Source organism: Lissotriton vulgaris, chromosome 7 (assembly GCF_964263255.1).
Source record: "Lissotriton vulgaris chromosome 7, aLisVul1.2, whole genome shotgun sequence".
Taxonomy (NCBI): Eukaryota; Metazoa; Chordata; class Amphibia; order Caudata; family Salamandridae; genus Lissotriton; species Lissotriton vulgaris.
The window spans coordinates 1667490812-1667634990 of NC_141695.1; the positions used below are offsets into that span (position 1 = coordinate 1667490812).

At 46.1% G+C, this 144179-nt stretch overlaps 1 protein-coding gene across 1 annotated transcript; it reads right to left on the minus strand.

Annotated features, from left to right (window-relative positions):
- Positions 1-11936: 11936 nt before the first annotated feature.
- TTLL9 (tubulin tyrosine ligase like 9) lies at positions 11937-92594 on the minus strand. Its single transcript, XM_086932682.1, has 14 exons — positions 92441-92594; positions 66327-66373; positions 51259-51351; positions 50198-50309; positions 48217-48402; positions 45759-45827; positions 41995-42085; positions 35328-35368; positions 34456-34543; positions 16683-16741; positions 15744-15940; positions 13717-13830; positions 13097-13221; positions 11937-12584 (listed from the first exon to the last, which is right to left on the minus strand). The coding sequence occupies exons 1-14, from the start codon at positions 92453-92455 to the stop codon at positions 12514-12516; spliced, it is 1308 nt and encodes a 435-aa protein (XP_086788808.1). The 5' UTR covers positions 92456-92594; the 3' UTR covers positions 11937-12513.
- Between the last annotated feature and the right edge of the window lie 51585 nt (positions 92595-144179).

The following is a 144179-nucleotide window of genomic DNA, read 5'->3' on the forward strand; positions in this document are numbered from 1 at the left end:
TGATGGGGTGTGAGGGTGAGGGGGTGCGAGTGTGTGTGAGGGTGAGTGATGTTGTTTGCGTCTGAGAGTGTGTGAGGTGTAGTGAGTGTGAGAGTGTTGTGATGAGTTTTAGGGGAGCGTGTGTGTGTGTGAGGGTAAGGTGTTTGAGGATGAGGGGGTGTGTGTGTGAGGGTGAGTGAGGGTGTGCAAGGTGTTAAGCAGAGGGTGTGTGACGGTGTGTGAGGGTGAGGGTGTGTGAGGGTGAGTGTGAGTCATTGGGAGTGAGTGTGAGTGAGTGTGAGTGAGGGGGTGTGAGGGTGTTGTTGTGAGTGTGAGGGGAGTGAGCGTGTGTGAGTGTGATGGGGTGTGAGGTTGAGGGGGTGTGAGTGTGTGTGAGGATGAGTGATGTTGTTTGCGTCTGAGAGTGTGTGAGGTGTAGTGAGTTTGAGAGTGTTGTGATGAGTTTTAGGGGAGCGTGTGTGTGTGAGGGTAAGGTGGTTGAGGGGGTGTGTGTGTGAGGGTGAGTGAGGGGGTGTGACGTTTCGGGTGTGTGACGGTGTGTGAGTGTGTGTGAGGGTGATTGAGGGTGAGAGAGGTGTTGTTAGGCAGAGGGTGTGTGACGGTGTGTGAGGCTGAGTGTGAGTTATTGTGAGTGTGAGTGAGGGGGTGTGAGGGTGATGGGGTGTGAGGGTGAGGGGGTGTGTGTGTGTGTGAGGGTGAGCGAGGGGGTGTGTGTGTGTGTGAGGGTGAGCGAGGGAGTGTGAGTGTGAGTGAGTTGTTGCGGCTGAGAGTTAGCGTGTGTGAGGGTGATGGTGTGAGGGTTATTGTGCGTGTGTGAGGGTGAGGGGATGAGGCTAAGGCTGTGTGAGGCTGAGGGGTGTTGATGGTGATAGAGTGTGAGGGGTGTGAGTGGGTGCGGCTGTCCGGTGTAGTGAGTGTGAGCTTGTTGTGAGGGGTGTTATTTTTTGAGGGGAGTGAGGGTGTGTGAGTGTGTGAGTGTGTGTGAGTGTGAGTAAGTGGGTGTGAGGCTGAAGGTGTGTGATGGTGTTTGAGGGAGATGTTGTGTTAGGGTTATTGAGGGTGTGTGAAGGAGTGTGATAGTTTTGGTGTGTGAGGGTGATGTTATGAGTGTGTGTATGTTAATATTAATTATTTAATATGTGTTGTGTTTAAAAAATGTGATAGATGTTCCCTTTGTATTTCTCCTGTCTTATGTGTATATTTGTTTGTAATCTAACTGTGTATGTTTTGTACTAACTGTGTGGTGTTATGTGTGTTTTACGTGTTTGTGGAGTCCCGTATTATTTTTTATTTTTTAAAAATGGACGACGCAATGCGTCACCTTGACGTTGGCTACGTTAGCGGTCTAGTTTTTTTTGTGTTGTGAGTGTTTACGTTTTTTGACGTTTATTTCTAGCCAATCGGAGCGCGACGTTTTTGACGTTGCGTTCCGATTTGCTTACGTCAACGGTGGAATTCCCCAGAGATCGAGAATGTTGGTGCGCGGAAGGCGTGTTCTTGTTCCTGTGCTGTTGCTGCGTCGTTTGACAGGTAAGAATGTATTCCAATTTTTTTTTTATGTAATGTAATGTAGTATATATACTATGTTTAAGTTAAAGACTGAATAGGAGGGTGTTTTTATAACTTGAGAAATTTATTTTTTCGATCGTAATATTTGTAAATGTTTGTAATGTAAATGAAAGTTTTGTTTTTAATTGTTGATATGTAATGCATATGTTTTCTTAAACTGTAATGTAATGTATTTTTTGCTGTTTTTTGTTATTTGACGTACAAGAGCTGTTATTAGAACTTTGAAGTGCTATTTATTTTATAATATATTTATGTATGTTGTGTTTGCATTTTTTTTTCTTGTGATGCTGAAGTAGCCGGATTATATGTTATTGACGTACTTGATGTATGAAAGGAAACTTTGTGTATTTGCTGACTTTATTATCCCTAGCAATGTATTAAGAGGATGTACAGTGATGTAATGTGTTTTTTTTTTGCGTTTTGTGAAAGAATAGTTTTATTTTCGTCATATGTTTCTTATATTAGATGTAATTCCGTGTGAATAACTGCTATTGTTATATGCGTACGGCTTTTTGTGTAACTCTTGACCATTGTCTTTAATCCGTCCCATTCCCCGGATGAATAGTGCTTGTTTATTGCCCCAATCAAAAGTTGGCTGTTTCACTTTTGTCTTTGTACATCCTCGTCCTCGCTTCCTGCCACATATTTCTCTTTGTTTTGTTGGTGTAATATTGGTGTAATATTGTACGAATGTTTTTTGCTTTTTGGCCTGAAGCATGATCAACATCCTTGCATGCTGTAGCTCACTTTTGGGAAGTATATTTTGTGTGTAACGTATCTGATGCACTACTCCGTAGACCCCCTTTTTTTTCCGTCCTAAAAGTTGTTTATGTCTATGAAAATGGCATAACATTCATCAATTTGCAGAGTGGGTGAATGATGCAGAGTGGGTGACTGAAGCAGAGTGGGTGACTGAAGCAGAGTGGGTGACTGAAGCAGAGTGGGTGACTGAAGCAGAGTGGGTGACTGAAGCAGAGTGGGTGACTGAAGCAGAGTGGGTGACTGAAGCAGAGTGGGTGACTGAAGCAGAGTGGGTGACTGAAGCAGAGTGGGTGACTGAAGCAGAGTGGGTGATTGCCGCTTGTGGATGCCTGATGCTTGTGGATGTCTGCTGCTTGTGATGCTTGTGGATGTCTGATGCTTGTGGATGTCTGATGCTTGTGGATGTCTGATGCTTGTGGATGTCTGATGCTTGTGGATGTCTGATGCTTGTGGATGTCTGATGCTTGTGGATGCCTGATGCTTGTGGATGCCTGATGCTTGTGGATGCCTGATGCTTGTGGATGCCTGATGCTTGTGGATGCCTGATGCTTGTGGATGCCTGATGCTTGTGGATGCCTGATGCTTGTGGATGCCTGATGCTTGTGGATGCCTGATGCTTGTGGATGCCTGATGCTTGTGGATGCCTGATGCTTGTGGATGCCTGTTGCTTGTGGATGCCTGTTGCTTGTGGATGTCTGTTGCTTGTGGATGTCTGTTGCTTGTGGATGTCTGCTGCTTGTGATGCTTGTGGATGTCTGCCGCTTGTGGATGCTGATGCTTGTGGATGCTGATGCTTGTGGATGCCTGCCGCTTGTGGATGCCTGATGCTTGTGGATGCCTGATGCTTGTGGATGCCTGATGCTTGTGGATGCCTGATGCTTGTGGATGTCTGATGCTTGTGGATGTCTGTTGCAATAGGTCTTGCATTAGGAAAGTTTGAGCTATTGTTATTGTAAAGGACAGCTTTTTTATTTATGTGCTTGTTTTGAAAATAGCGAATTAATATGTTTGTTATTTACAATGCCAATAGTTTTATCTTTTGCCAATGTGACACCAATTGTAACATAATGTGTTGTGAGGGTGGGTGAGGTGTTGAGGCTGAGTTGTTGAGGGTGAGTGAGGGTAATGGGTTGAGGGTGAGTGAGGGTGAGGTGTTGAGGGTGAGTGAGTGTGAGTGAGGCTGAGTGAGGGTGAGGCGTTGAGGGGGAGGGGTGGAGGGTGAGGTGTTGAGGGTGAGTGAGGGTGAGGGTGAGTGAGGGTGAGTGCGGGTGAGGGTTTGAGGGTGAGTGTGGGTGACTGAGGGTGAGGGGTTGAGGGTGAGTGAGGCTGAGGTTGAGTGAAGGTGAGGGTGAGGTGTTGAGGGTGAGTGAGGGTGAGGTGTTGAGGGTGAGTGATGGTGAGGGTGAGTGAGGGAGGGTGATTGAGGGTGAGGTGTTGAGGGTGAGGTGTTGAGGGTGAGGTGTTGAGGGTGAGGTGTTGAGGGTGAGGGGCTGAGGGTGGGTGAGGGTGAGGTGTTGAGGGTGAGTGAGGTTGAGGTGTTGAGGGTGAGTGAGGGTGAGTGAGGGTGAGGTGTTGAGGGTGAGTGAGGATGAGTGAGAGTGAGGGTGAGTGAGGTGTTGAGGGTGAGGTGTTGAGGGTGAGGGTGAGTGAAGGTGAGGGGGAGGTGTTGAGGGTGAGTGAGGGTGAGTGAGTGAGGGGTTGAGGGTGAAGGGTTGAGGGTGTGAGGGTGAGGGGTTGAGGGTTAGTGAGGGTGAGGTGTTGTGGGTGAGTGAGGGTGAGGGTGAGTGAGGGTGAGGGGTTGAGGGTTAGTGAGGGTGAGGTGTTGAGGGTGAGTGAGGGTGAGGGGTTGAGGGTGAGGGGGAGGGGTTGAGGGTGAGTGAGGGTGAGTGAGATTGAGTGAGTGAGGGGTTGAGGGTGAGGGGTTGAGGGTGAGGGGTTGAGGGTGAGTGAGGGGTTGAGGGTGAGGGTGAGGGGTTGAGGGTGAGTGAGGGTGAGGCGTTGAGGGTGAGTGAGGATGAGGGTGAGTGTGGGTGAGGGTGAGTGAGGGTGAGTGCGGGTGAGGGTTTGAGGGTGAGTGTGGGTGACTGAGGGTGAGGGGTTGAGGGTGGGTGAGGTTGAGTGAAGGTGAAGGTGAGGGTGAGGTGTTGAGGGTGAGTGAGGGTGAGGTGTTGAGGGTGAGTGATGGTGAGGGTGAGTGAGGGAGGGTGATTGAGGGTGAGGTGTTGAGGGTGAGGGTGAGTGAGGGTGAGTGAGGGTGAGGTGGTGAGGGGCTGAGGGTGAGTGAGGTTGAGGTGTTGAGGGTGAGTGAGGGTGAGGTGTTGAGGGTGAGTGAGGATGAGTGAGGGTGAGTGAGGGGTTGAGGGTGAGGTGTTGAGGGTGAGTGAGGGTGAGGGTGAGTGAAGGTGAGGGGGAGGTGTTGAGGGTGAGTGAGGGTGAGGTGTTGAGGGTGAGTGATGGTGAGGGTGAGTGAGGGAGGGTGATTGAGGGTGAGGTGGTGAGGTGGTGAGGGTGAGTGAGGGTGAGGGGCTGAGTGAGGTTGAGGTGTTGAGGGTGAGTGAGGGTGAGGTGTTGAGGGTGAGTGAGGATGAGTGAGGGTGAGTGAGGGGTTGAGGGTGAGGTGTTGAGGGTGAGTGAGGGTGAGGGTGAGTGAAGGTGAGGGGGAGGTGTTGAGGGTGAGTGAGATTGAGAGTGAGTGAGGGGTTGAGGGTGTGAGGGTGAGGGGTTGAGGGTTAGTGAGGGTGAGGTGTTGAGGGTGAGTGAGGGGGAGGGGTTGAGGGTGAGTGAGAGTGAGATTGAGAGTGAGTGAGGGGTTGAGGGTGAAGGGTTGAGGGTGAGGGGTTGAGGGTGAGGGGTTGAGGGTGAGTGAGGGGTTGAGGGTGAGGGTGAGGGGTTGAGGGTGAGTGAGTGTGAGGCGTTGAGGGTGAGGGTGAGTGAGGGTGAGTGTGGGTGAGGGTGAGTGAGGGTGAGAGGGTGAGGGGTTGAGGGTGAGAGAGGGTGAGTGTGAGTGAGTGTGAGGCGTTGAGGGTGAGTGTGGGTGAGGGTGAGTGAGGGTGAGGTGTTGAGGGTGAGTGAGGGTGAGTGTGGGTGAGGGTGAGGGAGGGTGAGGGGTTGAGGGTGAGTGAGGGTGAGTGATTGTGAGGTGTTGAGGGTGAGTGAGGGTGAGGCTGAGGTGTTGAGGGTGAGGGGGAGGGGTTGAGGGTGAGTGAGGGTGAGTGAGGGGTTGAGGGTGAAGGGTTGAGGGTGAGGGGTTGAGGGTGAGTGAGGGGGTGAGGGTGAGGTGTTGAGGGTGAGTGAGGGTGAGGCGTTGAGGGTGAGTGTGGGTGAGGGTGAGTGAGGTGGTGAGGTGTTGAGTGAGGGTGAGGGTGAGTGAAGGTGAGGGGGAGGTGTTGAGGGTGAGTGAGGGTGAGTGAGATTGAGAGTGAGTGAGGGGTTGAGGGTGAAGGGTTGAGGGTGTGAGGGTGAGGGGTTGAGGGTTAGTGAGGGTGAGGCGTTGAGGGTGGGTGAGTGTGGGTGAGGGTGAGTGAGGGTGAGTGCGGGTGAGGGTTTGAGGGTGAGTGTGGGTGACTGAGAGTGAGGGGTTGAGGGTGAGTGAGGGTGAGGTTGAGTGAAGGTGAAGGTGAGGGTGAGGTGTTGAGGGTGAGTGAGGGTGAGGTGTTGAGGGTGAGTGATGGTGAGGGTGAGTGAGGGAGGGTGATTGAGGGTGAGGTGGTGAGGTGTTGAGGGTGAGGGTGAGGTGGTGAGGGGCTGAGGGTGAGTGAGGTTGAGGTGTTGAGGGTGAGTGAGGGTGAGGTGTTGAGGGTGAGTGAGGATGAGTGAGGGTGAGTGAGGGGTTGAGGGTGAGGTGTTGAGGGTGAGTGTGGGTGAGGGTGAGGGAGGGTGAGGGGTTGAGGGTGAGTGAGGGTGAGGGTGAGTGATTGTGAGGTGTTGAGAGGTGAGTGAGGGTGAGGCTGAGGGGTTGAGGGTGAGTGAGGGGTTGAGGGTGAAGGGTTGAGGGTGAGGGGTTGAGGGTGAATGAGGGGGTGAGGGTGAGGTGTTGAGGGTGAGGCGTTGAGGGTGAGTGAGGGTGGGTGAGGGTGAGTGAGAGTGAGAGTGAGGGGTTGAGGGTGAAGGGTTGAGGGTGTGGGTGAAGGGTTGAGGGTGTGGGTGAGGGGTTGAGGGTGAGTGAGTGAGGGTGAGGCTGAGGTGTTAAGGGTGAGTGAGGGTGAGTGAGAGTGAGGGTGAGTGAGGGGTTGAGGGTGAGGGGTTGAGGGTTAGTGAGGGTGAGGGGTTGAGGGTTAGTGAGGGTGAGGTGTTGAGGGTGAGGGGTTGAGGGTGAGTGAGGGGTTGAGGGTGAGTGAGGGTGAGTGAGATTGAGAGTGAGTGAGGGGTTGAGGGTGAAGGGTTGAGGGTTGAGGGTGAGGAGTTGAGGGTGAGTGAGGGTGAGGGGTTGAGGGTGAGTGAGGGGTTGAGGGTGAGTGAGGGTGAGGGTGAGTGGTTGAGGGTGAGTGGTTGAGGGTGAGGTGTTGAGGGTGAGTGAGGGTGAGATGTTGATGGTGAGTGAGGGTGAGGTGTTGAGTGAGGGTGAGTGAGGGTGAGGGGTTGAGGGTGAGTGAGGGTGAGGGTAGGTGAGGGGTTGAGGGTGCAAAAATAACGACACCCTTAAAGTGGTGTCGTTATTTTTATTATGAAAATCGTGAGCATTGCTGAGGATGCGGCCCTTGAATGTGTTTGTGGGTAGTTTTAAATGCTGGAATTGTTGTTGGTGTGTGTGTACGTCTTGTAAATACAGAACTTTGCTGCGGATGCGTCCCTTAATGTGTGTGTGGCTACTTGTAAATCCTGTAATTGTTGTTTTTGGTGTGTCTGTACGGGTTGTAGAATGATAAATATGGTGGCTGATTTGTCTGGCAATACATAAATGTAGAGACAGATGTGACGAAATGTTATGAGCTGATGTATGGTGCTGAATGGGTCAGAGGCCGGATGCAATATTTGCCATCAAAGTTGTGTTGTTATTTTTATTATGAAAATCGTGAGCATTGCTGCGGATGCGGCCCTTAAATGTGTCTGTGGGTAGTTTTAAATGCTGGAATTGTTGTTGCTGTGTGTGTACGTGTTGTAAATACAGAACTTTGCTGCGGATGCGTCCCTTAATGTGTGTGTGGCTACTTTTAAATCCTGTAATTGTTGTTCTTGGTGTGTGTGTGTACGTGTTGTAGAATGAGAAAGATGGTGGTTATCCCAATGAAGGCAACATCGGAAATCTTTCACTGAAGGCAACATAGGAAATCTTTAGTCTGTGCAAGCGTCGACGTACAATCCCCCAATTTTACATACCACGCTCTAGAGGGAGGCTGTGAAATAGTAGGCATGGTATGTAAAGTAAAGGAGTTTTGTTAAAAAAGCATCACGTTTCTAGTGTTAGTATTTTCTTTCAGTGGGATTTTTGTTTTTTTGGGTTTGTTGTTGTTCTCGGGCTAACACCCGGCTCGCATCCTGCTGTTCTAAATTAGCACATCCCCAAAGGAACTTCACAAGTGATTACAATCTTGACGACGGCGCTTAAAGTACTCTAGCATCCTGTAGTTTTGTTGACGAAAGCCTTGGAGTCTGTGGCCTGCCTGTGTGTTTATGTAAATGGTATTGAAGAGTGGTCCGAGCAGGTCCGACGTATTGTTGGGGGTTAGGACGGGTTGCGAGGACTGTTTAGTCACGTGGATGTGCTAGAGGCTCTGTGATGTCACGCTGTGTCGGGGGAGGGAAATAGTAGGCCCGCTGAATGGGACTGAGTCTGTGTCTTTTATTTCGTTTATAATCATGTCAAAATATTAAATGTTTTTTAGGTGCAATGCTATAGATACAATCGCTAATTTTTGCGTAGGACGCTGTAGAGGGAGGGGGGGAAATAGTAAGCCCGCTGAATGGGAGTGAGTCTGTGTCTTTTTTTCGTTTATAATGTCAAAATATTAAATGTTTTTTAGGTGCAATGCTATAGATACAATCGCTATTTTTTGCGTAGCACGCTGTAGAGGGAGGGGTGGGAATAGTAGGCCTGCTGATTGGGGAATGTACACGGCGATGTAGCTTGTAATGCGTCTGTGATTATTTGTTTTTGTCGACGATTTCAGTTTCAAGTCTTTCGTTTATTGTGTTGTGAGAGCCTGGCTGTGTGCAGGGACAGAGAGGGGAGGTGCTGGCGTCTGGGGAGGGGGAGTTGAATTGCGAGCCTGGCTGTGTCCAGGAACAGAGGGGGGAGGTGCTGGCGTTTGTGGGTTGGGGAAGAGATGTCGAAGGCTGTAGAAAAGTTTGTTAACAAATAAGTATGTTTCATTGTCCCAAAAAAGAGATTTGTGCAAGTTAGAGTTCAAGACGAAAATCATTTTTGCTGGGCAATAGGTCTTGTTAATGGTAAGACTTTCGTGTGGCAGACAGTTTCACGGAAGACAAGCAGTGCTAGAGTGGTGGTAGAGAGAGTGGGGAGGGGGCGGATCCGGAGGTGCGTCGTGAGGGGGAGTGGAATTGCGAGCCTGGCTGTGTCCGGGAAGAGAGAGGGGAGGTGCTGGCGTTTGTGGGTTGGGGAACAGATGTCGAAGGCTGTAGAAGAAATGCGACACGGCAGGCAGGGGAGGGGGCGGAGCGGGGGTGTGGGAGGGATGCGCCTGAGGTGAAAAACATGCAAGGCAGGCGGCTGCAGGCCTTTCCAAAACGTTTTTTATGCAACATAACTTTGCCTTTAAACACTAAATACATAATATTACTCTTATACTGTTACTAGATAAAAAAAAAAACGTTCGAAATTTGATTTCGGGATACAATTTTTCGTGAATGGTATGTGTCTTTGTTAGCAGCGGGGAGAGGTGCGACACGGCAGGCAGGGGAGGAGAGTAGGAGGAGGAGGGGAGAGGAGAGTAGGAGGAGGAGGGGGGAGGAGAGTAGGGGAGGCACGGCCTAGCGGCCGTGCAATCAAGAAGTGAGGGGGCGGAGCTGGGGGAGGCTGTGACGGAGAGAGCAGGCAAGGCAGGCGGCTGGGGGCATGTGCACGCGCTTTGAAGCTCATTGCGCATGCGCATTGACCTTAAATTTCTCGTGCACTGCAAGGAATCGCCACGATTCCTTGCAAGTTGGTTAAAGAGTGGATAAGCCCCCATAGTCTTGCAAGCTCGATGCGCATGCGCATCGACAGGCGAGACCTAATAAAAAGGGGTGCTACAGATAAAGTGGATATGCACATTCTCCAGGAGTAGGGTAAATTCCTGGTGGAGATGCTGTTTAAGATCCAATGCACAGTGCAGTTCCTCCCTTTGCTCAAGGGAATGTTCAAAACCACCAGACACCTTTAAATAGCCTGTGAAGGCATGAGTGGGCAAAAAAAAAAAAAAACCTCTCTCCCAATAACCCTTCCGAAATATGAGTCCACATACCTCCTAGCTCCCTCATGATTCACACTGCACGTATGCGCTCAAACGCACAGGATATGCCCCTCTCTAGATCAGAACAAGAAACTAGATGCAGCAGGGAAAGGGGTGGATGTGAAGACAGCCACGTGTTGAAGGATCGCCAACTCAGTTGGCCTGCTTTCCCAATACAACAGAGCACATTAGGACAAGATGCAAAACCTCCCTGAGGAGTATAGACAATTGGGAGAGGAACTGTTGGCAGAAGGGAAGACTATCTCCAACACCACCATCCGCTGTGCTGACAGTGCGACCCAAGGATTAAAACCAGCATCTTGGAAAGATGTCATGCAACATACGCGTCTCTCAACCTGCCCTTGTATGGCCAACACCTCTTGGGCCTGCAGGTTAACTCGAAACTTCTGTGAACAAGTGTAGCTCTAATCCCATATTTCCTTAGTAATTTTCTTTGTGCAATATACATGTGCATCATCTTGTGTTCACTCGCCACTCCATAACACCCTCACCTGCTGTGAGAAAACTAATATAACATTGAGTCGATGCCTGTGTGCATTGCCAGCTAGGGGAACGAGTCACTATACCTAATGACTAGAAAGAGAAAGGCGGAAGAAAAATAACTTGATAATGTCTGAGAACATCACTAGATGGCAGGAATATGCAGAGTATTTGAAGTTACAGCACTATACACAGCAAATAGGTGCTTACATGGTAAGTAATAGGTTCCATTGTTGTTCCTGTCACCCCTGCATGCAGCGGGAGCAAGGTGCATCATGGAGTGGACCGAGTGAATCTGGCTGGTCTTCGATTGTGGTGTGTGACCCCTGTCCAGCAGGCCACTATGGCGCTGATCGCCAGCGTGTTGATTTCTGTTATCTCAAAATGATACGAGTTGTCCCTCTCCAATGTTCGTGGGATAAAGACCAAGGTAACGTATGTCACTTTCCAACTCCATATTCCATTGGAGACCATCTAATGAACAGCCATGTAGCCTAGTCCATATGCCTTCTGCAAACACCGTAGTGTGGATTAAGCATCTCAGCTGATCCCACGGTTTCCACCTTCACACTCCTCGATTATACTTTATCTCCTCCACTTTCTTTCTAACAAAGCCACTTGCTAGACTCTTCTTTGTACAGACAGCATGTAAAGTTGGAAGCCTCCAGGCTTGTATGTACTCTGGTTCATATTCAGCAGTGTTTAATATGCTGTAAAACATACTTTGCAGTGTCTGGCTTGTGGCCAGGACATTCAGCGAGCTAAAAGGAAGAACAAGGAAGGGCCAATATTGAAAGAATCCATTCAAGGAGTAACTGCTATCTTGTCCAGTGTCTGGATTTAAAATAGAGTTGGTTGCATGCTTAAAATGTCTTGCTAAAGGCTTAGATATTGAGGAATCTGTCAAAGTGGTTTTCTGCTTCCCTAAGTTAGTGTTGCGACTGACCTAAATACCTTGTTTTAACTTCACAGAAGTATTGACAGTGAGGCAGGTGACATAAAATTAACTTCAGTGGCCTCCTCTTAGCCAACTTAAACCATGACTGATCTGGTTGAAACCCAAAAAAAGAGGTGCAAATGCTACTTTGCATATATCACATTTGGGAAAGTTATGATAATCTAAATGAGGAGAACACAATATTATGGTCATTGTCTGCATTCATCTCCACTTCAGAATGGGTAAGGCGTAGTGCATGGCGTAGGTCACTTTCTCGGATGGCTGTAGATTTAGAACTTAAACTGCTGAATGGTTGATTGATTATAGTGCCCACCATATTAACAAATATAACCTGCAACCATAACTTGTTGTAAAATCAGTCTGAAAGCCAGCTATTCAAAGGCATCCATACAAAAAAATGCTTCTAGAACCAAATGGTATCGGCCATTAGGGGAAAAAGTAAGTTGTGTCTGAGTAAATTAGATTAGGAAAAGTGAACCACTAATAGACACAAGTTGTAAGAGGGGTAAGATTTAGTTGAAGTTGTGAACCCCTTCAAGCACATCTAGGGACTTGGGTAATTGCATGTCTAGAGATGGTCTTATGCTGTTAAGGGAAAAAAGTTAACCAAACTCTTCCTGGGCTGTCTCGGAACTCATATCAATAAGCATCAACTTAGTTTTAAGAGAAAGATCCAGTTGATCTAACAGTTCTTTTGTGCTATTATTCACATAGTAGTCTACTTCGTGTCCAGAACTAGTTTAGTTATCACACGAGTATTTAAAGTAATCCTTTATTATTATATTCACTACTCATTAAAAAATGACCGAACCTTTCCAAGACCCATCAGTGTAGGCCTTGTGGTTCTAAATCTTTATTGTTGTAGCCTAGTCTATTTGATTCAGTGTCACCATGTCAAACATCCCCATGGGGAACATTTGAGAGCCACCTGTTTCAAAGGTTCTTCTTATCTCTGGACTCCTCACATCCTGGAACACTGACTCCATTACACACATACTTACAATGATGCATGGATATTATATTTGTGCCGTAGTTCAGGAACGTTCATCGCGGTAGATGGCTCAGATTTGTCAAGCAGGTGCGACGGTGTTGTCGTACTGGCAGGGGTTGGGCAGGTTTGTTGGATACATGGAGCAGAAAATAACATTTGTTTATTTGCTTTTAAAAGAAATCTTTAGTTGCTCCTCCAACCACAGCTATGAAAGGATGGTCTATGCACACGTTTGTGTTGTGAAGACCGTCCAATATGCCATTCTCTTTTCCAGCCTTCACCAAAACCTTTGGCCTGTGTTGTACACTTGATGGAAGACCGATGACATGTCAAAACGTGTAGTATCACGCCTTCTTCTGGAAAGGAGCAGCCTTCTGGAGGTGTTTCAAGTGTTTCTTCCTGTCATTAATGCAACCTGGAATGGAGAACAGAGCAATAACCTTTGTTGAGGGATAAAAAAAAAACACTGAAGAAACCAACATTATGAAAAACACAGGACATGCAGAAAATCAATGTATCAACTGTAGATAGGATGGCACAGTGCGGAAACCATGAAACTGAATGATGAGAATATGGTGGTGACCTAAGCCACGACGTCGGTCCACATTTTTAGCCCAAAGAATATCCAGGTGGTTTCTTCTTTCTCGGTCAACTGTGCTTTCTGGTTCCTGCTTCATTGGCTCTCTTTGGAGGAGCCTCCCCAGCACAGCAACCCTTTCACCTATGGGAAATCTAGGCAAGATGGTTTAACCCACGCCGCTTGGTTTTAAGTTCAACCAAACCTATTCCGAGGAGTAAGGGAGCTGGTTTAGAGATAGCTGCGGGAATCGTTAATATTGGGCTGGGTATTACCAGATCACTGGCCATGTGCAAATGAGGGCTTAAAAGGAGAGCAATATGTAGAAGATAAAAATACTTAATTTTTACCTAAATGTGTGTTTGGTACAAAGTTTCCATTACTCAGCGTGTCTAGATGTCCATCTTCCTGGGAGACGGGCCCGTCGTTCCACATAAGGTCAAAGCCACCAACACGCCTTTCCTTCCCCGTCAACCTGAGAAAGAAGTGCAGGTCACAGGATTACATAATTGACTATTATGCAGCATTAGTTCCATTGCCTAAAGCAAATCGTACTTTACTAAAGTTTTAAATCTTTAACACCATGGGGCAACTACCTTTCCGGTGACCTCACTAGAGAAGTTTGTATGCTCAAGATGACACCCATCAGTATATGGTAATCATATAGGCATGAAACAGAGGATCTTACTTCAACTACGAGTCTTCAAAGAGTGAAGGACTCTGTGTATACCTTCACCATCCTTCACTTCTTCCCAGCATATGCTGCTTTCCTTCTCACAGCACCATTTGTGATGGTTCTTAGTACCATAGAGGGCAGTCCCTGTTAGTGACCCTCAAGCAGTGCCTCTCTTGGGATCTCATCTTAGAGATACTCACACACATTGCACCTTCCTCTTCACCCATCTCATAGCCCGCTCTGCTAACAGTCTTTCACAGTATACATGTTCCTGTGTGCCACACTCTTACTTACCTGCCTTCCATATCCACTATGTGCAAAGTGTCTTCCAGCAAGCGTGTTTTGAGCTCGTAGTCCTCCTGGCTGCTGGCAGTGAGGGACGGAGAGGCATTGATTTCCAGCAACCACCTGCAGACAAAGGAACGTTATTGATGATGGCTGGGCAAGACAACGGTCATGTCAAACACCACTAGGCAGAACGCTGGCACTACCTTAGAAGCGCCCAGAGGTTGAATCTCACACCTTTAATCCAGCTAAGTCTTTACAAGTGTGAAAGTGTGCCAGGCTGCACACACTTCACAAATCTGAAGGAAAACAAACACTTTGTAGTACCGCATGCTACCCACTTTCCTCTGATCGCTGGAAATCGCAGAAGTTGGTTATTATAGCTTCCCTATCATTTTTTGGGTTACCCCCCTCAAACATATGCAGCTCCTATCACCCTACCGTCTAAGATGAACATTATGTCCAACCATAGTCTTCTGTACGAGTTTATATTGCTTTCATGTTATATATGATTGTATAGGTATATAAGTAAATGTCACGTTTTAGATTTCTATAATCTACACGTTAAGTTTAAGTCTCCACCTTATCCTCTGTTTCATTGCAGAACGAGGACCAGCTCCCTCGTCCCCCCCCCTTCCATCACCTCTGAAATGTGTCTGCAGATGTCCCTGACACAAGAGTCTCAGGATGTGCCTGATGCTTGCTTCACTCCTTTCTCGTAAATCTTTCCCCCTTTTGCAGGCCTTGGACTGTGGTATGTCTGATCCTTTCTCCCCAAACCATTTGTACTTACCTACACAAAGAATGGTACAGGAGGGTATGCAAGTAAAATGCCTTTCTTCCTATGTCAGAACAATTAATGATGGAAACGGATTGTGCGCGCACAAGAGCTATATGAATGTCTTTGTTAAACTGATCTACAAAGGTCACACCATTTAATCTTGAGTGTTCGAGCACAGCTAACCGAACCCCCAGTATGATGTTTTGCTGATTACTATTAAATATTCTCTCTCTCTGCCTCACCTCTTATGTATATAGCTCTCTTACCTCTGTATCTTAGCTATTAAGAACCTTTTGACTGAGAAAGGGTCAGGATGCAAACTGATCCGTTAACCATACCTTTACTTTGAAACGAGAAAAGAACCACCATTTTCCCTGATAAGGAGTTGGTCAAGCTTTCTTTCTTGAAGGTAGAGGGCCAAGTGGAGAACTGGAGCATCTAAATGTCTGGGCTCACACTGGTAGGGAGGATGATGAACATTTACAACATTTCTGATACCACCCTAAACTTATCTTCTTCTTTGAACATCACCATTTTAGTTGCCATCACCCTCCCTCACAAATGCTCATCCTCCTTTTACTAAGGATTTAAAAAACACATTCATATAACAAAGCTAAACAACCAAATACCGAGGTCAGCCTAGTCCGGACACTTGATATATAATTAAATGGAAAAGCTGGAAATCAAAGTCCTAGCATGAACGGATCATTATTATAGGGGTCCTAATCCTATTAATGCCACCTTGTTTTAAAACTCTAGAAATTACGTCCATAATTGTTGTCCAAAGCCAAGATGACATGCCGAGATCTTGTCACGTTAAGAAGACAGAAATGAATTTTTTCTGGACCTTCCAGAGCAATCCCAAACACAGGCGGTGCTTGCATAACTACATGGCTCAAGAAATGTCCTATAACTACTTCTAGATGTTTGATTTGATATTGCTTTTTAAAAAGAGGGCAATATTTTTTACTGCTAACCACCTAGATCAGCAATAGCTAAGTTACAGCATGATTCCCTTGATTTGATCAGAGGTGAAGGATGTCGCAGCCAGTGCTATGTTTACCCCTTTCTAAGTTAGACCTCGAAAGGATGTTGAGGCATACCAGTGACTTCATGCTCTCTGGTAACCATACAGTCTACGGAAACTCACAGCACCTCGTTTGTTTCTCTATCTTATTCCATTGTAGATTCCCAGCCTATAAGTAGAGAGCCAATCCCCACCCCCACGCCCGAAAGGATGTCAAATCTTTCTTACGCCCTCAGGTCACCATCAATTAGGATGTCGTAGCCATACAGCTCGAAGCAGTGTTTGTCATTGATTATCACTTTCTGTACACTCCGCAGGGTTTTGATGAAGATATTGTCCATCTCATCGAAAAGCTTTTCCACCATCACGGGTCCATGCTTTGCCGTTAAATAGTGTCGCAGCTGCTGGATCATCCACTTACAGCCCTAAGAAAATGTATACATAAGCAACACACTTAAACAAGACGTAATTTTACGAGTCAACAGTCAGAAAGTACAGAAACAAACACTAAAGAAAACCAGAAATGCAAGAGCTTGAAACATGAAACTGCAGGGAGTCCAAGCTTCCGAATCTGCGCCAAGAATCAAACGCTCCTGTTCTAGTGTTCATGATTTTGTGTGACAAAGCAAAAGCTTAACCCCTTCGAAGCTAATGACGAGCTGGGCTCGTCATGGCGCTTACCTGCCGTGCGCGGATGACAAGGCCAGCTCGTCATGAATAATGGCATCCTGCATATCTCAGCACAGGACGGGAAAACGCCTAGCAGCCATGTGGTTAAAATAAGCTCCCATCTTGACGCAACATTAGTAAGACCATTGCTCTTACTGGAAAACTCATGAAAGCCCCTCTTTCCTACTCCTTTATCCCCTTTCTCATTGTGCTTCCTACAGCGCCCTGTTCCTGGGAAGCAGTGTGTGCTGTAAATCATTCATCCATCCCTCCCTCCCTCGGTGCGGAAACATGATAGTAGCTGACGTGACGGGCAGCGGCACAGATGATCAATCAAAAGGGGAGTTTTGGAGCTGAAGTGGCATAGAGCTAAAGCAGAAAGAATAGTGATAGAAAAATAAAATAGATGACGCGCCCAATGGTGGCACTGGACTGGAAAGCTTGGAGGTGAAGGTTAGGGATGCACCGAGGCGGGGGTAGGACTCTTGATGCAGTCACCTTCTCTGGATCATAGTCAGGAGCCGTCTTCTGAACTGCCACATTGGTAAGATGAATATCTGGTGTAAAATCAATGTTAAGGCTCAAAATAAATAACTAGTAAACAAGCTGCTATTGTAGGAATATGGTCCTGGGGGGCCAATACATTGACCATACTTCGCCCCATGATTTCAACTAAGTTGTGGTACCACAAAGCAGTACAAAACTTGTGACAGGTTTGCGGGTCCTTGGTATGGCCTTTTCTTGCACTGCTGTCAGTGCAAAATCTGGATATACCATAGCCAAAACATCTCTTCATGCTAAATCTGCATAGAGTTAAAGTAAACAGCTGTAGAATGGTGGCGAGGGCATCCTGCTGTGAGTGTTTAATTTAATAAATATATACATATATATATCTATTAATAAGTGCCACGGCGTTTCATGGCGGCCAAATGCCAGTGCTAGGTTCACCTAATAACCATAACACTCCAACAATTTGACCATTTGGATTATTGCATGTCACCAAAGCAGTAAGAATGGCATGGACGAGGTTTTGTGTATTATTTTAATGTTCAGGTATATTGAATTTTGAGCCAATCTGTTAACATGCTCTGCTAAAAAAAAAAGCAGGCAGTGCCACCATGAGGTTAACTGTCAGAAATAAGTGTTAGTGCCAAGCACTGGCAAACACCAGCACAAATTAAGCATTAAAGCTTACTACGGGTTCATGCCACCTGCAAAGTCTTGATGCACAAGCCATGAATACTGACTATTTGTATTTCGACTATTGTCCTGATTGTGAATCAGAGTACTTGATGATAACGTGGCAGTGGAAGTTTGGGGAAAGATAGCAACGGGCATGCTAAGTTCAAATCACATTAGAGAAAATTAAAGTTAAATAGTTGGCTAAGTTTACCTGGTGGAAGTCTATAGGGCCTAGCTTGGTTAGAACTTGTGAAGTCAGGAAGTTTGCTACAGGTATGTTAGATTGTGTGAATGTCAGCCATTTCCTGATCAGGAAGTCCATCGGATCAACTGCTAGTCAAAAAAGAGAGGTGTGGGACATTTCAGAAAAGATTTTACGCCTTGTTGAAGCCAATTAGGCTAACGGCCAGCCTTCTACCAGATAAAGCGCACCTTTGACTCACAGAACATAAAACCCTGGGATATGGATAATCGTCAAGAGGGCCGAAAAGGTTATGAGAATACCCAAAAAGGTGCAGTCAAATCAAGTATTCAGAAGAAAGTTTAATGTAGGAATGAATGAGAAGAGGTAGTGACTTGGGTGGAGCTAGAAAGATAAGACCATTGACTGAAAGCGAATGTTGTAAATGTGATGAAAAAGAGAGATAAGGTGTAAAAAGCAAGAAAGGACAACCATGGAGAGGGAAGTAGACAGGCAAATAAAGTAGGAAGAAGGTGGGTGTCATACTTTAGAAGTGCACTAGCTTGAGCAAGGAGAAATTGAGATGATTTAAAAAACAATCCAGAACTAATGAAACGCTAACTACAAGACAGTGATAATGGCAAGTCCTGCTTTTTACACTCTAAATATCATCACCGTTAAGCTGCTGTTTTTAGCATTATTTTAGCCTGTGCTGTGTTTACATTTTACTAGTTGGTGTGTTGTCTACTACTTTGTTAAAGGGGCTCTAATCTTTTTAATATTCCAGGAATATTTATGAAGTGGTGCGGTATGTTAACTATGTATTACTTGATGTTATTTGCAAATGTAAGAGACATAAGAGGTTTTAATTCTTCCTGCTGTTTTTATTTTGACTGATTTCTTTTTTTGCTTCAGTCTACCAGATCACAATGTATTTTTTCTGTTTTTACATGGGTGCCGTTGTGGGGGAAATTTGGTTCTGTGGCACCGAAAGTTTAATCATCCATGTGTTAATCAACCTGCAATCATAAAAGTGAGTGCGTGGTGTGGGCAGAGTGGCATAACAAAGGCAAGCTGATCTGTGCCCGAACGCAGCCTTCCATGCTGCCGCCAATCCCTCCAACCTCCATGTTAGATAACTTTATTTTTGCCTATTCTAGCTATTCACACAAAAAGGGGCTTTATCACTGATAAAGATACCATAAACATGCTTGTGAAAGAAACCTTATGAGAGAGACAAATCATCTTACTATTAAGTGCATATTATGCAATGTCTGCTCCTGGGGGAAGTGGCCTGCTGCGAAAGATGGCGGACACATAGACGTGCAGGTCCCGGGCTGGGGCCACTAAACTCACCGAACCCCCTGCCTTTAAACAGCCATCTACAATAATACTGGTAAAAAACTACACTGCTGTACCGGCGGCGTCCCTGCCCGTGTGCCTTGCTGACGCTGAAGGAGGTGGTTTTTGACCCGAAAAGAATCGGGTTGGAGTGGGGCCTATCGACAGGGGAGCGCTGTGGTCGACTGCAGACGCCAAGCGACTACAGGCCTGGCCTATACTTGGGCCCTGCCTGTCGGCGGCCGAATGACTGCCGGAAGAACTGAGGGCTGGCCTCTAGGGAGAGTCATTGCCACCCGCCAGCGGCTGTTGCAGATCTGGGTGGTGGCACGAGCCCCTCAACGAACGTACCAGAGGTGAGGCCTAGATCGTGGACCCCTCCGGAATTTATAGCGTGGGTGGTCTGTGCAACCCCAGGGTGCGAACTAGCGCTGTGATGGTGTTGGACACTGCAGGACTTATAGTTCACTGCCATGTGTGGGAGGGACTGCCACTGGAGCTTACCAACTCTACTGATAATTCCCTCTTTAGTTGAGGATGGACATGTAACCCCTACTCTGGATCCCCACCCCCTGATAATCTGGAGATTAACCTAAAGAAAATCAGGGAATCACAGATGGTATTGGAGCAACAACTGGGCACCCTCACTACTGATGTTAATCTGCTCAGGGCTGATCACAAGAAACTGTCAGAGAAAGTTTGGTTTCACTCTACGGCGCTGTCCGACATCACGCCTTGGCGCAAAGAGCAAACAGAGGCGGTTAATAAACTTCAACTACAAAATCGTGCAGAAAGACTCGCACGTAAAAATAATGTTCGAATAATAGGCATGCCAGAGAATAGTGAAGGAAACAATCCCACACAATTTATTGACAATGGTTGCGCAACGCAGTGGCAACATAGGGTCTGACTGGTATGTTTGGTGGTGAAAGGGCGCACAGGGTCCCCGGGGGTGGACGTACACCTGGATCTGCGCCAAGACCAATTGTGGCCAAGATTCTCAACTACAAAGATAGAGACACTGTGCTCCGAACGGCATGGGAAAATGCACCCATGCTATATTAAAATACCAGAATTTCACTGTTCCCAAACTACACCATGCAAGTTAAACGTCAAAGGGCATAATACATGGGAGTCAAAAAACAGCTGCAGCAACCCAAATTGAAATATGCTCTCCTCTTTCCGGCCTGTCTGAAGATTATCTACAAACGTGAAAGTTACTTTTTTGATGAAGCAGGGGCAGCGTAGTCCTGGATCGAGACCACGTTTCGGGATCTTGCAATTCTAGAGGAACACAGGCGCTTAATCTTTGCCGTATAATAAGTAAACAGCGCCACATAAAGCGCACACAACTGGATGAAGATTCGTTGCCCACCCAGAAAATAGAGAGCAGATGAGCGGCGCTCCAGACAGCGGCTGCATTGAGAAACTCTGAAGCCCCAAACAGAGAGGACACATCTTCAGATGGAGCAACGCACACAGACACGGATAGTAGCCTCACTCTCTTCCCATTGGTAACCCCATAAACAGCTAAAGAGATAATAGGATGACATGACTGCCTCAATACGGACTACAGTGCACATCCCAAAAGGTATTTAATGGCATGAACTCATCATGCACATATACTAGATGTGTGTGTGGACGGCACTGCAAGATTAAGAATGACGGCACTGCAGAATACAGATACCTTGAATGGACAGACTGATTCTACTAGCTCAGAAGGATATCCTGTTATGGGGTTTGGGGAGCTGGTCCTGGGCCCAGGCCCCCTCCCCCCTGTAAAAGACACAGCTGTTAAGCCAGCAAGAAGGGACAGATGATCACGGCAGGTCAAGAAACCCCACCCCCCCTTACCACCCACCTCTCCCCCAGCGAATGCATGTACTGTTTTACAACAGTTGCCCTTGAATGCGTATGTTTGGTCAAGCACATTTTTACGCTGAAGTTATGACACACATACCGTCATCACACCATTATAATTTCACAAAATGGAATGTAAGGGGATGGGATCTATTTATCAGTGGCATTGTATATATGTGGAGCTGGGCAGACTTAAATCTCATATAGTATTTTTACAAGAAACGCACCCAAATGCTATAAACTCCGAAAAAATGGAGGGGACAATTGTACCATACCACATACTCTGTGTTTGTGAGAAGAGCGGCAGTGGAGGTTACAGCGGGAGTCCCCTTTGAGGTACTAGATCAGCGCATAGATACAGAAGGCAGATATGCAGTAATGCGGGGCAAGCTAGATGGAATACATGTGGTATTAGGAAGCATTTATGCCCCAAATGGTGAACAAGATGCGTTCCTGATGAGTCAGCACAGCATTAGTGGAGTGGTCAAATTACCCCTAGATACTGGGGAGGAGACTATAAATGCAGTGTTAGACACAGAAATAGATCGATCAATCCCCCCACTACCTGGGGCTACAACGGTAAGACAAGCTAAAGCCCTAGCGCTATGGGTGGTCACTAGCAGACGCTTGGCACAGTAGGAACAGAGGACTGTGCAAATACTCATTTTATTCACCAACTCACACACTACATGCCCGTATAGATCGCATTCTGTGCTCCCCCGCGCTGTTGTCACAAATAATCAACACAGCATATCTAAGCAAAACACTGTTGGATCATAACCTACTGGAGCTAACGTTCTCCTGGGGGCGAGTACCAACACCAGTCCCAACATGGAAATTCAATCCCATGCTATTTGAAGATGCCGCTTTCCGGGCGCATATGACCACCACAATTGACGCATATTTCTCAACTGAGTGCAAACACAGCTTCCACACCTTTATTAGAATGGGAGGAATTCAAAGTAGTAATGGGGGGAACTGTGATTGGTACGGTAGTGGGGGTACGACAAACTATCCCCCCGGAACTTCCTAGTGTAGAATCACGATTGGGCATCCTAGGGAGAGATGCTGTGTCATCCCCGACTGGTGTTAAGAAACAATGCGGATTTGCTAGAACGGCTGCGAGTGGTAAATTATCGTGCACACACAAAAAATACACACTGAGGCAGACAAAGCGGGTACATTATTTGCCAGTTTAATTAGATTCTCCCCGTCGTTCCTATACTTGATATCTGTACCCCACTAGGCACTTCTGTAAATATTCACCTGGAGATAAATAAAGCCTTCCGGAAATATTATTAACATTTATACACAGCCTCTCGGACAGTGAACCCCCAAGCAATACATGACTTCCTCCAAGTAATGCAGTTGCCTAAACTAACTGAAACAGAACAAGAGTCGCTTAGAACACAGATTTCGGCAACAGAGATTCACAAGGTGATTAAAGACCTCCCACGTAATTAAACCTCTGGAAATGGATGGCCTTCCCGTAGAATTCTTTGGAGCCTAAACTATACAATTGGTGCCCAACTCGAAAATCTATGCAAGTCTGAGCTAGAAGGCGGAGCCCTCCCCAAAACTACATTTCAAGCCCTCGTAACATCCCTGCCGAAACCAGGCAGAGCCCATACTGACAGAACCGCATACAGGCCTATATCCCTTTTAAATACAGAATACAAAATACTAAGAAAAGTCCAAGCAAGCCACTTCTCCCTTTACTCACAAAACTCAACCACACAGACCAATGCCCGGCCAGAGCACATCCCTGAATGTACGTAGATTATATCAAGTAATGTGGGAGCTCCTGGATCACCTTCATAATGCAGGATGTCTCTCACTAGACCTACGTCAATCTTTCGACACCCTTAGCTGGGAGTTTATGCTGGCAGCCCTAAAAAAATGTGGGATCCCAGACAAATCTATTGAGTGGGTGAAGCTATTATATACCTTTCCGACAGCACGGGCCTGTACAGGGGCACACATTTCAAGCCCATATACGATACAAAGGGGAATACAACATGGATGCCCATTATCTACCATATTATTTGTGCTTGCATTAGAACCCCAGGCACAAAAACTGCGCGGCGATGCAAGTGTTTGGGGTATTCCACTGGGGGCGATGACACATGCCCTATCCCTGTACGCTGACAATATTATACTATACGTTGGAGATCTTCAGTGCGGGCTCCAGACAGTCGCCCAAATATTTGCCCAGTTTCACTTGATCTCTGGCCTAGCCATTAACTTTGATAAGTCACTTGCGTTCCCCTTTAAGGAGAATTCTGTACCCAGAACAGTCCTCTTTGGAGGATGAGAGCATACAGTGGCGCCAGACACTTATACAGAACTCAGCAAGACACCCTGGATGAGCATGTACAGAGAGTAATTACTTCCCTGCGATCCCAAACCACGTTCTGAATATCGCTCCAGCTGTCCGTGAGGGAGCCTGGCCATAGCAAAAATGGTTATGCTGCTGCAGGTCTCATATTATTTTACTACTCTCCCAATAGTGATTTCCTCCATAATTTTTAAACTATTGGATAAAATATTACTAGAACTAATATGGGGCACAGGGAGGGGCCGAGTCAGCATAGGAAAGCTCCAACTGCCAGCGGACTCTGGACGCATGGGAGGTCAATACTTCAGGGCCTGCTGTATGGTGAGTCATTTGCAGTGGCTTGCTTACTGGTGAGCTGGGTGTAATCTACAAGAAGTAGCATACACTCCTGGCATGATTGCACGAGGCGCACTACATACCCTACTGTGTCCTGGGAAGACCACTCTACCCACAACTCCACCATTACTGAAAGTGGTGCTGTCTTACTGGAAACTGGCATTAAAATATACAGCACCCACCATACCATATGCACCTAACATTCCGCTGCTATGGCTCCCTACCCCTGGAGCAGTACTGACTCGATACCAGCTCTCTAAACGGGAGCGAGATGAAGTGACTAATGTTTGAGTACTATTTGGGGAGGGTTCCCTGCTAAATCATACAGATTTCGTTCACGAAGACCTCAGTAGTGTACTGTTTTTTTTTTTTACATGCCAGCATAATACGATACGTCAAATGGGGATGGGCTCCCGAGGGTTTAGAGCCACCAACGCATGAATTAGTACACTTGATGCACTTAATGGGCACCGGCTGACACTTGACAAAGTGGTCATACCAGGGTATAAGGGCATCCTATGCACGCTGCGGGCAAAATGGCATGCAGACTGCGGTAAAGTCCTCACAGACAAAGACTGGACGTCCCTTCTTACCTACCCAAAGGTGGTCTCCTGCAGTTTATGCTTTAAATGTATACAGTACATGATCACTTAGAGAGCATACCTCACACCACATCGATTGCATACGATGTTACCTGAGGTGGTGGCAAACTGCCCTAGGTGTGTGGAACAAGACGCTGACTTCCTCCATATGCTGAGGTCATGCTCCGCCTTATCCACCTACTGGACACAGCACGCTCGCTGAGAGAGGTGGTAGGTGGGCACACATGGACTACAGTGGAAGACTTTACGCACGCCCTAAGAGGTACAAAGTGCAAGTCAGGTTTGCAGACCTATAGCTCATATTAGTAAACGCCTTGTCAAAAGACTATAGAAATCAGTGAGACAACCAACTGTGGCATCCTGGATTGAGGAGATAGAACACTAGGGACTGGCAGAAAATGGGGCGATACGAAGGAAGAAAAGGCTTGGATTACATAAAATGCATATCGCCATGTCCTAGGATATACTATTGGAATCTTTCAAAGCCCTGGACACAGATAAACCCCACTGGCACCTATATGACATACACATAGCAACACCCGAAAATTAGCATTACCTCGAGGCGCACACACAACAGAGAGGCGCAACCGAGGTGGGGAAGAGGAAGGAGAAACCAAGGTTCTTACTGCATATCCACCCACCTTATGACATTCCTATACCACAGAGTTGATGCCTACCCAAGGAATATACAGACGTCTCCCTACAATCCCTTACACAACTGGCTGTTGTAGAGGCTGTCCCGTTAGTTAAAGAGAGTGGGGGGGGGGGGTGTTCAGTTATCAATGGAATACACCAACCGATAATATCCAATGCAGGTTCTTTTGACATGATAGTGACAGTTCTCGAGCAGTTTTACCAATTGAAGATATGTTGCCTACTGCATGCTCAAGAATACACACTGCTTTTCGCATTTATACGCAGCTTAATACTGTATGATACACTGTGCCTAATAAGGTGGACAGAAATGTACTATGACTTAATATATATGCTCAATACTGTATTTATTGCAAAACTCAGTCTGTTATAAAAAATAAAAATGCAATATCTGCTCCCCCACTGCACATAGAGCTGAAATTAAATCTCCCATATGTAGCATGATTTAGATGTGATGTTTAAAACAGACTCAACTACTATATTATACATTTTAAAATCATACCATCAGATAGGGTGCACAAACCCTGATTTACGGACCTCCTCAATCATCATTAAATCAATGTTATGAGGCATTTAGCTTGCTTTATAAGCAAAAAATAATCCTCTTTGGTAAACCTAAAATTATGATTTTAACACCAGTGTAGGCGGAGTGCCAATTAAAAAAAACTTATTTTCAAATTGAAATTGATTTCTGATCCAACTCACTCCGCAAGGCAATATTCCCCAATATCAAAAGTAACACAGTTGATAAACCTGCACCTTTAAAATTGTCATACCATATGGCTATTCCTTTTAAGTTTAAAGTGCCAATAAATAGGCAATGTTCATCTCAAAAAGGTACTGTGGAAAAGCCACTTTGGAGACTATTTTCTGCCTTTCCCATTACAATTAAAGTCACAGCTCGAGGGGCGTGGCCAAGATGGCGGGGTGAGCGGACGCTTCTTCCCGCAGCTCCTCCGGCCCGACTAGGCCCGAGCCCTTTTTCGTCAGCTTCTCTCCCCCCGCTGAAGCTCAGCGGCTGAGAGACGGGCGGCGGAGACCCTGGGGCACACATTGATGCTACTTTGGCCCCGATCGCTCCGGCGGAAGCACGCTAAGAGACCGATAGCCGGACGGTGGAGCGCCTTGGAGGCGGAGCAGAGCGGGGCGCTGTCCGGGTGCCTCGGCTGGGGCCTGGTGCTGATGTCTAGCGATCTGGAGTGGAGCTCGCCCCGGCACTCGACGGGGATCGTCAGAGGGACAACTGCTGTGTGACATCGCTGAGCGAGGACCCTGCCGTGTGATCGTGGTGGTGCTTGGACTTTGTGCGGGCCCCGGCCCCGTGGCCAGTTGGCGACAATGCCTAGGATTGGAGCCAGGTCTACTGTTTCTCTTCTCTAGCTGGACGGCCCTGGATAGAACTTTCCTCTGTATACCTGGCTCTTAGAGTGGCCCTGGTGGCATCGCCGGGCCTGGACGATCTGCCCGGCCCCGCCCAACCGCCATCTTGTCTTCACGGCGACGGTGACGCAGCCCTCCTTCGGTGTCGCTTGAGGCCGTCTCCTACACCTCTGCTTTTGCACAGCTCTCCCTTCCTGCGGGACGCGCCGGCCGGGGGTTCCCCTTGCGGGGGTCTCTGTTGAAATTTTGGCTGGGCACCGAACGGCCCTTTGTGACTGGATTGGCCCGCCATTTTGTCATCTGTGGCGCAGGTCCCCTGGTGTCCCTATCTGGCCGGGCGTTCCCTCTGGAGGGGCTCTACCGAACGTTGGGGTCTCATCGAGGGCCGAGCCTACTGCAGGTGGCCGAAGCCAGTGTTCCTGCCTCAGTTGAGTGCGACAGCATACGGGGCACGAATGTCCGGAAAAGGAGGATCGAGGAAGGGGGATCGCACCCTGCCGGACATGCTTAGCAGGGCCCAGCAACAGCGAGACAGGGCGCAACCGTCTCCGGGCTCTTCCCGGGCTGCTGCGGACCCGACCGGGGGTGAGCCCCCCGTCACGAGGTCCTTCATGGAGGAACTGTTCAGCTCGCTTAAGGCTGACTTCTAGACGCTGAAGCAGGAGGTGGCCAGTGAAGTACGCGAGGTCCGCAGGGAGGTGGAGGGCCTCGGCGAACGGATGGAGACAGTGGAGGCGGCGGCCCAACGTCGGGATGACGAGATTGTCCATTTGCAACAGGACGTTCTCCGTCTCAGGGAGCAACATGTTGAACTCCAAGCCCATAACGAGGACCTGGAGAACAGGTCGAGGAGGAATAATATACGGGTACGGGGTGTACCGTCTGCAGATGAGGGAACAGACCTGGTGGGCTACTTGCAGGACTTCCGGGAGATTCTGGGAGAGGCCGCGGACTTCCCGATCCGCATCGACAGGGCCCACAGAGTCGGCCGACAGCGACAGTCGGCGGCACCTCCGCCGGACATCTTGGCCTACCTCCCTGACTTTCCGGTGAAGGAGCGCATCATGTCCGAGGCCCGCAGGAAACAACCATTGACGTTCCGAGAGCGTCCAGTGGCGCTGTATCAGGACCTGTCTGCCATCACGCTACAGAAGCGCAGGTCCTTCAAGATTGCAACCGATTTCCTGCGAGAGCACGAGACACCGTACTCCTGGGGGCATCCCTTTCGTTTGATATTCCGCTGGAACGGGATACTGCATCAGCTGCGCTCCTTGCAGGATGTCTGCGGCGTCTTGGGTCTCACGGCTACAGAGGAGGATAGAGCAACACCGTCCTGGAGGCGCTCGGATAGAGGAGGACGACGGCGGTCGGCGAGGAGGAGATCAGCGGCGAGCGCTGGGCGACCTGACTCGCCCACCATCAGAGCGGACATGGCCAGCGCTCTGAGAGAAGCGGCCAGGGACTCGGCCGCCACGAACGGTGTGGCCTTGACGGCGTAGACTCACTCCGGGGGGAGGTGGACATAGCTTCTTCGGTGCCAGGTTTGGGGGTCGGAGGGAGGGCCGGGGGGGAGCGGGGAGAGCGAGTGGCCGGACGTCCACTTTTGGTACTTTCTGCAGACTTGTCCGTTTTGGGACTTGACTGGGACAATGGGTTGTTTGTGTGGGAATTTGGCTAGTTGCCATTGGTTTGTTTGGGGTGGGGTTGGGAGTTGTTATGGGGTTGGGAAGGAACCGTCCGGTATTTCATATGTGAACGCTTGGTCCTATTTTGCCTGTCCTGCGCTGCTGCCCTGCGCCCCTCCCCCGCCAGCTGCCTGCCCGCGGCATAGCATCTCCAGACTCTGGGAGGTATGTCGTCCCTGAAGGTGGTGACCCTTAATGTTAAGGGTCTGAATAACCCTGTAAAGCGAAGGGCGATTTTGTCTCTGCTGGAGGGGACACAAGCTGATATATGCCTCCTGCAAGAAACCCACTTGTCCCGTGATTGTCACAGAATGCGCTCTGCCAGGTTTCCCACCCAGTTTTTCTCCTCTGCTGCATCCAAGACTGCGGGGGTGGCTATTCTGCTGTCGAGCTCCTTCAGGGGGGAGGTGTTGTATAAATTTGCTGAACAGAAGGGGAGGCTTTTGGCATACCGCCTCCGCCTAGGGGACACGTCGTTTACTATTGGCTCCTTATATAGCCCGAATGACCATCAAGAACGCTTTTTAGATTCGGTGAAGGTGGACGTAACTGCCTCCCCGATCGTCATGTCATACTAGGGGGTGACTTAAATATAGTCTTTGATTCTGCATTAGATAGATCAGCGCAGCGATTCCCGCAAACTGGGGAACTTTCCCAGGCCGGGAAGGCCCGAATCACCGACATGGATTTGCATGACCTTTGGCGCACCCTCCACCCTACAGATAGGGATTATTCCTATTACTCGCATGCGCACCGGACCTACGCACGGTTGGACTACTTTTTGGTTAGCGGACCGATGCGTGCCGCTGCTACGGCAGCGGACATTGGGGTCCTGACACTGTCTGATCATGCGCCGGTCGTGGGCACGTTTGCGTGGCCGACGACCTCCCCCTCTCGGGGGGTGTGGCGCCTTAGGGACACCCTTCTGCACAAAAAAAACAGTTGTAAAACATATTGAGGAGGCGTTCCAGGAATACCAGACACACAACAGTAACTCAGACACTTCATTGGCGACACAGTGGGCGGCGCTGAAGGCGGTTCTCAGGAGGGAATTCATCTCCATCTCCTCGGCGGAAAATAGGGAGCGGCAGCGTAAGAGGGAGGAGCTGACTTCCCAGGTCCGGGAGCTGGAACAGGTCCACCGCCGTACGGGAGCTCCAAGGGTTTGGAGGCAGTTGAAGGCTGCCAGGAAGCTCCTGTCGGCGCTGGACATGGACAGGGCGGAATACGCAGCGTTGCGTCTGAAACATGCATTCTACACAGGGGGAGATAGGTGTGGCAAACTCTTGGCACATAGGCTTCGTGTCGTGCACCAGCGTAACGTGGTGAAGGAACTCTTGGGTGCTGACGGGGTGGCGGTTGCTGGTGATGCGGCAGTGGCGGAAACTTTTTGTAGTTTCTATGAGGCGCTGTACGCCGGGGAGCCCCCCTCGTCGCGGGATGCCGTGGAATATCTGGAATCCATGACCCTTCCGGCGCTGGACCCCGCTCAGGCGGAATACCTTGAGAGCGATATCCATGTTGAGGAGGTGATTTCCGCGATAGCCAGACTTAAGCATGGAAAAGCCCCGGGCCCGGACGGTTACACGTCCCTGTTTTACAAAACCTTCTGCCCGGTTGTGGCCCCCATCCTCGCCCGGCTGTTTAACTCCTTCTCCGAATCAGGAGCCATCCCACCGGATCTCCTGAGAGCGACGGTCTCAGTGATCCCGAAGCCTGGGAAGGACCGGGCCTTATGCGGCTCATATAGGCCCATCTCGCTCCTGAATGTCGACCTCAAGTTGTACACAGGGATTCTAGCGTCCAGGCTGGCCCTGCACCTCCCGGGTCTAGTTGAGGCCGACCAGGCTGGCTTTGTGCCTGGCAGACAAACTGTCGACAATACTAAACGAGTAGCGCACATTCTGGAGAAGGCCTCGCGGATCCCAGGCGAGCGGATGCTGCTGGCGGTGGATGCCGAGAAAGCCTTCGACAGGGTTCACTGGCCTTACCTCGAGCAGGTGCTCAAGAAACTGGGCATCGGTGATAAATTCTGCTCGATGGTTTTCAATTGTTACAGGTACCCTTCAGCGACGGTGAGGGTCAATGGGTGCAGCTCCCGTAGTTTTGCAATCGAGCGGGGCACTAGACAGGGGTGCCCACTTTCCCCACTCCTCTTTGCTCTTTACATGGAGCCGTTTGCCCAGAGGATCCGCCAAAACCCGGATGCGATCGGGATCAAGATGGGGCAGTATGTTCACACGGTCAGTCTTTATGCGGATGATGTCCTGCTGACCCTGGACGATCCCAGGAGGTCCCTTCCCGCCTGCATCCACGAGTTGGATGCTTTTTCGCGAGTGGCCGGTTTTAAAATGAACATGGGCAAGTCGGTGGCTCTAGATGTGTCTCTGGCTGCGGATACTAGATGGGACCTTCAGCGGCTCTTTCCCATGCAGTGGTCATCATCCTTGGTGCCATAACTGGGGATTCTGCTGGCGCCGACGTTGCCAGAGATGGTAACGGCTAATTACGCCTCTCTTAGTAAGAAGATCAAGGAGGAGCTTGGCCGCTGGAGCAAAAGCCTGTTGTCTTGGCTGGGCAGGATTGCTGCGGTCAAGATGACGGTTCTGCCCCAGATTCTATACCTTTTCCGAGCCTTGCCGCTCCAGCCTCCAGTGGGTTGGATCAGGCAGACGCAAGCTGACATCGCACGCTTTGTCTGGCATGGCCGCAAGCCGCGGATGAAGAGGGTTCTCTCCACGCTCGCCACGGAGGCGGGGGGCCTCGGTATTCCGGACCTCCGGAAATATTTTCAGGCGGCGCAGTTGCGCTACCTTGTGGAGTGGAGCAGGTGGGAATCCGATAAGCACTGGCTCTTTCAGGACCAGGCGGTGGCAGGGCGAACCCTCCAGGAAGTTCCATTCTTGCGCCGGGTTCACCGCCCCCCCAACCTTTACGCTTCCTTTGTCACGCGGGTTCCCCTGAGGATGTGGGACACAGTTTGTGAGGTTCGGGAACTCACCACGTTCCCCTCGCCTTTTACGCCAATAGCGGGTAATCCCGATTTCTCCCCTGGGATGGAGCCGGGCGCTTTCTCCCACTGGAGGGCGGCGGGCTGCCGAGCGCTCTTTCAGATTTATGGGTCGGAGGGAGTGGTCCCCTTTCAGCAACTTCAACAGGAGTTCCAACTGCCGGAGTCGGATAGACTGCGATATATGCAGGTCCGGCACTGGGCGCTTCAACCCCAGGTGCGGGACACCGCTGATCGTCAGATAACACCATATGAGCGGTGGCTGGTGACCCGCACCTCCGATGCTAAACTGATCACCGATCTCTACAAGTTCTTACAGCCCCTCCGTTTCACTACTATAATCCGGGCAGGGAACGATGGCACAGGGAATTGGGTAGGACACTTAGCCATAAGGAGTGGGACCAGATTGCACACCGGGCGAGACACTCTGCATATCACACTGGCCTCACTGAAACATTCACCAAGGTGTCCACATACTGGTATTACACCCCAGAGAGACTGCACGAGATGAACAGGCATATTGAGAGGGAGTGCTGGAGGGGTTGTGGTCAGGTGGGGACCCTTTCACATATTCTTTGGGATTGTCCCTTGTTGGCCGCTTATTGGAAGGAAGTTCTTGATGAGGTTGATCTGCATTTTGAAATCGAATTACCGCGCTTTCCGGCGTATGTATTGCTGGGCCTTCCTAATGGCCTGATGTACCCGCTGAAGTCCCGCAGGGGCAGGCAAATCGCGATAGCGCTGGACTCAGCGGTTCAGAACATCCTAATCCACTGGCGCACCACCACAGTCCCCTCCATCACTGGCTGGTTGCACAGGCTCTGGCATGTGTTGGGTATGGAAAAATTGTCACTCACGGTAGCGGGGGAGGTGGACCAATTTGATGAGCTGTGGCAACCCTTTCATTCGCTTTTAACCACGGAATTTAGGGAACTCACCTGTCCGAGGTACCTCAGGCTTCTAAGGTTGACGCCACCGGTGATTTCAGCTGACTAGGAGGGGCAACGGGGCTGGGCTCATGGAGGGGGGGGGCGCGGTGGGAGGGCAGGCAGTGTTATTAGCGGTACATTGGACGGGGGGGTGGGGGGGAGTTGGGGTGAGTTGGGGTGTTTGGGGGGGGGGGTTCTAGGGGATGGTGGGTTGGGTTTCTTTGTGTTATTGCTTATTTCTTTCTGCTCAGACTGATGGTGTTGACTATGCTCAGATTGGAGGTGTTGCTTATATTTAGCTTTTCTCATTTGCTGTTGCTTCCTTTTCCACAGCGGACTAGTCCACCGTCGCACTCATAGTGTCATGCTCATCTTCTTCGCTTGAATGTATGTAACCCTAACCCCCTGCTCCCTCTCCCTATGTTTTTGTCTTAATAAAATGCTTTAAACCTAAAGTCACAGCTCGACAGAAAAATGTAACTTGCAACAAAGCACCTGTTGATCCAAATGGTCTGCTCACAGATCTCATTTCTTCTATTACTCTAGACCTAATTGTACTTTTGCCAAGCCAGACAAAAGTACAATCAACAAAAAGAAAAGATAAACATTGGTTTTCCAAGGAATTTTCTCCATAAAGTTAAAACTTCACAGAATTGCACACATGTGGCTTAAAGCATATGCCACAGATTTAAAAATGTAATTCCTAAATAAATATAAGGATTATTACAGGCAGATCAAACAGGCCAAACAAGCTTATTTCTCCCTGGGCTTACATACTGCCCCTAAGTTTTCCATAGAATGTTTTAAACCAGTGAAGGAGGGACAATCTCCTAAATATGGCCAAGCTCAAATTATTCCCGCAGCTAGTCTATGTGACAATCTGGCATCCTTCTTTACTAAAAAGGTGAAAATATTAGATATAAAATTAAGACAGAACCCATTGCCAGACCTTGCAATAATTCCAGAAGTGATACAACAGGATATACCAGGTGTGTTTTGACAAGTTTTTCAAATTTCAGAATTCACCATAAGGGATACAATTTGACAAAGTCCTCCATCTGCTCCCACCCTTGTCATTTGCTTGCAAAATTAATGAAAAAATGATCATTAGGTATGTTCGTCTTATTTTCTCTAACTCACTTAAAACTGGCATAGTAACCAAAATTTGGGAAACTGCTGTTGATAAACCACTACTAAAAAATGCCTCTTTACACCATACAGATCCCAGCAACCACTGGCCATTTTCCCTCCTCCCTTATTTATTTAAACTGTTAAAGAAACTGGTCTGTCTACAACTTCTTATGACAAGCAGCCTGTTAAATACTTAGATGACCTACGAAGGAAGATGGGTGCCTTAGGCCAAGGAGCCTTGGTTCTGGACCTCTCAGCCGCATGTTACACAATCAACCACAATATCTTGTTTGAAAGACAATGTGAAATAGGGCTTAGGGGACTGTGGGCTGATTTTGGCCTGGGTTATGCATATCTACAAACTACCTAAAATTAAACCCTGACGAAACTGAAATACATTAACATCACCAAAACCAGTATCAGGGATTTGAACTGGCCAGCTAGAATGTGGCAACCACCCGTACCTTTGCTTTCAGCTGGTAACTTAGGAATCCACCTCGACTAACCATAGCTCCTCTACTCAGCTAATGTGACAAAACTGTTTTGTTTCGTCAAATTAAACTGTTTCAGAATATCTTATCGCTTTTAGACAAAGAACTAAGAATATCAATGCTCTAATCCAGTCAAGGTTAGACTACGGCAGCTCAGTCTGGTTGGCTGCACCTAAAAATGTTTTATGGAACTGCAGCTAATCCAAAATGCGATGGTTCAACTACTTTGTGACCAGAAAAAAAAACAAGATGCAATTACCTTAGCCAGGAATAAACTAGATTTGCTACCAGTGCAAGATAGAAACCTTTTTTTAGCTTTATCCATTATACACAAAGCTGTCATGCTAATACCCCCTCTTTAATGGCCTAGAAATTCTCCTGGCATCAACGCTACTAGATGCCTTTGTTCCAATGGAAAGTTCTTCCTGACATTCCCCAGAGCACGAACTTCCACTTTCGGTGATCAAGCTATCTCAGAGGCTTCAGCCAAGTTGTGGAGCACCCATCCAGTTCAGGTATGGAAAGAATGCTCCCTCATAATTACTGGAAATCTGTAACACCTTGGCTGCGGCGCGAATTCCGCCGCAGTGCTGGACATTCCATTCCTGGGCATGGTTCGGACGGCCCCGGACATCGTGCGCACACGCCCACGGTGACTCATGACGGCCAGGGGCTGTCATGAGCACAGAAGGGGTTAAAAAGATATCACTTTAAGCAACACTGACTTCACACAGCCACTCAATCAATCTTACAGAAGCACCCGCCAAGAAACCTCTGTTGGTGAATGAATTAAACATCAGAAAGCTCTCCCACCTTTCAGACGTTTAGCATATATCGTTCATTTGTAGTAAACAACCTATTTACACAAACCATAAACAGCTCACGTTTGCATGGGAACGTTTCTCTAGTTATTCTGCCAGCAAACCACAATGTGCAGAAATGAGTCAAACCTAACCAGTGGTTTAAGACCCAAATGTCAGACTATAGTGCAAACCAAAACATCACTTTAGGAAAAATAAGTTTACACTCCCAAGACACATCAGACATACATATATTTACATACAAGTAGGGTATATTAGATTGAAATAATCAGATTAGCAGATACTGTAAAACTTGGCAACAGGTACTGAATGTCTAATGAGTCAGGATACAGTGGTCATCAATGCTACTCAGGGTGAATCGGGTGTTGGAGAAGCGAGCAAACCCATCTCGGTATAACCAGGCCTTGAGCGGGATGTACTGAAAGCAAGCAACATACAGGTTGTTAATGAGACAAACCTCCTGTCTACATGGATAATTCAAAAAGTGTCTCTCATCCTACCACAAACCCAGCAAGAGCCAAACATGGATTAGACCAGGCAGTTAGGAATTTGTAGGACTTTTTTAGGAATCAAACTTCCTTGATGCTCCTAGACCTCAATTAACAATGCTTGAATAATGTTGGCTTTTCCACAGGTCAATGCTAGATTTTTGTAAAGGTCAATTTATGTGATGGGGGCCCCGCAGGGCCTCAGAAAACTGGACAGATCTTAGTTTCGAACTGCAACAGTTCACATCCGCAGGCAGGTCTCTGTTCAAGATGTGCCCCATGCAAACAGTACATTTTAGCATTGTACACAAATACAAGAACAGTCAATTCACCTTTAATTATGTAGTTCATGCTGTGTAATCTGGCTGAGCAAAGACAGACTAGAGCCCACGGCCTATTGACAAAAAACCTCAGTGATGAGGGGTCAAGATTACCATGGCTTGAAACAGAAAGTGTTCAAAATGACCCCAATCTCATGAAGAATACCTTCTGTAAGACAGCCCCAGCCTAATCACCCTGTCTGAAAATTACATGTTTACTCTTTGAGAAACAATCTGATGAATGCACTCAGGAAATTGGCTAAACTCTGTAAAGCTTCAAGACTAAAACACCCTCACACTCTCAATGACAGCAAAATACCAATACACAGCATGACAGCAAACACCAGTAAGAAACCCCGGACTCTTACAGCACAGGCTCTTGTTGCTTACTTACAGAGGTGACCAACACGTACACTCGGAGGTCAAATTTGCGTCCTGTTGAAAAGAACAGAAAGAGGTTAGCATTCTTACCAACACTGGACAGGGTACATTGGGAGAGGAAAAGTAGTAGGGAGAAGAAAACTGTTGATGGGGAAATTTAAGAGGGGTGTGCGAAATAACCTGCACGTAGAAGGAAATAGGAACACAGAAGCTTAGTGGTTGACACGCAAAAGACATTATCGCAATCACCCTGACCAACAACCCGATGGCCTAGGAACCAACTTGCAGACTTGACCAACTAGAGTGATTACTAGCACAGTTGCGCCATATGCTGCTGCGAAAGGCTCCTCAGGGACACCAGATGATTAGTAAACAAAAGCATGTGAAGACTCTATGTTAGGGAGCAAAAGGATACTCCAGGGTAATATTGTTTTACAAATTATGGACCTTCCATAGATTCACAAACCTTTTAGAAAAATTACCAGGATGAAATGACCATTTTACAACAGAACTGCATATCTTGAAATACCCAATACTGGTGACATCATGACTACTGCCCAGGCACTCTTTTTATAGGGTCAATTAAATTGAAGGAGGCATTTATCTTACTGCAGTGGTGACCTTTTCATCAGCCAATCACAGCTGGATCACTATTGCAGTATCCCTGCTATAATGAAAAAGTGTTTCCATACCTTGAATATATGCTATAATAATAGTGCAGAGGCCCAATGTTTTTCTTGGGAGCCGCTGTTTCTGAATGTTGAAGTTACCAAAAACCACAGCTGCCAAATCATGATTGTCTTCATATTTTTTCTTGCATCACCCTAATCTTCCATGTTTCACTCTTTCAGGATTTTTTCTATCCCTCCTTTTAGGTCTTGCCCACAGAAATGCATATTGTGAATTATACCAATATTTACAGTGGGTTTTAGGTACAGGTAACCATTGCTTAGAGTTATTTGGCTGTGGCTAACGGCTAGGGTGGTCAATCTCAAATCTGGGGAACCAGTTTCGAGTCTCTGCAATGACGCTTTGGGCAAATCATTTACTCTCCCTGTGCGTAACAAAAATGAATGTGTCCATCTGTAACACAACTACTACTCCTATAAAGCACTCTGAAACCTACGGGGTAAGTTTGCGCAATATATCAAACTCCCAAAAAAAAGAAAATGGTTTGCTTTTTATTCAGTGGCTTTTCCTCCTTTTCTTGGGTGTGTCCCTCCCCAGAAGCATATCTCCCTTACCATCCTTTTTGATTGGATGACTTGTATACTTCCACAGCCTGGAACTACTTTTTTTATTGTCAGTACATGTCTTTTCTTGCTCTCGCCCCAGTGGTTTGCTTCACATGTAGCATCCTGGTTATACTGGCCTTGTTGGCGCTAAAGAAGAACACGGACACCAGTGTTATTAGGTCAATGGAGTGAGGACATATGCGCACAACTCCTGTTTATTTGCAGGGTCACCTGATTAGTGATGCCTGTGAGACGATGTGGGTGAAATGTAGGGGGAAGCCTACTATGAGAAGGGGCTGTACAGTGATATGTTCTGATGGTGGTTGAAAAAAATGAGAAGCCAACAGGAAAAAACAAAACAAACAGGTAATCACTGCAGGTCTAAACAGCAGGCCATCAGAGGGCACTATCCCAGCGGCAAGAGAATGTCGTCGCTCCAGTTCATGTCGCGTGGTGTCCATTGCAAAGCTTGCTTCCCCATTGATTGTGTTGCTTGATTCTCCAACCACTGCCTTTGACGTACTTTGAAACTTGTTGATGAGTTTCTGGAGCCTTCTTCTGGGTCTCCTTTGAATCTTTTATACTTCAGTGGAGCAGCTCCAAGCCCATCTCGTGGGTGAAGAGACACCTTGGACATGTCACAACAGGAATGGAGTAGGCTGTATAGGTGTTGCATGTGTGTGCATCTGCAAAACTGCTGAGAAGCCACTGCAAAGTCACTTGTGGAACACATTGATGGAATTAGGTCATGGTCCAGGCATGCTGAAAACTGTATCTGAACACTAGTGGGGTAAGCAGTTTGAACATCAGTCATCTGCTTGTTGCTTCCGAGTGCCACAGACGCTTGCAGAACTGCGGCTTTAGCACTGAATGTCTGACTCCAGTCAGAATGTGAATCGATGTGTCGTTGGTAGCGGTGATGCACTTCTTCGAGGCAGGATGGCGTCAACAGTTGTGTCACTGAGGAGCAACAAGAATGTCTGGATCCATTACTAGGTGATGGCAGGGTCAGCTGACTGGATGACACCTAGGACAGTAAAGCTGTAAGTGAAAGGTTAACAAATGTTAACATTACAAATGAAGGTTTGTGACTTTGATTTTAACTTCTTGACTATCGAATGCTTGTCCATGGAATTGCGGTGGTTCTTCCATGATGTGGCGAGTCTTCTCTTAAGTGCGAAGATGGTTTGCGTCCTGGCAGCAGGATGGACCTCGTATGCCAGTGGGTGCTGGTGGTTGGTGAAACTTTCAAGATGTGCAAGTTATTGGCAGCGGCATAGCACACAATGACAGGGCTCCCCTGAAGAATGCATTGAGGGGCCCCTGAGCCTCCATTGTTTCACCTATATTCACTAGCCTCAGGCTGAATAAGGGACCCCCTGAAGGGATGAGGTTCTTCTGCACCATAGGAGCTGCAAGGACATGTGTTCTGCCCCTGGGCATTAGTGATTCCTTTTAGTGCCAGTTCCATAGGGTTGAGGCAAACAGCAACAGTGTCTGGACAGCTGCTGTGGGAAGGCAAGGGTAGAGACTCTTGTGTGCCTTCGTATATCTTATTCCTAGTTCTCCCTTTAGGTGGTCACTCTTCGTCAGTGGCCTGCCTGTGATTGACTCATGCTTGCATCAGCAGTTTGAGTCAGTTATGGTGATTTTCAGGCATGAGCAAACCTGATCAGAGGCCATTGCAGGATTGTTCTCCTCTTAAGCACAGGAGAAGGCTTCACTTGAACTTATGTGGACTTGAGAGTCTCTTTCTTCTTTTTAGTGCTAGAGCACAGCATTTTCTCTCCGTTCAGGCCAACTAGGCCTCTCCGATGGGGCAGTAGGCTTTGCGTTGAGGAGAGGGTGGGTGTCGAACCTCCTCACCTTCGCTGGGTCTCAGACTATCTGGTCTGAACTCTTTCACATCTCTTCCGTCATGGGGACGTTCAGAGAAGTGCAAGAGCAGGAAGGCTACAATCTGGGAGTTGGAGGCAGTGACATGATTTCTGAATGCCATCGTGCCCTTTCTTTAGGTGACCAGAGTTCGGTTGGAGACTTCCTGGCTGTGGAAAGTGAACCACGCGACTGCCGGGCCCTAGTTGCATTAATCTCCTTCAATGTAGCTTCGGGCCCTGTAACAGCTGTGAAGCACCTCCCTTTCTCTTCTTTGCATTTACTTTGTCGAGCTGCAGGCCCTGGCTAGACTGGCAGGCTCTTGGCACGAAGTACAGTTCCCGGTGGTTGGGACACATGGTACAAGAGCCTCCAGGCGCTTTTCCTACCCCAGGCTGTCCCTGTCTCTGCCATAGCAGGATGCTGGAGCAGGCTGGCATGAACCAGGAGCCATCTCTGTCCTTACTGCACTCAATTCTGGACCCCAATGAATGGCCCCCGAGTTGTGGACTGCAAATAGCGGTGAGAAGCACTGCCTCCCTGTGGTGAAGGCACTTTCATGGCATCCTCTGCTCAGTGAGGAGGTTGGACAGTGGCATTCACGTTATGTATAAGTGTGCGCCTTGGAGCAGGGGCTTTGTCTGACCTGCTTCAGTCTAAGGGAGCCAAGACACAAATACTGGGATGAGTTGATGCTTCCTTATTGGCTCTTTTATGATTTAAACCAAATCAAATAAAAGTAATCAATCTCTCGCTTCCTTATTGGCAGCCTCAGGGACCGACTGTAGCATAGGATGGGCCTCAGGGACCGGCTGGAGCATAGGATGAGCCTCGGGGACAAACCTCTGGGAACAGCTGCAGCACAGGATGAGCCTCAGGGACCGGCTGTAGCATAGGATGGGGCCTCAGGGAGCGGCTGCAGCACAGGATGGGGCCTCAGGGAGCGGCTGCAGCACAGGATGGGGCCTCAGGGAGCGGCTGCAGCACAGGATGGGGCCTCAGGGAGCGGCTGCAGCACAGGATGGGGCCTTGGGGACTGGCTGCAGCACAGGATGGGGCCTCGGGGACTGGCTGCAGCACAGGAAGGGTCTGGGGGGCCGGCAGCAGCCCAGAATAGACCACAGGGACGGCTGCAGCACAGGATGGGGCCTCAGGAACCGGCTGTAGCACAGGATGGGGCCTCAAGTACCAGCTGCAGGATGGGGCCTCAAGTACCAGCTGCAGCACAGGATGAGGTCTCAGTTGGTTCTATGCCAGTAGCACATGAAGTGCTGTGGTAGTCGTAGCATGTGGCATCAATGTTCCTGGGGCTGGGTCAACACTGTTGCCTGCCAGACCTGAGAGCATGCACCTAGTAGCCAGGGCTGTGGTGCGAGTGGCACCGTGACTGTCCTTAGCTGTCTCCTATGGCAACAGACAGAGATTCATGGGTGGTTCGTCTTCAGAAGTACACCCTGGTGTAGGCCGCAGAGAGTGTCGTTGCACACTCTGGCCTCTCTTGTTCGAAGGTGGGGTTGGGTCCTCCGCTTGCATAGAGTGGGCCTAGGTGCACTGGGCATCACCTCTACTGGACAGCTTGTAGGGCCAGTCAGTGCTAGATGCCTCTTCAGCCTTGCCAGTCAGTGTCTCAGGGCTGGTGTAGGCCTCGGGTGCTATTGATTCTCGTGCCCTGCCCTGGGACAGAGATGCCGGAGGAGTAGGAAGTGCTGAGGAGAACCGGTATCAGCAGATTGCTTTCTCCTCTTCTGGCGCGAGTCCTGCAGCTCCAGTGCAGGAGAGAGGTCTGTGCAGTGATGAAAGGGCAACTGCAGGTGTTGGCGCCGGACAGTGTCTCTTCACCATGCGTCTTGTAGCAGCTTTCTTTGGTGAGTGGAGAGGCAGACAGCCTCTTCCCTCTTCGATGAAGGCAGTGCTGGGGCCTCATGGGGGACTTTCTAGGGTGAGACCATACTCACAGCAGGCCCCTCTGTCCAAGCTGGAGCAGCTGCATCAGTGCCTCTACTCACCATGGAAAGCAGGATCAGTGTGCCGGTGGTGCCACGGTGGGTAATTACCCAGGGTGGTTGGTCAGAGTGCAGTGGAGGTGTAACTGGTGACCAGGATCTCGGTTCAGAAGCTTGATGCCCGTTGATCCCACCATCTGGGAGGATGATCACCGCAGATATATCAGTAACTCTCAGGCGCGCCTTGTGCTCACAAGGCTGGAAGAAGGCCTCCTCAGACCCAAGTCTCCAGCACCCCTCATCAGCATTGCTGTGTTCAGTGTGAGGCAGCCCTGCAGTGCTAAAGGGTAACAAAGATCGTCCAGTTAGCGGGTAACTGGAGAGCAGGCACGTGCACCTAACTCTTGTTTATGTGCATGGCCATCTGACCGGTGTGGGTAAAGTGTACGGCTTGCTTTGTTGTTCTGTGTCTTCCTAACTCTTCGGTTGTTGCCATCAAACATCCCCACCATGCTCAGATTTCTTTTGTAGCCTCCCTTCTCCATTCCACGCCCCTCCTGATCACACCTGTCACTCTTTAGCAGCATTTATTTGCTTTCCCCACCATCCCACCCTCCGTTTCCCCTTCCCATTTTTTTTTGTTTATTTTTTAAAAATAACTTTTTCAGACGGCTGGCAGCAGCAATTTACCAAATGGCCGACTCTTTACGTAAATGTGCTTTGTGCGCTTTTTAAAAGTTTACTTCCACGAGCCAAAATGGCTGAAGGACTTATGTGCACCCATGCATGGTGACACATATATGTCATCAAGCTGAAACCGCTTTTGTGTCAGGACACAACAGTGATGCATATACATCCTCGTGCTGAGGCAATAACTATTTTTTTTCCGCTAAACAGCATCAGGAAAAAAGCATCAGTAAAAGGAAAGACCCACCGAGTTCTCCATTGCATATTCCCTTTATCACCATTTCCTTGTCATTCATTCTCCCCTTGCTGCTTTTATCTCCTTTGTTCTTGGTCAAAGCTTGATGATGAAAACTGAGTCGCGGTGCTCGAAATTCAGTGCTGTTCGAGTCACCTCCAAACATCTGCACACATTATGCACTGCTGCATTTACAGAAGAATCATTCAAATCAGTCTTGTGTGTGTGTTACAATATAACATCACTGTAAGTGGCCCACAGCTGGCAGCAGCCATCCGCTCTTCAGTAATGTGCAGCAATTAGCAGATGACAGCATGAGATGCTTCCTGGGTGATCATTGATCTGCTTCTGAGCTGGAAGCGTGTTCCCCAACGCACACCATTTGTGGTCAGAGACTTCTTAGTCAGCCTCCTCCAGCGAGCATCCCAAAGTGATTCCAATATGGACCGACAGAATATGTGCTCATCGGAGCACGCGGGAACACACGTGGGAAGTCAATGACCTTATCCTCTTGAATTCTATCCGCTACACAACCCAATCTCTGAAGAACGTTTGTCATCGGTTCCCGTTCCTACATCGTCAATGTCCAGCCTGTACTAGCCATACCTGACCATACCACTCAAAAGGCAGATATAGCCGTCTGCAGCCCTGGTCTTTCACACAGAGTAAACACTGATTCCTCTGGGTGTTTTTCCCCCCACTTACCGCCAATCAAATAGGGGTTCTCAATGTAGCGCTGGGCAACATAGTTTTCCACAGGGACCTCATCTTTCTGATCATCTGACCGCCCAACATCCTGGAAGACAGTACAAATGATAATGAATGAATACACTGTTTCTGCACTGCACACTCTTCCTAGTGGGTTTCTTTATATTGGTAAAATTATGTAGCTAGGCAATCTAACCTGCACACACTCCTTGCACTTTCCCACCGCAAACAGAAGTAGATGTCATTGACCTACCTACTCACAGCGTCATGTACTACCTGTAACCACCCCAACACATGCCTATGACATGGATTCCATATCCCAGTGGAGTAACATCTGCTGACAGACCTTGCTCTATCAACCTTACCAGTCCCTCCACTATAAGGGACACCAAATTTACCTCTATGTGAGGTTTATACGCCATAACAACCGCCAGATTACCACGTGGAAAGATATTAAATAATCACAGTTTCACTACTTAATGCTTGGCCTTTTCCTGAGGTCCTGGGAAAGCCAGAGGTTACTGTCTGATTCTCATGTGAGTATATTAATGTTCCTAGGCCTTTGACACTACTGCACTGCACTGCTCAAAAGTAGCAGAGAACTTATCCGGGTATTAAGAATCTGGGAGTAGAGAGATCAAGAAGTCAAGGCTTAATCTAGGAGGAGGTTATGGAAAATCAGTAACAGCAGAATAGTCAAATAACACTTAATAAGTGTAAATGAACCTCTAGGGCTCTAGCAAACATGCAGGTCTTTGTTACACTTCAGTTAATGCAACAGTTGCAATGGTGATCAGCACAGCAGACGCCCAGGCACCTTTTGCAGCCGAGCCGCAACTCAAAATGTATTTGCCCAGCCAACAACACTAACACTGGGCCTGTGACCCACATTAACTACAGGGGGATGTTTTTTTTAAAGCAACATTCTATCTGCAGTGCCCCAATGACACAGGCTGTGCCTGCGGTTGATGAAATAATCTCTCAACATTTCAAATACATAATGAGATCTCTCAGATCAGTGCAGGTCCGACACCAGGTTTCTGAGCAACTGAGACATTTACTACAACTTTGTCTCTGCTAATTCCCTGGTACATCGCAGAAACTTCCACGAAATGTAATCCCTTTTAGGTTAAGAAGGACCACTTGTATTTGGAGTGAAAATAACCTCAAGTTAAAAGGTGTGACGAAATCCATATTTTGTATAGTTCAGAAATGTAACTTGATGGATTTCTAAATTGACGAAACATAATCAAAGTATTTAGGCTTATGGTCCACCCAGGCATTTTCCTGCAGTCACTAGGGTGTAGGGACAAGTGGATCAGAGGGGGTGTAGGGTAAAGACCCTAGAAAGTATAAATGGGACATCTCAGGCACCTTTGTGGCTAGAAACATGAAATCACTGGTGCCTTGGTCTATGCAGTGCACAGCATCAGTAGAGGCTCTTGTGCAAGTGGGGTTGCCACTAGTGTTCCTATGGGACAGATCGATAAAAGGTACATGGCCCCACAAGGACATAAGGATAACGGTGTGTCGTCCACAGGATTCTAAGGAGTTTGGCTACACCAATGTAGATGGGGCCCAGGCTCATGGGATGTGCTTCTCCCTCCAATCCATGCTGTACAACGTTGAGATACAAGCTCAGCTTGCCAATCTAATGGAAGCGGATACGGCGGAGACTAAGCAGAGGAAGTGTAGGTCATCTCTACTCTGGACTAACTCTTCTTCTTCCTCACAGAGAACCACAATTAGGGTCGGCCTGTTCTGCACTTTAGAGTCACAGAAAAAAAGGATCCTGAAACTTGTCCACATCTTTCGTAATACAGAAGTGAATAAAACAACTGACAGACTGGCTGAAGGTGCAGTGTTTAGCCAAATCATAGGGGCTGCTACCTTTGAAATTTGGGTTGCTGTCGATTAATGTTAAAATATAACAACAAGGGCATCTTCCACAGATACGGACAAGGAGAAAGAGGAATAACGCTTGGCATAACAATCCGCATATGCTGTCATCCACTCGAAAGGGGGTAAATCAGGTTACCAAGCCCTGCACAGGGGCTTTAGGTTTTCTGTAGCAGAGAAGGCTTGAAGAGTAAAAGGAGCCCAAAGGCAGGTGGAGAAGAGCAGAGACTGAAGGCACAGACCCAAGGAAAGGACATTTGTTTCGTAGTAAAAAGCCAGAAGGGCCTCTATTCTCCTCAACCTTTGTCCCCCCAAAACACTAATTCTCTACACTTCCTAAATAGGTGTAGGCTAAAATTTCCCTAGCGCAGCAGCCATATGCAATCCTGGTAGTCATTTTCTCAATCTAACCAACCCTGTATATTTTCCTATGCAGGAGCCTGGTGCCACACCTTTCCTGACTGGGTCTTTATAGATTTTCACCTAGTCAGTGGCTTGGTCCAAACTGCCACTCTTTCTGAATGTAAGACATCTCTTTTTTAGGCAAATTCAAAATTCACCTTGTGACTTGGAAGATTTCTGTACAGCACTGACGAGAAAGCCAATTGACATAGGCAGAATATGTGGGCCATCTCCCCTTAAGGCTAAGTCACATATACCAGGACTTAAGACAAAGCTTCCGCATCCTAAAAGGAGAAACTGAGGGAGACTAGATGAAGTGTAAAGACCCTGCGTGAATTGTGCCCACAGCCCAAGTTCAGCTGGCCACATGCTGCTGCTAGAAAGGTTCCGATACAAGTCCTGCCGCAATCAGAGTATTGAGAAGGCTGCACAATGCAACACTGTGCTTGCGGTGCCACAACAAGGAGCTAAGAGAAATGAGAAGTCATCAGAGCAAACTGCTAATGAAGCACAACCTTGCCCAAGATAACTACCTCTCTGCACTTAATAGAAGAATGTGTTACCTACCAGCTAAGATCGGACTTTCTGAGGCCAGTGTGTGCCTCTTGGGTCCCTTTCCCATGAGTTGTGTAAGGAACACAACCAAAACAAATGTTGACTCATCAGGGAGGCCCTTGTGACTCTCTACCAGCACCTAAATATTCCCAGAGACTGAACCCAACTGAACGCCAAGTTACATTTATTCACTACAACCAAACTTAAGGGGTAACGCACCTGTGACCTGCCAATTCAGTGACCTTCTAATAGTATTTTGCTTCTGTGGGTTTAGAGATAAGACGATATTTGATATAAGGATTACCTACTTGCCCTTACGCCCCATAGGCAAAGTGGCTTCCTCACCCAAGAGTATCAGAAAAAGCTTGTATCCTTGCAAACAATTACTAACTGGCATCGACTATAATTCTCACTATAGTAGTGTCACTGGATAGTAGTCATCCTCGATTAGAGTGGGCAACACACTTTGGATGTAACCCAAAACCCTTTTAGGAGTGGTCAATTTACAATTGCGCAAATGCTAACTTCAAACTTGCTTTAAGTCATACTTAGCATAAACATCTCATTACGTAATTCAACTACACATCCAATATACATTTTGCATCGATTATTCTATACTGTTCTCAATATGCATTAGAAAGCATGTACAACCAGAAGGGGAGAATGGAAGACAGAATTGGAGCTGAAGGGTCCCCAGCAGGTTAATAAAGTTCCTCTAATATATGGCGCCCTTATCCCACCTACTTCAATTCATTCACTAATACCTACTAATCAAACTACTTTAGGGGATAGCACCTTTCCATGCCAGCATTTTACTAGCAGATCCTCACATTAAACCGCTACAAGCACTATACGGAAACCTGCTTTAATCACAGAAAAATCTTACAGAATAGAATGATCCTCACCTTCTTCCAATCCATGATGTCCTTCAGTCTTCGGAAGAGAAAAATACCCCGGCCCTGTGATCGAGCAACCTGCAGAGTAGCAAGAAGGTGAGAATAAAACCATACTGGAGTGTCACAGAAGTGGGTGGCAGCATAAATCGCCTGTGCAATGCTCACATGACAACACAAGCAATACCAGAACTAATGGCAGAGGCCCCAAAATCTTTCTTTCAAATCAATGTTTGTCCGGTATGTGTATGATTTACAACTTAGAGAAATGCGTTTCCTTCTATTGCTGCATTAACCTCTACCCGCAGTCCATCCCCGAGGACAGGCGATTGGAGGGGCGGGGGATTACTATAGCTTTGGCTTGACCTCCCTTTCAACAACTGCATCCTTACACTTAAAACAGTGAGTGAGTGTACCTACACCTTAATATACACCAAGAGTATAACCTCAGGATCCATTTCTTCATTGCAAATTTAAATCTTTGAAAAATGATTTCACTGAAAATCATAAATTTCCAATTTTCCGCATTAAAAATTAAATCACCGAAAGTAACTTACTGAAATGGGCATTTACCTCTTAATGTAGTTTACTCATTAATATTATCATGGAAGCTTTATCTTCTCTCGTCCATTTCAAAGTTACGTAGTCTCAGCTGTACCAATGGTTTGCCTACAACAACGTCCAGCATGAAGTCTAATGTAGATGTACACATCGCATCATCTTTCACCCCTTCATATACTTTCACCACAGTTCTCAACCTGTGCATGTGACTTTCCAAATTGTGACCAAGATGTTTTTCTTTGCTTCTCCCAATTAAAACTTTTTCCATTACGTCATTTTCAGAGAGTTGAAAATGTTAAGTTAACTGAGCCCAGATGAAATATAGACCAGCCTCGATGACATCAACCTTTCAACTATCAACAAACACATTTCCTAAAAGTATTTTTTTTAAATAGAGAATCATGAACATAGATTCCACTACTTTTCACCCCTCCTGTGCCCATTCTTTTCTGCCTCTTCTGCCATGGTATTACTCTACTTTTCATGCTCACCCACTGTGCCCTTCCAGTCTCTACCACCCAGCCACAGTTCCTTCAAACTTTCATATCTCTCCATACAGTGTGTCGCAATGCTACATGTCCCCACTTGCTCACCACCTGTCCCCTTTGCATCTCTTCATCTGGATCATGTACTCCTTCCTTTGGCATTGTACACTTTTAGTCTTTCCACCCTGTACCAATATAAATGCATCACCGCTGCCTGATCAACTCTATTTAATGGAGGATAAGGCTGCAGTATCACAGCTTAAGATACTGGTAGGGTTCAGTGCAGTAACAATAGAAAGCCACCCAGAATTGTTGAAATCCTGTGCCTCAAACTATATTTTGAAGATCTGCCTCAATAAGCTAACAAAATACAGTCGTTTTAAGACTGATATGGATTTTTGTGAAAATAAAAAGGTACCAAGTGGGCATAACTTCTAATATATAGTCATGAATTATTGCTTGATCCATCTTGAGACTATCAGAGAAGTGAGGCTGATTCTTGTACGTTTTATACTTAGGATACACATAAGCACATTGGAAAATCTGCAGAGAGCAGAACTTATCTTTCGTTTAAATGAGACATGCAGGATTTCATTAACATATTATTGATCTGCCCAGATTTGAAATAAGTTCATAGTTACCGTTTGTAGTCATGACTAATGGACTGAATGCTAAATATGCACACCCTAGGGAAATTGAATGTATGTTCGAGTATGAAACGCGATTTGATTTCTATGAGTAATTTACATTCTTTTTTGAGTAAATCAATTGTATTGTCTAATGTCTTTTTAAAGGCGAATAAAATATGTAGGTAGTTTTCTGTTTAAGTTGAAAACGTAATACCAATGGCACATTGCTAAACGATTTATGAGTTTCCCTCAAATGCAATTCTAGAAGTAAAATCTTTTAGGTTTAACTCATTGTCATAATGACCCTCTCCTTAAGGTACTCTTTAAATTAGACCTTGTGTATAAAGTTAATTCGCTCAACACCATGTCTCCTACGTAGAATATTTACTGCTGTAACCCCCCCCCACCCCCCGCCAACCCACTGCCTATTTGGCAGAGGTTACCATGTGCACAATAACTGTAGAGTCTCTTCCATTCTTCTTATGAATTTGCTTCACCACAAAAGGAAAACTGCAGTTCCCATATCATCTATGTCCTATCCATTCCCATAGATGAAAAAAACATGGCGGGTGACACATGCCTCCTAATGAAATATCTAAGACAAAGTGAGCAAAGCTGTATGTCCCCCTTCCTCAATCCTTAAATTTGAGCCACATAGTTCTCAAACCCTAGCCCTCCAATGTATAATTTACCATTTTGCACCTGCTAATAGCCATGGACTCCTGGAGGATGCAAGATGCAGGAACAAAATTTTAAGTCCATCTCAAATCGTACACCCCCAATGACCCCATTTACCGGTTTCATAATCCATGTGATTCCAGGGTTTTTTCTAAATTCCTCCACAAACAGATGATACTCAGATGGCAGCTCGTAGGTCTTTGGGAAGAAGTCACACTTGGCCGACTCATTTTTTCCACCATCTTTTTCAAGAGTTTTTCGGAACCGTTTCAAGTTCTTCACCATGAGGTTCTTACGAGTCAACTGGAAGGGGGCAAAACAGCAGAGTTTTTAGAGAATTGAGGAGAAAACCCACATTTAAGTAAATGTACTCCCTTTCTGAGGCGTTGATTTGCAAATCAAATGTTAATGATGCCCCCTTAACGCTTATGGGATCTAGTTCTTGTCCTGACATGCTTATCGCCATCCTCTTTCATATAAGAAGGAAGAGAGAGAGAAAAAGAGACAGAGTGTTCTAGATGCTGTGAAACTGTGCAAAAGTATAACTCTTTAAAATCGTTCAGAGGAATTTTAAAGTGAAAAATCTGGATAAAAAAGAAGACATATATATATGTATATGTGGATTATAAGTGTGTCTTTTTGTTGTTTTTAGATTGTTTGTATGTGTTGTAAACTTTGGTCCAGGTGCTTTATGTACTACTAGCAGCCCGCCCCGGCGTTGCCCGGGGGCAGAAGAGGGCTGGGGGCAGCATTTTGTGCTTTTGTTTAGTCCCGGCTGGGCCCCCGCCCGCACGCCCGCCCGGTCATTGCCTATACCGGCCCCCGCCCGCCCCGACATTGCCTATACCGGCCCCGCCCGCCCCGACATTGCTTATACCGCCCACCGCTCGCCCGCCCCGACATTGCCTATACCGCCCCCCGCCCGCCTCTGCCTTACCTCAGCCGCGCTCACCGCCACTTCCGGGCCCCCGCCCGCCCCGACATTGCCCGGACCGCCTCCCGCCTCACCTTACCTGAGCTGCCGCGCCACTCCTCGCCGCTCGTCACCGCTCCTCCCCGCCTGTCGTCATCACGCAGGTGTAGGTCGCGGTCAGCGCTACGTTGCGGCTGGCGCTAGTTTTGGGGACTTCTTTGTTTTTAAAGTTGAATTTTTTAATTTACGTTTTTTTTTTTATTTTATGCAGCCTATGTCCATCTACACACCCTGAGGATTACAACAATGTATTGGGTGTGTGGATTGGCGCTGTGGTTCCCGAGTTTACCTTGCCAAAAGGTTTCTGTTCTCTCTTTATAATAGTAGTATAGATTGACCGAAGAACATATGAATTAAGGTCCTGAAGATAGTAAAGTGAGGACCCTTATAACATCAAAATGCATCCACAATATTTTGTCCACAATCTGCCTGCAATGATCGAATGTATATGAGACACTGACTCATTATTGTACAGTGACAATATTGGCAGAATGGAATGATTTTTAAGACTGGTTCATATGTCTTTTTTTAACTCTTCAGATTTCAATGTGTAGTCCATACTATCTCCATTTATTTTTTATATTGCTGTGAAATAACTCTTAAATTCAAATACATGTATCAATTTGATAAATGTGAGACTAATTTGTTTTTTGCACAGTGTTCACACTGTTGGGCTGATTGAACTGGTGCACCTGCTCATTTTATCATGGTTTTGTAAGAAGAATACTTGGGGCATTTACTGGTGTATTGGCCTCCATCCTCATCGGAGGTCTTCGGTCCACTCCTTTCCAGGAGTTAAAGCTTTTTTCTCTTTATTCTTTAGGTCATTCAGTAAGTTCCCTTGTTCACTCGTCAGCAGTTCCTACTTTGCTTTCATTCCTTCCGTATCTGGACAGCCAGAAATTCAAATCACATATCAAGCCCCCCACCCCCCTTCCCGGTAGCCTTTATTTCAGGCAGTGGCTCCACAACTGCCATGGCCTCCCTTTCCCAAAACAATCAGTCTCACTCTACGAGTACTCTCTTTTTCACTTCAAGATCTGCCCTAGTTCCAAGCACTCCTCTGCTTATCTTTCCCCAGTGCTACACATCTTCTTTTCTTCTGAATGCCTGTGAAAGACTTACCTCATAGTGGTTGCGGAAGTGGCAGATACGAACATGTTCATCGAGATAGATGCGATCAAAGTTCTCTCTCAGCCAGCCCACATCACACCAGTAAAAGTCCCACTCACCCTCACTGCAGAGAAAGGAAAACACAAACAGTATCTAAATAGGTCAATTGTGAGCAAAGCACGGTGAAGAAAGATCTCTCCATTTTTCCACCCTTGCACAGACAACTTTGCATTATAAGCTCTCTTGAAAGTATACCTTGATACTGCCCACCCATATTTAGTTAACCCACTTCATTATAATACATCACTCTATCCGAAAATTGCCCTTCAATATGGAAGGTGACGTGTAAGCTCAGGCAGCTGGCATGAATATTACACCTTGCCCTCGTCAGCATCAGACTGGACAACGGCAACACACTCTACACAGGAATCCCAGCCAAACACCTACGATGACTACAACGCATCCAAAACGCCTACGCCCGACTGATCGCCAACGCCCCCCGCCGCAGCCATATCACCCCCCACCTGAGAAACCTACACTGGCTCCCCGTCAACAAGAGGATCACCTTCAAGCTCCTCACCCACACACACACAAAGCACTCCACAACACCGGACCAGCCTACCTGAACAGCAGACTCCGCTCCCAAACCCCCACACGCCAGCTCTGCTCCGTCAGCCTCACCCTCGCCGCTGTCCCCCGCATCCACCGACGACCTCCGGCAGCAGATCCTTCTCTTACCTGGCCGCCAAGACCTGAAACACCCTCCCTACCCGCATACGGCAGACCCAAGACCTGCTCGCCTTCAGAAGACTCCTCAAGACCTGGTTCTTTGAACAGTAGCAGCACTCCCTCTCCCCTCAGCACCTTGGGACCCTCATGGGTAAGTAGCGCGCTTTACAAGTACTCTGATTGATTGATATTTTCACTACTTGATGGCCAATCCCATTGCTTTGAGAGAAAGACAAAGTTGAAATGGGTGTGTGGAGGTAAGAGCAGGACAGGATGCAACAACACACTAAACAGAATCTACAGTCTAGGGGGAAATAGATTGAACAACACTGGCCTGTTCTTACTCTTTCACTTCCACCCAGCCCGGTCTGTGGCGCAGGACGTCCAGAATAGTGTTGTTGAGCACACACTTGAATCGAATGAAGGGCCTGGGCTCCCTGTGAAATACAAATAGGTTAAACCTTTGGAACAAAACTACACAGGTGTAATTCAACAGAGTTATGAATTGGTCTGCATTGGTTTAAACTATGCTAGAATATACACAATCAGAGGATAGCTGTGCTGTGGCTTCACACAAGCCTGTACATACTGCGTTCAGACAGGTGCAAAATGTTCTGCTGCACAATGCAAATCTTCCACAGATTGTAGGGTACTGTATTGAGTTATTGTTTTCGTTGTTCAAAAATGGCCAAAGAGCTTTAGAGCTTTTTTTCAATAAAAACCCTTATTTACAACTGAACAAAAGGAAAAAAGAAAACCAATGCAGATATACAAAGAAACATTGGCTATATTGCACATTTAAAAATAAAAAAGATAAAACAGCTAGCTGGGTAATAACAACAAGGGGCAGTATTCAACAGGGAAGGCATTTAATTGTAGAAACTTGTGAAAGTGAAATATAACAAGGGAAATAAAAAAAAACTAAATTAATGACAAACTGTGAAAGAAGTGATATGAACAGGTGCATTGTAAAAAAACACAGTAATAAAGTGTAAAAAAACGTTTGATCAAGATAGTGTGACAAGTATAGGAGGATATTTAAACATATACCCAATAGGTCTCGCCTTTGGGACCTTATAAGTGTTTAGCCATGCAGTACATTTTCCTGGGTGTTGTGCAGCCAGGAATTGAAGAGCTATACAACTGCTACACATTAGTTCAAGTAGTCAGATTTAGAAATATATATAACATAGTTTCGTGCCACTGGTACATGGTAAAAGCTATGTGTGGTAACAGCTGCTTTGTAATGGCCGTTTCCTCTCCCGTATGCAGTAGCTTTGCCAATATTGTATGGTTCCCAGATAGCTCTATGTCACGAAGGCCGCAGTTCTTCAGTCCTGGATTTTCTTTGAATAACCATGTGCATTCTGGGAGATGCGGACGGTTCCGGTTCACTTAAGTTGATTGTATCGAACCAAGGGGCCACAAACAATAGTGTGTAAATGAGAAAGTTTTGTTTATCTGCTTTTGTACTGTTTGAAAGGCGAGCTAAAAACTACTGTGCTTGTGAAATTGCTGCTCTGAAATCTACTTTTGAAATAAAATGAATGCTCATAAAAGTTAATCCTACCTTACTTGGAGTGTCTTTTTTAAATAAATCACCATAACCGAACAATTTTCAAATTGTATTGTGATTGCATTTTATAGCGCTTACTACATCTGTAGAGTCATTTAAGCGCTTTACTACGGGTAGCGGGCTACTCCGTACCCAAGGTAAGTGGTTAATCCTGATTTATTTAGGTTATTAGTTATTGTTGGTTAATGAGATTCATTGTAATCTCTCACAGCAAATAACCCCACGCATTGGCCGTCAGCCTGTAACAACCTTAATGCGGCCGTCGAGCAGCCGGGGCAGGGAGGCGCCCCAGTCATGCAGGGGGTATGGGGTGGGGGTCTAGCCCCTCTATGTTTTATTGTACTGAAGGCTCCCAGTTCAATTGTGGGGTTACGCTGTCTCTCGAGCAGTAAGTGTAAGGAAACGCAGCTACCAGCGTGCTTTTGAAATTTGCTGTCTCGTATGTGGTGTGTTATTGCAGTTCCATGCAGTGTTTTTTGTGTGCTGTGTACAAAGCCCACTGTGTTTCTTTCTGATACTAAATTTGCAATAATAGAAAGTAGAGCAAGTCCCCTGGGTGCCAAGGAGTCTTACATATCCACCTGTGAGATTTCAGAGACTTTAATGTTGATATGAATACCCTGTAAAAAATGTAAACATTGATTAAGTATCGATATGATATGCACGAAAAACACCAGGTTGAAAAAGGATTCAGTGAAAAAAAGGCAATGTAAAGCCAATGCTATAAAGAAGATATAGTGATTAAATAGGAGCGTTCAGACGTACGTGTCAGGAGGGTTTCATCAAAGTAAAAATGCTCGCAACATGCATTACATAAAGAACAGCGTCCCGCGTGGTGCGCGCCTTAAAGAAAGAAAACGAGGAATGCAGCTGCCACCCTGCGCGCCGCTGCTCGCTCCCGCAAGCAAAACGCTGTGGGAGTGAACCTTTGCTAAAGAGGTGGGAGATGCGCCTGCCTTTGGCCATTTGTGTGCTTTCATTATTGAAAGACACACGCAAAGGCCTATCCAATGTGTTGGAGGAGTCAGGCCCACACAGAGACGTTTAGAGTACTCACAAGAAGCCTCCTGTAGTGCAGCGCATGCGCACTGCGCTAGGCTCAACCTAAAAAGGATGTGATAGACAAAAGGGTAGTAGAAAAAGTAAAAGGGGGAGCCCGGACGGTAAAAAAAGAGTGAAATATCAGCAAAAGAAGCAGTATTAGAAGAAGGCTCAATATTAAATTTCCCGAACTAAAAAGTCAAAGGAGGAAGCGATTTAAAGGCAATAAGTGAAATTCAGTTTGAAAATGCATTTCAAGAATTCTAGTTTCAGAGCCCAGAGGGTCCACTGGAAATGATTCCCCACTATGAATGCATGTCGTATTTCTATAGCACTAACCTAGCCAATAGATCGTGGAGCACTATGCAGGGTCAAAAACAACCATAAAGTCAACGAGTAAAAGAAGCTTGGTAGTTAAGGGTTAATGCATTGTGATGTAGTGTTCTTTAACCCCATGCGCGCTACGCGTTTTCCCGCTGTGCGCTGAGTTTTTAAAAAACCCGCGGTTCATGACGAGCTCAGCTCGTCATGAGCGTACGACAGGCATAACTCATGACGAGCTGAGCTCGTCATGAGCGACGAAGGGGTTAAAGAGGTGAGTCTTCAACTCTTTCCTAAACTGTAGCAGAATTGAGGTAGTCCAGATGGATACGGGGATTCTAGCTTGTGGGTGCAAAGATGGAAAAGACCTGCTGTCTTTTTTTCCTTTTCTACACGTCTTAGTCTGGGAATGACAGATGGACTTCAGAAATTGTTTCATTTAATCAACAGAAAGATGGGTCTGTGTGTGTAAAACTTTATGAGTAATATAGGAAGACTTTTAAATCAATCTTGCTTGAATTGAAACCATTTGTAAAATGGGCATGATATGATCAAATATCTAATGTAAACGCAATGTTCCTCATACAAAGGATGTGTCAGGTTTCAAAACTATGCAGAATAGACCTGAATAACAGCTAAAGAGAACTTGGAGACCCTAGGTTACAGACAATGTAATTGTTTTTAATAGTTGTGATAGGTCAGGTTCTGCTATAGTCAGGTGAGTCCTTGTAACAAATACGAAACACTGATAAATACGGATATAACAAGTCCTGTATATTGGTATACAATTGGTAAGTGTTATCTGAAAACTTCATTCCAGAAATTCAACTAATTCCAATATAGAAGTTTTTATATTGGTTTTGAAAGTTAAACATAATGAAGCAAACTTTAAAACATTTCACACCTTTTGCTCCACAGATCAAATATATGTAATGACCTGCACCTTGCTTTCACCATGTATGTGAATGTGAATAAATAAAGCGTATTAAAATGACAATAATACATTATTCTAAAACAATATTTGAAGAATCCAGTCCCAATAAAGTCATGTTGTTAACAGTCACTCACAGTAAGTGACATTCTCCTTTCTATGGTCATATTATATGGTGGAGTAAGTTACTGTGTTTCCCTGTTGATGTTTAATGCATCAAATATTAATTCTCTTGTCTCTTCATATAAATTGTGTATGGGGTCTTCAGCAGGGTCCGTGGTCGTTGTTGCTGAATTGAGAGGCTTGAATGGCTGCCCAGTTGGAGGCGTGGCCAGCAACGAAGGTAGTGGGAGATTGGGACATGTAAGAAAGAGCTCTTCACCACTCACCCCATGCATATGTCTTAATCCTGAACCATCTGTTTTCTGGAAAGACGTGGAGAAGTGTGGCTCACGGTGTAGAGCAGGCAGACCCGGAAGCTGAGGTCAGACCCGGGACCAGGGTTCAATTCCCGACGCGGCAGGGTCTTGAGCTCTAATGTCCACGGACTCGATAATTCTCGCTTCGGTGCCTGCTCTAATCATGGGTTCTCACTCTGCAACTCTGGGCATTAAGCTTGCTTAATCTCCACAACGGCCCCCTGCGGCGGGATGCCTGGCTTTCACCTTGGGGATGCCCTGTAGGGGCTATCTTACACGGAAAAGCCAGGACGGGTTCCCAAGGCAAGCGCCGGGAAACCTCCGGGTAGCTGTGCGCTCAATAAATGCAATAATAATAATAATAATAATAATATTAGCCGCACATGGGCCCTGGTGCTTGGGGGATTCAGCACAGGGCCGCAGCAAGAATAGAAAACCTTGCAAACGGCCAAACACGGATATAAATCAGCTGCTGGATTCTCCAAGATGGCAGCCACAACAAAATGAACCAGGCCTCTGAAGTGTGACACTGTTTGAAGGCAAGACAACTGAGGAACCAACACACTCTGTCAATCTGCCTTTAATATGGACCTCCTGAGATCTGACCATGCGTTTGGGGCAGAAACATAAAGAGAAGCCTAGCGAGAGATACAAGCCAGACCTGAAGGCCTCAAGTCCTGATAGCTGGGCCTAATAGCACCCGCAGTAGGCTCCCAAAATGATTATGCAGCACTGACCAGGAGCACACACAGCCCAACTTAGAAGTACGTGGACAGAGATGAGCAAAGAGGACAGTGAGAGGAGGCCGGATAAGCCCAATGGGCCTGTAAAGAACTCAGAGTGGGATGGGGTGCAAGGAATCACACCAGGAATATGCTTTTCTGAGGCACCCCATATGTTTCAAGACAAAGCCAAAGACCATGAAATGGGAATTGAATCTAATAGGCGTCCAAATGCCTCTCCTGTAGCAGAATCAGGACTCCACAGGAAAACATGGATCAGAACACGCTTCTCTTGAAGTGATTGAGAGAGGGGCTGTACTGCGGCGACAAATGAAAGAACACCAGGGCAGACCAGGGACCTAGCCAGAGGATATAGGATAAGAAGAAACTGAAACAAGGGCACCACACTGACCACAACCTTCCTGAAGGATATGTGGTGAGGAGCAGTCAAGAACTACATTTGATAGGCAACTCAGGGAAGAATTTGTGGTTGACAGGGGCCCTAAAAAGTGAGGTTGTGGAAGGTGACTGAGAGAGAACACCGTAGAGCCACCTCTCAATGCTTACTTACTCTTCTTTCCTGTGAAGAAATGAAATAGTTATCTCTGTTATTTCTTGTCAGAGCATTGTTTTCCCTTTTTCGTATAAGAAACACTTGGATGCTGGGACTGTCATGCAGAATTAATTTTGTGTCACTGATCACTTACATACTGAGCTCAAATCATCATAGTGAACATATACCCATAACCAGGATAATTGGAGCAGTAAAGACCCACATACTATAAGAAACATGGGCACAACGAGGTCTTGAAAGGACAAGACCTAGTCTCTATCTGACCAAAACAGTGGAAAAAAGCAAAGGATTACATGCAGGAAGAGCGAGAAATGATCGCGCTTCACAATTAATCATCTCAGAAGAAAAGATGGATAAGAATTTAAAAGCCATCACGGCATAATCATGGCATAATAACAGGCGTGTGGTAGCCTTTTTGTTTTGAAACAATGGCTGGTGCACAATGTAGCTCCACAATGACTGTCTAATTAACTTGTGGTGGAATACATTTCCCTAAGTTCACTTTGCTGGGCATGAAGCTTTACCTGGGTTTGAGGTATGTTTTTTTGGATCCTTGTGTACCTGACTCTTAGTCTTAAAGTGCTGTCCTGGATCTGTGGTACTCGTCTTGGTAGGATGGACCTTTGCAGCTGCTTTAGAGGAGGGATTCCAAGCATCTCAAAAAGGATTCACAGATCCCACAACTTATTTTACTTTTTTTGTATTTACTTCACAGGAGCCCTTTGAAGGTCCCCTCATTCTGGGCCTTTTATGCAGACTTTTACATTTAGAACATGGGGACCATGTCCCACGTCCTGAATTGACCGCCACAAGTGATATTTTTCTTTATCAGTGGCCAATCAGATCACTCAGATTCATTGTACCAACTTTGGAACCACACATTCAAAAGGAACTACAGGAGAAAAGGCTCCCTCATTCAATTGGATGATTATTTTTTTTTCTGGACTCTTAAAAGACCAGCGAATCACAAATGGCAGGGATGTGCAAAAGTATAAAACCTTAAAAGCCCGCTCAGCAACTTTTTTAAACGCTTATTTCTCAAAAACTACTGAATACATTTACACTAAACCACCATATACAGCTCCTGAGTAAAGTTCAACTTTCATACCAAGTTAAGTATAAAGCTGTTCAACGGTTTGGTCTGTAGGTGGAAACAAAATTTTCTATCGGAGTGAAAAAGGGAAAACACAACTCTTTCCACGCCCATTTAACGTTACAGGGTAGACGATAATGGATCCTCATCCCACCCCACACTTCAATAGAAAGGTAGTACAAATTGTTTCATTATAAGAAGGACATCTCAGTGGAGTGCAGGGCTTTGCATGAAATCTTAGATGGAGAGGACAATTGTGGTGCTAGTGGATATGCTTCCAACACTGACCAAAACCCCATTCTTTGAGGGGTTGTCTTTATATGTGGCAAGATGCACACATCTACAGGTGACATTGGTAATTGACTAAAACGGAATAAGTGATGTGGTCAGAGATAGGCCTTATCCTCCTCTACCGCCCTCACCAGTGATAAGGATAGCACAAGTGTTGGAAGCTCCTAGTCACTGATTGTTTCACGTTCAAAGATCAAATACCTCTGTATACTCATTATGCCATAATCACCGCTACATAGGTTTTGTTGGTGGGGCGATCCAACATACCGAATTGGAGGTCGCTACTTTAAAAAGACAGCAATTCTAAGCATGATAGGTGATGCGATTCATATTTTAGGGACACTGAACGGTCAGTGTCAAACGCTTTGACAAAGGGAATTTAAAGTAATCACAGGCCCCACTCAACAACATTATGTCATATCAAGGTGCACTTCAGAACATAGAGAGTCAACCAAATACACCAGAAAGCGTAAATGAAGTCTGGTGATTGATGCCCCGAAGAGATGTGACAGGAATGACAAACTGATTGTATTGCCTGGATTATAGACTTTGTATAGCAAAGAAACAAGAGGAAGGGGACATATCAAGCAAAGCACACCTAGGAGGTAGTCAATCAAAAATGACTTTTCTGCACTATACACACCAAATGATTTAGCTACAACAGGAGAGCTGCAAGACAAGCTGGATCCAGACACAAAACTGACAGTCCAGATCAGAAAAGCAATTGATTATTTAGTGAGGGGAAAGACTCTGGGAACAGATGGACTACTCACTGAATTTTACATAAAACTGGTAGACATTCTAACACCAAAGCTTACTGAGAAGCACATCAGCAAATGTAGATGGTGCACTTCCTCCCTCAACTAAAGAGGCACTAGCTATGTCTCTTCCTAAGCCAGACACTGATGCATAAAATGTAGACTCCTAAAATGCTTGTCAATCTGTGACGATGAAGCACGGCCCATGGAGGCGGATACGCAGTGGACGGAACGCTTTCCTGCTCACCTTTCTCCCTGTCCCCTTCTTTATTCACAGAATGCGCTGATGGAACACTGTCTCTTTAATTCTGTGTCTGTTCCGGGTCAAGTGACGGAATCTGATGACGTGCTCAGAGTTAAAACGGAAGAAAGCAAAGAAGGGTTGTTCGCATTTGGACTGCTGACAGAGAAGAACCGAGGACTCGAGGAAGACGGCCGCCGCCTTCAGACCTTCATCGTGAGGCCCAGGCTGGGAGAAGAGCCGACCACCTCGAGAGACGAGGACCCACACCCGGAAGAAGGAGCTCGATATTCGGGGGCCAAAGGCGGGGCACCGGACCCCCTCCGGCAACACGAGGAAGCCCACCATGGCCCAGGAGGGTCGTGGCTTAGCAAGGTACGGGGACGCCTTGGGTCGGTCTGGGGCCATACGGGTCTGAAAGGAGGCAGTGTAATTGGGTCGGGAGACTGAAGGGCTCCGCTACGCCTAGAGCGCCTTCGGTCTCAAGCACAGCTGCATCACTGGTGGTGGTACCAGGTGTTATTCCCTGACACTCCCCCTGCTCACCACACACAGGTACAAAGATACGGACATTACCCTTACCGGGTGTTTTCTTTTTGTTGTTTTTCCCCTACATGCTCCACCGGGTCTCAACGAGAAAATACTCCAAAGCCTGAGAGAAGAAGAAGGTGGAATTCCCTCCCCCCTATCCTCAAGGGACAGAGAGGAAAGAAGACCGGGGACCGGCCTACGGCTCCCATAATTCCTTATTTCAAATCTTAAATAAAACTCCCTAGCAAATACTTAACTGTGTTGTCCTGGTCTACTTCTCCACCACGCCACACAATCTTAAACACAGACTGCAAGATACTCAAAGCTATCAAATACCAAACATATTCCCTTACCCTATTTGTTCAGACCAGGGTGGGATCGGACCTGGGCTTAACACTTCTTTGAATATACCATGCCCTTTCCATGTCTTAGGAAAAAGACCTGACACAGCACCAGCACCATGGGTGGTAACTATAGATTTGGAAAAAAATCTTCAATATTGTTAGAGGGAATTATGTGTTTGTGGTAAAATAACAACCAGCTTAAGAGAAAATATGGCTACATGGATGATGCTGTTGTATGCCAGACAAGTACCCTGTGTCTGAGCGGGCGGCATAACATGAGAATGATACGAAATAGGCAGGGGCACGAAACAAAGATTTCCTGTGTCACAATCAGTATTTACGTTACTCAAAGAACCATGGGCAAACATAGTATGCTATAGGAGCAGAGATAATGTTATCACCCTACATGGAAGTACAAATGATATATCATTAGTTACCAATAAAATGTTTATATTGGAGAATGTCAATCAAGGGCTGAACTTAATGATTGACAAGACGGAATGATTCCGCAATATATCAGGGCTTTGAGTGAACTGGTCAGAGACTAGCATATTTCCAATAAGAAAGAGTCCTGATGAAGAGACTCAACTTCAAGCCCACCACATACTGAAATGTTTACACATTCAGGCACTTAGGCAAGAAGGTATATCACACTGAAGATGATTAACATAAGTGGGAATATCTTCAAGTCGTCAATAGCCCTCAGAAGTAATATAACCTTCTGTCAATGATAGGAAGAACAGTGGTGGCAAAATTGTAATATTCCCTTGTTTACAGTATTTTTTCACTAACCTACCTATTAGGTTACCCAATAAGATATTCAAGGATATTGACGTTATATTATTAATGCAAATCTGGAAAACACATAACCCCAGAGTGGCCTTATGTAAGCTTCAATTGCCAACCTAAGGGACCAGCTTGGAAGTACTAACTAAGAACTCTACTACATAGCCGCCCAGTGACAATGGGTGGGTGTCCTGCTCTCCAATCCACCCTTTCAGGAAACTATTCATGTGCACGCAGATCACACAAAAGGGGTTACTGGACCTATTCCTTAAACCATAGACCCCAGTCTCAAAACTGATTTTGCTGCTAAATGCCACTATATACCGCTAGACCAGGTGGTCGAAGAAACTGGGCCCGAATGCTATAGATGCACCCAATATTTTGTTCAGCAAATTCACTGGATAGAAGTGGTCTGAATCAAAAAAAGGATGCCAGTCTGGGATGATGTGGAAATTAGAACACCAGGGGGACTTACATGAAACTGGCATAGTCTTATCTATGTCATAATATGATTTCATAAGGTACTACCTGTTCAATTTCTTAGATACGAGAACGTAATAAGAGAAATACATGACATTTGGGGATAGAAAACCCTATACTCTTCCAAAGATATTGCTATGCAGGCCCTGTTGATACGAGGGATCTGTGAGAAAGCTGTTACAATATTATCTCTGGCACTTATTGAGGCTACTAAGGGAAACTCTGGAGTCCACAAAATACACTGGTTGGACAGTGACAGAGAACGAAATGGGGAAGAATGCAAATTGCTACTGAGTTATTCCTCTAAGCACCAGTAGCATACTACTCGTATCCAAAGATTTATGATCCCAGTATGCACAAAATCAGAGGGCCTGTTGAGGGCAATTTGACACAGTTCTGTCCATCGGATGTCAATGGCAGTTTTTACATAGTACCACGCATGCAACAAGTATGACTAAGTCGCACTGCCACGTTGACTTAAAGTTCCTTATTTGTATAGTGTATCTATTCTGAGGACCTAACCAGCCCTTTTTAATCTACAGCCTGGTCTGACACACATAGAACTCGAGGTTTTAGAAGGGATCCTATGCACAACAACCTGGTAATCCGGCAGTCTCTTCTGTCCTCACTCCAACCCTTTTTTCGTAGTTTCTCCCTCTAGTATTATTTGCAAGCTGAAAGAAAATCAAAACCATCTGAGCAAAAAGGTAGGGTCTCACGATGGGCTTGGCACCTTTCAACAAAGTTCACAAGACTGCACTTCTGACAAACCCTCTACTATTTCCCTCCAGTTACAAGACAACATGCCCATATTCCCATTGTGAAGGGACCCCATAAACTAAATGCGTCAATATTATCCTTCCCGGGGTTAGAGGCACCAAGACTAGTTACCTTTGGCCCAAAAACCCATAAGCAAAGAGTGATATCCAGAAGAACCTTCTAGATCGCATTTGCGGAACCTGAGACAAGTTGTTTTGGGACCCTTCAGATAGAGTTTATGAATTACAGCCTGTTTCGCATCTTTATAAGTTCCGTACTGATGTTACAGCCTGGGCCAATGTGACTTTGTACCACAAATAAGGGACACTGATATATTCATCAATATAAACATACTTCTTAAGAACATTTCCTCACTCACTTAGGCACATTTTTTCTCATGATGCTGATGCTCTCTCACTTCCCTGCCCTCTTACAGATCAGTTTACAAAAGGGGGTGGTGATGAACAGAGTGTCTGAATTGAGCAGACCACTCTTACCCAGTCCAAAGATCAGGGCTTGATCCATCACCGTTATTTATCTCACTGCCCCATCCCAGCTCAGAACCTGGCTATATGCAAATCCGTCTGTCCCTGGCCCAGTGCATCATGGGAACAGGGCAGACTAAACTACCAAGCCAATTCTTTACCAGAAAGGAGACAAGCTACCGGGGACCGGTTTCTGGCATTTCAGCCTCTTCGGCCCGGCTTGCTTGAATCCTGATGGAGCAGTGAGAAAGGGACTCATGTCTGAGTATACCCTGCCACACCTATAGTGGCCAAAATCGATTTACAAAAGGGGGTGGTGATGAACAGAGTGTCTGAATTGAGCAGACTTGTTGTAAATATTTTTGTCCACCCTAAGCGTGGAAGGGTATTCTCAGATGTGAGACCCTTGCTCATTGCACCATCAGGATTCAAGCAAACCGGGCCGAAGACGGCTGTAATGCCAGAAACCGGTCCCCGGGAGCTTGTTTCCTTCCCAGTGTAAGAATTGGCTTTTGTAGTTTGGTTTGCCCTGTTCCCATCATGCACTGGGACAGGAACAGACTAATTTGCATACAGCCAGGTTCTGAAACTGGGATGGTGCAGTGAGCTAAAAAACGGTGTTGGATCTAGCCCTGATCTCTTGACTGGGTGAGAGCTTTCTGTTTAATTCAGAGACTCTGTCCCTCACCACCCCTTGTTGTAAATATACTCTTACAGATCAGAGCACGATTCATTGATTACACAAATTATATCTTGGTGATGACCTATAATAATAATAATAATAATAATAATAATAATAATAATAAAAGGGATTTCTAAAGCGCGCATCTACCCCAGATGGGGTGTCCTGGCACTATAACAGACAGTGAACAAGGTAGAGGACAGCGCAAAACTAGTCATTCCGACTACAAAGACAGGTTTTCAAGGCCTTTCTGAATTCCTGTTTGGACTGCATCATGGGTAAGTGGGGAGGGAGGTTATTCCAACATTTGGTGGTAACCACCTTGAATGTTCTGCCTCCCATTCTTGCTTTAGCAAAGCGTGGTATGGAGAGAAAGTGTTTATGGTTGGACCTTAAAGGTCTGTCTTGTTGATATGGGCAGAGTCTCCTCTTCAGATAGAAAGGCTCTCTCCCTTTGTCTGCTCGAAAGGCAAACGTCAGGGCCTTAAATTGAGTCTGTTTGGCCAGCGGCAGCCAGTGCAGTTGCCTGAGGTAAGAGAAATGCAGTGTCAAAGCGGAACCCTGCAGGCCAGTCAGGCTGCCACATTTTGAATGATCTGGAGTCTATAGATCATACCAAGCGGCAGACCCATGTACAGGCCGTTAGCATAATCAAGGTGGGAGGTGTTTAGAGCATGGACCACGGTTTTGCGGGATGAATCAGGCAGACAATTTATAAATTTCCTAATAGTTTTAATTTTGCCAAAACAAGCCACCGAAACAGATTGTACATGGGTCGTGAGGTACAGATCTTTGTCCCATCTCACACCCAGATTTTTGACCGAGTCCTGCCCTATAAGCCCAATATTCCAAGAGGCTGGTAACTGGCCACACTGCAAGTTCCCACCACAACTATTTTGCTTTTAAAAGATTTGACTGATCGAAAAAAGGTAAGAAGTCGTTTGACAAAATGTTATTGTCAAGCACCAGGCACACAACATAGACGAAACTTCATCTTGCAGAAAAATACATCATTATTGTCAAAAAGGCACCCACATCACCCAGCTGTATAACGCAAAATGATGCCTTCCCACGCCCATGCAGAATGTGATGATGGGCCCCTGAGTCTCCCATATCTCACAGATGTACATTGGTCTTGGGCTCATTGAGGGCACTTCTGAAGGTTTCCCCCTCTTCCCCCACACTGTAGGGACTACAGGCCCTGAATTACGCCCATGATATCACTCTAGAATTTTCTCTAGCAAGCCACAGAGAATTTCTGGCATTTCTAGCTTGGGGCCCCCATTGCTAAGGAACATTGATGAGGAAATGGCATGCCGGGAGCAAAAGCAGATGCTACAAGGGGGAAAAGAGAGGGGAGGGGAATCAAGTCTGTTGTCTAGGTGAATGAGTGTCAAAAGAAACAAGCACTGTCAAAGCCACTTGGTCTAACGTATGCAAGATCTATTGGCTTTGTCAATGCCTGTTTAGACATGGTGCACAGCAGCACAAGCGGCTGTGCAAAATGGCTTAAAGTTAAGACAAAAAAGTACTATGATGTAGCCTGCATTGATTGCATCATATAGATTTTTTTAAGCCACGCTGCTGTGCAATGTTTAAAAAAGAGTGGGGGGTGGGAAAGCAAAAAAAGAAAGTTGCAGGGAGGAGGGTGGGAGCAGCAACAATGGGAGTGGGGAAAGCAACACAAGGGAGGAGGGTTGGGGGGCTAGAGAGCATCAATAATAGAAAGTGGGACGAGGGGTTGGGGAAAGGGAGTGGTAGTGGGGGGAAGAATAAATAGTACCTTAGTCATAGCTTGAGCAGCTGACGGGTGTTAATTAAGTTGAATCAATCTGTGCTTGGTCCATGCTCCACTGAAAGGAATGGAAGTGATGCTTGGCCAGCGCTGGCCAATTAGGAGGCAGTAACGAAGAGTGACAATGAAGCTAGCGGACTGTAAGCAATATGCAGCCTTCAAGACCTATACTGTACACAATAAGTCTCATAAACGAGAGTGCATGCGCTGTGGAAGGCTCAACCTAAAAAGTTTTTTGAAACCTTGAACAACTTGTAACAGCGAATAAAAAGAATATTAAATCTAAGGTATTCCCAAAATATAGTTTAGGAAAAGGACATGAAAGTTAGTTAAATTCCAAGGTACTTTATTTGCCCAATGTGTTTTCTCTACTGATTACTTGACTATTTTATATGCTAGGTTCCCTTGTTTTTATTTTGCCTTTTACTGACCTATACTTTGCCTGAAAATTCCCTCAACACTGGTATACCTTTGTGCCTACACGACTGCGTACTCCATACAGGAGAAGCCATTGTTGATTCACACAAGCCCAATCCCAGTTCTGAACAACAAATATGAAGACTTCAGTGTGAAGGAGGAGCGCATTGCCATCATTAACATAGGAAGTCAAACTAAAGAAATCTTCTTTATGTGGGAAAAGATCAAAATAGCAGACACTCTTGCTTGGTCTACTTGTGGTTGGCAGAAGCATTGGTTCACAGTGTGGGGTCCCTTTAGCCTGCTGAGGGTACTATTACCAATAGCACCTCTTTTGCAAGAATTACATTCTTGCATGTTTTTTTTTTCTTAAACATGCTTTTGTCTGCATTTATAATTAGCAAGTTATGCATACAGAAGATTTTCAATTTACCAGACATAATAATAAAAGGCTAGCATCATGTTGGATGCAAAAAACGTAACACGAGCATTCATCACTTAGGCTATAGTCCCTTCTGGCCCTGTCCCAGGTACATCAATACACTTAATATTCAATTGTTCTATGTTATAGTTATTTGGAGGAATCTCCATTACCTAACATGCATCAAAAATGTCTCAGTATGGAATAGTGACAAAACTCTTCAACATGTACACAGTGGTCGCTCCTCGGTTGAGGCGGAGGAGCGTTACTCTATTGCTTTAAGCAGTGGAAATGAAGGAAAAATAAAATGATAATAACTGGACGAAATTATAATTTTATTTATTCCTAAATCTTTGCGGGCGGGGCGGGGCTGCCCTGCTCTCAGAGCAGGGAAAGGAGAGGTGGAGCTCTCTCAAGTGGGGCCGGCCAAACAGTCATGCGCACTTTCCATGTTCTCTATGCAGGCTGCATTAGAGCCTGCATGGAGAGCATGCCCTGGCTCCCATTCCCTATCTATCTGAGCGCCGAACTACGGTGATCAGACCAATCACAACACTGCCCGCCCGCCTGCCACGCCACCTACAATCCATGCCAGCCGCTACTGCGTGTACAGAATTATGAAAGGTAAAACGAACCTGTAAAAGTGTCCACTTTCAAAGCAGGACAGTTGGAGCTCAATAACAAAACAGACTTTAAGAATCCCCTCCAGACTTGAAGGTCAGGAAATGCTTTTATAGTGACTCACCGCTCCTTGAGTTTCTGATATCCATATGGCCCTTTGTAGCCTTGAGTCTGTAGAGAACAAGATATAAAATAAACAAACACAATCAAGCAGATAGTGATGCGAAGGTTGCAAGAATGCACACAGTAAATCACAACAACCTACCAAAATCAGATAGGAAGCCACAAAAGTTCGAACCAGCTTCAAAGTCTTTACGTTGACTTAATTCAAGGCAAGAGGGAACATCCCACACAGGTCAACATAGCACGAATAATGCCAGATCAGAGAATGTTTTATACAGAGAGCACTAAACAATTGAAAATCGTAGAGTCAATTAAAATAAGAGGAACGTGTAATGTGCAATATCTTATTTGTTGTCATATGGTAATAGTACAAGTATTGTTTTCTACAAGTGCCAAGTGGAAAGAATAGTTTATTTTTAGTTTTTCATACAAAGGCCAAATTTACTATTGAACAGCTTACCCTTATTTCTCTAGCCAGTAAAAAGAAATGCAATTCAGGGTATCATAAGGGCTGATCAATGCTTGTTTGCGGTTGCATTAAAATGTATTTATATCTTCTAGAATCTGTATCTCTGGAACCCTCAAGTGGATTTTAACGATGAAGGACTCTAAAAAATCGTAAAAATATACTCTATTTTCACAACGTGTTGTTGTGTCTCTTTTCTGTGTGACTTTCTTATTTCATTGTTTGGTGCTGTTAAATGCTTTACACCAAGTTCCCTAGTTAAGCATTGCTGCTCGAAGCCAAAACAACCCAGGGTTGAGCGTAAGGTTTGCAAACAAGCCTGACTGGGTCTAAGACAGTTTTTGTGAGTGTATAGGATGATAAGGCGCCACGGTCATATCATATAATATCATATAATACACCCAAATAATATATAATACACCCAAATCTGCACAGTGGGCCTCTCATTTTTGATGTAGGAACGGAAGAGGAATTCATGTCAAGTCGACCATAGGTCACCCAGTTTCTCCCTAGGTTACCTATCTGAATGAACCATATGTTTTATATCACACTAGACTAGATGATGATGCAGAGTCATGTCAAAAGCGGCTAGAAAATTGGAAATCTTAAGACTACTAGTCAAGTAGGTGCCTCTTGGTGACAAAGAGTTTGACAAGTAGTTAGTCATTCAGAATGCAATATCTACAGTAAATAGGGGATTGAACAGGATATTGCATACCCAATATGTATTGATGACGTGTGACTACCGCCACTGAGAAAAGTCGAATTCATGATTGACTTGGGTGCGGCTTGTTGTTATTGGTGTGCTGGTTATGTGTTTCTCGTGCAATTGAAATAATAGAAAAATATATATTTGAAAAAAATCGAAAACCTAGAGACCATCATACAGCTCTGAATGTATGTAGCCCGCATCCAATAGAAAGGGAGAGAATAAACCAAACTCCAGCCAAGGAGTATAAGGTAAAAGAACTGTGTTCTGAAGCACATACTATTTTCATCCACCATAAGGTGTAACAAGCATTTGCAATGCAACGGTCTCGCATTTGTGAAAATTAGAGCTATTGGAGGTGTAAATTACAATGTTATTTACTTTTGATTTTTGTTTGCAGTGGAGTGATTATATTTGCAGACCCAGAAAATGGCAAATTGGTTTCGAAGGAGAGGGTAGGAAAATAAATGACACTGCCAGCTCCCCAGTAGCCAGTGCAGAAGGCAGGCGCATGGAACAGGTGCCGTTCAGAAGCTCTGCAGAGAACCTGGAGTTGCGGGTTTAAAGCCACGGCAAACAGGGCAATAGTCCACGTTGTCCTTACACTATAATCTGACAACCTCATGGTCCTTTATACCCATGAAGTTGGCAGATTACACAGATAATTTAATCAAAAGGGAACCTAATTAGCCAAAGATGTAACGTTTAGGGAGAGATAGTTACAACAAGCTAACTAACTAACACAGCACTGGCTGTGCCTGCCAGTGCGCATGAACAGAAGTGGTCCCCATGTTTCTTCAGCTCCGGCTGTGCGTTCCTGGGCCAACATCATGGGGACGGGAAACATCCTTTACAACGCAACTTTTACCACGCAGTGCCTTTACATCGCAACTTTTACAACGCAAACCATTACAATGCATTGCGCTGGGGGGCGCTCTAGGATAGGGAATAGATTTAATTTACTATCCAACACCTTCCCTACTATCCACGGGGACTGGAGTTGGAATAGTAAATTAAACTATTCACTATCCAGCACCCCTCAACACTATGCGTTGTAAAGGCATGCGTTGTAAAACTTGCGATGTAAAAGCATGCGTGGTAAAAGCATGCGTTGTAATGTCATACATCCCATGGGGACATACAGAGCTCAGGCACATAGAGCCCTGCAGATCAAACAGAGCATATTGCGTCATCGGCTAGTGTACACGAGAAGCAGAGGTACCCACATTTCTGTATCTCAGGCTGTGCATTCCTGGGCTTACATACTGGGTATACACAGCCTACGATTAGGATGTACATGTCAGTGCCTAGCCCGTGTATGTGGAAACGGGTGGTACCCACAGCCCTGCACAGGCTCTACATGCATGTGCCTACGGAATGGGTATATTGAAGTGGCAGGTACCCACCTCTCGGAGCTGCACTGGGATTCAGGGTGTACAGCCCTGTGCACTCAGCATAAGGACAGATAAACAGAAGACACCCAGTTACCTGGAGCATAAAAGAGAACAACAGACTGTGCACCCCTGTGCCCTCAGCCTGGGTACATGGAAATAACAGGTACCCCACACTCTAAATACATACATGCGCCGCCTGAATACATGCAAGTGTCATGACACGCAGCGCTGGAGGTATGACAGGTTTTTTTTTTTGTTGCATAGTTATATAGCGCAAACTCGCCCTGAAGGTATTGGAGCGCTTTACATGAGCACCATATTTACATTACACATTCAGGCACGGGGAGATTAAGTGATTTGCCCAGAATCACAGGATGTGGACGCTCTACTAACAGTTCTGTGGATAACAGCCCATGTTCCTACCATCGAGGCTACAGACGGCCTCACCCTGGTGACTGGTGAAGGAGTTACCCCAGCAGCAGGGACCGGTCTGTGGGGAGCAGGCGGTACAGTAGCGTCTCTCTGGGGCAGACTGGCCGTTGCTGCTGCTGGGGGCTATACAGGTTTCGATTGACCCATTTAAGGATGAAGGTAGCTTGAGTTAATTACTGAGCAACAGAGACCCCTCCCCCTGCCCAGTGACCAACTCTGTGAACAATGAGCAGAGCTGGGCTCCCATTACCTGCTTAATTATAGCTAACTGAGCCCAATTGTGGGCCTCCGCCAAGCCCCGCTTCCTACCTTTCACGCTGGGCTCCTAATCCCTTCATGGGATGGGCCAGTGCCACGGAGGAAGAAACCCGAAGAGGGAGGGGGCATTCCAACCAAGTTCAGCTCCACTGAACCAGGAAGGAGTATCGGGAGGACAGGGAAAGGTCATAAAGAAAGCTCCTTGCATCTTAGGTGTGCAGACACAATCCGTCACACCCTGGTATATATGTGCAAACAAGTTGGAAGGTTATGAAAACTCTTGTTTGAGCAGCCAGCGATGCTCAGAATATGCTATCAGCTGCAGAGCTCACATACCTGTGTTTTCTGTGCACGTTCCGCTCTCCTTCCCCTGGCCGCGAGACAGTAATGAATGTATACTGGCTGTTTACAGCATTAAGATAATCCTGTGCTATGTCCTCGGAGAAACTCCCATTCACTGCTACTTCTGAAACTTCTTGTGTTTTCCTACCTGTCCTGCTCTTTAACACCGAGTGCCTGCTAGAGCTGGATGCGAGGGGAAATGAGTGGAAAGAAGAGCCGAGCCGAGCTCTAAGACCCCAAACACGAGCAGAGGCAGAACATAACAAGCGCTCGGCATGACATAGACTTTCCTCTTTTAGAGCCGTCCCACTTGGACGGGCTTGACCTGACTTACGTGTGTGGTAAAAGGTTTATTATTTCTTCTGTATGGGGCCATCTGTTTCGCCCCATAAAGAAGATAAGAAACCTTCTACCACACACGTAAGTCAAGGAAGCCAGCCTGAAAACGACAGGGCTAAAAGAGAAAAGAATACATCACTGGGACCTCTTTTTCAATGGCTGGCCACCATTTAGCATGAATGGTGACGCAAGCCAATGGAAAAGAGGGGCGGGGCTTAACCCTCTGTAGTAAAACTGCCTCTATCTCATTAAATCTCGAAAGCGAGACTGCGCATGTGCGCAGCCGACGCCAGCTCGACCTAAAAACTCTTGTCAGGCATACGTGAGAAAGCTCCTTCGCTCAACCAGAGACCTTCCTCAGTTAGAAGGGTGCCCAGAAAATAGACTTGCATGTAGATTCACAAAATCATCAACTCGCATAAAGAATGATCTCCCAAGCACTCCACGAAAGCAAGAAGCAAAGTCCTACCATGGGCACAACTCCCAAGCTATCTTACTATAACATTTTGCATACGCTACTTTGCATTTTAACGCCTAACCCGGTGTCCCAATGAGTGAGTGGCATGGATGGCATCTGCCTGGCAATCTATGTCAGAGTCTTGCAAATGTCAACGGGCCTTTTCTCAGTGACTCCAGGATAACATGCCTACAACTTGCAGGGCCACAAAGAAGTTCAAAGAGTAAGCCATATTTCGATCAATTCACACACTGCTTTCTTCAAATGCCCATCATCATCCCGAAAAGGAGATCACTAGATGTTCAGTTTGATTTGTTCAAACCGCTCATTAAAGAGAGGACTGCTCTATCTTTGATACAAGCACAAACATATTCTGGCCCACAGATACTCAAAGGGTAATAAGGGATCCTATTGAGACTGTCAAATTAATCTTTCCCGAGACCAAATCCATCTATAGTACATCCCACACCTGTTTAAATTCATTAAAACCTCTCCCCATCCCTGCACCAATTATATTTTTATTTGGTTTTGGTTTAAAGCATTTTATTACTCATAGAATGTGCCTCCTTGTGCTATTGTCAATAAACAAATAGTGCAACTGAGGACCACAGCGAAAAGCTAGGTTTTGAGTAGTTTATGAAACTTGAGCAGATTAGAATCAGCTCTACTCTGGTGGGAAACAGAATTACAAAGCGGAAAGCCAAGGGTATGGTAAAGAGGGACTCTGAGCATACAATATTTTATGGAGAACACAGGCCAATTTAAACATGATCCTTTTATCGATATGGAGTCAATTGAATTGTTTAAGCTACTACGAAACATGGTGGCATTAGCCTTTGTGCAAGTAAGAATTGTATGATGGGGGAGGCCATGAGAAACTGCATTTCCGCAGTCTACTCTTGATCGCACAAATCATTTGCAACATGCACTCTGGGGGAAAACGAGTGAAAATTCGGTGGAGCATTTTCAAATGAGAGAAACAGGATTGTGTTATTGCTGAGACATGAGTTTCCAGACTCAGTTGGGAGTCAAGAATAGTGTCTAAATTTCAGTCTGATCAAACTGGTTCAGCAAGAGGTCGGAGAGAGGATAGCCAGAGGCTATTATCCCATTTACATGGTTTAAAGATGGGGAGAATTTCTAATTCAGATGGATTTTGTTTCTGTAATTTGTAGCCATCCAGTTCTTTGTGACCTCCAGACCTAACAGAAGGTCGGAGGGAGAATGTTTGGAAGCATTACATAGGTAAAAATGTTTTCACTTCAAAAGTATGCAACAAATCAGCAAACTAGAGGAGGTATAGGTTAAAGAGCAAAGAAGGAATGTTAGTACTAATCCTGATCTGATACATAGTTCAGGGACTTATAAATAACACACATACACATGACCGGGCTACGCAAAGGAGGGTTGGCTGGGAGGGAGATGACAGTTATCAACTACACCCACCCGCTCACACACCTTCAACCCACAATATGAGGGTGAAGGACCCTTCAGAAGAGTTAATGTTATATTTTGGCAGGTAGAGTTGGAGTCACATTCGAAATATCAGATGACTCTGCCACTATACGTTCGATTTCTGCAGGAAACCCACCTGCTGGAAGGGGAGGGCTTTGTCAGCCTAGTGATGCATAATGAATAAATACACAGAATATGAGGGGTGGGAATCGGTAGTGGGAGCAACCTCGACTGTGTATTGAATCCAGACTTGGACAGCTCACACCTGTAGGAAGCTGGCTCTCTATATGGTATACCAAAAAGAGTTATACCGTACAAAGATTCCAGGTATTCCCTTACTAATGGACAAGAGCTCAATCCCAAGGTGCTCTTCTAGGGAATAGTCTGGTCGAGCAGCCTTAGGCTTACAGAGAGGAGTGTTAGACATCTATTGCCCCCGCACAGCCAATAAATGATACACACGCCTCAATAAGGAGATCCACATCAATTTACAACAATAATACTTATCTTTATATAATTTTAGCCACTGTGGTCTTTAAAATCAGGTAGGTACTTTTTTAAATGGTAGGTTTGGAGAAAACAGCCTTTTGATACTTTACATCATGATTGAAACACTTTGTGGCAATGTTAAACTATGGAGGAAAAGCATGTATTTCATTCAGGCACTTAACAGTCACTTACAGGACCAATGGTATGGACTTAAGGTGTGTATAGGGCAAGGTCTAAGGCAGCACCAACACATCACTTCGGGTAGCACTGGGGCGGCCAGCTGCAGAAGCGCCTTACAGCGTTGGGTGCCCCATTCAAGTCTATGGAGTTCGGTCTGCTGGAAAAGAGGCTGCAGGTTTAGACTGGGGACCAGTCGGGCTGAACCAACAGGGGGTTCAACTCTTGTGATGCTCGGGGACGCCTTTAGTCCTCTTCCCCAGAGGCCAGGGGTGACGGGTGCAGAGGTGTCTTTAGGCATTAGATGTATGTCATTGGGAGCCCTCGTGGTAGAGGGGGGCTGCAAACAGAGGCTGCAGGTAGTGTTGGGAAGTCCAGAGTGAGCAAGTCCAAGGTGGGCTTTGTCTCTGGAGGGTGGTGGACCAGGCTGGCACTGTTGGCCCACTTCAGCTCGGGCTAGGAAGCACAACTGCAGTGGTCTTTTATGGTGTCTGTTTTTTGTTAGTCCGGAGCACTCACGGTTTTCTGTGGGGTGCCTGCAGGATGCAGGGAAGCAGCTCTGCTTCTCTGCTGGAGTTCTTGCATCTTTATTGAAGGCAGGTTGTCATCCCAGGCTTGGGACGCACAACAGCTGCAGGTCGAGATGTCTTTGGCGCGGTTTTGAGGGGGAACAGCAGACCGGCCAGCAGGTCTGGGGCCAAGTCAGTTGCTTTTCTACAGTCTTCTGCTTTTGTGGCTCTACAGTGTCCTTCTTCTTAGGTCATCAGGATCTCGGGACCAAGTTGGCACCGTTGGCCTACTTCCGCTCAGGCCAGGCAGCTCGGGTGCAGTGGTACTTTCTGGTGTCAGGTTTTCGCAGGCTTGGAGCCTCACAGCTCAGTCTTTGGTACCTGAAGATGCAGGCGAACAGCTCTGGTATTCCACAGGAGTTCCGGAGTCTTTGGAGAAGTGCTGGCAGTCCTCCCAGGCTTTGGAGGATCAGCAGCTTGCAGGACGAAATGACTTTGGTGACGTTTTCGTGAATAGGCAAACAGGCCAGCAAGGCTGGCGCCAAGTCAATTGCTTTTTCTGCAATTATTTTTTTTGCTGCCTTTTTTGGTCGGCAGGATCTAGTTTCCTAGTGCCAGGGCTCCCCTAAATACGGAATTAGTGAAGTGTAGTGTAGTAGGCAATGGGCTACTTACCCCTGGGGTCACTACGTTCCCTATATGACCACTACCTGGGAGCAGTGGGCATTACCCTGTCCCAGAGATCCTAAATTTGCCATCACCAAGATGGTCACTTCTGAAAAGTCGCGTCCACTTCAGGTAGCCAGGTTCAGGGGTGGAACTCGCCTGAGGGTGGACAATCCTATCTTGCCTAGCTAATTTTCCTACCTGTCCAGGAACCAAAGAGCTCTGGACAAAAAGGGTTGTTTTCCTCTATTGTGACTGAAGCCAGATTTTCACAGCAAAAGAGAGTGGGCTCATTGAAGTTACGCTGCTTTCGAATGCTAATCTGCAGGTCATCCTGTGGGCCCCACAAAGTAGCCCCTGGTCAGAGCATTCACGGTTTATGGCCCCTGGGGAGCAAAAGCCCTCACCCTTGGGGGGTCAGCAACTCATCTCTGGTGGCAGCCTGGCAAAAACAGTCAGACAACACACCAGTAACTGGTAGGTTTTCAGGGGGCACCTCTCAAGTACCCTCTGGGTGCATGTATTACTAAATATGACACTGGCATCAGTGTGGGCTTATTAATATAAGATGTTTAATACCAAACATCCCTATTTTCGGTGAAGCCATCATGTAGCTGGGTAACTGATTTTCACCAGTGTCCAGCACATGCTTTTAAAATGGCTGCCCTGATCACTTGTACTGGCAGTAATGGGTCTGACCAGTACGGGGGCATATCTTCTCATGGGGTTATGCCCTCACATGTAGAATAGTGCACTCTGCTTTAGGACGGTAAGGCCTGCTGTAGGGGTGAATTACTTATAGTGCATGCAGCGTTGACAGGCAGGGAACAAAGGCTGAGTGCCCTGTCGTGTTTTCACTTTTGTCTGCTCCAAGACATGCAGCCTGCGGTGGCAGTTTGCATGAGCTTGGTGAGGGGTTCCTAAGTGGGGCACAATTTGTGCTGCCGCCCTTGGGGACCCTCTTTAGCACCTGAGGCCCTGGATACCGGGGATACCATTTACTAGCGACTTACAGAGGGCACTAAAGGTATCACCAATTAAGGATAACAATTGCATAGTTTTGGGAAAGAGTTCAGGCACTGAGGACCTGGTTAGCAGGAACCTGGTGCACTTCCAGTCGGAATCACATCAGACACCAGACAATACGTGGGGTGACCATGTCAAAAAGGGCACTTTCCTACACTGCCAGAAATAGCAGCCACTTGAATGCCAGCGAGACTTGACGACTGGCGTAACAACTAGCGTCTCACATATAGGGGGTGGACTGTGCACCTGGGGTGGAGAAATTATTCCTACTATTCCCATCTGCAAGCGCTCCACTCTCAAACACATCTGTTTAAACTCTACACAATTAAGGGGCCATGTCATAACTGCAGAATACGTATTTAAAACTACATCAGACAATGACCCCCTTTCAATCCCTCGGCAACGGGCAGAATCCTCTCACAGTGGAAGTTTCAACCAGTAGATTACATAATGCTGCTTGATGGTAGAAAATCTCAGGACCACAATACCACAATATTTTATTGAAAACATAGCATCTATGAACAGTGCGCTAACAGAATGGGAGGCATTTAAGGTTTCTGGGAGGCATTTAAGGTTTGTGTGAGGGGACGAGCTTATGAATGACACACAAGTTAAACATGTCCTGAACTAGAAAGCCACAAAACTCAAAGCGGAAATGAGAGTATTGGAGAAATCGGAAGTGGCAGACCTAGGAGCCATAGAGCGACTGACAGAGAAAAATGGAACACTGCAGTATTAAAAAGCACAATTATAGAAAATAATTGAGAGGAACAGAAACAGTGTTAAAGTTGGGTGTGTTCTTGCTTGAAAGAGACCACTCCACAAAAGAAGTAGTGCGGATGTCGAATGGAATACAGGTAGACACATTCAAAGTGAAATAAACTGCATCATATCAGATTTTTTTAACTTTTTATATAGACTCAATGTCACTAGCTCTCTGGTATAGGAGAAAGCCTAGTTACACAAGGCATACTGGATGAATCCGATGGTTGTACAAGCAGAACAAATAGGTGATCCCTTCTTAATTGAAGAAATAAAAACAGTCATCAAAAAATTTGTGGATGGTAAGACACCGGGATGTGACGACTTACATTTGAATTTTACCCAATTTATCAGAATACTCTTGCATCTTACCTACTAGATACATAAAAGGCTGCGTGGGAAATTGGTGCTTTACTCCACTCCCAGTGAGAAGCCACTATCGTGGCATTTCTGAAACAAAACAGAGACCCACTTGAAGTGGCGTCTTTACCCCCACTATCAATGTTGAATTTTGACTGTAAAATATTAGGCAATGTATTAGGAACCAGATTCGCTCAAGTATTGCCTGACATAATGCTTCCCAATCAATCAAGCGTTGTGCCTCATAGAAATACATCTTGGAACAAAATATGATTATTTCGTGTTCTAGACAACCCATTACTGATGGCTGCTTTCGATATGGCTAAAACCTTTGATGCCCACGAAGGGAGCTATATGTTCACAGTCTTGGGCGAAATGGGGCTCAGAGACGAAATCTGGTATGGGTTTGACTGCTGAACTCTTGACTACCCAAGTGCAAATTGGCCATGTCCAATCAGACTCCTTGGAGGTACAGAGAGGGGCAATACAGAAGTGTCCATTGTTTCTGCTGCCGTTCACCCTAGCATTTGAACCAGTGATGTTAATCATGGTCAGAAGGCAAATACATTTGAGGGGAATCACACGTAATGGTCATTCATGCAGTATATATATTATTTCACATGGATGATGTGTTAATATATCTCCACAACGCGGAGGTCCATTTAACAGCAGATGTCACTGATTGAACAATATAGCAAACAGTCTGGATTACTGATAAACAAAGAAAAATTATGTTAGTTTCCTCTACATTTGTAGGCCTCCCCAAGATGACATCAAATTGCCTAATCTACCCGAGCAGTGGAAGTCCTGCACTTTTAGGTACTGAGGCGCACAAATATATCATAGGGAGTCAGATGGTATTTAGAACACAGGAACACCTAGAAAGACTCCATTCAGTTTTGGAAAAAGCTCCCATTATTAATTCTGGGTAGATTAACCGTCTATAAAATTACTATATTGTACCAGTTTGTGACAATATTTATTAAACTCCTTAAGACATTTTTCACAGAACTTAACGCACTATTGACCAAACTGATCTTGGGCATTCGCAGGCACAGAGTGCGACTGCTAACAGTGCAGTTGCCAACCTCGTGCAGAAGAAGGTTGGGTGCATCAGCCTACGAAAGATTTTACTTGGCAGCTCAGCTGCAGTGGATAGTTAAGTGACAAGCCGACCCCGACACGGAGGAGTCCAGATATGTCGAAGGACCCCTATATTGCGAGTCATTAACTAAGGAATCACTGAAAACACGTAGTGCACCAAAGCTGCACTCCAGATTACTAAATACAGTAAGGTACTGCTGAAAGAGATGTACTAAATCTAATGAACCATACCCACTGGACCTCCTGCTCTGGATTCACTCAGACTTTGACACATTGTCAAAAACTGGCATTTTTACAGAGTGGTACAGGGCAGTCAACCAAAAGCTAGGTGACCCTTTTGTAGATGCCACCCTGCAAACATTCAAACAAATGTGCCAATCTTACAACCTTTCGGTAGGTCAATTCCAGACTTCTGGCACTCTCATCCAGCTAGTTAAGAGGACATGGAGATGCACTCTTGAAGAACCTGTGATGTGTGTGCCTCTCTATTTCCACAGCAACAAATGCAGGCCCATCCTTCAGCCTGCAAAACACATAACTTCTGAACTGGTGAGTTGAGGTAAAGGTGAATGGAGCAACTACAGAAAATGTACCTGCATGGTTTCTAGATTTTGGAGGTGTGGTGCTGCTGATTATCTCTCTAATGCCCTTCACACACCCAGGTTACACACTCATTCACTCTCTCACTCGCAGACTGAGGAATTATGGGCATACAATTTATTTTCCACATAATTCACTTTTCCAAGACACAAACCTCTTACACCTAGACATGGACAATGTGGCTCCATGAAAGAGTAGCAAAAACAGGAGGTTTAAACTACAGACTTAAAGTTTGTAGATGTACTGTTTTCATACTGCGGATCCCATTTCAGAAGCAGAGGGAAACAGTGAAAAATAATGTCCGTAGGTGATAACTGCAGTCTGAAAAAGAAAAACAAGTTCCACAATGATGCAACCAATCACTCAAGGCCTCCCGCAGAATCCTCATGCTGCCAACAGGCCATATTCAGGAGGTCTTCAATCGAAATAAAGAAATTACCTCCTTCTTAGGTGCCGCTGAACTAATCAATGTTAGGAACCTGTCCACCAACCACAAAAGATGAACATACTAAAGTTGTGCTATTTTAGGAAAGTCCCAATACACTTCAGAAACTCTTTCTACAAGATGCCGGGCATTCATGCACTCAAAGACACTTAATGGCCAGGAAGTGTAGGGTTGGAAGATCCGTTTTATCTTTATGGCCAGGAGCGTAGCCCAGCAAAGCTTCCTTTTCACATGCCAAAGCAGGCATGATGCAGAAATTGAGAAGGAAACATTGGGCATTGCTTGAGTCTTTCAGTTGAGAGTAAGAAATTGCCTCAATCCTGGCAGTGCTTAATACTGGTAGTTTAGCTAGCCATTAAGCCCTTCAAGCTTCTTTTAGCAGGAGAACAGAGACATAGCAGCCTAGGTACAACAATAACAGAAGCAGAATCATACAACAAAGTGAGAGGTTAGACCCGCCAACTGAAGAACACTGCCAAATCAAATCCAGCTAAGTGCACACCTGGCAGGCTAAGGATTTGAAGCTATTACAAGGGGACATCCAGAACTCAACAAAACACCAAAACTACATAAATAAAAGGGCAGATCAAGGAATATCTACAAGTTCTATTTTTGAAACCTTGGCAGAGGGGTGAGGAGCTTCTCTCAGGGAGATAAGTAGAGTCAAGTCAAGTCAAGTCATGAAATTTGTATAGCGCACTACATACCCAGAGGGTTTCAAGGCGCTTAGGAAAGGGGGGAGGATTATTTGTCAAATATCCACGTTTTAAGCTGCTTTCTGAACGCTAGGTGATTGTGGGTGAGGCGAAGGTAAGCGGGGAGTGAGTTCCATGTTTTGGCAGCCAGGTGTGAAAAGGATCTGCCTCCCATGGTGGTCTTGTTGATGCGAGGTACAGTGGCGAAGGCTTGGCTGGAAGAGCGAAGTTGGCGGGCGGGGGTGTAGAAGGACAGCCGAGAGTTGAGGCAATCTGGTCCGATGTCGTAGAGTGATTTGTGTGCGTGGGTAAGCAGTCGGAAAGTGATCCTCTTATTGACGGGTAGCCAGTGGAGGTCTCTCAGGTGACCAGAGATGTGTTCGTTGCGTGGGATGTCTAATATGAGCCTGGCTGATGCGTTTTGGATTCGTTGGAGTTTCTTCTGGAGTTTAGCGGTGGTGCCTGCGTAGAGGGTGTTTCCGTAATCCAGTCGGCTCGTGACCAGAGCATGGGTGACTGTTTTCCTTGTTTCGGAGGGGATCCAGCGAAATGTTTTTCTGAGCATGCGAAGAATGTTAAAGCAGGAGGAGGATACGGCGCTGACTTGTTTGTTCATTGAAAGTAAAGAATCTAGGATGACGCCTAGGTTCCGTGCGTGGTCTGTCGGGATGGGTGCTTTTCCGAGGGCTTCCGGCCACCAGGAGTCATCCCAAGCCGAGGGGGATGTGCCTAAGATGAGGACTTCTGTTTTGTCTGAGTTCAGTTTCAGGCGGCTTTGTTTCATCCATTCTGCGACTTCTTTCATTCCTTCGTGTAGGTTAGTTTTGGCGGTGCTGGGGTCCCTGGTGAGAGAGAGGATAAGTTGAGTATCATCCGCGTAGGAGATGATGTTGAGATTGTGTTGGCGAGCGATGGCCGCAAGGGGGCTCATGTAAACGTTGAAGAGGGTAGGGCTGAGTGAGGATCCTTGTGGTACGCCGCAGATGATTTCAGAGGCCTCGGACTTGAATGGTGGGAGGCGGACTCTCTGGGTTCTTCCATTGAGGAACGAGGTGATCCAATCAAGTGCTTTGCCTTGGATTCCGATGTTGTTGAGGCGTTGTAAAAGGGTGCTGTGGCAGACTGTGTCGAATGCTGCAGAGAGGTCAAGGAGGATGAGGGCGACTGTGTCTCCATTGTCCAGTAGAGTTCGAATGTCGTCTGTTGCTGTGATGAGGGCGGTCTCAGTGCTGTGTTTTGCTCGGAAGCCAGATTGTGAGGGGTCGAGGGATTTGTTGGCTTCGAGGAAGGCGGCGAGCTGGTTGTTGACTGCTTTCTCGATGACTTTGGCCGGGAATGGAAGAAGCGAGATGGGGCGGTAGTTTTTGAGTTCGGTGGGGTCTGCTGTTGGTTTTTTCAGAAGGGCGGTGAGTTCAGCGTGTTTCCAGTCATCCGGGAAGGTGGCGGTGTTGAAGGAGCAGTTGATGACGTCTCGGAGGTGCGGAGCTATGACGGAGTCTGCTTTGTTGAAGATGTGGTGAGGGCATGGGTCTGTGGGGGATCCAGAGTGGATGGAGTTCATCAGGCGGATGGTGTCCTCGGTGGAGATTGGGTTCCAGGCGTTAAGGGTGTTAGCGGGGGGAAGATGGTCTGCAGATGGTAGGGTGGGTTGGCTTCCGGGTTGGTTGTCGAAGCTGTTGTGGATGTCGACAATCTTGTTGTGGAAGAAAGAGGCTAGGGAGTCGCAGAGGGTTTGAGAGGGGGTGATGTCGTTGGAGTTGGCCGAGGGGTTGGAAAATTCCTTGACGATGTTGAATAGTTCCTTGCTGTTGTGGGCGTTGTTGTCAAGTCGATCCTTGAATGATGTTTTCTTGGCTTTTCGGATCAGTTGGTGGTGAGTACGAATGGCGCTTTTGAAGGCATCCTTGTTGCTGGTGGATGGGTCTTTCTTCCAGGTCTTTTCAAGGGAGCGGCACAGTTTCTTGGATTTCTTGAGGTCATCGTTGAACCATGAGGCCTTCTTGTTTCCAAGTTTGTGAAGACGTTTTTTCAGTGGTGCTAAGGTGTCGGCGGTGTTGGATAGCCAAAGGGTGAGGTTGGAGGCGGCTTCGTTGGCATTAGAAGAGAGGGCTGGGGGGTTAAGGAGGAGCGATGAGGAGATCTGGTCGATGGTGATTTTGTTCCAGCTTCTTTGTAGAGTTGGTTGGTGGTGGTTGATGGGTTTTGGTTTGTTGTAGGCGAAATGAACGCAGCTGTGGTCAGTCCAGAGGAGCTCCGTAGTGTGGCTGAAGGAGACATGGTTGCTGGAGGTGAAGATTGGGTCGAGTGTGTGACCTGCGATGTGGGTGGGGGAAGTGACCAGTTGTTTAAGTTCGAGGTTGGCGAGGTTGTCCAAGAGGGTGGCGGTGTTGCGGTCGTTGAGCTTTTCGAGGTGGAAGTTGAGGTCTCCTAGGAGGATGTAGTCTTTGGAGGGGAGCGCGTGTGGGGTGATGAAGTCTGTGATGTCTTCACTGAATTTTGCGCGGGGTCCTGGTGGTCTGTAGAGGAGGGTGCCTCTGAGAGTTGTCTTGGGGTCGATGTGGATCTGGAAGAGTGAGAACATGGTTGTCACAGCACACTTTTGCTAATAATTATAGGTTGGATTTATCTTGCTCTACAAAGAAGAATTTTGTCATTTTATTTTGAGTTCAGCAATTAAGTAGTTGTTTGACATTTAACACATTTTTATGTTCAGCAGGATGCAGTCATCGAAAATGAAGATTACCGGTAAGCAATGTACCCTCTAATTTTTTTCCTCTGTGTGCGGCAGTATAAGGTCTCTGTGCACTGCAACTAAGGCTATGTGCGCCGGGAACCAGACCGCGCGTGTGGGTGCAGCGCCAAATATCACTCCAAACGTTTGCTTAAAAAAGTGAAAAGAAGGGCATTTCCACACTTGTAGCTCCACATGAAGTGTCTTAAGTCAAGTTTTCAAATTAGATATATACGTAATGACATGAATTGGTTACAAAGGCAAGTACACTCTGGGTTTAGAAAAGCACAGGACTCCAATGGTGATATCATAACAAGATTTTACTAAAGATCCTCAACTCGAGCACTGTTCATAGGGTGGGGAATGTTGGGAGCCTATACAAGATCACATATATACACAATTACATAACATATTTACAATCTGAAGTGCAAGCTACAGAGTAATGTCTTGCTTTCCCGTCAGAGATAGTTTGTCACCAGTCCAAAAACGAGCTCCCTACAGCAAGTCGTCGTAACAACTTCTGGGTTAAAGTAACTTGTGGCAAAGTCGAAGTTGGGGTAGCGAATAGTTTGCAAAGGCTGGCTGTTGTTGAGACTACGAGGTAAAGGAGGTTTACCCTGATTTATATTTCTGCTGGAGAGAGTGGTTTGTCTAGTTGCAGGTTTGACTCGTCATAAAGTAGTACAGAGGGTTAATATGGCTGTTACAAAAATGTGTATGAAGTGTCAAAGAGCTGCTTGCAAACTGCATGGTATAGGTTAAAGAGTTATGGGTTTTTTTATCTTTCACTATAATGATGGTAAAAAGGGTTGCTTTGGGTAGAAATATATTCTTATTAGTAAAGACAACCACTCCAGTATGTTTTAAACCCTAGACTCCTGCAACCACTGTCTCAAATTAAGCACTAGCAACACCGTTTGTTGCCTTCTGCTAGGGCTCTAATTGAGTTTCAGGTTAGAACGTTGAGGTACGAGTTCTGGTTTCTGCATTCTACCCCTTTATGAAAGTATAGCGGTTGGCACATGCCAAGATCCAAACCACCTGCTGCACAGGATTTAGGGTAAAACATCAAAACAGTTCACATAGATGATTTTAAAGCTCCCAATCCAAACTACAAGTAATGTTTGTATTTACCCATGTTTTTTATTGCAGGACAAATATGTGATAGTATTTTCAAGGCACATTTTATTTGTTCTTAAAAAACTTAACATATATGCTTTTTAAAATTAGATGAATATATTGATCCACATTCTGCCTGCAAAGCTAATAAAGACAGCATCCGCTTTACAACAACTTCATTTAAATAAAAACTGTCCTGCGTTTTCATTTTTTCTTTGTTTTGGGATTGAAAAGTAGAAGACCAAAAGGTTCTGATTTAAATATCCTATACCTTTTGGAAAGTTGTATAAATGGCTTGTGCCTTTGCCTCCTTAAATATGGAAGGCCTCAAGATATCTCTATTTCAAACATATGACAATAAGCAGCAAGAGCCTAGCGCCAATAATGGTCTCTCTCTCTCTTCTTTTGTGTTACATGCTTGCGATGGGTGATAGCTGGTCACTGCAGGGTAATGACACAGTGATTGCTGGTGCCATAATTAATCCATGCAGGGCAGGAGAGCTTGGCCTATCATTGGAGAGGGTGCGGCACAGAATATTTAAAGGATTACAAAACTAAATTGCCATAAAAAGGAGACACAGGGAAGAGGGCACAATAAAACAAGTATGAGGAAAAGTAATAGATGGTGTTGAAGCACTAGAGTATAGGTAGCCTAAAAATAAATGTGTGTCTGTAATGCAACTGGTGCTTATGTAAAGCGCTCCGATACCTTCGGATCGAGTTAACGCTATATAAAACTACCAAAGGCCTTCAATCAGCTCTGCAGCCCTGCACTAATAAAAGAAATGCAGTCTGAAACATGACGTGTGCTTTCAGAATCCTGAAAGCACAAGTTGTGCTTGTTGACTTTCTGCATTCCTTTTCCTAATAGTGCGCGGCTGATTGTGGGCTTTTGAAATAGTATTCATGTTAGTTGCAGCGCACATGGGCGCTGCAACTAACATGAATACTATCTCAAAGGCCAACATCAGCCCCGCAACGGCGCACTATTAAGAAAAGAAATGCAGGGGGGGCGTGGCTAGCAGCCGATGATGGCGGCAGCAAACTAGAGAGGCTCCCGTAGCGTGGCGGCTTCCCGCATCAATCCGCATGCCTATCCGCTCAACAACGAACCCTGAAGGGGTGCCCCGGGTCCGGTGACCGAACGACGGCTGCAGGAGAAATTTGGGTGCGTTCACGCCCCGGGAACGGGAGAAAGGACCTGCTTCGACTGGCCTCAGAGTGCGGCCTGGTGGCACGAGTGCAGCCGCGGTGGTTGCGTTGAGTTCTATCCGGGCGGAAGTGGACCATCGCCGGCGCGACCGAGCGGAAGTGCCCGCAGCGACCACATACCGACGCCAGCGGAACTTCTAACTGGCAGAGCCTTCTCGATCACTCAAATGCTGGCTCTATCTCTCCGACGCCAAGGCAATACAGTGGACAACAGCGGCGATAATTGTAACTGAAGTTCGAAAGTAACTGCGTAGTCGCCGCCATCTTACATCTCGTCCGCCAGTGCTGGTACGGACTCGCTGCTGACGGGCCTAGACGCCATTGTTGACTCGCAAACTATATCTGGTGTGTCTGCCTGCCAAGAAGACTAGGCGCCGCTGAACAAGGGCGGCCTGCCTACCCATCCACCGGGAGTGCACTGACAGCGACCACAATGGCGGGGAAGGGGCTCCGACAAACCACCACTCAGGCTAAGCTCGATAAATTCGCCTATGATAAACAGGCACTTTCCCAATCGGAGCAGCGCAAATCTGTGGGCAAAGGCACGGAAGGTGAAGGGGCTAAGAAGGCTACCCTGGAAGATGTCTTACACGCCCTGGCACAAGTACAAGCAACGGTGGGCGCGACTGCTACCGAGGTGACCCTGATACGAGCAGACCTCCAGAAGATGAGCGAAAGAGTGAAGCAGGTGGAGGTGGTAGCTAAATCGCTGGTGGAGGATGTCTCAGATTTACAGGTCGCAATGGAGAAGCTGCAGGCTGATAATAAACTGCTTAAAGACAAACTGGACGACCATGAAGGACGCTCCCGGCGGAATAACGTCCGCATATTGGGGGTCCCGGAATCTGAAACCAAAGGGGCCATGGACCTGTATGTGGAGGATTTGATAAAAAATCAGCTGGCCCCCAAGGGGCTCTCTAACTTCTTCACGGTTGAACGAGCCCATAGGGTACCCGGAGGAACACCTAAGCCGGGGGCCCTCCCGCGTCCGATCCTGGCGAGACTCTTTAACTTCAGGGACCGTGATACGATCCTACAGGCGGCCAGAGTGGCACCACCCATCCAGATCCAAAACTCGCGGATATCCTTTTTTCCGGACTATACAGCGGAGGTTACGAGACGGAGGAGAACTTTTCTGGAAGTGAAGAAGACATTACGTGAACAGGAATTGCCGTATTCTATGCTATACCCGGACCGGCTACGGGTGGTGGCCGACAAGAAGGTTTGGTTTTTTGACTCCCCTGAGGCAGCAAGAGACTGGCTGGAGGGCTGGCGCACAGTGGATCGCACGTCTGGCCGACAGCGCAACAGGCACCAAAACGACAGCCGGCCCGGCTCACAGACTTCGGCTGGAAGGAGTGCGAGTGCATCGCCGACACAAGACTTGCCCGGAGCTGCAGGGGGCAAATAAGGTCAGCAGGCCGTGAAATGTTTGGACTTCTTCCCATTCTGGTTACTCAACTACGTCGTTAGTGGACGCCGGACTGGGCATCCCGAGGGCAGCAAGGGAGCCGCCTGCTTTGGGGGACACTCTCCCTCGACGTGCAAGTACTCTGTTTGTGGGATGGGTTAAGCGCTCTGCTAAGTTGGGGTGGCGGGCAGTTGTAGGTCCGTTAAGCAGGGAGGCAGGGTGGGAAGGGATGGGGGGGTTTGGTTCTTGTTCAATGGAAATTCACTAAGTCGATCAAGCACTGAACTGTGTGTTGCTACTAAAATGGTGTTATTGCAGGTACGATTGATTCTTTCTAGACGGTTCTTGTGTGGTAGTGTGATTGAAAATGGCGGATGAACAACTCAATGCCGCGGGGCAGGATGGGGCGCGGTCTGGTGGCTCCGCCCTTCGGATACTTTCCTGGAACGTAAGGGGCCTAGGGGACAAGGTGAAACGTGGCCTAGTGCTAACCGAAATGAAGCGACACAAACCCCAACTAGCACTCTTGCAAGAAACTCACTTGGTGGGAGGGGCTACAAAGGCCTTAGATAGGAGGGGGTATAGGATGATTGTACATTCGGAATTTTCATCGGGGGCACGGGTGTCCTGATTAAAAAATCCTCACACTTTATTCCACTGAGTACGAAAACCGATAATCAGGGATTATTCGCGGCGGTGGTGGGGCAGTGGGACGGTCGTCCCTTGACAGTGGTTTCTGTATATGTTCCGCCGTCCCTCCATTCAGTAATGCTTCCAGCCCTGGGTGATTTCTTGTTATCTCTTCCCGACAGTGATGTAATTGTGAGTGGGGATTTTAACGCAGCGGGGGATCCACAGCTCAATAGATTTCCGGTGACTGCTTTGCCGGGGGGACCCTCCCGGTTCCAGCGGTTCCTAGACGCACTGGGATTGGTAGATATCTGGCGTCATGTTCACCCTCAGGTCAGACAATACACGTTCCACTCCACGGTTCATAACAGTCTCTCCCGCATTGATTACTTTCTGGCGTTGGGGGAGGGGTTACAGCGAGTAGACACTGTGGACATACACCCCAGAGGCATTTCTGATCACTCTCCGGTAACTCTCACCATTTCCACCCAGGTAAAGTCGCGTCACCGCATATACCCTATTCAGGCATCTTACCTTAAAGTCCCAAAAGTCAGGAAGGCTCTTCAGAGGGCCACGGAGCAATATTTTGATGAGAATGTGTCAACTGTGGCATCCGCCGAGGTTCTCTGGAAGGCCTACAAAACAGTGCTAAGAGGGCAGGCTATAAGCTCCATTGCGGCTCATAGGAAAGAACAAGCAGCTGAACAGTCTACACTTGAGCTCCAACTGCGCACAGCCACAACTACACACGAGGCTAACCCTACTGAGGACACGGCGCATATCCTTGCACTCCAACAGCGACTGTACACAGACCATGCACGTCTCACAGTACAGGGACATATTACTGATACACAGAATCGATACGATGTAGGCGACAAGGCGGGAAAGATGTTGGCCTGGCTTGACAAGAGAGGGGGTAGCTCCAGAGGGATTCAACAGGTGAAGGATGCGAATGGTGCGATGCTGACTAACCCCGAACAGGTAGTGGAGGCGCTGGCGGCCCACTTCGAGAGGGTGTATACTCCAGAGAGAGAGGTGACCTCGATCATGGCCCAGAGTGCACTGAGCGGAATAGATATCCCGATTCTGCAACCGGAGGCAATGGCCGACCTGGATGCGGCATTAACCGCCGACGAAATACGGATTGCTATAGGGGGGCTCAAGCCTGGAAAGGCCCTCGGTCCGAACGGCATTCCGGTGGAATGGTATCAAGCACGATCTGAGGATCTTTGTCCTTACCTACTCAACATGTACGAGGAATGCCGTGGGAAGGGGCTGCTCCCACTGGACCAGCGTGCGGCCACGATCGTGGCTATACCAAAACGCGGCAAGCCTCAGGAGGAATGTTCCTCATACCGCCCCATCTCTCTACTGAATGCAGAAAGCAAAATCTTGGCGAACCTCCTGGCCAACCGGCTGCTAGCTCACCTGCCTGATCTTATCCACCCAGATCAATCGGGGTTTATGCCTCATAGAAACACTGCGCTAAATCTTCGTAGGGTTCATGGGGTGTTGGCGAGAGCGGACCAGATTAGTGACAGCGCAGTTATATTGGCCCTGGACGCGAAGATGGCTTTCGACCTGGTGGAGTGGGTCTACCTTTTCGAGGTGTTGTCCCACATGGGCTTTGGCCCAAACTTCATATCATGGGTTAAGCTGCTCTACGCGGCGCCTGTGGCACACGTAGTAGCAAATGGCCACATTTCGCGCACGTTTCCGCTTGGAAGGGGCACCCGGCAAGGCTGCCCTCTGTCTCCCTTGCTCTTTGCACTAACCCTGGAACCGCTGGCTAATCGCATAAGACAAACTCCCTTGCTCAAGGGGATACAATGGAAGGAGGGATGGGAAGACCGCCTGTCCCTCTATGCGGACGACATGCTGGTGTATTTGACAGATCCCGAGCATGGCGTACCTGCCCTTTTGAACTTGTGCGACGAGCATGGCAAGGTTTCTGGTTACACCATAAATTGGAGCAAATCGGAGATGTACGTGCTGACAGGCCAGATCCCGACGCTCAGACCGGACTGCCCTTTGAGACTGGCTGGTTCCTCTTTTAAATATTTAGGGATCCATGTTACGAGGGACCCACTAGAATTTAAGAGACTAAATTTAGTGCCACCACTGGAGCGCCTCAAGCAAGACGCCAACTTCTGGGCGGGGTTGCCACTGACTATGCTGGGGAAGGCAGCATTGTATAAAATGAAATCGCTGCCCCGTTTTCTGTATATCCTGGATAATACGCCCTTTTCGGTGGCGGCGGGATACTTCAAGAAGGTTGCAGCGGTGGTTTCGGGGCTATTGTGGGGCAATCGGCCGGCACGTATAGCTCAAGCTAAACTCTGTAGGGGCTGGTATGATGGGGGCATTGCTCTGCCGCATCTGCACTTGTACTACTGGGCAGCACAACTTAGACCTATTAACCAATGGCTGCACGCCCTGCAGTCTGATCCGGCATTTCAAGCAGACAGGGCACAGCTGGGCATTAACAACATACTTGCCCCACTCTATGACCGGAGAAAAATGAGACTCCTCTCAGGGCCCACTAGACTCACTGTGGAAACCTGGTACGCGGCGACAGCTGCGTTAGGCTGGAAGGGGAAAATCACCAAACTCACCCCGCTCTGGGATGCACGCGCCTTGGGCACCTTGAGAAAAAGCAAGGGTTTCTCCCTCTGGGATTCCATCGGCATATCCACGGTGGGTGACATGTGGGAACGAGGTGACGTTATTTCATTCACCCGCCTGAGGGACATATATGACCTGGGGCCACACGAATCATATCGATACGTGCAGATTCGTCATGCCCTGCTCTCGGCCATCCCCTCTGGGTCAACTCTTCCTGAGTCCTCCCCGCTAGAGGATCGCCTCCTGACTGACTTTATGGTGGAAAGAGCAACCTCACTGACATATCGTAAGCTCATGAACAACTCGCCAGATCCTATGGCTCCCCTGAAGGAGAGGTGGGAACAGGAGGTGGGCGCCCTAGATGAACACGAGTGGAATGAGGCTCTGGCGTCCCCAAAGGAGGTGGGCATCTCGGCTAGACTGAGACTTGTCCAGCTAAAGGTTCTTCATAGGGTATACTACACAAGAACACTGCTACACCGCATCCACAGAACACCACACCCTTTTTGTCTGCGTGGCTGTGGGGAAGAGGGCACCTTTTTCCATACGTTTTGGGATTGCCCACGCATACAAAATTACTGGCGGCAGGTTCTGCGTACTGTATCCCAGGCACTAGAGATCTCGATCCTCCCAGAGCCAAGGCGGTGTCTCCTAAACGTGTGGGAACCGACAGATCTGCCCAGACATGGTCGACTTTGGGTAACGTTAGGAATGATTGTGGCAAAGCGGGATATTGCACAGCGTTGGGGGGCGGTGGAACTTCCAACAAAGTCACAGTGGTGCATGCATATGGACAGGACAATGATAACTGAAAGGGCGGTGTACTTGAGCCATGCATGTCCAGGTAAGTGGAATAAGGTGTGGTCCCCATGGAATAAATACCGTGGCGACATCTGCGATCCGCTGCCAGAAGATGATCCGTTGGAATCGGATGATGAGGGAGGGTTGGAATGAAGGGGGGAAGAAGAAGTGATAGGGACACCATTTGGGTAGAGATGTGGGGGGTGGACAGCCCTTCCCCGTTCCGCATGAGATCCCTAGATAACACATGGCAACTTATACTGTCCTACGGATCTTTCACACAGCTAACCTGCAATGTTATTCCTCAATGATCGCAATGTGATTTCCTGTTTTGTTCTTTTGGTTCTTCTCAAAAAACAAAAAATGAAAACCTCATTTATTTTGAAATGTGATTTTGACTAATGACCTTCAATTAGTTTCGTGATGAGCCTTTTCACTACAGTAGCTTCTTTAACGTATGGACTTCATTTCCGCATGGCTGTCACTGCTATTTCTTCTATTTTAGCGGCCGGCCCCTCGGGATTGTAGGCGACTTGCTGTGTAATTGTAATGAAGGTACAATAAAGGTTTTCAAAAAAAAAAAGAAAAGAAATGCAGAAAGTCAACCAACACGACGTGTGCTTTCAGGATTCTGAAAGCACACGTCGAGTTGGTTGACTTTCTGCATGAATTTTCCTAATAGTGAGCGGCTGTGGGGCTGATGTGGGCCTTTCAGATAGTATTCATGTTAATTACAGCGCCATTATGCGCTGCAATTAACATGAATACTATCTCAAAGGCCCACATCAGCCCGCAGCTGTGCACTATTAGGAAAATGTATGCAGCAAGTGAATGCCAGTCCTCCCTACCCCCACAGGCGGTAAGGAAGACACTTACCTGCCACTCCCTTGTGTCACCATTGTCTCTTGCTGCCCCCCGCAACCAGGAAATGCCATATTTTGCTCCACTCGCGTTTTAAAAGCAGCGGCGTGAATGGTCTCGCATGGATGCAGTGTGCCCGCTAAATCCAGAACACTGCGCACTCCGGGTGACCATTGTGTGCGCACGTGCGCACCTTATTGGGAACAGTGTCAGTAAGTAATTAATTCATTACCAAGGGCCATGTATTGGCAACTTTTACTCAACCTTGCCCACTGACAGCATCTATGCATCACCATCACTCATTTCAGCCACTACTACCAGAGTCCTTGCAAGTAGTACAAGCCAGAAATAGGCAGCTCTAGATCAACGCAGTCGCCTCCTCCTACTTCCACACACTTTGCATGCTCCACAGAATCTTCAGATGGATCCCAGCCAACACCAGAAAGACCTTCACTCAGGCACTTGACACCAGCATCCTCGCCTACAGCAACTCCCTCTACGCCAGCATCCCCACCCAGCTCCTCAGAAGACTCCAGACTATACAGAATGCTGCAGCCACACCACTCCTGGACCTCCCCAAACGAGCCCACATCACCCCCCACCTAAGAGACCTCCACTGGCTACCCATCCACGAGAGATGCCAGTTCAAGATCCTCATGCACACCTACAAAACCCTCCATGACCTAGGACATCATCAACCATCGACTGAACGTCCACCAACCCTCTAGACACCTGCATTTTTTTTTTTAAGTTATATAGTGCGAACTCGACCCAAAGGTATAGGAGTGCTCTACATGAGCACCAGTTATGTTGCACAAGGACACATTCATTTTTTCGTAGGTGCAGGGAGATTAAGTGATTTGCCTAGAATCACAGGATGCCGAGCAGACGCCGAGGCTTGAGCCCAGTAGCCCAGCTCCAAAGTCAGCAGGTCTAGCTGTAAGGCTACATCCTCTCTCTCCCTCTTCACTCGCTCTCACACAGACCCCCTGAATCCGTAGCAGCGGAGGTCTCCCCTTCTCCTACATCGCTGCCAAGACCTGGAACGACCTTCCCCTCCAGCTCTGTATAGTCCTCTCATTCGTAGACTTCAGAAAGAGACTCAAGACCTGGCTCTTCGACAGAGAAACTGTGCCCAGATACCGCTAGGGGTGACAGTGTCGCACTTTACAAATGCGGTTTGGTAAGTACCCCTACTTACTGTACTAAGACTTTAACAACATTCCAACTCCTTCCCATTATTATAAACACAAGATTCTGACTCATATGCGGTGCAACACACCTGCACCACGCTTAGTTCTTGTTTTAGAACCTCCTTTACCTCAACCAACATCTCGCACACAGGACACAGTGCATCAAACACCTTTCCAAACACACACTTCCAATTTGGCGCAGATGGAAAACTTGACAGCTTTGAGGACTCGTCAAGGATATGAAGCACTACATAGATGTTTCACTCAAATACAATACCTCCTCAGTGCCATCATGACAGCGCCACAAGTAGTGTCACTTCCTGCAACGTTAATACATGTGATGCTGCTTCTAGCCATCCCACCTGCATTCGCACCCCACAATATGATGGAAGTGCGTTTGAGTTTCCAAAGAGAAACTCTTAAAAGGAATGCGTCCCTTTTGAGTGTTTCTCCGGTACGAATTAGGAATTTATGATGCTCTGATTCTTCTTGACGTGGAGAGCCGGAATAGGATTTAAGTGAAACCGAACAATGCTATATGTAAGCTGATCTGTTTAGTGGGGAACTTGGGGGTTATTTCTCTGCTAGGGCGTGGAATCTTAGCAGACGTGCTACCTGGAGAGGGGTGTGGTTGCATGGGTCACTGAGGCAGTCGGGCTGTTTTTAAACTGAGGCGGTTTCTTGAATGATGAGCTTTTAAATGCTATGGGTGGCTGTGTTATTGGGTTATGTGTGCTGCTCGTAGGGGTTGAGAAGAGTGGCCTGGGGTTTGAGGGGAAATTGGCCATATTTATCTGGTGAATACGTTTTAGTGTTCCTTTGAGAAGAAAAATGCAGTAGTTCTCACCCGATTCTTGGACATGTCCCTCGTTTTGGCTTCTCATGGCTTCACAGACATCTTGTATCCCTGTCACCATAGCAACCTTCGACGCTCCAGAAATGACTTCACGAGTGTGAGCGTCGCAGGTTCCATGACGGGCTGGTAAATCCCCAATGTCTGCGGGGAGAGATATATTTTGTATTCAGCGTTGATATCTATACCCCTAACACGACCGCCAGCATGAAACGCTCTCATTACTAATTGAATGGAGGTGTGCTCAAGTGTTTGAAACGATACGGAGCCATCATGGAAAAGAGGGTGGCGGCCATCTTGGAACGGTAGAATGGTAGTCCCGTAGGGCGGTTCGGTAAGCTGAGGTCATTCTGGAATCGTTATTTGGACGCCATCGTGGAATAGTTCCGCTGTTTACATTATTACTCCGAATCTAATAATGCTTCTGTCCCTTATGTATGTCTAAATGCTTAAGGAATGCGTTTAATACGAATAGCGCGAAACACGATTTAAATTCAGAAGAACAATCAAGACTTCTATAATTTTAATGCAGACGCAAAGCCGCTGATCCTATTTGCGAACTAAGTAGTAGAACACCTACACCTACAGATTTTTTATTTTTTTGTAGTTTTTATATAGCGCGAACTTACATAATACAAGGAGGCGTTCATTTTTGGTAGGTATGATGTTTGTTGTGCCCATGCAATGAGTCGAACCTGGTTCTCCAGCACCAAAGTTGGCCGTTCTGGATGTTATGCCATATCCTCTCCCCTACGATGATTTTGTTGTTCAGGTTTTTAGGTCGAGTTATTTATAGCTCTGAACTATTGAAGGGGAAACAACACTCATGAACACTGCGGATTCCAAGCGGTTCATGTGAGAAATGCGCTTGCACAGAAACCCGCTCCCCCACCAAGCAAGACAAGCCAAGAACATCAAAGCGACCAGCCGCTTTGAGTCCATTTGCCACCAGCGACTTCACGACCGCCGCAGGTCATAAACAGGACCATCTGCTTGTGAATGCTGGCATGCTTGCCCAGCCCCCTCACAGTGCTCGTGGCACAGGCATTCTTTTGTGTCAAATTTGCTGCTCAGCAAGCCAACCAACTTATGCGCCTGACGGAGTTGTAAACGTCGCCACTTCCATGCCCAAAATTACCAACAAAGTTCCATAATATTTGGGTCCCCACTTTCGCCGCCCACCACGGAGGTATGAGAAACCATGAACTTAAACAATTACACTGTCAGTGCTGGTGGGTACAGTTTTAAACTTAACGCGATACACACACTTTCGCACAAGGCAACCTTCGCCTTTAGTGAATACTTGTCAAAAAGCCCTTTCAAAATGAATTTACGTTAAAGTGCGCCTTGACTAAATTAAAGGTTGGGTAAGAAGCTCAGCAGTAAAAAAGAAGCAAATGGGGTGACGTGCACTGCTGCTTTTACTGAAGCGGGGTTATGGACAAGTTAAACACACAAAGATTCAGTATAACTATTGCAAGCCCGGTTCTGGAATCAAACTTTCCTTTATACATTTCTGTCACTGTCTAGTTCCCTGTGCAGTTTCATAGATGTGTACTGCCACCTGCACGTGAGGAACAGGTACTGCATACAGGGGGATTGCAAAGGGCTCTAAATAAAGCCGGTGGTTCAGCCGCTTCGAAAAGCTGACAACTGCCCACAACGTAAAGGCCAGAATTCCATCACTTGCTAACACGGTCCATTTTTAACCAACGTAAGAGTGTCAGTTCGATCATCGATAGCTAGCCCCTTACATCTGGCGTCATGATGCCACCACATTGTAAAATAATCTTGAGCATATTATATTTTTTACCAATATTACGTTTTTTTGCACTTGCTTGGTTTTGTCAAAGTAAAATACGCTACAGTCAGGAAATTCTAGATGTCATTTTCTCTCACACACTCTCTCACACAATCACTCTCACACACACACTCTCTCACACACACACTCTCTCTCACACACACACTCTCTCTCTCTCTCACACTCTCTCTCTCTCTCACACTCTCTCTCTCACACTCTCTCTCACACTCTCTCACACTCTCTCTCACACTCTCTCACACACACTCTCTCTCTCACATGCACACACTCTCTCATTCACACACACTCTCTCTCATACACTCTCTCTCACACTCTCTCACACTATCTCTCACACACACTCTCTCTCTCACACACATACACACTCTCTCTCACACACACACACTCTCTCTCTCACACACACACACACTCTTTCTCTCTCACACACACACACACACACTCTTTCTCTCTCACACTCTCTCACCAGGCCCGGACTGGCCGTTGAGGGCACCGGGCAATTCCCCGGTGGGCCGCATGGTTGGGGGCCGGTTTTGGGCCCCTGGGGCCGTTTTTGTTACAGGGTCGTTATGCTGCAAAAACGTCCCTGTAACAAAAACGGCCGAAAACCGGCCCTGTCACAGAATGCGGTCGCACCTCTCCCCCCTCCCCTCTCCTCCCGGAGGGGGGCTGGCCGAGCACTTTGCCAGGGCCGGTTCTGGTTCCCAGTCCGGCCCTGTCTCTCACTCACACACACTGCGCACAACATTTGGACAGTTAATGTAGCTCATAATAATTGGGAGCTCCAGACTTAGACACACATTGAGTTATGCTTCAAAGTGCTTGTTTGCTCACAGAGTCACGTTTGATCTCACTCATGGCACGAATATGAGATTTGGCAACACTTTTTTAATCACTCTGAGCATGCACTATAGTTTACCTTGACTTGATGTAATTTCATGTTCTTCATGGGAAGCTGCCCAGTGCTAAGCAGTGCTGACAGTGCATGGTAAAGTCGTGCTGTCTAAACAAACATATTTTTGGCTATGTTAACCTGTGACCTTGGCAGTATCGTAGCACCCAAATATTCAAAAGAACTTATGTATAGTGAATGGCATGCTGGTCTACCCAATAACTTATAATAGGTGAATTTAATGAGCGCCCCTCTCTTGGGTCAAGTGCCCATATGCTAAGCCATCCTAGTAAAGCAATCGGCACAACCTTTTAGAGCAATGTATATGTACATCAGATGGTATGTGTGCTGTCCAACACCCCTTTACTGATCTTTCACCTCACCATTCTGCATCTCCACGCCAACCCTTCTTTCACCCATCTTCTCTCCTTTCTCTTTCCTACTCTCTATCTATCCTCCTTATTACCTTCTCATAGCATCACTCAACACCACAGCATCACTCAGCACCACTCAACGCCACAGCATCACTCAGCACCACTCAACGCCACAGTACCACTCAATGCCACAGAACCTCTCAATGCCACAGAACCACTCAACACCACAGCACCACTCAACACCACAGCACCACTCAACGCCACAGCATCACTCAACGCAACAGCATCACTCAGTGCCACAGCATCACTCTGCACCACTGAATGCCACAGCACCCCTCAACACCACAGTGCCACTCAATACCACAACACCACTCAACGCCACAGCACCACTCAACAACACAGTACCACTCAGCGCACAGCATCCTTCAACACCACAGCACCACTCAATGCCACAGCATTACTCAATGCCACAGCATCACTCAACACCACAGCATCACTCAGCACCACTCAACACCACAGCACCACTCAACGCCACAGCACCACTCAACACCACAGCACCACTCAACACCACAGCACCACTCAATGCCACAGCATCACTCAACGCTACAGTATCACTCAACGCAACAGCATCACTCAATGCCACATCATCACTCAATGCCACAGCATCACTCAACGCCACAGCATCACTCAGCACCACTCAATGCCACAGCACCACTGAATGCCACAGCATCACTCAGCACCACTGAATGCCACAGCATCACTCAGCACCACTGAACGCCACAGCATCACTCAGCACCACTGAAGGTCACAGCATCACTCAGCACCACTGAAGGCCACAGCATCACTCAGCACCACTGAAGGCCACAGCATCACTCAGCACCACTGAATGCCACAGCATCACTCTGTGCAACCATTCAACAACAACTGGTTCTAATATGTTCTCTCAATGTTTCAAGCTTTATTACAAATGTCACAAAAAGATGTTAATATTTCACTGCTTTTCTTGGATTTTCATCACAATAAAATACACTGAACATAAGTTATTTACAAAAGTTTAAGCTATTGCCATTATAAATTACTATAACTTTTATTTAAGTATTAATTATCCAAAAAAATAAAAGCCATCGTTATTTGTAATATTAATACATCTAAGTCATGTAAATACAATACATATTGCATTACAAATGCTATAGGTGTCACGTTTTCAAAAGTTAAAACTATTGGCATTGTAAATGACAAAGCTATTAATTTTGCTATTTTCAAAACCAACACATAAATAAAATATTTGTCATTTACAATACCAATAGCTCAAAATTTCCTAATGCGAGACCTATTGCATTGCAAATGCTTGTTTGTTGTTGCAGTTTTATATCGCTCAAATTCGACCAAAGCTATTGGAACGCTTCACATTATAGCGAAAAGATACACCAACATCAACATACATTCCAATACTAGACCCGATTCAGGCGGGAGATTAGCGATTTTTCAAGCCTTATGTTAGCTGTCTCCCGCCTAAAATTGCATTTTCTACAATAAAAGTTAATGGGGAATTTTCATTCTCCCGATTTTTTTATTTTAAATCTCCCATGTCCCCGTCCTTAAATGTTGGCATGTATGCATCAAGTGTATAGCTTCCTTTATTCTGAACTGCAGTATGGAAGGACATCACAGGAACAGCACCTTCCTTGTCCAAGCCTCCCCATTCAACTGCAACCCTCTAGAACCCTCAAGCTCTCCATTCTAACATTCAGAATATATTTTATCTGATAATTATAACCTTGCAACTGCATAGAAAGCCGGGCAATTTTTGTAGACGTACGCCTTCATGAAGAATTCAATTGTAAGCAAAGATACCAAAGGTTTTTGGTCCGTTCTTATATTGAACTCGGTGACCCATACAAATGCCCAGAGATGCTCCATACCCTACACACAAGCAAATCTCTCTCCCTCTATTACAGAATACACTTCTTCTATCTGAGTAAGGCTTCTTTCTCCTTCCTCCTTTAGCGTGAACACCGCGCCCAAACCCTTTCCACTGGCAACCACATTCAGAATGTTACATAAATCTGGATCAAACCAATGAATGTGACTCACATTACAAATGTAATTCTTTAGAGTGCCCTCACACAGTTTTCTCCCAGTTCTGGAGCTTCCCTTAGCACTGCAAGTAACTCTTTTTTGGTGCAAATTTTTCTCTCCCAGTCAGATGTCCGAAATATGTGACTTGATTTTGCAAACAACTGCCAACCCCTTCAATTTTAACACCTTCATAACTTCCTTCAATCTCTCATCATGTTCCCTTCTGTTTTTGCCCATTATCAAACCATTGTCCTGAAAATACCTCAAAATTACGCCCATCAGCCTGTGAGAAAATGAGGGTGCCGACACCAGCCAAATGGCATCCTCACATATTGAAAACATCCTTATGGTGTAATGAGAGTTCTTATTTTCCGCCTTTGCTCATGTAGGGGAACCTGATGGTACGCCGATGATAAAACCAAAGTTGAAAACCATTTCATGCTTTGGCTTTTGGCCAATAACTCACTAATTTTGGGTAACATGAATTTGTCCACCGGAATTTGTCAATTTACATCTCTTAAGTCCATACACAATCTATTTTGCCATTGGACTTCCTGGCCACAACTACTGGAGACATCTATTCTGATGACTCTCTACGTTCTATTATCCTTGCCTCCTCCAATCTGGAAAACTCTTTCTCCATTTTGTTCCTCAGAACCAGTGGAACATTCCTTAGTTTTTAATTTACTGGTACAGCCTTCTCCTTAGCTATAATCTTGTTTAAATCGTTTCAACAAGCCAATCTTTCCAGAAAATACCTCACTGAATTCCTTGCGTATTATCTCATCCACACTGTCCCCTTCATTTATCACTAGCACTTGGTCTTCGCTGTTAGGATTTAACCACTTGGATGCTATGGCTCTTCTGGCTCTTCCATGTAATTTCCATTGAAATCAATGGAAACTCCATGACGAGTTACCCTTGTCATTAGCGGCGAAGAGGTTAAGATGATATCCAAACTTATTTGGTCTCTCCAACCTAGTACACATGGTCCATACTGTACCACATACACACTACCGTGTGCCCATCAGCATTTGAATTTAAAAGAAACATCACTGAAACCCAACATTGGTATTGCTTCCCATGTAAAGCTTTCTGGATTTATATCAGATTTCCTTAACGCCTCACCTATCTGCCTTTCAAACCTTTTCTTCCACATGTCCAAGTTAATGATGGTGAATGGTGACCCTAAATCTGCTTACCAGAATCACAGGTATGCCTGCCACTTCCACTTCACATCTGGGTTTGTTCCTAAAATTATTTTCAATATCTAAGACTACATTCTTCACCATTAATATGGCATTCTCCACCCTTGACCGTTCATCATCTGATGTCAACTCTCTTTGGGACTCCAACATACACTGTATTCTTTCCTACAAGAACATGCATAGTTCCTTATAAATCCACAATACAAGCACTTCTGAGCTCTTGCCATTCATTTCTTACTGTTCATCAAATGCTCATGACTTCCATGTCAGAAACAACACAAACCCCCTTGACCTGATGGACCTTACTATAATGTTTTGTAGTTGTGACAAAAGTCTTTTGATCCTTCTTTTCTATATCTTTTTCACCTTCCACTGTCTTTTTCTATGTGTTACTGATTTTTTCCACTCACAACACACTCTTCTCTTCTAATACTCAGTTTGTTCATCGTTACTTCACATAATTACTCCCAACACAGTTTCACCAGCAAGCATTTCTTCACCTTCATTCAGGCTAGCCTTGCACACTGTTTCTTACAGAGTTGAGCCCGTCACCAACTTTGTTGTGAAAAGATACACCAACATCAAGTGCATAACATCCTTTATTCTCAACTCTGCAGTATGGTAGGACGAATGTATGACGTTACAACGCATACATTTACAATGCATGCCTTTACAACACAGTTTTTACATCTCAACATCCTTTACAAGCCTGCTTGCCTTAAAGAAATGTAAATGTGCACAACTTGTTAATCTACAAATGTAAAGGGTTTTTGGAAGTCGGTATTGGCTTTAATTGGTAGAAACACTTGAATTCCTGATGACACAGATATTTTGTTTTTTAGTGGTTTTGCAAGGAAGTTACCAGCTTAGCTGTAAGGTATGTGCTTTTTTATCTTAAGCATTTTAGCAAATTTTTTAGTAGCCTATCTTATACTGTGTGTCCTTTTTAGGTCTCGCCTAGCGAACGCAGCGCATGTGCTGCTTCGCCTTGGCGAGACTATTGTTGTCGGTTTTGCTAGCTAAGGGAGACAAACCATGTGCCCGCAGGGACAGGCGATGTGCACGCGCATGGCATCTCCTCTCTGGCGTCTCCTGTCTAGCGATGGTAGCTTTCACATGCTCCCACCGTGCGCTTGTTCATTTTTAGTTCATGCTGATTATTAGTGTGGGGTTAAATTGCCATCTAGTGGCTAGTTTTGATAGTCTAACAGCAAACTTTAATTTGGAAAAGACACAGCTTTGCACATACGTGTGAGTGATATTTTTACTGTTGTATGACACTAGTGTACCCAGCACAGACCCGGGTCCATGTGAGCAGTGAGCAGAAGTGAGACGGGGCCCCACAACGTACGTTCAAACTGTGATTTATTCAAGCCTCTGCGGGTACAAGCAACAGAGAAGCAACTTCCATGTCTTTCATGAGCCAACTCCCAGCCAGCAGGGCTCAGTGCAAGCAATTAGCAGCAGAAACCAGAAACCATGGACCGCTTCATGAACGCACCAGACCCGTGGGGATGGGGGGCTGGCTGGCGTGGGAGGGAAGGGGGAACTGGGAAAAGGTACCTTTACTTATGTCAGTTTGATCAATCTAGTGGTGTACGGAGTTGAACATTTATTTTTCCCCTGAATCTGCGCAGAGCTCTACAGAAAGCTTTGCAAAATGTGTAGTGTTTACCGTTTTCAAGTCTGAGTGAGGAACAGAAGTTTTGGGTCAGTGTGTGTCAGGGTCACTAAAAATAAGTTGCAGAAACAAATTCTGCAAACCGTTTTTTAGCTTGGTTCGATTACAGTGAACATCATCTCCCTTGTACATTACTTTAAAGCGCCTCAACGCCCCGTCGAGAGTAGTAAGAGCTAGAAATGCAATTGCCTAAATTTACATTACATTACTGTGCACAGGTGCAGTTAAACTGCAAAACTTCTGAAATATTGCATCTAAATTTGCTGGGCAATGTTTTAGGGCACCACAAGGGGGCACCATATGCTGACTACAAGCAGCATTGCGTGATGAGTGTCACGAGGTGCTTTGTGTAAATGTGGGTCTTCTTGCTCCACTCCAGCACTTGCCTCTGAGGACGTAACTGTTCTTTGAGATCTGATTGGCTTTTTAGGCTGTTAGTCATGGAGGTCGCCCCCTACCTGGTAAGATAAGTGCAGTTGTAACTTTATGGATTATGGCACTACTAGCTGTGGGCGTTCATGGCACGCCTTTTACAATTTAATACAATAGTGACCCCATGCAAGAAATGTCACTTGATGCAGGGCAGCAGACACGCCACCAGCCCTCCCAAGTGTCCCGCAAAGCAGGTTCACCTAACAGTTCAGTACATTTCCCTGAAATGCAATGTCACGCTTTTCTAGCGCCCCCTGTCTTTTGCCTCGAGTAGCGCATCCTGAAGCAACGAGCACTAACCTTACAGAATGTGACCTGCCCTTCAAGGCACCCATAGGGAGTCAGAAAACCCGGGGTGGAGCAGAGCCCAGAGGATGCTGTGCACAGTGCGGACAGTCACACCCCTGAGCCCAGCTTGTTTTTATTCCCAACAAGTGGCTGCGGAAGTAGCGTGACACACCTTCATCAGTGTCAGGAGGGCTGGGGCACCAACAGCAAGGCCATTCCTTCAAGATAAAAATAGCTTTCAGATCACCTACATAAAAATGTGAGCACTTTATTTAAAACATGTCAATCAACGATAGCTTCTTTGAGAGGCGGCAGCACCCCTTTGGGGTCTTATTCTCCGTCCCTTGGATAATCCCTCCTAATTCACGCTACACACAAGAGACGAGGCCCTTTCTACAATCTTAAACGGCGAGGGGACCCCCGTTTTCCAAGTCTGGACTTTCATTTAACTTGGCCGTGCTTTCTCCGCGTTCTACTCTTTGTTTGCATTCAACCAGGTGGCCTCAAGATATCTGAAAATAATATTTTATAAGCAGAAAGCACAGGGCTTTAAACGCGGAGCCTTCCCAACAAGCAGCAATATAGTAATGTTTTATTTTGAAGACAGGTAGCATGTCTGCAGTGCGTACGCAGAGCTTTCACATTCTGACGTTCATTTTTCAGTACCACATCCAAGCATGGTGGGTTGCACTCTGGGACTTGAAGTCTTGATTTTTTTGGGTGGGGGGGGGAATAAACAGAACTACCAGTCCCAGAATGCAAAGTACAAGCCAACCACAACAACAACAAAGAAGAAGCTTTATTCGACAATACATGCCATAAAAGCATTGAACATAAAATACCATTAAAACAATAAAAATAGAAATGTAAAATATTATAAAATATGTGCAAATAGGCATAAATAAAACCAGTTTGTCCCAATATATTGTAATGGAACAAAGTCTAACGAGGAGGAGCATAATCAGTTATGATGTCATTTCATGGCTTGAACATTAAAATCATTACTAATTACCACAGGCAATGTTAAAAGACTTCTTTAACATCCACAAGTAGCATAATTCTAAGTTCAATTGTTGGCAGTCAATAATTGAGATCTTATAGACCACATCCATCTTAAAAACTTTGCTACTGGGATTGCATAGCACAGTGATGGATCAATGCACCGAATTCTCAAGGCAACACTACATGATCTCGGGCCCCTGTTCCTGCATGTCTGCGCCAACCATACTTTTCGGGGACCGGAATAGGCGGGGCAGACGAACAATACATGCAAGTAGGTTTCTTCTAGGTTAGTGCAAATAGGGCATTTGTTGTCACCTGATGTAGTCCATTTGGCATTAAAAGACTTTAGTGGTAGACAGCCCTCCCTAAATTGAAAATACAATTTACAATCAAGAGGCTTTGAGATTGCATCCCAGTAATACTCAAAGCTCGACCATGGGTTTGTTTGTAAATAGCTCCCCATCAACGATGTACAAGCCTTTCTTCTAATTGCATCGTGTTCGATCAGTTTCCAGTACCTTTCCTTGGTTGAGTCCCTTGTTGCAAACTGGGAGCTAAATGGGGTTTCCCACATATGCGACAGACCCATTCTGGCCAGGAGATTTCTGGTATCATGCAGCCAACTAATTTTATGAAAATGATAGTCATCAATGATATCCTTGAAACCCTCTGCAAAGGTAACCAATTCCGGTGTGCACCAGATTCTACACCAGTATAGAATAGGGCGTAACCTAGCTAGATCTGCCAGGGCTTGTTTGCCTAGGTCATTCCGCAAAGGTAGCGAGGGGGTGCTTTGTGGTAAGCTTGTAGTCATTCAGAGAAACCTATTCTCTGATATGGCTAGCTGTGTGGTTTCTGGAAGCCCCATAATTCAGCACTGTATGGGACTGAGCTCTCCACCTTTGTGTTATAAATCTGCAGCTCCAGACTAAGAGGCTTGGACAGGGATGTTTTAAATTAGTTTCTTTGGACGTCAGCTAATTGACGGTGCTTTAGTGCCATGGTGTCAATATGTGGCATCCGTCTCGATTCCTTCTGCAGGGTGATACCTAAGTAGATAAATGCGTCCCCCTGTCCAAGGAGTAACCTGTCCATTAAAAAGAAGACAAAGGGGGTGAAGGATCCCAAATGATGTAGGGCGGTACATGTTGGTAATCTGATGGGAACAATTATTTCACCACGATATACTCTCAGTGGATTTCTGCGTAACCTGTCCATTACCATAATACCGTTGAACAATCTATGCTGGTTAAAAGTCATAAACTTAGTTTTTGCTGCGTTAATTTTTAAGCCCCGTAAAAAAAACTGAAATTTTCAAAACATCACAGTGCATGCTGTAACCCACTAGGAGTTTTAGAAATAATAAGCATATTGTCTGCGAACATTAAAATCAGAATCTTTTTACCTGCTAAAACTGGTGCATAAGTAGGAGTGGTAGATAAAAATGTGGCCAGGGATGCCTTCAAGCAGTACGCCATGCGCACTGCCGTTCTTCCTGGTATTCAACCGGAACAGCGGAAGGGGAGCCAGGCCCAGCAGCAGGACACTGATGGAGTAAGGTAAGTCAATAGTTAATAGTATACTACGCGGAAGGGGGGCGGCGGGGCTTTAGCGTGAGGGGCGAGGGCCAGGGCTTTAGCAGGTGAGTAAGGGGTGGGGGGGGGGCACTCTACGTAAATTAGTCTCTGAGGCCATCATCAGGGCTCAGTGAGGAAAAAAAAGCCAAAAGGAACAGTTCCCTGAAATATCTACTAAAACGTAAAATAACAGTATCAGAAAAACAAGCATTTGCAATGCAATAGGTCTCGCATTAACGAGAGTTGCAGCTATTGGCATTGTAAATGATTTTTTTTACTTTTATGTTTTGGTTTTTAAAACAGATAAATAAAAGGCATTGTCATTCATAATGCCAATAGCTCAAACGTCCTTAAATGCGAGACCTATTGCATTACAAATGCTTGTTGTACATTTGGTAGCGGCCTATCTTATTCTGTGTGTAATGCAAATTTAAAACAATGACTTACATATTCACAGTGCTTTCTGCCACTAAACATACACAAGTTACTATTCTCCACTGCATCAACCTGGATTCAATTCTGTGGCTTTCTGGTTACAGACACAGACCTCTGCAGTGCATTAACTAATAGAGGTTTCATATTGTACAATTTTGCATTTTCCATTGATTAATTTAACTTTCATTTATTTTTCATTTAAGCTTTGCATTATTTTATATGTAGTTACACGAAATTGAAAGGCCGAAAAGGCTTACAGAATATTTAGTGTTTTAGCCACATCTTTGACCCTGCCTTCACACTGACTTACCCAGCCCCCATTGTGCACAGCATCGCAGTTCCCATACTTTTTCGTACATCGACCGCTGCGCTGCACTTGTAGACACCAGAAGACTTTTATTGAGGTGTCATACTTTGCAACATTTTGGACCTGGTAAGAGGGAGATTTAGAAAAAAAATCAGGAGAATTGATGTTCTCCATTGACTTACATTGAAGAGGAGGAAATTTTAAGCGGGTGAAGCTAAAGTAAAGCCATTTTTGGGCATAAAAAATAGGGAGTCTCCCTTCTGGATCAGATCTGTTGGCATGTAAGGAGTACTATCACAAATTCCTTTAGAAGCCATTTTAGAGTCATTGGATGATCATCTAACAACCTTAGAAGTCATTCTTACCTTATCAGACATCATCAAGCCTTTTAAAGTAAACAACAGAGTTTAAAAACTGTTCCAGATGGTCTCAAGATGGCTTGAAAATGAGTAATTACTTCTGAAATTGTGGTTGCTTTCTATGACTTAAGGATGACTTGAAAATGAGTCTCTGACCCCTTCAAAAGATGCGTCTGTTCCTGATGATTTAAGGATGAGTATTTGAATAATTCACAAGATGAACGTTTTCCTGGTGCTTGGATGATTTGAAAATGGTGATTTTCTTTGCCTGTTTATTGTGGGCTGGAAGGAGAAAAGTGCACTGTGTTAAGCACAAGTCATTCAGTTAATAATATATGAGATTATTTGGGGATAAAGTCAGTGAAAAGCGTCCTTTTTGACTTGTCCTTAGCACAATTTGTTTTTTTTAATTTTAAACCCCACTCTTCTAAATTGGGGCATCAAAAGATATATACTTCAGTCAGACTCATCGGAGAGTAAGCATAACGGGTCCGATTACTATTCAAACTTTATTTGAGTTCAGATCCTGTTACCATCTCCTGGTAAAAGCCTTCAGTGCTTGTTATTGCAACTTTTGAGAGACACATTTAGAAAATAATAACCTCTGATATCCAAAATTAATGTAACAGCCTTACGCACTGAAACAACAAGGGTAATTATTAGTATGCACCACATACTGCCCAGGGACCGCCTATTACCACAAGATATATATCCATTGGGTATGTTTTAGCGATGGAATTACGATACTTGTCATCCAATCTCAGCTTTACGCCATCTAAATATGGTGGCAATAAACAGTGTAGTCCTAAAGCTGGGTAGGGCCACAACATACTGAAATGTCACTGAAAGGGCAGCTCTTGACCTTGCCACCTGAATCACAGGCACCCCAGATGTGGTCCAGTGTTGCAGGACATACGTGGCACTGGGTAAGTGGTGACCTTCGGTGCACGGGAGGGCCCTGCACTTCCTGCCCCACTCACTTTGGTTACTCCTTGTACGGGGGTGACTGTTAACCCCCCCTTGAGGACTCGGGAACCCACCTCCTGTTTCTCTTCATCCTGGCTAGCTCGTAGACTTTCCAGACCTGCAACGTCTGCTGCCACAGGTATTGATGGTTTATCTTTTTTTCTGGGTGATTCAAACCCTGTATAATGCACCGTGTGTGGTTACGAGACACTGTCCATCTTATAATATGACATTATTGAGATGGGATCCTTGGTTAGTATCGTTGGCCCAAAAGCAGGATGGTTCTGCACTCTATTGTTGCCTGGGAGATGCTACCTGTCCTTTTCTAATGTACAGTTGTCATGTGGGATTGCATGTAATGTATCATACTGTGCAACTTCTCTATAAAAACAAGCCACAAAAAAACGGTCCTGTGGACCAGTTAGAACGTGGGACCAGGATACATAGTTGTCAAACCCGGTTTTCCATTTGGCGAAATTGTGTGCTCTTGGGTAATCAAGTTTTGAAAATATTCCTTTGCTTCCTTATGTGGGAAGACCTGGACTATTTGGAGTCAAGGTGCTAGTAAGCACATTGTTAAAGAATTAACTGGGTAGGGAGTAATGTGGCACATGATATTGTGGAACATTGGCAGAGATCACTGTTAGCATGAGCTGAAGCCATTTTGTTTGTGGCATCCATTTTAGTTAACCATGTGTTTGCCATGTGCCTCCCAGTCTTCGCTGTTGTCTGCTTCTCTGTTTCATATACAACAAACAAACTTAGGGGTCTAAACTGGAAATCCTGTTGGGATCTCTTACAAGCTATCCTAATGTCTCATTAAGTACAGAAGGACATGAATTTCAAATTAGACTAACAGACCAAATCACCAAAATATGGGCCACCTGTGATTGTCCCCTCAGAGACCTGGTCCTCACCACAGCGCCAATTTCTTGGAGCCGGTCAGTCCAAATGGAGCTGTTCAGAGGGGAGGAGAGGGCGGGGGGAGAAATGACCCCCAGTGATCGGCGCAATCCCGGGCCTCTGACTTCTCCCCTAAGAGGCCCGAGGACCTCTTCATGCAGTCGGCCTCCAAGTTTCAGGTAGACCCTCCACCGGCTGCAGCCGTACAGGGATGAGTCTCACCCCTTGGGAGTTAAGACACCAGCATCTCTGGACAGAAAAGTTCTCGGCGAGGGGCCAGACAAGTTCTTGGCGGGAGATCCGGTCCATCACACCCAGTCCGGCCGATGAGTCGCCCATGAAGATTGCTGTTCTTCTTTCCACTGCCCCCGCCTCCGAGCCGGGAGTGTCTCAACCTCCGGATGCTGGCCCGGGTTCACTGGGGCCAGGACACTCTTTACTGTTACCTCCGGCTTCAAGCGTTTTCCGGGCGCCTAAGCCACTGCTAGGCCATGTGCCTGTTGTCTCATCTTCACCGCAGCGTCAGTTACCTGCATCAGGGCAGGTCGGGTATGCTTCTCTACAACAGGAGCAGCTGAGGTGAGTAGCGGGGGAGGCAGTGGGAAGGGAACACCAGCCCTCTCCCTCTGCATGGTTTGGCTGAGTTTCGTGACCAAGCCTTCAAAAGCCCGTTGGCCGGTCACCTCCCACCTCATTTAATCCCGAGCTGGTTTTCCCTCTCCGATGCAGGATTGGCAACGGTCCTCAGTGGCTGGACCCGCGGCCCTCAGCTTCGGAGCAGGACTGGCTCTGCTACAACACTTTACTCTCACTCCGAGTCGGCCAGGTCCTCTCCCTTGCATGTTGCCCACAGGGGCTCCTCCGAGACTGCCCTCTCAGATACACCGCTCACAGGCCGGAGTGGAGTCGCTGCCTTTCTGCTGTCTCCTTAATTGTTGCAATGTCTTGCTGCACCTCTTTTGGACCAGATGATGGCGGATTTCAGAGATTTTATATTGAGCTCCTGCTGAGCTCCTTTAGTGTGCGACTTTCTTGACTGGCAGTTGGCCACACCACGGTTGTACATAATACTTGATCCTAATCATCCCGAGCTGGTATTATACAGACAACGCCTCTTTGACACATGCCAGGGCAAAGTATGCAACATGAATGGGAACATATGGGTCAGCAGATATTCTGAAGTCTTTACTGTTTGTCTTGGGAGTTTTGAGGGCTATAAACATTGCATAATTTTGAAAGAGAATGCCCAGCCTAGGGTACACAAGGTACAGCATGTTTGCATCAATTTAAGAAAGGAATTGAATGAAGTTTAAAGCTAGAAAAACGGTGTAAGTTTGGTATCATCGAACCCATTGAAAGTTTGGAGTGGTTGACTCCAGTAGTTTTAGCCCGTAAGTCTGACAAGTCTGTACATTTATGTGTCAATTTGAGTAACCTTAATTCCAATATTTGGGTCGAACGCCAGCCACTCCCTAACATCACTGAGTTATTATCCACTTTAGAGGGAGATGTTGTTTTCCCCACTCTCAACATGTCAGCAGCGTACCATCAAATTGAGCTGTGTGAAGAGTTGAAGCAAATTACTTTATTTGTAACCTCAAAGGAGCTTTCCGTTATAAACGCATGCCATTTGGGCAGCTTCGGCTTCCTCAGTTTTCCAGAGATTGATGGGTAATTTGTTTAAGGAGGTTCCTGGTGTGTCTTGTTTCCAGAATGATGTGTTGATTTATGGGAGGAATGGGTGCCAACATGACGAGAGACTTGAGAGAGTGTTGGATATTTTCAAAAGGTCAGGTTTGACTTTGAAGGAAGGGAAGTGCAGGTTTCATTGTGATGGTGTCGACTATTTAGGACACCAGGTAGCAGATGTATCAACAATCTTTTTTGCGAGTCCTTAATTGCGATTTTTTGCGAATCGCAATTTCGGAATCGCAAAATGGGATGTATGTATATTTTTGCGAGAAATTAGCGATTTCTTAAAAATCGCAGAATAATTAGAGATTTTTCTGCTATTTCTTATTTTGCAAATTTCGCAAATTAAGAAATCGCAAAAACGGGAATCTGAAATGCAGGAACAGGCTGATGGCATCACAACCAGGGAGTTTCAGTGATTGCTTGCACCTGCTTGCCTGAGCCACACCCAGTGGCAGTTGGAAGAGTGTTGTGAGGCAGAGCAGACCTGTTTGGAGAGCAATGGAGTCCCAAAGCACACAGAGGGAATTGTCTGCAGAAAAGAGAAAAAGGAAGCAAAAATTCTCTGAAAAAGAACAAGAAATCCTTTGAAAAAACGGTTCAGCACACCATATAATGTACAGTGACAATGTCAATGAGGTCAAAAATGTCAATAAGCCATGATGTATTCTCTTCTTTCTTTATTTCAAATCTTCACAAAGTAGCCAACGCGTTTCGTCCGAAGGACTTCTTCAGGGCCACAACAAACAAATATACAAAAATATACACATTTACAAATTATTATGTACAATTAAAACCTATTATGTTTGTACAACCCGTTTGGGAAATACAAGTCTAAAATGCATTTTACAAGGTATATACAAATGAGTGGCTTACTGACAAAGGAATCCATTTATATCTCATTGAAACAAAAGACACACAACATGGCCTGTTGTATAACCAGATATTATAACAGGATCTAGATGTGATTACCTATGATCATTTTGTTGGAAAAAACATTTTAATGAGCAAAAGTCCCAAAAAATATTCATTACCCAAACATAAATATTCGGGATCTGTCAATGGGTTTCTCAAGGTCAAAAGCTATGTTTTCTCACAATTGAACCGGTATATAGCTAGCCAATGTTAAGCTCATACTGCGACAATAAGACGATTTCTTTGACATTTGTGGTTATGCATGAGGAGGACAAGGATAAGGATTTAACTAAAAAGGATTGTATCTTACCGAAATATTAAGATGCTGTATTAGTATTCTGGACTTTAACCGTTTAAAAGGATTTTTTCGGTACTGTGATGGCACCAGTTTCCAGGAACTAAGATGGCAAATATCCTATTTAAAAGCAAGGAGAGAGTGAAAAACTCTCCTGCTCAATATATAAGTTTATACATTTATTAGTGGTTATAAAGTCAGACATATAACATACCTTGGGTTATGTAATAACTTGATCAGGTTTTATGAGATGAATGTTTTCCAGCACACGGGAAGGATGTCAAATACGCATCCACATGCGTATTTGACATCCTTCCCGTGTGCTGGAAAACATTCATCTCATAAAACCTGATCAAGTTATTACATAACCCAAGGTATGTTATATGTCTGACTTTATAACCACTAATAAATGTATAAACTTATATATTGAGCAGGAGAGTTTTTCACTCTCGCCTTGCTTTTAAATAGGATATTTGCCATCTTAGTTCCTGGAAACTGGTGCCATCACAGTACCGAAAAAATCCTTTTAAACGGTTAAAGTCCAGAATACTAATACAGCATCTTAATATTTCGGTAAGATACAATCCTTTTTAGTTAAATCCTTATCCTTGTCCTCCTCATGCATAACCACAAATGTCAAAGAAATCGTCTTATTGTCGCAGTATGAGCTTAACATTGGCTAGCTATATACCGGTTCAATTGTGAGAAAACATAGCTTTTGACCTTGAGAAACCCATTGACAGATCCCCAAAATGTATGTTTGGGTAATGAATATTTTTTGGGACTTTTGCTCATTAAAATGTTTTTTCCAACAAAATGATCATAGGTAATCACATCTAGATCCTGTTATAATATCTGGTTATACAACAGGCCATGTTGTGTGTCTTTTGTTTCAATGAGATATAAATTGATTCCTTTGTCAGTAAGCCACTCATTTGTATATACCTTGTAAAATGCATTTTAGACTTGTATTTCCCAAACGGGTTGTACAAACATAATAGGTTTTAATTGTACATAATAATTTGTAAATGTGTATATTTTTGTATATTTGTTTGTTGTAGCCCTGAAGAAGTCCTTCGGACGAAACGCGTTGGCTACTTTGTGAAGATTTGAAATAAAGAAAGAAGAGAATACATCATGGCTCATTGACATTTTTTGACCTCATTGACATTGTCACTGTACATTATATGGTGTGCTGAACCGTTTTTTCAAATTGTACACAGTGCCTTTGGCACTGACTTTGGAGGCCTAGGGGTATATGGCCTCAGGTTCTCGGCACCACAGATATAACTAGACCATAATTCATTAGACTGAGTGCAGTCAAGTGTCTAACCTTGTACCCCTGCTCTAGTATCATAAAGAACAAGAAATCCTCATTGAAGAAATTGTTTGTAACTATGAGGTTCTTTTTGGCAAGAAAGCACTTAAAGTTCCTAATTCAAGAAAAAGAAAATTCTGGTTGGAAATCCAGGACAAAGTAAATTCAGTTGGAGTTACCACTCGCTCCATAGATGAAATAAAGAAGAGATGGTACGACATGCATCTAAGATCCAAAGAGAGGCTTGCAGAAAGGATTAAAGAGGCGAATAAAACTGGTGGTGGTACATCATCTGCAGACCAGCCTACACCCCATGAGTAATTAATAGAATCAACCCTGCTTCCAGAGAGTGTGAGTGGAGTGGCTAACATTGATAGCTCAGACCCTACACCAACTACACAAGGTAAGATGCATGCAAAGAAGTCCATTCAATGTGTGTAATGCATGTGTGTGTGTGCTGTGCATATACTCAGTTTGATAAAGGTGGAAGTCTAGTGAGACTGTTAAACCTGTAGAAAGCAATGCATCATAGGAGTTGTAGTGCAATAATGATTGTCACACATATCATCATAGAAATTCATGAGGTGTTTGCAATTGATAATGAAAGTAGAAAAACAGTGTAGTCCAAGTAATTGTCATCACTGAAAATACTTTATTTGTAAGAAACACAAACTCATTTATCACACTCTACATCCACAGAACAATCAAGGGAATCCAGGGAAGAAAGTGATTTGGATAATTCACCTCCACATGTCACAACTGATACAGAAGAAAGAGTCACTGAGGCCACAGGCCCTCAATCCAAATATGCACAGAAAGCGCAGACATGTTGCCCCTCTACCACCAATGGAAGATGATGATAATGTACATGGAGGTACAGTGGCCAGTGAGACTGACACAGTGTTCCCTCAAGACTCACAAGACCAACCACAAATACCAGGGAGGCCACGGTCATTCAGGTTGGAGACATGTAGGAGCAGCAGTGGGCAAATTGAAGGCGGCACTGTTTTTGCTGGCCTGGAGCAGGATATGCTTCATGTTCAGCGCCTGCAACACAAGGCCCTCAGGTCAATCAATAGGCAGCTTTTGAAATTAAATAACAAACAAGAAGGCATGGCTGCATCAATAGAAAAACTCTGCCTGACCCTTGAACGCACAGAAAGTGCTCGCAACAGGGCTACTCAGACAGCACATGTGAGGATGCAAGGGTACACAAAGGCAATTAACAGGCTTTGTTCTGTCACTGGCAATTTCACCAGGCGCAGCATTAACATGCAGCGTGAAATGAGCGACTGCACACGTGACATGCCTAAAAGTTTGGACAAAATGACCTCTGTGTTAGAAATAATGCAAACATCCAACTCTGGCGCAAGCGCTCTCCTTGGCTCAGCTGATAGTGAGGACACCTCCAGTAGGAGCAGTAGGAACCCCACTCCAACAACTCAATTGACCCAGCGCAGGAGTGGAAGGCGTGCTAGTACAGTACCTGAAGAAGAAGGCATGCAATCACAGGAACAACCTGATTCCAGCCGCCTGCGCAAGAAATAACTTTTTGAATGGCAATTTATTCATCATTACTGCATTGTGGAAGCTGTCTTTTGTTCCACTTATGGACATTTTCGTTTCATTCTTTTTTAATTTAACATTTCAGCACAATGCACTATGGTTTGTCTGTTGTGGATTAAAACAACAATGGCAAACATGAGTCTGTAGTTTGGCTTTTCTTACCTAAAAATAATTTCGTGTAATCTCTGTCCTTCTTTGACGGCCTGCCATTGCTCCAGCTCCTGCTACAGCCATTCTACGTGGAGGTATGTCATCATTATCAGATGAGTCAGACTCACTCACTTCAATGTCTGTGCCTTTGCGCATGGCCATGTTGTGCAGCATTGCACATGTTGTAACAATTTTACAACAGGTTTCAGGACTATATTGCAATGCTCCTCCACTTTTGTGTATGCATCTGAAACAGCTTTTTAAAATTCCAAATGTACGTTCAATGACCCCACGTGTCGACCGGTGTGTCCTGTTATATCGTCTTTCACTTGCATTTGCAGGATTCAAGTATGGTGTTAGGATGAAATCACGCACTGCATAGGCACTATCACCTGCATGTGAAAAAAATATATTAACTGTATGTTACATTTTCAAATGATGGATGGATGAATGGAGGGGAGGATTGCATGAGGGTTACTCACCCAGCAGGTATCCGTCTCCAAACTGACCAGCACTCAGACGTCTATGAATTGCGCGATGTCTGAAGATAAAGGAGTCATGTGCGCTCCCTGGATACTTGGCCACAATGTCACTGATAGTGTATTTGACATTGCATATGATCTGGATGTTGAGAGAGTGGTAGCTTTTTCTATTACAAAATACATATTCAGTGGCTGCAGGTGGAGTGATAGCAATATGAGTTCCATCAATGCATCCAATCACATGTTAAAAGCGTGCGATTTGATAGAAATCCAACTTTGTTTCCTGTATGGCTTGTTGTGTATTTGAGAAATATATATGATGTTGGAGTCTCCTCAGCATTGCATCCAGGAACACATGAAAGAAGCGTGATAGGGCACTTTGTGACACTCCACCAACCTCTGAAATGACACTTTGAAAAGACCCTGAAGCCAAAAGGTGCAGTGAGCACAATACCTGCACATGTGTTGGAATTGATTGTGTCCTGGCTGTAGGATGTTCCAAAAAAGGTTCCAATTCATTAATGAGGTCCAAAATGGTGTGTGGATGAAGTCTGTATTTGTCATATATCTCCTCCTGAGTCTGCTGGAACAGCGTAATGCGTATTCTGAAGATTCTCTCCTGTCTCTGTCTCCTCTGGGCAAGAGCTTGAATGCGCAGCCTCCTGGCAATCAGGTAAAGTGCAGCCATTTTGGGAATTTAAAATAATGCATTCTGGGTCCCTTTTTATACTTTTTTTATTTTACCACCTGCGGTATTTGGTGTTAATTGCGATTTCTTATTTTGCGATTTTCTGAAATTTGCAAATTGCGATTTTTACATACATCCTGTTGTGATTTCTTAAGCTGCGATTTCTTGTTTGCGATTTTCTCAAAAGTTAAAACATGCAAAATAAGGAATCAGAAAAAAATTCGCAGAAAAACACTTCTTGCACACTAAGAAATCACAAATATTGCTATTTCTTAAAATTGCAATGTGATTTTTTCATACATGCCAGTTCCACTTTATTTTGTCAAAAACGCTGGGAAATTGCGATTCGCTGCGTTTGCGACACAAAACAACCTTGATACATCTGCCCCAGGTGTCTAGTAAAGGGATCGAACCAAAAATGAAAAGTGAGGAGGCACCTGCGCCCAGCAACAACGATCAGCTCAGATCTTTCCTGGGACTGACTGAACACTATTTCAAATTTGTGATGAATTTCGCTTACAAAATAGCACATTTACGTCAGTTGTTAAAAACAAATGTGAGGTACGTGTGGAGTGACAAGTGTGACTCAGTGTTAGAATCGATTAAAAGGGACTATGTAGCAGTGTAGCAGCCAAGCCCCTCAAACAAAAGTGATCTATGCATTATCATGACAGATACTAGCACCCATGGTCTCGGGGCAGTCTTGATGCAAAAGAGGGAGGACGGCAGGTGACCTTGTAAGGATACGCATTCCCCAGCATGTTCACAACCGTCATTCTAGGTTTCATCACCACATTTGGTAAAGGAAGTGAGTAATTGAGTCGTGGTTGTAGAGAATGGCAAAGTCTGGAACAAAAGCAAAGTGGTTGTGGTACCCAAACCCAAGGCTGAATATGTGTGTGAGAAAATGGTTGTTGAGTCACCAAAGGGGTCAGTGATAATGACAAAGACTCTGGAATTACGTCCTGATTCTACATGGAACAGATGTTTGCCTCAAAAGTTCAAAGATTTTTTAATGTGAATAGATGTTTGCCACAGAAGTTTAAAGATCGTGTAATGTAAATGTTTCTATGAATTATTCTTGCTAATATCAACGTTGCATTTTCATTAACCATTTTTCCTATGCTATGTTTTTGTTGTAATTTTAGTAGCTAGTTTCTTACAGTATGTTTGTTAGTATAGTGTGTTTGATTTATTTAGAGGAAGCCTGTAATTAGTGTTGGGTGTATTATGCATTAGTTGCAGATATAAAAAAACATTTCTGTTCTGTAGGCATTTTTGAAGGGATGGGGACAGGTGGGGTTCTCATTCCAATCCTCATGTTACAAGGGTTGGAATGCCATGGTAAGGGGAGAATGTAGTGGGGATTCTCAGGTCGGCAGTTGCTGCCAGAGCCTTGGTGCTGATGGAGGAATAAACTTACCAACCTGCATGAATACCATTGGTTCTTCCTTTCAGGGGGCCTGCCCGCCTACTCTCTCACAGAGACCTAGGCTTCGCTGGCTCGTCCGCCTGAGAGACTGGCCATGTCTCTTGTAGAGACAGAGAGGTTGCACTAGTCAGGCTTCTGTAAAAGAAAGTAGCAGATGGTGTTATAGAAGTGCCGGGGCCATGCCCCACTGGTCTACAAGCCCCATTAACACATTTTTCCCTGTATTTAAAATTTAATATATCTGTGCCGGACTGCCTGGTTTGAAGTCCGATGAGGGCCAGGCAGACAGGCACTTGCAGACCAATTCTGTACATGCCCTTATGCCGGGCTTACATTTGTACAGCCCCTGATTACCAGAAAAATATGTGGTGCTGTCATAGTGCATGGCGCTGACGTATTGAAGACTGTCCGGGCGCTGCTGGCTCAAGCACCGCGTCATACGCCATATGATGTGCTCCATCCTTTTCATATGCAACAGATTCCCCCTTTCCGAAGTCTTCCTCTAATGTTTACTAGGACTCTGGCTGCCAATTATCACATTTGCTATCCTGCATGCAATTGGTGATTGGCAGTGGTTTTGCTGAAAATCAGTTGCAACATAAGAGGAAACTGTTATACCTGCTGCTCAGCCAGTGTGAATGTGGTGTGGAATGTTGGAGCGTCATGATGCTGTGGAATGTTGGGTGAGTGAGGTTGGCAGTTGGTGTATGGGCTGAGCAGCAGCAAGGCTGCTCCAGGTGGGGCTCTTCATGACATCTTATCTCAATAAATATACTTATCCAATCTACCTTGGAATTGGACATCTTTTCTTGATTACGACATTAACAAATCGTCCGCAGGATGCTACTTTTCTGGTAATAATTTTTCCAGCTGATTCCAGAGGACTATTGATTGGCTGCACATTCCAAACAGCGCCATACCAGGTTCGGGTTTCTGAGTTTCTGCAGAGCCCAGGAATCACAAAAGCAGCATACCTTCTGATGCAGTCCAATGCATGAGTTAGTAACATATTTACTACTAACATCTGTTGTGATCTGCGGGGCATATGCTGCAATCCCTATAAGGACAAAGCAATGCTTCATCCTAGTGCTGTTTAATTTGATATCTATAACATGTTATTTAAAGTGCTGAGTAATGGCAAAACCTGGTATTAATTGATTCACAAAAGCATCCCACATGCCTTGTCCTAAGATGTAAAGGGATATTCTTTGTACCTGTGGTTTTATCATATTACTACTATGTTCCATTTTTAGGTCTCGCACCTGCGATACAGGGCAAAGCCCTATCGCAGCGAGACCTATTGCTGCCGGCTCTGCTTACAAGGAGACAGGAGATGGGCATGCGCAGCCTCAGGAATCGGATCAGGTCACGCGCGCGTTCACCATCTCCTGTCTCTCTTGTTTTACTTGCATCTGGGAGTAGTATTTACTATTGCACATACATAATGCTTCAGGAGACAAACTCAGAAGTATTGAAATATTTCAGAGAGATGAGTGCCCCTTCAGAATTGCCTTTAAAACTATAGATTTCATGCAATTTCTTTGGGAAATGCGTTGTCTAATGCACCACTATGCTTCTAGTTTTAAAAGACTCCTGAGGCAAACCCTCTTGGTGATCCCTCCCAGACCCTTTTAGGAGTGCTGCCATCATCCACTTAATGCAATAGCTGTCAGTTATTATTGGCTCACCATTTTAAAATGTCACCAGCCACCACTGTGTTAGACCACCCGGGTCTTTTACATGGAGAGACAGACAGGACTAGAGCAGCCTGCTGGATAACTGGCCCCAACTCTCGCATAGAGATCAAGCCTCTGCTAATTTAAGCTACCAAGAGAATGGTCTGGACTTTTACAAAGACAGACAGACCCCGTTAGATCAGCCTGCTAATTGACTGACCTGGTCTGTCAAAGAGAAATTCACGGTGTGCTATGTCAACCTGTTTTGAGGCTTGTGGACATCCTGATTTACTGCAGCCAACTATGAGGCTGGCCTGGTCTTACAGAAACAAATACTGTTGTGGTCTGTGTCCTGCATGAGGCTGTGCCAGACGTAATCACATAGAAAGTGTATAGACCAGAAAGGGCAAGCCCCCAGTATCCCCCGTGTCTATAAAAGGACAAAAAAGGGCAAACTAGACCCTCTGATGCTAAGCAGAGTGAGACTGCTTAATCTGTTTATGGTTCAAACTGTGTTTGGAAAGTGTATGTGGCACTTGTGTTTGGTTAGAAAAAGTGATTTATTTAAGTGCGCAAAAAGCAGTATTTTCAGTGGTTTTAGATTTAGATTCAGGCCTTACCTGCTGGCTAAAACAGGACCTGAAAAGTGTGGATTGAGCCAATCTATATCCAAGGAGATGCTGACTTCAGGAACAACTCTCCCTGTCCCCTGGCCATCAGCCTGTGCTTACCTGATTTCCATCTAGCTCCCAGCAACCCTGAGCACTTCTCCTCCCACACCTGCAGGTCCTTAAGGCCTGTGTACTGGCCCCCCAAGACAGCCACCTCCATCTTGTAGCCCCAGCTTTTAGTGCCCTAAACAGCCCAGTAAGCAAACAACAGAAAAGGTGGTAAGAATACAGACTTGTAGTGTGTATTCTTGATACTTCAAAACTGCTGTATTTTTTCGATCTGTGACCGCCTAAATTGAACTCTTTGTTTCTGTGCAATCTGTACTTTTAAAACTGCTGGTTTTTCTACCTGTCACTGTTGAATTTCTCTCCTAGTTTTCTCTGCACTGTGCTTAGGCCAGCAGGGGCTACCCCCCAGTCTTTAAAAGTTAAAAAAGGGCAAACTGCACCCTCCAAGGTTTAGGGAGAGTGTGTTTAAGAGACTGCTTAATCTGCTTTATGGTTTAAACTGGGTTTGGAAAGTGTATGTAGCACTTGTTTTTGGCGAGAAAAAGTGATTTGTTTAAGTGTGCGAAAAGCATTATTTTTAGTGGTTTTAGATTTCGATGTTGGCCCTTCTCCGCTGGCTAGAACAGGACCTGAAAAGTGTGGATTGAGCTTGTCTGTATCGAAGGAGATTCTGACTGCATGAGCAGCTCTCCCTGCCCCCTGGCTATCAGCCTGTGCTTGAGGTCACACGCTCCTTATATACGTTTGCTATTGGACGGTTACTTCTGTGCTCTGATTGGCTGCTGATGTTTCTATTGGGCTTACAGTTAGTGTTTTGATTGGCTGATAGGTCTAGGGTTCTGATTGGTCAGTGGGTTAGTGTTTCTATTGGACGTAGGGCTTTAGAGTTAGTGTTCTGATTGATGGATAGTTCTAGGGTTATTGATTGGTTCCTGAGGTTGGGGTTTCTATTGGACTTAGGACTTAAGGCTTTGTTTCTGATTGGCTGCTAAGACTAGGGCTGTGATTGGCTGTAGGGCCTGGTCTCCCATTGGTCCTAGAGCTGAGGGCTAGTTGTGTGATTGGTTAGGGTTAGCGCTAGTGTTGCGATTGGCTGAAGGAGTCACCTGATCATTAGGGCTATATAAGGTCAGGGTTCAGGTCTTCTCAGCCTGGGTGTTGAGGACAAGGGCAGTAGCCTGTTTATTTGGGCCTGGTCAGGACTGGTCAGGCCTAGGACCAGAAATGCTGCCCATTTTCCCATTCACCAGTACCCACCTTAACCCATCCACATCCACGACCATATTTACACACTCACAGCAAATGTACTCTACTCATTTACTACACATAAACCCCACACACATTTCAATGTCTCAGCACCCACTACAAAATCCCACAAGCCACACCTATAACCCTTCTGCCCCAACTACCACACATTTGCACCTTCACTCACACACAAAACACCACTCTATCCTATACCACTAACAATCCACTCTTCACCAACACAACCCAAATCCACACCATACGCAACTATACCCCATCCAGACACACACTCCCTGCTCTAATTACTCCTAATGGATCCCTGTCTGCCACCAACAAACCTATACTCAACTTCCATCTTTGCATCCACTAACACCCTCCTCTTCTTTTTACCAAAAAAACACAACCACACAACCCTTACACTCCACTGCACCACACATATAACCTCTTTTAGCATTCAAATCTAACACAAACACCATAAGCGGCTGCTGTGCAAATGTAGGGGCGGGGCTGGGGACGATGACGGATGTGGAAGAGGTGGGGGAGGAAAGGGAAAAGGATATTAAACATTTATAAATAAAAATAACTTACATTCCGCCTGCTGCTGGACGCTCTTCTCTGTGTCCTCTCCTCGCTGCAGCAGAGGCTCCCAGCCTCCCCTGCGGCCAATCCTGATGCTGCTTTCATCAATGGCGGCTGGTGACATTTGAAAGTGGTGAGGCGTAAACAGCCTATCACACTGCACCGTAGCGAGCGAGCCCGAACTCCCTAAGGAGGGTTCGGGGGGAATTCCCCCCGAGAAAATTTTGAAAAAAGAGTGGACAAATGGTGCATTTTCAAGCACATTTGTGAAAGCAGGAAGGTTAATAAAGCAAGTGTGAAAGTGCAGTTATTACATTAATAAAGTGGTGTCATATAACATAGGCAGCTGCTTATTCATCTTCATCATAACCACAGAGCTTCATAACAGACTTTGAAACACAATGCATTGCTGAATACCTCACAGATGTATTTTAATAACAAACAAATAAACAGGACGCACCAATCTCAGCTACAATTCACCACCTTGCAGTGCTGGATACACTGCGTGGACAAAAAACGAGGGCACCCCTGTATGCCCTGGCACTGGCAGTGCCCTTGATAGGCGTACTGCATGGCAACCTCAGAACGAAATTGACCTTTGACCAATTGTCAGCCTTGACAGAGGTGGATTTAAACACAGAAGGAGGCTGCTATCAGCAATCTACCCTTGCCCCGGTTATGACGCTAAACATCCTGTGATTCTGGGCAAATCACTTAATCACTCCATGCCTAACAAAAATGAATGTTTCCTTTTGTAACTGGTGCTCATGTAAAGCGCCATAACACTTTTTGCAGAGCCTCGAGACTTATCAAACTGAGTTTAGTTATCATCTTTATTAAATGCCCTACTCTGTGGTTTAAAAAACAGTCCTTTGGCTTTCCCGTTACCTCTTTTCCAACAGATCACCGCTAAAGTTGAAAGGAAAGTCCTCTTTCATGACCATTCACTAATTGGCTTCTCTGTACACAGATCGGTGTAGGGGGAAGTCGGAGATTAGCCTCTGTGCCCACTGGTTCTTGGCCTCTTTGTCAGTATATCAGCACTAGGGACGAATGGAAAGTCTGTCTCTTTTAGGTGGGATGATAAACTCTGAGAAGAGACAGCTGGGTGAGGGGCTCAGTCTCAGACAAGCAACAGCTGGGCTCGATATCTCTAAAGTGACAGCTAGCCAATGGGAGTATTTGACCAGAAGGTGGTAGAATAGATGCCGAGAAGAGACAGCTGGGTATGGGGCACAGAGAAGCAACAGGTGGGCTTGATGTATTTTTTCTGACAGCTAGCCAATGGGAGGTTTATACAAAAAGGTGGTAGACTAGACTCTGAGAAGAGACAGCTCGGTATGGGGCTCCGAGAAGCTGCATCTCGGGTTGATTACTGTAAAATGACAGCTGGATAATGGGTAATGGTGGGATAATAGAGTCTCAGAGCATGAAAACACACAGCTGCAGCCAGCAAGTGTTTACATTTGTCCAGGGCAGCTCTCTTTTTCACGTTACTTGAACAGGTGACACCAGGGCTCTGATTATAAGTTGCAGGGTACTTGCGTCGTGCAAACTCGGCATAAGTTGGCATTTCATAGAGGAGTAATATGGGCACTAGCATGGCATTACCTGTCACCAGGGAGATACAACTAATGTGCAAAGCTGAGCCTGTATAGTAAACTGCACCAGCCCAAACACCCCCTAAAGTCAGCTCTCGGGTATAACATCAGTGAAAATTATATGAGCCTCAGGGTGATATCCTCAAAATTGGGGCATGGTGGGGAATGAAAGTAAACATATCTCCAGAAGCTCAAACTGTCCCTGCCATTTAACCAATGCCAATATTTTATCCCTAAAATGCAGTCGGTCTACAGGTGCAACTCTAGTTAGCTCCTTACCCATCCAATTCCATCTCTAAAACAGAGTAATAGGATTTTTTCCAAAAGGGATCGAGAAGAACGGTTTATCAGTTGCTTTATTACATTCTCAAAGCACAGACATAACCCATGAGCTGTTAATAATTTGAAAAATGCAAAGAGTCAGCTTAACTTGATTAATATCGCCATTCAATTTGCGAAAATAACTTATTGTAATAATTAAATAGACATTTCATCACTGGCACATTAATAGATTACTATTTACAGATCAGGAGGGTTGCACTTAATGTGCAAACATAAAATCTAAACGTTATGAATCTGACAATAAATATTGCAATAAACTCATCAAAAGGCTTATTCCTAGGATCAGTAGCGATACAAATCAGTCTCACAAACTTCCAATCTCACCAGCCCCTTCAAATATTACAAGGAAAAATGTAGCAACATATGAAAATATATCCTCTGATTTCACAGGCATATTCATTTCGAATCAACATGCTTTAAATACACACTTAAAATTGCCACATAAGGTATTAGTTATTACATTTAATATGCCACGACTACCGTAGGCCTGCACTGTTATGTAAAAGAAAAATAACCTTGTGTGACAGTTTAACATTGATCGATGCATGTGTCTGCCAAATGCAGGGAGATAAATAAGCAGGTGTCGTGTCGATGAATAAACAACACTTCAAGTGAAGACATTACCCGGCGACGGCGTGCATAAAACGGCGCCAGACACCTAGGAGCGGTGGGTGGCCGAAGGTTAGCCATTTCATGCCCACTCAGTAAAGCACGTGCGCCAACTTTACTAAATGAGGGCCATAAAGTCACTAAAAGCAACACGCGTCTTTCATGTGCTGTGGTGCTTTCAGGTAGATGACGTCAAAAATGTAGGTTATGCCATGGCCATGCCAAAGCGGATCTTTTCACTTAATGTGCCTGCAATAGCTCCTGCAATGAGGCTGCTAATGTTTTTTAATCCCTTCATAAAATAAAAATCATCACAAATATGATCACTATAACCGTTATGTTTTCGCATGAACACGATGCAAACTGCTTACAGCAGTGCACACTCAGTGGGATTATAATCAAAGATCTTGCAGAGCTAGCACTGAGCAACCTTTGCGCGGGAAAGTTTTTATGATCTGAATGTCTCTGCTAGAACAGCATTAAATGCGAATGCGTCATGTAATATGAGACCCTATATAACAGATGCCAAGTGGGAATTGTGTTTTACTGATATCTCTGTAACTTAACTCTTGTGAGGCCCAAAGATATTTCTTTGTGGTCATGTAAGGCCTATTCAACTGTTTTAATACTTGGACACAAAGAAGTATCACAAAGAAGTATAGTGCACCTGACTACACCAAAGAGGAGCCAGAGGAATGCACAAATCACATGTCCACAGCAGTCATCAGCTAGACACATGTGTCTCGTATGTTAACAACTGAAGCAAACCGGGTCAGCTTAAATGAAAACACCAATGCTGTGGCATGTAGAGTTCAATTGACATCTATAACACTAAACCACAGACATATACGCAATTCGTGACCACGTCAGTTCAACTAAGAAACATATTTAATTTAATGCACCACGCTAATATCTTGCCAGATAATAAATATGCAATTTTCATGACTACACACTCACACAAACATAGAACTACACAGTTGCCCTGTTCACCAACACCGAACTAGTCACATTCAAATGTGCTATATGTGCTTCTAGTGACATATGCTCACTAAACAAATAGTGGTAGAAAATGTGAGACACTGCATTCCTTCAAATCATACACAGTGCTGTTTCAGACAACCACCCTTAATAATGTAGCATTTCAACCGCAGACGCACTGCTCTCAAACTTGTCATGCTAGTAAAGAATTATTGACAATTTGACACAAATTCTTTTTCACTTTCCAGGTCTTGGCTGATCCAGAATAGCAAGACGTGAACAAGCACTGCATATTTTTTCCTAAGAAAGGTGGTAACACTTGGGAAGTCTGTTGTGTTGTCTCCATTTGTGCCGCGGCGTCCTTCTGTACCCCTCGTGTTTTGAAATCTAGAGTGGGTGGTCGGTCCTGCGCAATTCTGGAATTCGCTCCCTGTGTCCATCCGAGCCATTCAGAACCACCTTGCCTTTCGAAAAGGCAATAAAGACCTGGCTTTTCCCTGTGTAATCTTTAGCTTTCTCTGGTTCTCACTGAGGAGTCTGTGGTTGCGCTGGGACGCCTCGTCGCTGGGGCAGCTATGCGCATTACAAATCCGACAAATTTGGACATTCAGCATTTGTTGGGGAGTCACCTGGTTTCCCTACGGCCCAGCTGTCGGGAAGATTTCTGATTTCTTTATTGCCATCTGTCAAGAAGTCTCCTGATTTCCCTGTTTCCTAGTCCACATCCCCCGGAGAGTCTACAGATGTCCCTAAAGCTTAATTGGACAGTGTGAGGAAGTTGCCGATTTCCAGATCTCCTATTCAGCCCCTGTAAGAAAATTCCCTCATTTCCCTGCCTTCCAGCCTCTGTCCCAGAAGCCCCAGAATGAATTGTCTTCCAGTTGGCACATAAAAGGGAGTCTTACGATTTCCTTTGACATCCTCTATTTTCCTTCCTTCACTTTACGGCATACACATTTACTGACTCCCTTCCTCACTATTGTCGCCTTCAGACTTTTCTCAAAACTTTCTTAAAATTAATTTTCCACATATTTCTTAACTGCTTTTCACCCCCTTCTAAGGTTCAACTGTAACCACATCTTCTTATCAACTTGCTGTCTGTCTCACACACGCTCACACTGACTGTTTCACATCAGCAACTCACAAAACTTTGCCTACAGACACCCTCTCTTAAATCCAACTTTCTCTCATTAATCCTTATCAGACACCTCTTCCTCCTGAATCTTTGAGGCCATAACTTTTCTCAAACTCTTCCTTCTCTCTTTCCTGCATCTCTACTTCTTTTTTGCATCTCCTATTTCTCATATGAATTATCTATCCCTCAGTGTATCGGACACACTCTGTTTCTCATGCTATCACTCCGGCATGCTTTAAATGATGAATTTACAAACGTACACAGGTGAAAAAACTGTGCTGCACAATTAGATAAAACTGACCTAGTGGCCTTGCTTTTGATGTCAGTTGAGCAAACCCAAGCACATGGCTGAAAATGTAAGTAATTGCAGTGATGATATCAAGCTAAAAATTGCTATTTACATGTAAAAAATAAAAAAGAAGCAAATAAAGGTTCATGCCATTTTTAAATTGCTAGACTTGTGTATTCTTCCATTTTAGGTATTAAAGGGTTAAACCTATGAGGTTGGGGCGGGGGCCATTGGGGGGCAGTCTTATCTGGAGCAGCCCAGCCACCTCCTAAGTAAATACCCTCTAGACAGGGGGACAGGGATGGGGGTGCAACAACTGGTGCAAGAGAGTCAGGCCTCAGTGGGAGGCCAATCGTTTAATTACACATTAACCTATGCAGGCTCTCTTCCCTCTCACCCATTCATGCTGCACACATCACTGTGCCCCTGGCAGCCAACGACCAAGCATGGAGGCCTGGCAGGGGGTGGCTGAGGACAATGAGAGCTTCGGGGAGCAGAGGCCCTCTTTCCCCTGTGGCAGGCCTCCACTCCACCAGGCGCCAATTGCCACGGCATTCGAAAACCCCTTTATTATTTTATATTCAATCAATGTAGACACAAACACAGGCACCTTTATGCTGGCAGGCGGCTCTCAAATAGCACTGCGTGAGTTGGTCTTAAACTGTATTTAAATGCTAGACTTTACAAGCAAAGTCGAATGATGTTGCTATGGGTCAATTTAAGAAAAATCTAATTATGTTGGCCCCAGTAAATTTTAAAGGCAAGATTTGGTTCTCAACCCACAACCCAAGCAGATAGAGTACCCCGTCTCCCTTCTGAGAATGCATTATCCAAAATAAACATTTGAATGGCCTGCCAGTGTCAACTTGCTTCACCTGCGTACAGAAAATATGATTTGTGAGCCTGCCAAGAAAAAAGCGCAAATTAATGCTGCACGTGGATGGTGGGGTTTTAGGCCTTAATTTTAGGCCCGATTTCGGTAAAACCCAGGCCACATTGAGCAGGTGCCTGTCCAGGAGCTGAGTGAGTGCGCACATAAAATATGATTCCTGAGCCTGCCGACTTGCCGAGCAGAAAGCGCAACATAATACTGCAGGTGGATGGTGGTTTTTTAATTATGCCTAATTTCGGTACTGTGCCTGGCCAGGAGCTGAGTGAGAGCATGTGAAAGAACTAAAGATCTCCAAGCTATTAAACGTTTGTTCTCATGAAAGGATTTTCTACCAATCCAGTCTGAAGCAATATACAGATTCCCAATGGAGGAAAACCATTTGGGAAACCTGTCCGTGGGGGAGGCCACATCACGGACGAGCAATGTCCACTGTCTCACACCCGGGGTGGCATACAGACACATGCCCTTAATCACAAGGCAGCCAAGCCAGTATTGTACACAAGTCGACTACAACACCAATAACCAAAAAAACCAAAGACAATCAAGGCAGCCAACACCAATAATAAATAAGGCAGCCAAGCCACCAATAATAACATACAAAATTGGAATTCCGAATCATGTCCTACTAACCTCCTGCAGTCGAGTCAGTCATGGCGCAAAGGCCAGCAAGCAGCAACTGGCAATAAAGATGATGGACTGTCTCCTCTGGGGGCACTCGAGTTGGAGAGGGTCGTCTCTGCAGCCAGTGATGGAGTCCATGTTCTGTGTGACGCAGCGCCTTCCAGAAACTGTCACCAGTGCAGACAGACATGCGGGAAACAGTCTGAGCCTGAGGTCAAGTCTGCGCAGACTAACATCCTCGGCTTCCCCCCTACCACACCCCTTTCCCAACTCGTCACAGGGTGGGTCTCACCACGCCCTGTAATGAGTTGGGAAAGGGCTGGGTGACAGCCTCCACTCCCTGATTGACGTGGAGGGTTAGCGATCCCGGGCTTGGAGATAAAACGCCCGGGGCTAACTCTATCTTCACGCCATCAGGGGGTAGAGAATGGGCTTTGAAGCTCAGTTTTTGCCGAGCTGATGACATCACAGCCTTCAGGGCTGTGAGGTTCTCAGCCGGCAAAACACTTAGGCTTCTGTCAGTCAGTCAGTCTCATGTCACGTGATGCTTCCCTTGAAGTCACGGCGGTGGTATTGGTGACTGGCCGGGGCTGCTGGGGAAGAGAGTAGTGGTGTGTTGATTGTGTAACTAACACTAGAGCCAAAATTAGACTTTTAAAACGTATTTTTTTTAAATGAAATAAATATGATTGAGATGCATTTTGGAACCGGGGCGGAACCCCGACGCCCGTGGGGAGAAACCGCCTGTGGCTTTCATATTAGAAAGCAGCATCATGATGAGGTCTGAGCGCTGGGACTTTGCACTCGCAGGGAGGCTGGGAGCCTCTGCCTACTTTCACTTCAACCCAAAATTGCAGCTGGGTTGGAGACAGCTCAGTGCGTATGTGGGTTTGGCCAGCATGAGACGGCCGGCCAAACCCGCACTCTGATCTGTGCTGCCCACCACTCCCTCTCCTGACTGCCCCACGATGGCCAGACCCAGGAAGCAGCAAGAAGTGGAAAAAGAAAATGATAACAAACTTGTTTTATTATCGTTATATTTTTCAACTTTTGAGGGAGGCGGGTGTGACACTTCTTCGCCACTGACTTGTTCATCCCCTCTCACACACCACATACACTCTTTCCCAAAAGACATCACCACCCCATTTACCTTGCAGCTTCCACTCGCTAACAATACTTTACATACAAATTCTTCTCAAAAAATAAATACATCATCACCGCCTCTTACTACTCCTCAAAAACGCAACATAACACACACACCAGCACAACAAAATCTCACACACACACTACCTCATAATACTTTCTGTCACCAACAAGAAATATACACAGACTCCCACCCTCTTGACTACACAAAAAATACACACCCTTAAAAAACTCCACTGCCAAGCTTTCTCTCTTTTCCCACACCAAACACATATACAGCAACACAGCAACTCTCTTTTACCTGCCTCTCATCCATTGGACAATTTAGAACCTTACAACATGACCCACATGCTGCACTACCACCCTTAACTCATTCACCTTCAGTTGCGTAGGAAGGATGGAAGGATGGTGCGTGCGGCGGCTCCCCCACTCTTACATGAGTTTGCTGCAGGGGTGGAAAATGTAGGAAATATCGCCAGCACCCCTCCCCCCCACTCTTCAGCACAGCCGCAGGGCGATAAAGGCAGGGACCGCCACGGGCGGTAAACTGCCTAGCTACGCCAATGTACACCTTCCACCATAAACAGACACACACAAAATAAGCAACATGCCGCTCTTCCCTACTTCGAATCTCCAGGTCTATAACACGAGAAGGCTACTCTACAAAAACAAAACAGCTCACCAACTCACTCTCAACCACCAGCTTCACCACCTACACATGCAGACCCATCAAAATGCCTTCTTAGCCTGCTGAACAAGGAATAAAATATAGAACAGATATACTTTTGCTATCCTCATACAGCTACCACCAGCACTAAGGACACACCGGCTACAAACTCACAAAATACTCCTCACTCGTCACACAACCTGACTTACTCTTCATAACTGAATCATGGTTGGGAGGTGACATGGCTCCAATGTTGCATGAAGCTTTTTCTCCAGGCTATCAAACTATCACCCAAAATTGTATAGGCAAAAGAGGAGGTGGCCTTCAAGCAAACATTAAATATCACTAAAGTTGGTAACGTCCACATACCACCAGATGCAACCATCTTCCTCTTGTAACTTACTACTCCTTTAGAGACTTCCACCTAGCAATGCAACATACTCAGACACACTTCTAGACACAGTTTCAAACTTGATAGCACTACACCCCAACGTATGCATTCTTGGTGACCTAAACATTTGGTTTGACAAACCCAATATGCCCGATCCAAAAACAATCATCACTGGCCTAGATGCACTGAACCCATATCAGAGCGTCCACAAACCCACACACATTACTGGACACATCCTGGATGCCATTTTTACAAATTCAGAACTAGTTACCTTTCAAACAGTTACGCCAGTCACATGGTCAGTCCACCATTCGCTTGCTTTCCAACATAAAACTACTCAGAGCAACACACCTAAAACCACCTTACGTGCAGCCACTGATCAACCGTGGAACAAACTCGATTTCGAACACTTAGAAATACAACTTACATCCAGTAAAGTTCTAGACACAATAAATTCCATTCAAAAACTATACGAGTGGCTACAGGAAGCTTTTGATATCCTAATACCACTAAGAACAACACAACAGAACAAAAGAAAACAGGTACCTTGGAGAAATACAGAGCTAAAAGAGATAAAACTGCAAATTAGAAAGATTGCAATGCACCTGACTCAAAAGAAACACCAATCAAGACAAACTTCATCTACAGAAATGTAATAGATTATACAAGTCAGCAATCACAGAGCTTAGAACACATACTATTCAGACATCATTCAAAATGCTAAATGTGCAAATAAAGAATTCTATCAAATTCTCACTGAATTTCATAAACCAACTAGCCTAGAAGGAACTCATCCCATTACTCAAGAATTCACAGGGAAATTGGCAAAATATTACATGACTAATGCAAACATGTTGGACTCCTATTTAAAACAAAGAAAAAACACCAGCACCAACCCTTTTCCAAAAAACCCCCCAAGATTAGGCTAACCTAGCCTCTGCATTCCTTCAAACAACTATAACACAATGAATTTATGGACCTGGTTAAAACAAAGAGGCCAGCCGGCAGCCCTTTTGACCCATGTACACCTCACACCTTCAAAACAATTCTTCTAACTACCTTTGGTGCCACACCAGTAAGGATAATCATCAACAATTCTTTAATTACAGGAATATTCCCAGAAGTACAAAAAAAGTCATACATATGCCCCTCACTAAAGAAAACAAACCTGGACCCGCTTAACCCCAAGAACTACAGATCAATTACAAAACTACAAGGACTTGCTGACTTGCTGACACTGCCAACGCTGCTTTTTGCTTGGACATCGTGCTGCAGAGGTCATTCCTGCTTTTGCCGGCTTTAACAAAGACTGCTCGCGGAACCCGCTTCGCGGGTCCCGCTTCTTGTGGGGGCATTATCAAGCATCCGTGAGGTGTCTGAGTTGTGTGGGGCTGCGAGCGAGCGCGGGCGCTGGACTACAAGTCCCAGGAGCGCACGCCAGACCCAATTGACACCACCTGGGCCGCTCTCCCTGCATGCTCCTCCCCACCATTCTTACTGAAAAAGCGTTTACTCCTGGCTGCTGGTTGGGAAACTACCAGGACTTGCTGACTTGCTGACACTGCCAACGCTGCTTTTTGCTTGGACATCGTGCTGCAGAGGACATTCCTGCTTTTGCCGGCTTTAACAAAGACTGCTTGCGGAACCCGCTTCGCGGGTCCCGCTTCATGTGGGGGCATTATCAAGCATCCGTGAGGTGTCTGGGTTGTGTGGGGCTGCGAGCGAGCGCGGGCGCTGGACTACAAGTCCCAGGAGCGCCCGCCAGACCCAATTGACACCACCTGGGCCGCTCTCCCTGCATGCTCCTCCCCACCAATCTTACTGAACAAGCATTTACTCCTGGCTGCTGGTTGGGAAACTACCAGGACTTGCTGACTTGCTGACACTGCCAACGCTGCTTTTTGCTTGGACATCGTGCTGCAGAGGACATTCCTGCTTTTGCCGGCTTTAACAAAGACTGCTCGCGGAACCCGCTTCGCGGGTCCCACTTCTTGTGGGGGCATTATCAAGCATCCGTGAGGTGTCTGAGTTGTGTGGGGCTGCGAGCGAGCGCGGGCGCTGGACTACAAGTCCCAGGAGCGCCCGCCAGACCCAATTGACACCACCTGGGCCGCTCTCCCTGCATGCTCCTCCCCACCAATCTTACTGAACAAGCGTTTACTTCTGGCTGCTGGTTGGGAAACTACCAGGACTTGCTCACTTGCTGACACTGCCAACGCTGCTTTTTGCTTGGACATCGTGCTGCAGAGGACATTCCTGCTTTTGCCGGCTTTAACAAAGACTGCTCGCGGAACCCGCTTCGCGGGTCCCGCTTCGTGTGGGGGCATCATCAAGCATCCGTGAGGTGTCTGGGTTGTGTGGGGCTGCGAGCGAGCGCGGGCGCTGGACTACAAGTCCCAGGAGCGCCCGCCAGACCCAATTGACACCACCTGGGCCGCTCTCCCTGCATGCTCCTCCCCACCAATCTTACTGAACAAGCATTTACTCCTGGCTGCTGGTTGGGAAACTACCAGGACTTCCTCACTTGCTGACACTGCCAACGCTGCTTTTTGCTTGGACATCGTGCTGCAGAGGACATTCCTGCTTTTGCCGGCTTTAACAAAGACTGCTCGCGGAACCCGCTTCGCGGGTCCCGCTTCGTGTGGGGGCATCATCAAGCATCCGTGAGGTGTCTGGGTTGTGTGGGGCTGCGAGCGAGCGCGGGCGCTGGACTACAAGTCCCAGGAGCGCCCGCCAGACCCAATTGACACCACCTGGGCCGCTCTCCCTGCATGCTCCTCCCCACCAATCTTACTGAACAAGCATTTACTCCTGGCTGCTGGTTGGGAAACTACCAGGACTTGCTCACTTGCTGACACTGCCAACGCTGCTTTTTGCTTGGACATCGTGCTGCAGAGGACATTCCTGCTTTTGCCGGCTTTAACAAAGACTGCTCGCGGAACCCGCTTCGCGGGTCCCGCTTCGTGTGGGGGCATCATCAAGCATCCGTGAGGTGTCTGGGTTGTGTGGGGCTGCGAGCGAGCGCGGGCGCTGGACTACAAGTCCCAGGAGCGCCCGCCAGACCCAATTGACACCACCTGGGCCGCTCTCCCTGCATGCTCCTCCCCTCTCACCCTGACCAAACAAATCAACTCGTCCAACCCCGCTGCGCGGGAGCGTCCGGGAGAAGCCGTGTGACCGTCCACGACTGGCAGAGACTGGACTGGGCCAGGAACGCTGTCCATTTATTTTCGTGAGTGGCCATCATTTTTCGTGATTATTCTGAAACACTAAAAACGCTTATTATAGGTCACAAAGAGAGGCTTTAAAGCGCTTGTAACCAGTGGCTTATGGACAATAGTTTTGTTATACATTTTGGGTCATTGGGTCTGCTATTTGTTGTAATAGTTATGTCTAAACAAAAGCAAAGCACTGCTCCTCCAAACACTATGGATAATTATTTAGTCCAAGTGGTCACTAAGATAAACAACGATAGAAGGTCTTCACTAGGGTTGAGCCCAACACCTATTAATATTTCTACCGATCTAGCCCGAGTTAACTCACAGGAAATAGAAGACTCTAGTGAAGCCATGGTCCTTTCCCAGAATAGAACTGAAAGCCCCACTCACAATCCTTCCTCACCTGCTGTATTGAGCACAGCAGACGAGGTGGTTCATGATCCCTCAGATCTGGACCTAGAAATAGTGGATGATAACCTCCCGAATCCTATGCCTGTTCCCGCACCTAGGGTGACCAGAGGGGCTATAAAGGGCCAACCCAAGCGTGGCGGATTACGCTCTAGCAGGAAAAGACCAGCGACTCCACCACGGAAAAATGATGCAGAGGACAAAGGGGTAGAGAATGAGGAAAGTACGTCATGGGACGAGGCCAACATAAAAAAACTCATGGGATTATTCGACCAAAAAATGAGGGGTATTATTAAGCCATTGTTATCCAAGATAGACCTACTCACTGACAAAGTTAATAAACTTGAGGGACTCCTGCTGAAAACAAATGAAACCATGGGGGAACTACCGAATCAAGTGGCGGACAAAATTGAGCAAACAAAACATGGGGAGGGTGAAATTGGAGTGAGTAGTGAGCTGTTGATTCCGACTCACCCCCTTATCCCCACCCCATGTTTAGTAGCCAATACCCATCCACCAGTAGATCCATTGATATGTAACAGGGACATGGAAGATTCTTCCCGGGAAATAGGTCCAGTGGAATTAATAGTAGAAGCATTCCCACTGATTCTGATCCTAGCTAATGTACCAACCCTGAAGCCTGGCCAGATAGAGTCCCCACAATCACTCTTAAGTAAAGCTCTATACTGGCTGATTAATCACATGCATATCTCCCACTGGGGCAAACAAAAACTCTCAGAGGAACTAATAACTGCCAGAAGAGTGAAATGGATAGGCAGCAGTCCAAAAAGATTCGAAGGTGACTGCGTGGTACTTAATTTTAAAGGGCCAGAAGTACTACCCGATATTTTACCTAATCTTCTACCCCCCCAACGCAGGACAGCAGAAATCACCCCTTATTTATTTATTTATTTATTTATTATGCAATTTGTATCGCGCAAACTAAACCCGAAGGTGTCAAGGCGCCTATCAAAAAGATCAAAAATGCAAAGCACCACTACAGGTAAGCACGTACAAAAAGGTGGGTCTTCAGGGCAGATCTAAAAGATTGAAGAGTGGGGAGAGACCTTAATTCAAAAGGGAGAGCATTCCACCACTTTGGGGCCAGATTGGAAAAAGCTTTTCCCCCCCATCTAGTTTTCCGAATACGGGGAACAAAGAGAAGAAGTCTGTTAGAAGAGCGAAGGTTCCTGCCAGGATTGTAAAGGGACAAAATAGATCCAGTGCCGGTAGGGCTATTTTTAGCTAAAGCCTTGTAGACCATACACATGGTCTTAAAAAGAATCCGATCCTCAACAGGAAGCCAATGGAGCTGCTTCCGAGCAGAGGTGGCAGAAGCACGTCGGGGTAGATCCAGAACGAATCTGGCTGCTGCGTTCTGGACCACCTGCAAGCGCTGTAGCTGACTTTTATTCAGTCCCGCATACAGCGCATTGCAGTAGTTCAGACGAGAGCCCAAGAGGGCAACCGCAAGTTGCTTTCTTGCCTGCAGAGAGAGGTAATGCCTGATTTTCCTTAGTATGTGGATGATACCCCAACAGGTCGATACAGTCCTGTTGACCTGTTGGCACATACTAAGGATAGGATCGATCATAACCCCAAGGTTTTTAGCTGAGGAAGTCGGATCAGGGCAGGCACCCAGTGAATCCGGCCACCACTCAGCTGACCAGATCTCTTCCTTTCCTCCAAACACCATCACCTCAGTCTTCTCCCCATTCAGTTTCAATGAATTGTGTATCATCCATTGGTGGACTGCCTCCATACAGGATCTAAAGTTGGCGGCTGTCGACGTAACTGACTGGGAGAGAGAGACAAGGATCTGGGTGTCATCCGCGTAGGAGACTACCTCCATCCCAAAAGATCTAATAAGTCTGGCAAGGGGGGTCACATAGATGTTAAAAAGGGTGGGACTAAGTGCCGACCCTTGGGGGACCCCACATTGCACAGACAGGGATGGAGATAGGAACTGACCCAGCATCACCCTTTGCTCTCTATGGTCTAAAAAACAGGAATGGAGCCCCAGAGCCGCCCCCGAACACCAATCTCCCTCAGTCGAGATGTTAATACCGAGGGGGAAAGGGTATCGAAGGCAGCCGTGAGGTCTAAAAGGATCAGGAGGGAAGCCTGTCCATCATCAACACGCGTGCGGATGTTATTGAGCACTATGGTGAGGGCAGACTCGGTGCTATGTTCCCTCCTGAATCCGTGCTGGGAAAGATCCAAACAACCCGAGCTCTCCACGAAGGCAGCAAGATGTTTATTTAAATGGGCTTCTAGCATCTTCGTGGGAGCCAGGAGCAGTGAGATGGGGCGAAAGTTTTTTAATACCCCAGGGTCAAGAGAAGGTTTCTTAAGCAGTGGTTTTACCACAGCCTTTTTCCACTGCTGGGGAAAAATGCCCTCCCTCATCGCCCTATTCATGATGTCAACCAGAGGGGGAAAGAGGGATTCTCTACACTGCTTGAGGATCTTTAAAGGACAGATATCTAGCGGAGAACCAGATTTAGTATTGTTCCCTCTCACACTCGACTTCTTTTACAGCAGAAGAGGCTTCATTGCAAAACCAAGTGTTCTGAGAACCAAATGGACCACAGTGGCTAACAGAAGGGGTAGGGGTGGATGCAAAGGTGCCCAAAGTTGTGACTGGGGTGTAAACCTAGAAAACAGATTTGCAGCATTATCAAATTTAAATGATTGCGATTGACTTGTATGTGAAAATATTTTGCTAGGACACTCTCATGATGCGAATCCAGATAAAGGTAGCGCCAATAAAGAGGGCTCTCTTCTCCTGACTCAGGTCCCCAATTGTATGGTAGCTTTTAATAGTAATGAAAGGGAGGGGCAGCAGGATACTACGGAAGGGCATAGTAGTCTAGCGCGGTGTAAAGATAATGACCCACTTCCCGAGTTTCACTCTGAGGAAGCTCTTGGCATTCTCTCAAAACCTTTAGTCACAAAAACCACAGATCACCACATAAATATAAGCAATTTATTAAGACTTGGCCAGATAGGGCCTACCCCAGTTAAATCAACCCTGACCTTCATTTCTTGGAATCTTGCTGGGATATCGAACAAAGCAACATCCCTTGAATGGTGTGCTTTTATCGATATACACGATATTATATTATTCCAAGAATCATGGTCATTAAGCCCTGTGTATCGGGTGGGGTACCTTAACTTTTTTATTCCTGCAGTGGCAAATGGTAAAGGGCGCCCATCAGGAGGTATGCTGATTTGGATTCGCCAATCGCTAAATTGCACAATATTGCAAAGATCCCGCCCTACTAGGGATATACTATCAGTTACCATTAGATGGGCCAATGGTGAAGAACTATCCCTTTTCAACATATATGCAAGGGGGGTCAGAGGGGGAAAGACCTCTGACGTAATAACGATCCTTGAACAGGAGCTAGAATTATTGCCCCTAGATCAATTTATTATTGTAGGGGGGGACCTCAATACTACCTTTGAACCCCTGGGACAAGAGGACAAATTCCTAGCTGAGGAAGAGGACAGTAAATGGGGAATCCCCCAACTTGAGATTGCTGCAGTCAAAAGATGGAGTACGTTGGCAATTCAAATGAAGAGCCTCTGCCTAGCCCGAGGCCTTAGAGCCGCAAATGGTCGCACATTCTCAGACCGAGCCGGGCACAACACATTCGATAGCGGTCGGTCAGCCAGTAGAATAGATTACTTTCTGCTAGACACGAGGGTCTGGAGCAAACTGATTGACATGACCGTAGTAAAAAGAATGGAAAGCGACCACAACCCGCTGTGCATGGACCTTAAGCCCTATTCAGAGGGAAGTGGGGTAGTACTAGAAGAAGCGAGGGTGACCTTGGACCTAGTTTGTACAAACAACCAGCGGCATTTAAAATGGGGGAAGTTAGTAGAGGATGAGAGGAAGCTTGATGAACTTAAGAGAGTAGTAAGAGAGGAAGTAAATAACCTAAAACTACTCACCAGTAACTCTAATTTCCGAGATATAGTGATGGAGGCCCACAATAATCTTTTTTGCAGACTACAAACATTTTTTCTCAAACCCACAGGCAACAACAAGGGGAAAAGATACCAAAGTAGGCAGGGGTGGTATGACAAAAGTTGTAGACTGGCACGCAAGAATCTTAGCAGAGAGCTCCAATCTGGCAACCCCGATGCAGTCAGAGCAGCTAGGGATTCCTATAGACGTACACAAAGGCAGGTGAAGAGGTTGTGGGACGATGAATTATGGGGTGAGCTCAAAAGTGCATGCGCGGCCAAAGATTCAAAGTTATTCTGGTCCACGGTAAAGTGGGATAGGGGAGGGATGGCTGCCCCCCCAAAACCATGTTGCCATTAATGATTGGATTGGATTCTTCGAACCTCAATATGCCCGCAACCAATCGCAGGCTTGTGTTACTTTGCCACCAATCGTCTTTTACAAGCATCATGTGTTTAACGAAAAAGATGTAAGCCTTGCTCTTGATGGTATAACGGGGGGAAGAGCGCCAGGCATGGACGGTATGCCAGCAGACATCTATCTAAGTGACCAGAACACATGGTGTATATATTTTGCTTGGCTTGCCAATGCAGTGGCGATGGGTGGAGAAGTACCCCTGTCCTGGAAAGGTGCGGAAATCATCCCTGTGTTCAAAAAAGGTGACAAATCCCTTCCTAGCAACTATAGACCCATCAGTCTGATAGATTCGGCCCAGAAACTGATGGGTCGTATGGTGCAGAACAAGCTCCAGGCATGGATAGAGGAAAAGAACATCCTGTGACCTAAAGTCAGCTTTTGACTTAGTCCCCAGGGACAAGCTCTGGAGGGTCCCAGCTGAAGCAGGGATAAGCTAAGAACTTCTTACCCTCATCGTACGCCTCCATGATAACAACTTTGCAAAAATTAGATGGGGGTCACAGGGAGAAGTAACCGAGCCTTTCCCTGTAGAGCGTGGGGTGAGGCAAGGTTGCGTTCTAGCTCCAACTTTGTTTTCGATTTATATAAATGGAATAGTAGATTTCCTAAAGAGATCCCCTTCAGATGCCCCTATAAATGCTGGCTCACATGTCCCCGTATTAATGTTTGCGGATGATACGCTTATATTATCGCGTACACCGAGTGGGCTCCAAAAAGCGGTCAATGCATTTGGTGAGTTCTGTGACTCCCGAGGTCTAGAACTTAATACTAGTAAGACAAAGTTTATGTGTATGAACCGTCGTTCGTCGTTTAAAGGCGTAATCACCTTTAAAGGCATTCCCCTCGAGCAGGTAGATGCTTTCACCTACCTTGGTATAACACTACAGGGGAACCTGAAATGGAACACACACATAGATACTGCTGTATTAAAGTTTAGCCAATTATCTGGTGCTTTATTACTTAAACATAGAGCTTCTGTCACTAAACCAGTAAATTGTGCTCTTGAGATCTACCAAATGAAAGTTATTAGTGCAAGTTTATACAGTGCAGAGTTGTGGGGATTTTGTAACTTAGCCAACTTGACAAAAGCAGAAAACAAGTTTCTACGGAGGCTGGTAGGGGTTCCGCAAAGCACGCCTACTATCCCTCTAAAATTAGACCTTGGCAGGAGTAACATTGCGGATTTAGCAAGGCTGCGTCCATTGCTATATTGGAGACGTCTAATGGTGACCCCAGAGCTAGCCCACTATGCCTCAGCATTGACAGATATTGTTCAACTTGACCGTTTCCATAAAATTGTATGGCTGAAAGAACTGCGGGGGGTATTGTCTCAGCTAAAATTAGACCATCTGTGGGGTAACACTGATGTGTCTTGCTTCCCATCAAAGATTAGGCTGAAACAAATGTACTGGTAGATGGTGAACCTTAGAAGCTTTGCCAACGGGACTAATCTCTCACTGACAAGACGCTTCCTGGGTCTAAAAATGACTCCTTCGTGCGAAGTCTATTGGGACTTGATTGAGAAGCCGCACGATAGGAAGTTGTACTTCCAATTTAGAGTCGGATCACTCCCAGTTAATGCGTTCAAAAAGAAATGTCTACATCCTGGGATGAACATTGTCATCATTGCCAAGATCAAGTCGAGCATGTCTCCCATGTTTTGTTTTGTTGCCCTTTATATGCCAACCCACGGCACAAATGGATAAGACCTGTTTGCCTCAACATGGGGACACGTAGCCAAGCAACAGCACTCAGAATCTTGGAAACCGATTGCTCCCCACTGTTTGCAATTGCTGTTGCAAAGTTTCTGGCTTGGGCTTGGGTAATTCGAACACGTACTCTCTTAGGAAAAATGCTGTGATGTAACCTTGGTTAATACTGTCTTTAATGATTAGCTGTGTGAGCAAGTGTTAAGGGTGTTTCTAATAATGTTTTAATAGCTTATTGTATTCGACAGATAACTGTTTAATAACTGTTTTAGAATTTTATGTATTAAAGAATTAGTATTTATTGTATAGTGCTAGGGTGGAAATACTTTTATGACTGAAGTCGAATAAAGCTTTGAAAAGATTAAAAAAAAAAAAAAATTACAAATAGACCTTTATTGGTCAAACTGATAGAAAGACAAGCATTGGCACAGATGTCACAATTCATTGAAGATAATTCCATACTTTCAGACTTCCAAACAGGATTTCGGCCAGGAATAGGCACATTACCATCTGAGATGACCTTAAGAACACAGTTGACTGGAACAGGGTTGCTGCACTACTTCTCTTGGACCTCTCAGTTGCCTTTGACACGTTGACCATGGCACTCTAATACAAAGATTCTACGAAGCTGGTGGGACTGCTCTTGACTGGATCACATCTTACCTTCAAAACAGAAAAATTTCATCCATGCCCCCCTTTTCTCGTCTAAACCGTACTTCACAAAAGCAGGGGTCCCCCAAGGCTCGATCATCTCACCCATGCTTATCAACATCTATATGAAGTCATTACCAGCACTGATCAATCAATTTCACCTCACATACTATAACTATGCAGATATCACACAAATACTCTATAAACTGGAATGCCCTAAAGACATTAGAAACTCACAAATTTTCAGTTGCCACATAGTCGTTGATCAGTGGATGACATGGAGCCACCTCAAATGGAATACTTCCAAAACAGAAATGCTCACATGCGGCGATTGGAAAAATTATGATCCACTCGCCGCCTGGCCTGATGATCTGGTAACACTGCCTAAAGTATCTAAGGAAGTAAGAAACTTCGGAATTACCATGGACTCCGAGCTATCAATGAATGCCCAAGTGGACAAATTAGCAAGATCAAGCTTCATTACTATAAAAACTCTGTAACGGATCTTACCCCACCTGGGATTTCCATGCAAGGTTCAGGCTACTATCTCTCTTGTTCTGTCTAAACTAGATTACGCCAATAGTCTCTACCACAGATCATCTTTAACAACTATGAAAAGACTACAACAGATTCAGATCTCTGCTTTCAGACTACTCTTACATATAAAGCTACAAGCCCACATCTCTCCTGCCTTAAAGGCCCTACATTGGCTACCCGTTGCCAGAAGATCCACATTCAAGCTGCTTTGCATCACCCGCAAAGCGATACCTGGATCAGGACCACTTTTTTTTTTCTTTTTTTTCCCCAACTGAAAATCACGAGACTTGCAATTGTTGACAATCACTCTAGCCAGGGGCTTAGTGTACTGTAAGCGCACCCAACTGATAAACTCGCTTCCAAAGCCAAACCTTTCCAACACCGCAAATAAATACCGCCACTCCAACCGATCAAACGCCATTGAAGCGTCCAAGGAGACCAACACCGTCGGTTCGAGTATTTTCGAGGCCCCCCAAGGACCCCTGGTAGCCGACGCAGATTCAGCGCCGTATTACGGCGTGGCATAAAGCCAGACTGGTCCGAATGAATTAAAGACGTGATCACCTTGACTAACCTGGTCACCAGGAGTTTAGCCAATATCTTCGGCTCCGCGTTAAGGAGTGATATGGGCCTATAGGAGGAGCATTGCGTCTTAGGTTTGCCCGCTTTATAGAGAACCACTACACTGACGATACGCTAATCATAAGGGAGCTCACCACACTCCTTACTTTCCATAAACATGGCGTGCACATATGGAGCTAGTTTATTAGCACTCAACTTATACAATTCGATAGGGATCCCGTTCGGACCAGTCTCCTTACCAGATTTTATCTGCCTAATCGCTTGGGCAACCTCATCATTTGTCAGCGCGGAATCAAGGAAACCCCTGTCATCCTCTGACAAACAAGGCATAGCAATGTCCCTGATCATCTCACAATTTTCAGCCACCGTAAAGGCACTCCCCGCCGTATAGACCTTCTGGTAGTAATCAGCAAACTCATCTGCCACTGCCTGTGGATCCGTAAGCATCTGCGACTCCGACCCCTCCAACTCCGGCACCAACATGGAGGTCCACTCCCCACGTTCAAACCAAGCAATCAACTTTCCGGCCTTATCTCCATGTTCATAATATGGCTCTGGACCGCTGCATGGCTCGCTACCGCCCTATCCCTAACTAGCACTCTATACTCTTTCTCACGGAGACGCAACTGATGAAGATCAGCCGGCACATGTGTCTCAGTCTCTTTCTCCTCCAAGCGCGCAATTTCCGCCTCCTTCCGAACCATTTCCGCTTGTGCCTTCTTCTTCTTTCCGGCAACCAGGGACAACACTTCCCCCCTCGCCACGGTCTTATACGCTTCCCAGAGGGCTTGGGCGGAACCCACCGATCCTACATTCTCCTGAAAGTAACGATCCGACATCCAAAGAACTTCTTAGTTTTTTTTTTGTTGGTTTTTTTTAAACCTTTATTACAGCATTAAAGAAATACAAGGATGGGCCTACAACCGCAGGGGCCGGCCGCTAAATAGTAGCCAACTTTGACGTTTCAGAAGACAACACAGCTCTTCAGCCGACACCCCTGAGGTCCGGCAGCGATTCAGGATGGATATTGTATCTGGATGTATTGATAAGTCACAGGATATAATAAAGGTCTTCATTTTTATAATATTTAAATGATCGGATCAGGTGCCATACAATCTAAACAACAGGGTATGGGACAGGCCAGGGAAACAGGATATGCGCGGGAAAACAGTCATTTACGAGTCTCTGGCGTTGATACCATATATCATTGTGAACAATAGAATAGTATACCTCATTGCGACCGCCAGCTCTCAAGGCCCGCCCACCCAACAATTCGAATAACATAAGAAGCATGGACACTAATTTCGAGCACAATGAAATCAGAATAAAACACAGACCATACCGATCCTAAAGGAAATATGGGAAGGGAGAAAAAGGCCATAGAAAACAAAAAAGGAAAAATAAACACCCCCCCTCCAACCCCCCACCCTGCACCCCTGCCGATGGCTATAGTCTAACCCCACTAGCAGCGTGCCTGTCGCCCCACTAACCTAAACCCCTAAAAGAAGGGAAAAGAAGAAGAATGGAGGAGGGACTGATCATACGGTGTTCCCGGCCCCTTGGCTCCCCCGCCAAAACACAGACACCCCCTACAGCCAAAGATGGATGTGAAGCGACTTGTACGAAAATCAAGAGGGGGCACCGTGACACACCGCCCAGCTTCCAGTATTAGACAGTACCAATTCAAACTTCCATAACAGTGTTCCAAGCCATCCCAGTTCAGTTGATTCAACCTTGACCCTTTCGAATCATCACACGAACCCTCCCCAGCGAAACCCCCGAGGACACATATAAGTCATAGACGAGAGGGAAAGTATCGAGAGGCAGTCCATTACCCCATGTGGCTAGTGACTCCAAGAGGTCTGCACGCAAAGAAAATTCCCCTCTCCAATTTGGAATGTCCCGATAGTTCTTGCCCGGAATCGTAGGACGTCCCGAAAAGGGGGATACAACCACAAGGTGGGGGGAGAGTTCACCACACAGTTTCCCGGGGAGGGAACGCCTTTCGAGACCACAGAAGTCGATGATGATGAAAAGCACTGCGATATACTCGTGGTCCCGAGGACATCGTCTTCCTGGGCGCCATCCGTTGAATCCGATAGTGACATCCACTCTCGATCCCACACGGGGTCCTCGCACGAAGTCAAAATGGCCGCAGCTTGAGGGGTTGTTGTTTGCTGGTACGACCGTAGGGCAGGGTCTGGCACGTCGAACAGGATCCCAGTCAGACTGACATCCATTCTTGCCAGGAGCACAGTCGCTTGCGAGTGAAACGCCCAAAGTTCTGTCATTATTGTTTCCAGCGTTGGCCCAGACGCCGTTCGATCCACTATGCCACAGTCGGTGGCAGTCACAATCGAATGCCCGAGTGAATCAGGCATTTTCGGGGGGGACGAGCAGGATACTGAGGGGGCAAGCGTGGACAGCGACCCGTAGTTATCCACAGCCGGGAGAGCCCAGCGCAGCACCGCAGTCCAGGGTCCCTACCCGCCGAACCCCGGCAGGAATCTATGCCGGGTTCGCGGTACAGGGATCCCCCCCACACAATCAGTAGCAGCAGGTCACTTCTCTCACAACGCTGGGCACGGAAAACAATAACCATCAAATTCGGGCTTAGACAAAGTCTCCATGTCGGTAGACCGGACCCTGCCAGGGTCTCTCAGCCGATGTTGTTGAACCGCAACCCGGCCTTACAGTTACTCGAGGCCCCGGCTTCACCGCTGGAACAGGCCACGATCTTTAACTCGATGTAAGTTTGTGAAATCAAATGATAAAAGCTTGGGGATTTCACCACCGGAGTGAGGAACACTTCATCCAGGTAGAGGCTGGGTGTAAGATCAGGATATCGTACAGGATCTCGTGGCGGAATACGGGGATCGGCGGAGCCGGGAACCTAAGCAGCCATCTTGGTTGATGTCATAGCTCCTCCAAGAACTTCTTTCTTAATGGCGGGATTCTTCAGGTGCCACGCACTAAGGGGAGCAACCCTGCCAACCGCCGGCAACTCTAGGTCAAGGTACACCCACAACGGGGAATGATCAGATATTCCTCTCCCGAGGTAACGCGCCTCTAGAATCTTAGGCGCCATCACCGCCAGAAGCAACACGTAGTCCAGCCTAGACAGGCTACCATGAGCCGCTGAGACATGGGTGTAATGCGTGGCTGTCGGGTTACGTATACGCCAACTATCAATCAGACCCAGTGCTGCCAGAAAGTCCGGCAACCATTTAGGACCACTTTTAATCAGGAATAAAATCGCCTAATACATTCAACAAAGGTACCGCCACTCTAGATTGGCAACTCACCTCAAAATCCTAAGATAATAGAAAAACAAGCATTGGAAAAGACCATAGGCCTCGCCTTTGGAAACTTATAAGTGTTTAACCATGCAACAGTTAATGTTGTTGCACCAAGGATATTGTACTGCATAACTAAATACGTTTAAGGTCCCAAGAGCGAGACCTATTGGCTATGCCAATGCTTGTTTTTTATTGTAGTGCACTGGGACAGGGAGTCAAGGGGCGTCAGATCAGAGGGAGGCAGACTGGTCTGGGAGAGAAGATGTGAAAGAGGGAGAGAGGAGTAACTGGACGGAAAGGGTATGATGAAGAGGGACACAGACGAAGAGTAGCAGGGAAGAAGTTGTCATGAGGAGGAAGAAAGGATTCTACTGAGGGCGGGGAGCGGGCTAAGGCGAAAGAGAGGTGAAGGGACGGATATGTGGTAAGGAGGGGACAGGATGCCACTCACGGGAAGGAGGGCGGGCTGAAGAGGGAGAGATGCTGTGAATGAGAGGAAAGGAGTATGGGGGAGAGCGCTACTGGTGGGAAGGGAATTAATATAAAGCATGAGGAGAGCATGGGGAGAGAGAGGAAATATATGGGGCTGGAGAAGGAACAGGCGGGTTGAGAAAGAAAGGACTCAGGAGGTGGGGCCAGGAAGGAACAAGAGGCGGGCAATGAAGGGTGAATTAAAAGACATTTTGGGGCAGGGGGTCAGTGAGAAACGCGCAAGATGGAGACTGAACAGTACATCTCACTGCTCGGCTGTGCGGGAAGTAATTAGCTTTCTATTGATAGTCCACGCCGCCAATGTTTATTCAAATGTTCTTTTCGTACATCAGTGTGATGGCGAGCGATGCAGTCACTGGGGGGGGGTAGGTAACAGATGTGGGGACGGAGCACATGAAAGAACCTGGAAGGGCAATGCACAGCAAGACACACTCCTGACAGGGAGAGGAGTAAATGGAAGAGGACGCTGTAGGAGAGTAGGGTCTGCTTCCTATGGTTACCCCCACTTTTTGCTGTGTTTTACTGGTTTTTCAACTTTAGTATGGCTGTGGTCCTGCTAATCAGGCCCACAGCCTGGCTGTTCTCTCTCTAAATTGATACCATGTACTTTAGGTACATACCAGATTGGTTACTGGGTCACCCTTGTGAGCCCCTGTATATGGTACCTTAGGTACCCAGGGCATAGGTGCACCCTAGGCCTACCAGGGGCTGCAGCATGTATTGTGCCACCCCCCCCCCCCCC

Coding starts and splice junctions, on each gene's coding strand:
- TTLL9 (XM_086932682.1), bottom strand. Junction 48,403..50,197: donor ACTTCCGCAACCACTATGAG/GTAAGTCTTTCA, acceptor GCCCCCTTCCAG/TTGACTCGTAAGAACCTCAT. Junction 15,941..16,682: donor CTGACTATGATCCAGAGAAG/GTGACTGCATCA, acceptor ACATTTTCTTAG/GGCTGTAAGTGGATGATCCA.